Consider the following 144179-nt stretch of genomic DNA (forward strand, 5'->3'; position numbering starts at 1 on the left):
AGATAGCAAGCGAGGCTTCTGACTATTAATCCTAAATTAATTTATTTCTATTAAAAATTAAATCATCAAACATAAATCGACCAAAGTCTCCGGACACTTATGAGCGGCAGTGCATGCATGTTAAGGTTATGAAGACATCGGTGTTTGATAGTCTGATTGTTAGTAGAAAGCGAACACTAATCGTAAATGAAATTCGTCGCATCCAGCGAAACCAGGAAAAAGAAAAGAAACAAGGAATCACACAATACATAATTAATCATTCAACACGGTATTTCGAGGTTTGAATGCAAAATGGCTACGATCGATCCATCGCACTGCCGACGAAATGATTTTGTAACAAGGCTCTCCCGACAGTTTCGTTCCGTCCCGTTCTCTCGATCTCTGCTGTTCTCTCTTCCTCCCCCTCGCCATTTCTCTTTCCGTCTGACGTTTGTTCGTTGGACGTCTGGTTCACGACCTCGTTCTATTCTTGCTGAAATTACGACGCTCTGTCGAGGCTTCTAAAGAGAAACTAGCCGCACTTATACTTGCGAGCGGAAACTGGTTGAACATCGTGCAACACCGAAAGAAATCTGTTAATTACTATGACGATGATCGAACTAACGAGTTACTCGCTTCTCTTTGTCACCTTTTCTTCTGCCTAAACAAAATCAACCGAATAGATCAGAAAATTGCAATTTTTAATTTTTATTCATCTTTATTCATGAATTTCTTTCATTTAACGTCATAGTCTTCGTTCGTACATTTTGATCAAATTTTACATATCGTTACTACGAATCGGCCAAACTGTCCACACATTTACGGCTAATGGTGCACTTGAACCAATCGCTATTTTTAAGATTTTACCGCGGACATTCGCGGCATGGATCCATAGAATTAAAAAAGACAGAAAATAAGGAAAATGAAGGAAAAACTGAAAATAGTGAAAATAGGGCTTAGAACAGAGGATCAAGGTGAATATCGCCGATAATTTCCTATTTTTTGAATTTTTGGTACAGACACACCGCATAGATTAATAAAATGAAACAAAATGGAAGGAAAGGTAGGATAAAAAGATCGAGCATAAGAAGAAGAAAGAGAAAAAATTGAAGGTGAAAGAAGAAAGTAAGAAAGTCGAAGTAGAGTGGGTAGACGGTTTCGAGGAGTAGGCTCTATATTTATCGCGGCAATAAGGCGGCTCGAGGCCGAGTGTCGTCGTCGTCGTCGCCGTCGTCGTCGTCAAGCCAGAGGGCGAAGGGAAAACGGTAATAGTGTGGGAAACGTCAGAGTGTAGACCGGCGTCGTCGGGACAATCGGTGGCCGTCGTTATCGTTAACGACGCACCATCCAATACCGTCGTCACTCTCTCCTATTTCTTTTCTCTTTTCCATTTCCTTTTTCTTCCTGTTTCACCCTCTCTACCTTTTCCTCTCACTTTCCTAGCGCGCGCTTCTGTTTTACTCGAATCGCACGGCCATTCGGCTGCTTAACCACCGAACCATCCAGCCCTCGCAATCTTTCCGACCACCCAACTATCCAACCAGCTGACCGGCTACTAAACCGTTCGTCGGAAATTCGTATTAGTCGAAATTCGTGCTTGAATTTTCGTTAGGATATGAAACACAAGATTGGAGAATATCGAAATAAACCCTATTCGAACGGTTATCGAAACAAGTATGAGAAGAGCTTCGAAATGTTGAAGCTTAATTATCTGTAGAAAAGGAAATTTTATTAGCTTGTTGGAAAAGTTTCTTTCGTTTTATAAGAAAATAATACACGCACAATGTTTTTTGTTAGTTTATTGAATTATGCACGAACATAATAATAGAAATAGATCATACCTAATTCAATAAAATAATATAAAACAGAAATTGTTGTTCATTATCACCTTATGAAACGAAAGAAACTTTTCGGACAACCTAATAGTGTACATTTGTGTACATTTTCGTATCGGCTCCACATTGCACCAACACAATTATTAGGATATCCACTTGAGAGTTTTCTATAGGTAAGCGAAATATTTTGAAATATTTTCGCGACTCGCGAGCCAGTGTACTTGTTAACGGTAACAACCGGCGATTCGTAGTTTGAGTTGAAACCGTCAAGGCTGCCGATTTTGTCGTTCGTCTCGTTCTTTTCCAAGGGTTTATATCGTTCTGACACTATTACGGAGCTATCTCTGTTAAGTTAGCGCCGCGTCGCCGCGTCATCGTGCCGCCAACAGCACGTTGCTATACCACGCTACGATGGCTCTCTAGTTCTCTCTGGTTCTCTCTGTTCTGACCATTCCCTTGCCGATTCACGACACGAGGCCACGCCAGACCACATCTAGCGTGACCTAGGCTGGCGTGGCACGGTATCGTTTATCGCACAGAGCCAAACTCTTGGAAGGGATCTACGCGACGTCTCACGTATCTAGCATCGAATGCGGCAGGAACGAGGCTATTACGCGAGTGCGCATACATATCCACGCCAAACGATCGACGGTGTGCTTGCACGCGAGTCTCACTTACCGTGTATGAGTTTATGCTTGACTTCGTGAGAAGAATAGACAAAGGCCGAGCGAGAAGATTACGAACGAATAGAAATGCTAGAAGAAAACAATGTTCTCTTCATAATGTATATAGATTGCTTAAAATGTTCAACATCGAGTTAATTTTTCAGTGTCCAAGTATCATTCTCGTTAGTTCGCTGAAAACTAGCTTCGTCAAAAGTTGGATATATAAAAAGATATCGTCAAAGGCATTTTCGGATGTAAAAAAGTGTGTTAAAGATAGCCGTTTTAGGGAAGACTGTTGAGATATGCATAATTTTCTGTGCTGGACTGGGTTAAATGCGTAGTAGAGATACTTGTATGTGAATATCAGTGTGTGGAAGTATGTGTGTCCACAGCGTCTCGAAAACAAAGGAATGTAAACTGTTCAGTCGGTTAACAGTCGGGTATGGAAGAAAGTGCTGAGACGCGTGCAAGTGTGTATCGATGAATATATAAGGAATCGTTCATGAAATAAATATATCATTATTTTAATATTAATCCTCGGTATAAATTTAGTGTTCCTATAACATTATTTCGGCTTCAAAAATCCACAATTTTCAACAAAGACAACCGGTCGTCTTTTTATATGTAGCTCCCTTAACGTTAAAGATTATATTAATGTTTCAATGTTGACTTATTCTTTCGAGAATAACATAAAAACTAGCTCCGTTAGAGATTATGTAAAAACGTTTTTGTAAAAGGCATTTTCGAATATCGATAGGAATAAGTGTCGGAAATAATGGTTTTGAAAAATTGTTTCAAATCCAGACTCCTGCTTTGTCGCAATTTTACCTAAATTGTTTAATATCGATGATTACTTACGAAAGAAACTAAGACAGGCTTTGACTATATGCGATAGAATGATTTATTTCAACTTTAAACACACGTATATTTTAGACATGGAAATATTTAACAAACATAATACGTGGGATAAATTTTAAACATTAACTTAACGATGTTCTTACGAAAGCCTGTTACGTTCTTCCGATCATTTTCGAACCTATTTCTTCAACGTTAACAAATATTTTTAAGTAATCAGTGGTAAATAGTAATAATTAAGCAAATGTTAGTTATTTAAAGACGATATTTGCCATAATTTATGTCAATAGACGAATGAAGCTAGGTGATAAACATATAAAAAATTCTACAAACAGATATTCCATTTTTTTATATGGCTTCTATTTCTATACGTAAACGTTTTACTTTCTACAATAGACAGGGTTACAGGTCTAACTATATCAAATAGAAAAGACATTAAAATAGTTTCACATATCTGAAAGATAAAGATCAACTTGTCATTCATTATTGCACGATAACAATTGATATTAAAAGCGACTGTACTGCATTTTTTATCGTATTTCGAAGTAGTTATTCCATTTATTATTATGAAATTTTCTCAATTCGATATAATCATTCATACTCGTTACAACTCAATATCAACAAGTTGGACGATAAAAGGAAAAAAATTTTAAAAGAAATTCTTGGAAATTATACAAGGTATTTGTCGTAAAATTGTAAGAGAAGAAGTAAGTCCGTAACCCACAACTCGCAACTTCTCAGCTTACTCGTATTATGAGTTGATAAATAATATTGTGTTGGTAAATTACTGGCAAATCATTAGCGATTTGAGATCAGTAACAAAATTAAAATAATGGACAATGAGAGAAACTAGCAACACGTAGCTATGGCCTCTACTGGCATGTCTCGCGATATTACGTATCGTAGGCACCTTCACTTTTATCTTTAGCGCGAAGCAATAAGCAATACTGGTATCAAGTACCGCAGAATGAGTACTGGAGTTTCAGAAACTCGTGCGGCGCGTTCACCAAAACGGTTTATTTTCATCTATCTTTCGTTATTTCATTCTGTTTCGCTTTTATTCTCACGATAGCCCCGTCGATTAATCAACTGATCGATTATATGTGAAGATCGGTGCAAGAGGAGAAACATGATACCTAGCTTTTTGTAGATTTTTCGATTTTAATGTCACTTTGTGAATGAGCAGGAGAATTTTAACATAACATTACCGAAAGACAATGCTGTCCTTTAAAAATGGCTGATAAGACTTTCGTGGAGGTCCAGGGTACAATTATTAAGAGAAAAAATATTTTAATATCTTCGATATCTTAACATGCGCTACGACGACCAATATTTTGAATACTTTGGGAAATTATTTTGAAAGAGTTGGAAAAGAACACACGTTCAACTCTGAAATCAAACAAGAAGATAATTTCTTTTTTCCTCGTAAAGATATAGAAAATGCGTGGAAGGAGAAACAAAATGTTTCAAACTGAACTTACGTATAATCCAAATTTCCACGCGTTTCACGAAAATGCCAAGAGAGTAAGAGAGAAGGCGAAATAAAGATAATCGAAGGCAAAAGGAGGAAACAGACAGCAAGAGTGGAAGCAAAGCTTAAAAGAAGAAAAAGGTTTCTTCGCCTGCCAGGTCCATAGACATCGGTTTCAACGTTTCAAGTCGAGAGAATAGGGACTACAGTTATTAATACTGCAGTAAACCCTTAACGGGGGTTAAACTCTGCGTAAACGTCAGTCTCTTTAAAAACCTCGAAAAATACTTTTTTTTCTAATTATATATCCTTGAAAAAGCAAAAACCGAAGAAAATAAAAAGGTGATGAGAAATTATTAAAAACATTCTACGTATGCTGGTAGCTTTTTTAATCATAATCCAATAAGAAGAAAAGAAAGAACTCCTCCGATCGACAGGAACGAAAGAAGAATAGAAAAAATTAGCGTGGCAACGAGACAGTACACATTAGAAACGTCTAACGAGAATCGAGCGATTCGCGTTACTACAGTCGGCGAACCAGAGAGCTGACCAACTAGATAGGCTTCTACCACATCTAAACGAAGCCGCACATGCACGTTCCGAGTACGCCGGAGCTGGGCGAGAGGCAAGGTATGCGAGAGATACGGACGTGCCTAGAGGCCACTCCGCTGTGAAACTCGCCTCCTCTTACCTCTCCGGTGGCATCGTTACGAGGGCGTCGCGTTTACGGCGTCGACGTTCCTCTCTAGTCGAGCTTACCACGACACGGGAACGCGGCTGTCGCGATCAACACATATGACAGTGGCGCACGAGGCCACGATCGGTGTACCACGGACTTGGCTGAGAAGAACAGGATGCGAAAGAGGCGAAGAGAGACGGAGGAAGAGGGAGAGGAATTCGTAGGGCGTAATGTCGGGTCGATGGCGTAGCATCCGAGAGCTACCGACGCGCGGTGGTAGTGGCACTGTACGGTCAACGCGATAGCATGGCGTGGTAGGATGCGGAGGATAGGGTGGCAGCGGCGTGGTCTGATGTCGTGGCTCGCGGCGAGGCGGCGCGGCGTGTGGCGTGATGCGACACAGCGCGGCGTGGCGCGGTGGGGCTCGGTTCGACTCGGCTCGGCACGGCCTGGCATGGCGTGCCGTGCCGTGCCGTGGCGTGGCGTGGTGCGACAAGCGCACCGCTCGACGCACGAGGGTAAACGGGGTACGGAGGTGGTAGGTAATCACCCGGCGGCTCGCGTTATAGCGTCGTTACGCCGCAGCGCCGCTATCGTACTCGTCTCCTTCCCCAACCCCTCCCACCCTCTCACCCTCCCTCCCTCCCACCGCACTGCCAACACCCGCTGCGTTCTCTCCCGATCCCTCGTAACGTTTTCCACCCGTCTATCCCTGCCCCCACCTCGACCGTCCTTTGCCGCTCTGCGATCTTCGCTCTATCTTTCTCCGATTTAATGCTCGCCTAGCTAACGCTCCCTCTAGTTTCTCTTTCTTTCGCGCACTACCTCTTTCTCCGTCTTCCGATCGTTTCGGATTCTTCTCATCTACCAAGCTACCACCATCTAAGCAGACGAGGTGGCTGTTTCCTTTCACACTACCATTTCCAAGAGGAATATGGTTATGTCTCCGCGCGCAGTCCTCGCTTTTTTAAGAAGTCTCGATTTTGGTGTTGTTAATTTATAGTTTAATTAAATGGTAATACGTTGTGTACAACGATATGAGTTCGGTTCAGTTTAATCTATCGGCGACGTATTCATTCAATCACATTGGACGTTTCTTTGTTAGATGTATGTTGCTTTTTCTCAAGAAAAATTATCATTCTATAACGTATTCTTCTAATGCAATTCTCTTCTGGTGTTACATTATATATATTACAAATATTTGAAAAGAATGACAATTAAAAAGATTAAATTAATAATTACATTTGATAAGAAATGACCACAACGTCTCAGAAACAGACTACGTAATATACACGTCAATAGGCGTTGCATTGCTTAGGTTAGCGTTGACTGATTTGTCATTAATCTACGAATCTATTCCTTACGATTAGTTGATTTTTTTAAAACATATACTGAACATTTTTTCAAATAGGTATACAATGAATTTTATACGCCTACACAAACATTTGGACGATTATTATTTAAATTTCGTATATGTATAGTTCAAAGAAGCAAATAGCAAGTCTTTTTCCAAAAATTTAATGAATTTTGTAAGTCTTAAGTATATTAGAAATGTTTGATCTGTACAAATGTTTGTATGACTACGAGATTTTTTAGAAATAAATAGCGAACACGTTTTTTCAGAAATAGTAGAAATACAGTAAATTTGATATTTATTGTAATACATATACAGACTTATAACTATCATGTAATATCTTTAATCTATGAAGGTTTGATCAATAGATACTTGAAATTTATTATCACATTTTAAAAAGAAGAGGAAATTAATGTTTTTCTAGAGATACAATGAATTCAACGAGCCTATGTACATATTTGAAATTTTCAATATTTAAATTATCTTTTTTAAAAACAGAATTGAACGTTTTTCTAGAGATAGAACGTATTTACGTAAGAGATGTATAAAATTTCTCTGAATATTACAAAGAAAATTATCTTCTTCTTATATAAATAATAATCTTGATTGCCAATAATTTAGTTATTTTTCGATTCTACATTTAACGTCAGAAACTCATGAGTTGGTGAACGTGTCGCAGCTGACAATGATATATAGTACGATAATATAGAATCAATAAAGAGAAAAAGAACAAGATCAACAACAAAACCATCGATGACGATGATATGACCAAGGAAACTTGACGTATCTCTCGCGAGAGGTCGAGATGGAAGTAGCTAAATCTTGGAAGAGAAGGACACGCGCGGACCCGAACAAGGCTGTTGATCCGAGTAGGAAAAATGCAGACTAGACGTGAGAAGTGAGAAGTGAGAAGATCGTCGGAGGCGAGAGACGAAGATAGAGAGATTTTACACGTCGCGGTGAAGCGACGGGATACTCTCTTCCAGGTGTTCGTCTATAGATGATACCCTTCGACTCTACGTGCCCTCGTAGATAGTACCACTGGCGGTTTCAGTCACGCGCGCTCGCGAGTGCGCTCACAGTTATAAAAGTCTGTTCGTAGAGAGGCATACATACGAAGCCATAGTCACCCTCCTACATCCCCGTTCTCCGGCTCACAGCGCGGCAACCCTCGCTCGACCGACGTGTTCCCGCCCTCTCCGTGTTTCCGCGGCCCGTTCCAACCACCCCGTTCCGTGTCCCGCAGGGCATGTCCCTATACACCACCGACTTTCTATTGTCCAATCCGCCATTTATGCATGCGATTCCTTCACTCGCTCTTACATGTAAAAAAAAAATTTTCTCTCTGATTTATCATCGATCATAGAAAACAATTCTTACGTAACAAATATCGTTCGTTTGGTATAATGGTTGATTTTTTCAAGATATTTTAAGTTAGATCAATGGGGACAATAATTCTGCAGCTTGTGGAAAATTCTCATCCCCTTTGGTGGCACGCTCCGCGGCACGCCCGACCGTCTCTGTTATACTGCCGGCAGCGACCCAACTCCCCTGCCCCTCGACTCTTCGCTCGCCCATCCCGATGCTGCCTCATCCTACTTTGGTCTCCTGCTACCGCTTCTACCCCTGCCACTGTTCTCGTCCGTGCTCTTCTTCCTCTTTTTCTCTTTTGTCTGTCGTTTTCTCGTTCTTTTCTTTTCCCTCGCTCTCACCACCTATCTATCCATCCATCCATCCATCCATCCATCCATCCATCCATCCATCTATCTGTCTCACCCTCGACCTCCATCAACCTACCTACAGACTTTGGGAGACCTAGCTACTTCTCTCTTCCCCTTGCCTTCTCTTTCTCGCTCTTAACTTTCCTATCTATCTCTTTACCCCGCCGCGCCGTCGCGCACTCTACGAGTCGCTCGTTAACCTGCTAGCGCCCCTATAACCATCGTTGCACTGCCGCTACCGGAGCCGCTATATTTACATATCAATATTCCATGACCATATATGTATATGTGTGTATCAGCGAGGCATGTCGCTAAGCAGGATGCACGCTTTTCTGCGTCGCGTCGATGTGCCGTACGTGTTTCTCTCTCTCTCTCTGTCTCTCCCTTTGTTTTGTGTATATTCTTACTTCCTTTTTTTCATGATCGGTTTTGACCTAAGTACATATGTACTTGGTATACTTCTTTCGAGCTTTCATATGAGTTTTATATGTGTTTGAGAATTAATAGATGAATGACGAAGCAATCGAAAGAGAGAAGGAGAGAAAGAGAGAGAGAGAGAGAGAAATGGAAATGAGCAACTCGATTTTTAAGGAAGTCGTGAGCTGGTACCTCGAATTTTAAAAAATACGTGATTTATTTTTATACATTTGTTTGTTATAATTTAAGCATTGTTGATAGCATAATTTAATTATTCTAGATTTTCATTAAATTCCATTATTCTGATAAACAATTAGTATTCAAGATTCCAAAAAATAAATAATTTATTTCTACGAATGTACCTATTTGTTACAAAATGACGGTATAAATAATCGCATGTTCTAAGATAATTTAAATACTCTAGATTTTCCTTTAATTTCATTGTTCTGGCGAATTATTAGTATTCACCGTTTCAAAAAATAAATGGCTTATTATTTATAAATTTATGTTTCATCTGATGATAATGTAGATAATTGTGAATGGTAAGGTACATTGTATAAAAAAATGTTGTAATTGTCATTTTTCTGCTTAAAGGTAGGTTAAGATAGATAGAAATATATATTTCTATAATAATTTCTACAGATCGTTTAAAAGTATCTATTTTTGTATCTAACTAATACCAGAAATACAAAAAAAGATATGAAACGATGATACGATTTTTTATAATACATCTAATTCCACTTATCTATAAAATATTTGAATTATTATACTAATCTATATATCTATTTAATTATCTAATATACAGTTATTTATTACTTATTTATTTTGCATTTGTTTAATAATTATTTGTTAAATGTTAATATTTTCTTAACTACCTATATCGAATTAGCGAATCGTGCATCTATTTAAATTTCTAAGAATACGATGTAAACGAAAATTTCTAAACCTTCAACTGCTTTTCTTCCTTTTTCTGCTGCGAAACTTCTCAACACGAAACGCGTAATTTCTTCACCGATCAAAAAATTAGATTTGGTAAATTTAATCAGTTTGATACCTCCGAGTGCGCATGCGCGTTTACAATATACCTGTGTATGCTAATTTTAAACGTTTCCTTAATCTGCCTATTTATAGACGTCCGACTCTCGAGACCCTTTAAAACGTCTCACTGGTCCATTTGTCGCTCGAAAGCGCCACGAATAATTTAACGGTTCACTTTGAAATCGGGCCGCGCGCGCTGCACGCTCGCACGACCGCACGCTTGCACATCCGACTTACACACCGGACTGCGCTGAGAGATCTACGTTGACGGGGATGCCGCTGCAAATTCGTACAAATGTACAAAACCTACAGATTTTTTCTTCGAAAATGGGTGATTTTCGATAAACCGCTACAAACCATAATATATGCAGCGAGGACATCTGTAACATTACCTGTATGTTTAAGATTACTATTAATGCTCTATGTTAATTTCTCGCTAAGCGTATGTTTGCAATACACGTTTTTTTTTCATTTTTATATACATTTTCCAATTGGTTTCAAATTGTACTGCTGTATTATAACGAAATTTTGAGAGATTTTATACACTGCGTATAATATGTACATGTACCTATAAAAAAAATTCGCCGATAAATGTGTAAATAATTTCGTGAGCCACTATATACAGTATTCAATAACTGGCTATTGTTTCTATACCATTGACACAAACGTCGAGATTGAACGTTTCCTTTTTTTCAAACGAAGAAATCTTAAAGAATGGATAAGGCAAATGACTATAAGTAGGATTGTACCATACTAGGAGAACAGAAAATATAGTTTGAGTTAAACGAGAAAAGTAGCTGGCGTATGTTGCGTATTCGTGTATCTGCAGCCACCACGATACCAGTGGGAAGCCATTAGCTAAATTGCGAGGTGTCTGCTCGTTGCACCGCTCTATTACCTTCGAGCCGCTTTTCACCGCACTTCCTAACCCAGACCTATCCATAGTCTTCCTATCATACGAACCTCTTTATTTCGCGTATCTCTCTTGCTCATTCTTCGATCATGTTTCGAGAAATTTTGTCTTTACTGATTCACACTGTTGGATTTTATAATAGTCACAGTTGGCATGCTCATAAGTAGGCTACGATTATTTGAACAAATTCATTATTTTATCGATATAAATTACAAAAATGGAACCTACATGGAGAATCGTTTTATCCGCTAACGAATATTATTATATTTTCGATGTTTTACATATTTTTCTAGGTTATGTGTATCCTATGTACTTTTGCACGATCAAATTTCACATAAATGCATAAAATTCCACGGTCTATTTAGAAGTATATATTTATGAAGAAAAGTGATTTTTTATGACTCTTAGGTCAGAATTTAAGTAACTTGAAGGTAAAGAGCTTCTTAACCCATTATGTGCGTGTACAACTGTCGTGGTAAGTCGCAAGGACGTATCTGCAACTTTTGCTTAGATCAAGTCATTGCTATCAGATAGCACAAAAATGTTTTACGTGTATGTACATTAAATATCAGGCTGTATCTCCATTGAAACTGAAAATATAACAATCTCTATATTGGACGTATGTGAAATCGATTTCTAGTTGTTAAATATTAAAATTCATTTTTCTCCTTTTGACCACCTTTTTGCCAAATATGACAATTTGAATTAACACGATTTATTACATCATTTATTACGTTTGTCTCAGAGATAAACATCTTTGAACAATATTGTATATTTTTCAATATTTTTCATAGGAAGAAAGCAGATTTCTTCCATTTTCTCTGTAATACGTATTTCAACTAAGTTGAAAATATTTATATCAAATAATTTGGGAAAATTTTAAGAAAATCTCAATTTTTTTGAGTACGCCATACATCCTAAACTTTCGACGTTTCGATTTTACTTTCATTTCAACAAACAACGAGATTTCTAACATAAAAAGATCTGTGTATATGCAGAAAGTTGAAACTTTCGATACGATAATGAACGATAATGAAACGATAAATCAGGCATACGTATCTACAGCAATCGTTTCGTATTTTTCTTAAATTTAAGAAATTAAAAAATCTTACAAATACATTTTAAGACTATATCGTATCTTAAAATGAAACATAAAAATCGCTGCACCAAAAGAAACATCTCTTATGGAAGAATATAACTGTGTCAAAAATGATTCGGTGAACGCGACAGAGTTGAACCGCCAGTAATCGTTTATAACATCAAATTGGTTTACCTTATTTCAAAAATCATGCAAAAGAAACCAACGAGTACAAAACGACAGAATGTGCAAAGTAAAAAGCTATTTGAAAAATCTGACCTAAATACGGGAAGAAAAACTTGCTTTTAGTTAGAGAGCCGCGAATCAAGCAACGAGAATATCGTCCACGTTTGATTCTCTGGAGAATTCTTTCGCTAGTGGTTCGTGCAAGGGACCAAGTTAAAATCCGAAGGATCTCTAGAAGCAAGGGTCGATGTGGCTTGAGAGAAGAACCGGAGGATGAAGCAAGGGGGTGGATGACGAGATCGCGGACGCCGGATTGCGGATTCCCGAGGGGACTCGACGGAAGAGAAGAACGGTTACTCGTTCGTTCATCTGTGTCCCCTTTCTTACTTGCTTTGTGTCTTTGTCTACGCATACATGCTTACTGCCGCGAACAACGTAAAGAGCGAGTGATAAAGAAACTGAAACGAAAAGAAGGGAAGAGAGAAAGAGAGAGAAAGAAAGAGAAAGGAGTAAGTGGCTAAGGAGGGGAAGAGAAGGCAGTCAGTTGGGGGATGTGGCGAATGGCGATTACGACTTGCGACTAGCCTAGGCTAGGTATAGCTATCTTCTACCTTGAGTCTACTCTCTAGAGCGTGGACCTGGCACGTAGCAGCGTTCAAACCCTTATAGACTTCCAGGACAACCGTACCTAACGTTAAGCACTATCGTATGTTTGAAAGACGCGACGACCAAGGATTTTGTGAAACATTCAAAATTTCAGAAGAAAGAAATATTGTTATTTGCTTTGAGTATTCGTCCGATTTATTATCGAAAAAGCTAATAGTAAGAGAAATATTTTGGAAAGTACTGGACTTTAATATAATATACACTCGCGGCTAAGTGTTATTTGCCGGTACGTATTTGGTATAAACTGAACATTTTTCACTGCTTTTATTTTCTAGTTATTTTACTATAAATCTGTTATTTCACGCGCAACATTTGTGCTCTATAGCGTAGGATACTAAAGAATGTAAATTCTGTTAGAGTTTTCTAATAAATGTAACGAGTAGTTGCTCTTATAACCGATAATTCACATTCACGCAGATACATATACAGCACATATACATCATATACAGGATGTCTTGCTTATAATCTTCGTTAATATTTTAATTACTTTTGCTGATAAAAAGAAGCGTGTCAGAAGAAAATTAATTAGTTCAGAATAATAAATACCGTAATTCATCGTATCTTTGCCTTAAGGCCAGATTTCTTCAATTTTCAAAGTCATCGTCAGTCTTTAAAAAGGGACCGCATATTATTTCGTATTTTGTTAATTGACATGTGTCTTTATTCTTTATAAAAGAACTTACGTATAAGTTTAAATTAAGCTTTGGATAATCAAGGTTACAGAAGAAGCGTACTTAGAACGTTGAACGGTCACGTTGAAAAGTATTTCAACATTTATAGAAATCTCCTATAAATATCTCATCTATATTGTACGAAGCATTTTGGAAATCTACTTTCATTATGATTACATTCGTGAACTTTGAAACCTATCTGAAAATGTGCATAAAAGCTACAATATACTTAATGCAAGTATTACTTGACAAAGATCACAAAAATCTTTAGACAGTGATTTATCCTCATCGTTATATTAACACTTTGACTGCCATGATGAAATCACATGTTTCGCACAGGACGCCACGGGAGTATTTTTATTATTCAAAGCATATAATGGCAAAATAATAATAAATTGATGATGTAAGACAACATTCCCAATGATCCCAATGGACCGTTTATCTTACTGGTGGTTGATAACGACATATTATAACAAGTAACTTCGTTTGTTTCAACAAACCATTCGCATTCGTTATTTCGTCGTGAGCAAAACGTGCAGAATATATTGTTGAAACGTGTAGAAGACATTAGTAAACAGTGTTTGCTCATTCTACATACAGGGTGGTTGGTAACTGGTGGTACAAGCGGAAAGGGGGTGATTCTACGCGAAAAAGAAGTCGAAAATATGGAATAAAAATTTTTTTTTTTAATTTTTCCATCGAGACAACGATCTACAGTGAGATCCGTTATAACGTACCGCACGCGTACCGAGCGAAAATTCAAAGTCGATTTTCTCGAAAAAAAAGCCTCAAACGAAAAATTGTTATTCTATATTTTTGACTTCTTTTTTCGCGTAGAATCACCCCCTTTCCGCTTGTACCACCAGTTACCAACCACCCTCTATAATGGTAAGGTATGTTCACACTTCTAACTTCAATTATGATTATAAAGCAACATCTATGATTATTTTCTAAGGTGTGTTTATAATAATATTCGTAGATTACCCCTCAAAGATATGGATGCAAACACAGTGCACCGTTAGATGCAAGATTTGTTCTCATTTTTTTTTTTATTGATGTTCTAATAAAAATGTTTAATTGTTCAATGGGGCACCTTTTATTTCAAAGTATCTTTTATTTATCGGTTATATTCAAAATGCCCTAACTGTCAATTTTCATTCAATTTTTACAATTGCAAGAAGTTGAAGCGCTCCGAATGACCACCGTTGCAGTCAAAGTGTTAATAAGCCTCGATATTCAATGGGATCATCTTCAACACTTATTATACATTTAAGATAGTTACTCATGCTGTATACTAAGTTTTAACTAATTGTAAATATACATTTGCAATAGATGTCTCATAACTCGTATATACATTTTCCGAATAGTTTGAAATTTTACTATTAATATATAGTCACGATAGTCGTGTCTCATCGGACACTTCGTAGTTAACAGTTTACAGCACTACACGTTTTCCGACTTGAGATACAGCGTCTGCTGCAATTTCATTCCCATTGCAGGTACAGTGACTACAAAAAGTATTGGCATACAAAAAGCACATACTCTTATTTTCCAATAAAGTATTTCTTTATCAGGTTCTATATATTTTACTTTCGCCTCACATAAAAGTATAATACTATTAAATGATACGAAATTTAACATACTTGCACCTAATTAAATAGTAATTAATTAGCTATGCAAATATAATAATTTATACAATGGTGTGACCAATGTTTTTATAGCCATTGTATTTATATATGCTTCTTCTCAACATTTTCGTAATCGTTCAGCCATGTACGTCCTACTGGAACGTCTCCTGACGGAAGGCTGATCCCTCGAGCTGCGATGCCCAACTACTAAACTGCGACCTCCGTTCGAGTTCGCCGTTAATCTGTTTATCGCGTTACCGCCACTACCAGTCTAGCAACCCCCGACCGATTCACCTATCACCCTCCACTCCACCGTGCAACGCACACGATATCAACCGATGTCGGAGACGCATATCGACTTTAGATGTTAAAGTAATATCACAAAACTCAACATCACGTGCAGTTACTCAGATCATTTCGATAATTATTAGAAACTATTCGTTTTATTAACATTCTTGGAAACAGCTGCAGCTACAAAATAAATGTATTTTCTATAATTAATATTTTTATACCAATATTTTATTGGTACACCTATAGGATATGGACATGTTACAAAAAGGAAGGAAAGAATACCAGTTTTGATAAAAGGCAATCAGTAACTTATTATAGGCAAAAAGGGTGAAGGTTACCGTAGAATTGCACAATTATTAGTTCTTAATTGTAGCAGATATCCCTGGAAGATACATATTATATAAGAAAAAACACCGCATTGAATTTAAGAAATAAAGAGGACTATCTCTTTCTCTTCTACGGTTAAACGTTATCGTTAGAAATTTACATATTTTCAAGTTACAATAAATGATTGATATAGCCTTAAAATCATGAGCTCCTGTGCAAACCAGCAAATAAAAAGACAGTGCTGTGTCCGAACGTGAACGCGAGTAATCGTATTGTACATCGATGAAACATCGAATATTGCATTTCTTGGTTCGCAGCGTTTCCTCATATTTCGGACATATCATCGAAGATGAGGAGAGTAGCCGGTAAATACGAGGCGGAGGGATAGCTATGCTGAGAGCTGAACCAAGACGGGTTGACGCGGTATCACGTCGAGCCACGCCACGATCGCTCCTGTTGAGCTGAAACGACGTCGGGTCCCGCTAATGAGGACGTCCTTTCTTGCATACCGGATAACGTTTCGCCGCCGGGCGACGCCGGGCGTCTCGAATTTCTCGTGTACGCCTCTTCTTCGTTTCGCTCGGCTCCTTCTCTTCTTCTGGGAACGATCAATGCTGAAGCCACCGGGCAAACTCGCTCTTTCCCTCTCCTATCTTCGCCTCTCCCTTCTCTTCTCTACCCTGCGACCACCTTATCGCGAAAAGTACGTGGCACGTTGAGTTTGCTGTCGATCGATCGAGTTGTACTCGATGGAGACGACAGTTCCAAAGAGTGATGACGGAAGCTTCGAAAGAATCTTTCAGAAAACTATCGCGCCTCCATGCGACTCTAGCTTCTGATTAGAACGTTGTGTGGTAGGTTATTTGATATCGTTACATGCTTATACGTAGAATCATATATAGAGGCGAAGATATAAATAGGAATAGTAATTTATAGCAAGTTTAATCTAATTCAGTTTGTAATTGCTACTCGAAATAAACATTGTCAATGTACTTTTAAATTCTATATTATAAGTATACAAAAAAGGGGAAGAAGTAAAATGCTTATAATAAAATTAATTGAATTTACTGATAATCATTTCTCAATTTATGTGTTCGTACGCGAGGAATCAAAAATTCGAAATAAGAATTTTTGTTTGAAAGCATTAAATTACTAAGAAAACAGTTAAATAACGTTAAAATCAAAATGTTATATTCATACAAAGTTGCAATCTAATCCTACGAATGTTCGAATTCGGTTTCGTTGTATCAATTTTCTAAACCTCCCCTTTTTTGACAAATATTTTTTATATTACCTTAAAAATAAGAATTTTCTGGCTCACATACAGTTTTAATTTCTTTATTTTTAAGCACACCTCCGTCTATAAGCGTACATATCACGTGATAATTAGTTCAAATTCAAAGAAATGATTAATCATTCAAAATCTTTTATTCGTATCAGATAATGATCCGAGAATTTTCAACAAACTTAGCAAGCATTAGCACTAGGGAAAGTAAAGGTAAAAACTAGTAATAAGAGAAAAGGTAAATCGATATTTAGCGAGATATTTAGTTGATAATCCTTCATTGCGATCATTATGATTTCGCGATTATTCGTTGGCTAGGCGCTCTCTTTTTTCCTTATCTACCCTTTCTCTAGCCATTACATCCCTCCTTGTAAAACAAGAAGACGAGGTAAAACACGTTGACGAGGTGCGTATAAAACGCGTCTTTGTAAGTTTCACCTCGCCTCACCTGGTCGCATTTAAGAACTAAAACGAAAGCAAGCGCTTCAACGGAGAGAAAAAGAAAAGGAGAGCCCTCGATGTAAAGTGTACTGCAACGTTGGCGAGGTATGCCGCGATGCATCGCGTTATGTGTGGCTTGAAGTGGTAAAGAGTAAAGAACGATGGGATAACGGCGTGGTAACGGCTTGGCAATGGCGTGGTCATGGTATGGCCGCATCGCAATGCCTCACGCCGCGAAAAAGTTTCGTAAATTTTTTTCCTTATTCGTATGCGCTTCTAGGTTTCGCGACTGCTTTCTCACCACTTCCTTTTACTTCCCTCTTCCACTTCAAACTACATCCACAATGGGATTCTCTCATGTGTGTCCGTCGCAACAGAAAAAACCTAGGTAATCTGTCACTTCTCTCACTTTCTCTCGCTCCAATCTTTACTTTACGTTCCTTTCCTTCCCTTTCTTCTCCAGGGTTTCTATGTTTTCCATCTACTCATTTCAATTTCTATAATCTAATATATATTATTTTTATTCTTTAGCCCAGTTTCTAGTTACTAACCTAGTTGTAGTTTTTTCATTTCTTGTTTATTTACTTTACGTTCTTGACCTAACAAGTATTTAAGATATCCATTGGATTTAGAACAAACGTAACAATTGAGCTTCCTAGAAGCTAAACCGATAATCTCCACCCTTTTTCTTTATTTATTTGCATTTTCAGGAATAACTAAGTATTCGTATAACATTAGCCGTAATCTTCGATTTGCGACCGCTGATCAACGTGCCTTCCAATCGGTTCGATTATTCACAGCTAAAACGTGTCTTATCCAGCCAAAAATTGCGCGAAAAAACTGAGCATAGACTGCATCCCCCGTCCGGCATAATTGTTTCGATCGCGGAGATTAATTTTAAAATACGAAATAGTAGAACCATTTAATTAGCTCTGTCACTGGACGAGCGCGTGCAATCCAACATCAGTTTGTTGCATTCGCTCCAACAGAGAGAGGAGGCATGTATGTATTATACGTAGGCAGAGGAAACGGTACGCTGACACGGCTCGGCGTGGTGGTCGAGCGACGCGACAGGGCGGCACGCTGGCACGCAGGCAGCTTGACACGCACGCTCTCACGTACGAGCTCGTTCGCACGTACGTTGCTACGTTTGCGTGGGTAGAGAGAGGTTTGCGCCGCGCGTGCCGACGACTATCTCCTCCGACCCCACTGTGCCGACGCCTTACCACGGCGCGGCGTGTGCACACTTCCTCGCTCTCCACACCCACCGCCGTATCTCTCTTCTTCGCCACTGCTGCTTGCTAGTTCACTCGTTTCTCCCCTCAAGCGCCACCGCTTCATCGCGCTCACCAACACACTCGAAATGCTTGTGTGTGTGTATATGTGTGTTGGCTGGCTGTGCAGAGCACGCTTCACGGTCTCCACGGTCCATCCGTTCGACCGGTCGCTCGTCGGGATCGTTCTTTCTCCCTCCCTATAATCCATGAAGCGGCCGCCGCCCGTCTCTACAGCACGCTAGTTGCCGCACGCCGCACACGGCTCACGCTTCACCCCGCGTACCGCACACCACGCCACCATGCCGCACGCCACACGCCGCCAGCATACACCTCTCGCCGCATGCCGTCCATCGTCCGCCGCGCGCCGCCTGCCGCTCGTCACCCTTTGCCCACCACCCGCCTCGAGGGCTCATCACCTCGACGAGCCGAACAGCACGGATCGAGCTTGTCCTGTGACGGCACTTGCTCCACTCCCTCGACCATTGCCGCGCTACCGCTGCTGCACGCCTCGATTCGGGCCACGCCGCGCGCCCTGTATCGCGCCACGCCGTACTGCGCCGCGCCACGCCACTGCTTCCGAAGACCACGCCGCGTACCGTGCTGGCTCGTGCCATGCCAGCACCGACAACGAGCCATCACCCACCCTCATCCCACTCCACTACCACCACCTTTCTTCGGCAACTCGTCGTAATTTCCTACGCCACGGCGTTATCCTCGTCTATATCCAGTCACACGCACACGACCTGCTGCCGCTGCCGTTACCATCGCCGCCTTTTCGTTCGCAGCGTGCGACAGCGAGTTACCAAGCACGAGCGAAATGGACGAACGAAATATAAAAAAAGGGAAAGTGAAGGGAAACCAAGTAGACGGACGGATAGACGGATAGCAGCAGATTAAAGGTCACAGTGGACAGTAACGATGCTCGCTCGTTGCGTTTAATATCGAGTCTTCTTTCATTTCGTACGATGTATATAGGAACGACGATATATACGTAGCTTCCAAAATTATATGCTTTTTAAAAAAATTCGGAGTTTTCTTGCTACTGGAAGATATATTTCTAGAAATTTGCATAAAATCGTTTAAAAAATCGTAATTTGCAATTTTGTAAATCGGTATACCAAGGATTTGTCCATTTCCTAAAATATTATACATAGCGCGGTAAATGGAGTACTCTACACTATTGTGTTTGAATGTTTGAAAATGTATGGTTTTAAAGAAAAAAATATCATGACAATCAAAATTGGTTGCTGTTTTAACGACGCATAACGGTTGTTAGATAGTAAGCGACATGGCGAAAAAGAGAAGAAGGAGATCAAGGTAGGTCGCGTGCAACTAGCAACTCGCTAGAAATGGCAAAAAGAGAGAAAGATTGGGGTGAAAGAGAGAGAGAGGGGTAAAGGTAGCCGCAGGCAAGGGCGCGCGTGAGCGGGCAAGCGAACCTCGTCCTCTCTCTCTGCCCCTTGACAGCAGCGGTTCTGGCAAGCAGCCACCATCCTACCCCCGCCACACGCACGACCAACCGCGGCGCGATCCTCTGTGCGGCTCCCGGCTTCTCGCCCACGACTCACACACGCGCGAATCTTGCTGAAGAGCCGCCCGCCAGCTACCGCTCTTCGATTCGCAGTCTGTCACCGTTAGCCGTCCAGCGAGGATGAATCTGTGTTTCGCAACGTAGACGAGTGCAGAACGCACCAACAGGAAACAACGAAAATGAAATCTTCAATCTCGCTCGTTTTTATTATTCGATAAATCGGATAGCAAATTCTTTCGCGAGTTTAGTTTCTAGACAGTAAATATGACACGCAGGAAATTCGATCTCTTCATGACTGAAAATCGTACGTCTCGTGAGAAAATATCGAATAATATATTATAAGATCATAATTTTTGTTTCTAAAATCGGTTTGTGAGAATTTTCGAAAATTCTTTATGGGAAAAGTTCGAGTCCAATATGAAATGAACAGATTACGATACGATTGAAAATCTGTCGTTTCATGTGCACCGTGTAAGGAGCCACGTGGTGACCTAAAATGTGCTCGCGTCTTCAGTGAAAACTTCAGTGAAAACACTAAACGGCCTAACGACAGTTTAGTGATCGAACTGAGCCGCACCGCATGGAAAACGCGTGGTATCGTGCAGGAGGAATTACACGTTACGGTGGAACTCTTGAAATAGAGTAAGATGCGACGAGGGTGTTGCAGCTGATACGACATTGCAGCTGATGCGTGTTTATATTGTGACTGGCGGAACCTTTTAAAATGATATGTTAAAAGAACGATATACAGGAGGATGATAATCGAGAATTATATATTAGTGTCAAAAGTGTTGGAATTAAATGAAAGTACACCTGTGTCAGAGTGGTGCCGCGTAACTTTTTAGAACGCGAGATGCTGAGTGTCTCAGCCGCGTCCAGTCGATTACTTTGGACGCTGAAATCCATTCTGTCACTGACACCGTCACCGACACCGACACCGACTCCGACACCGACACCGTCACTGTCGCCGTCGTCGACGTCGACGTCGTCGTCGTCGTCGTCGTCGGTGTCGTCGTCGTCGTCGTCGCCGTCATCGTCGTCGCCGTCGCCGTCGCCGCCGTCGCCGTCGCCGTCGTCGCCGTCGCCCTCGTCGTAGCCGCCGTCGCCGTCGTCGTCGTCGTCGTCTTCGTCGTCGTCGTCGGCTTCGTCGTCGTCGTCGTCGTCGTCGTCGTCGTCGCGGCGGCTACCGTCGTTGTCACCTCTGTCATTACCGTTACCATCGACGCCCTCGTGGTTCTCGTTATCGCCACCATCATTATCATCATTGTTGCTGTTATTCCCATTGTTATTAGTATCGATACCAATTTTCTCGTTATCACCGTTCCCATTATTGTCGTCACAGCGGAAGGCCCGCGTGGCCTACTAAGATGACCGCTCGTCTTCATTCGTTGAGGCATCAAGAAAAGAAATCGGCCGGCAACACTCATAGACATTACCATCATCATCAATCGCAACATCAACAGAGCGTGCACCAAGGACCGAGTCCGTCGGCCAGTCCTAGCCCTAGTCTCAGCCCGAGCCCTAAACACTCGGATGGTCGTCGAGTGAGTAAATTTTCATTTTCACTTGATGCTTTCTCTTCTTTTTTTTCTATAATTGCTTTAGTATATTTTATTCATGTTTGTATGTATTATGTAAATACTCATTCTTATATTTTAAATATATATATATTGAGTTTTAATTTTTTTGTTACAAGAATTATAGTTATGAATTTTTTATGTAGCCCGATGTAGTTATTTTTATAATTATTAGATACGACGAAGGTTGGTAGGTTGTTTGAATGGAATCATTTGGGTGTTTAAAAAAGCGCGGGAATATCGACGATTTTGAACATATGTTTATCGTGGATGTTAGTATATCTTCCAGTAGGAAGTAGATAATGAATGAAGCTCGGATAAATACATATGATCATTATGTCATCAGTAATTTTGTGAATGTATAATATACAATATACATATAATATAATTATATAATATAAAGATAATTTTTTAATGTTCAATATAATTGTGAAATGATGTTTGTAATATCTAACAACGATAATACCTAAATCGCTAATTATTAGATTGTAGACATTTATGAAAATTCATAGTTTCGTAAACATGGTTAAAAAGATATACATATAACCTCAGCGCAAATTGATGTCGTACTATTAAATGTCATAGAGACTATTCTATTTTGGATATTTTATACGTTTTTGCGTATTATGCAATTCTAACGTGACACATAAAGCAGAAAATAAAAATTATATAATACGCATACAAATTTTGAATATTTTATACGTTTTTGCGTATTATGCAATTCTAATATGTCACATAAAGTAGAAAATAAAAATTATGTAATACGCATACAAATTTTCGATTTGTTGATTACACTATAGTATGTATTCTTATCGTTTAAAATACACTCTTAACAATGTGATTATTCAGTCGATTTATTTAATCATCATTCTGTATCACCTCCATCGATTTTCCTTCGATTTTCATTTTGTCACTTCTTCCAACTCTGACATGTAAAACAAACTCATTTTTCTTTCAGTTCTGTAATGATTAGATCCTTTTATTTGTATCATGATACGTAGATTATGCCTATGTATTGTACGGAGTAAGAAAAGAGGGTAGACAAGAAAGGAGGAAAGGAGGAAGAAGGGAAAGAATAGATATTGGTAGGCGAACATTTTTAGAGACGACGGTCACGCGTATAATTTGATATTGTATTATTCTAGCGACAGGTTTGTTATTTTTCAGGCTAACAAACCACTAATGGAAAAGCGACGGCGAGCTAGAATTAATCAGTCGTTGGCGGCGCTGAAGGCGCTCATTCTTGACAGCGCCCGGCTGGAGAACACGAAGCATAGTAAACTTGAAAAAGCTGACATTTTAGAGTTAACGGTTCGACATTTACAAAGGCAAAGATCCCTTGCTCAACCTGGTTTGTCGAGATATAAGGCTGGTTATCAAGATTGCTCCAGAGAGGTATGTTTCACTCAACTGTGTTGCATTTAGTGCAGAAATAATTGTATTTATCTTTAACTTGATAGTGTGCTACAAATTCGAAGAAAACTATAGATTAAGTTAGAAGTAGTTAGGAGATTCTCTATTTACTTGAATTAACTTTTCTCAGCTATCATTCTTAAACAGCCATAAGTACAAACGTAAAAATAAAATTTGTAAAAATACTGTGTATCGTCTATAATTTTAGAAGTTTCCTGAATTTGTTTTAACAATTCAATGAAATGATAATGCATTTCTGATTCTCGTAATTTGATTGCTATTTGTGAGGAGTTCGATTCGTTTAAGTATTGAAATAGTTTGTAAGTAGATTTTCAAAAATCACAGGCACTGCTCATTCCGAGATTCAAAACTATCTTGTGATTATCGAATCCTAGAATTCAAATAATATGTAGCGAGCCTTGGACATTGATTCGAATTTATACGGTTACTCGTATTAATATTAAGACACAACACTAGCCTTATATTATTTGTTGCTTTGTATAAGAGGAAATGATTTAAATATCGTATTGGTTATTCTACGAAAATACAGTATTTTCTCTATAATTTATCACCACTACGTTCCTCGTAATTGATCTGTCGTCATCCCCACTACTGAGGTGAGATCATTCCCCCAAGGGGCCCTAGTGTTGCTTTTGACACACCGCGAAGTTCAACGGCTGAGTAGTGTAACCTGATTCGAATTCGATCGACTATGAAAAGATATTAATTATCTATGAGACAATGATAAAACCTTTTCATTTCTGATTTTTACAAAATTAAACGTTTACTAACGTATTAGTAAGATTTTTCTGATTAAAACGAGACCGAATGCGATATAGTTTAAATCGCATTTACATGTATATACAGGGTGGTTGATAACTGGTGGTACAAGCGGAAAGGGGGTGATTTTACGCGAAAAAAGAAGTCGAAAATATAGAATAAAAATTTTTCGTTTGAGGCTTTGTTTTCGAGAAAATCTACTTTGAATTTTCGCTCGGTACGCGTGCACTTTATCACGTCTCGTTATAACGGATCTCACTGTGGATCGTTGTCTCGATGGAAAAATTAAAAAAAAAATTAAAAAAAACAATTTTTATTTTATATTTTCCAGTTACCAACCAGTTACCAACCACCCTATATAATAGGCGAAAGAAAATAAGTTAATGTCATTAAATAAACGAATATTCTCCAAATTATATCGTACTTGGTCTTACTTTAATGAGAAAAACCTCACAATTACACTGGTAAAAGTTTTATTCGATAAAGATTAAAAATAAAAAGGTTCCGTTATCGCATTAACATTATCTAGCCGATATGTTTCTTTTCATCAAGCCGACTCTCGCGCCTCTTTTTCTTTCACTCGCGCTATTTTTTTCTAAGTTCAGCAAAATGGCGAATCGTATCTATTATAATCAATCGAGTTCTGTACACAATGATAATTTATCACAGAGAAGTCCCGATTTCGATCAGTTATGGAGAAAATACCGTATGTATCTCTTATTGTAGCTTGAGAACACGTAAATAATTTTTTCTTAACAATAAAGTTTAATGGTACAATAGATTTTTAACAAAAATTTGTCTTATTTTTACGTCACGCTAATATTCAGACACTTGTTTATACTCTGCAATTTAGCAATTTTTAGAAATAGATCGAACTGCGAAATACATCAATATTTTCTTTTTATTTTAAGTACAAGTTTAATGTTGCGTCAACTGCTCATTGTTATTAATAACAATTTACATTTATTTTGTATAACCGTTTCGTATAATTAATATCGGTATAGAAGAAACAGAGCGACACAGAAGAAATTAACAGCGATACTTTTCTAATACACCAAGAAATTTAACGTGTCAGAAGAAGGAAAGGGTACTAGATATGATGAAATACAATTTGTAATTTATCATTAAAAAAAGGATAAAAGTTATCGTGAGATTGCGCAATTGTTAGTACTAATTGTAAAAAAAAATAGCGCATCGAATTTAAGAAACACAGAAGACAATTTTTCTCTTCTTAGAAATCTCTTGTAGAGTTAAACTTATTATTGTCGTTAAATGTTGATTAACTGTAATGTTTGCGTATTTTCAAGATGCAATAAATGGTTCATATTATTGTAAAATAAGCAATACGATATTTAAATCATGATCTCCTATACCAAGCAACAAATATGGAACTATAGTCCCGTGTCCAAATATTAATGTGAGTAAGTGCAAGTACATATTGAATCTGATTCCATTACTATTACTATACTACTGAAACAAACGGTATCATCGCTCATATTTTACTTTCATTTTGACTTTGCGTTGCAGGTAAGTCGGTATCTCGATGCTCCGGATATAATCACCGGGAACACGACACCGATGGACCCTGCAGTGAAACAAAGGCTACTACGGCATTTGGATAGTTGCGTGTCGGAATTAGACTTGGATCTGGGTTCGAGGCCGGATAGCGGATTAGGCAGCAGTCCCGGAAGCGTGACGGATCGAGTGACAGGCTCGGGAAGTCCCGGTCCGTTGGAGCATCATGTGCCATCGACTGCACACTGTAGTACAACTTTGAATCCGGTCGGCTTGATAAAAGCCGAAATACCGGATATCGAACCAGCCCGACCGGATAGTAGTACTACCGCTGGCGATGAAAACAACAATAATAGCAACAGCAGTAGCAACGGCAACAGCCGGCCAACTTCTGCCTTCGGTCAGGTTAATACGACCAACCTTGATTCTCATCATCATCCACCTCCGCCTCCTCCACCTGGCATGCCAGTTATCGACCAGGCGTCTAGTTCACAGCAAAATCCAAACATGCTTTCGGTCGTGCAAGTGATACCATCCAGATTGCCCGATGGTCAAGTAGTTTTCCTTCTTCCTAGTCATTACGTTCAGCTCGCAGCTGCTGCCGCAGCGAACGGTATCAGTATCGGGCCGAATCCACCGACGGCCATATGGGCCGCCACTAACATGTCTTTTCTCAAGGCGACGGACAAACTCGCCGCGAAACGACCTCATGAGGATATACAGGAATGGCAGGACGCGGCCACCGTTGCCGTGAATGCTGCTGCTGCTGCTGTTGCCGCTACCGTCGCCGCTGCCGCTACGTCCGGCAACGCTTCTGTTTCCGCTTCCATTTCCGCTTCCGCCCCCGTTTCTACCTTTGCTACCAATGCCATCTCAGCCATTGGTTCCAAACCAAGTAAGAGTCCGCGACTCGAACAGCCGGAACAACCGCTTGACTTTACAACTACCTCCAAGAAACCAAAATCTAACACGAGAGCTTCGTTACCAGCCGTCGCTAACGTCGAGCACCACCTCCAGCAGCAGCAGCAACAACAGCAACAACAGCTTATAGGTCGTTTAACCACGGAAGGAGCGATCCCACCGCACTCGGAAGACAGGCCGTCCAGCCACGCGAGTGGCGAGTTCGTCACGGGGATTCGTTCGCCTTCTCCTCTTCAACAACCGCAACAACCTGCAAAAGACGAAGAAGGAATGTGGAGGCCTTGGTAGATTCTTATTCACGCCTCTGTGGTTGCGGATCTACGAAAATGTGCTATCGTGTACATTGTATAGTATCGTTGTTGGACGATGGAACAATGAAAAAAGAGTCACTTTTGAAAAATCATTTTCTACGTGTACGACAAGACACGATGCACGTATTGTATTTTCGGAATTCTGTAAAAGTGGAGCGAATCTGTGTTTGAACCTCGTCGTCGTTTAAGATACTGCGATAAGGTGTGGAATAAAGTTTGAGAAGGATAATAAAAGCGTTAATGACTAGCCCGATTCTTGCGATTAGTGCGCACTATAATCGATAGAGGGACGATTGGCAAGTTAATTGGCGCATAGTAATTATTTACAGTGTCAGTGTTCTAACAAAACTGATGTACACTTGCTATTTAGATGTACGAATTATTACGTAGTGGTTTGTTACGACACGATCGTTATTCGTTTGTTTAGTGCAAGGAGTGCCTAATTGAAGAGAAGCGCTAATCAGGGAAGAAGGAAAAGACATTGTGCAAAATCTGCGTATTACGAGGATTCGACAAGCATTATCTGTTCGAAACATTCAAAACTAACAGTATATATGTATACATGTATATGAGAAAGATCTAATACGTTATAGAATCCGAGTAACGAAAAAGGGTTTCGCGCATAGTACTTTTATTCCGCTGTCGTGTACATAAACCCCGATTGGAATTATAACTAATGCCAGATATAGATTTATTTTGATGTTAACTAGGTGTATATGCGTACGAGACAACGTAGAGAGAATGAAACGAATGGGAATGAATCTGTGTATCGTGAGTAAATAGTGAAGAGACGTCAGTTCACGTTCTAGATGAATCACAGTTTTCATCTAAATATACTTCTGTAATTGCTATGTTGAGATTCAAAAATCCTTATTCAATGTACTTAGACATCGGTCAATATAAATATGCATACTGACAAGTCATTAACCTTTTCGTGATTATCCTCTGAAATTTAAGTGTGACCTTTAGAAAAGGTTTATGTGAATTCTGCGTTCCAGAATCCCGCAGACGAAAGAAATTGATAATGACTTCAATATAAATCTATAAAGTTACGTGAAAAATTCTGCTAGTCAAACGAGAATATATTTTTAAAAATCACATTTTACCCTCTTATATTTTACAAAATATCATTCGAATCGTCGGAAATAAATCTTTTTTGTATATTTATTCAATTTTCATAAAAAACAATACGAATTTCGGACACTTACTAATCTGGTAATTCTGGAAATTGTAGTTTTAGAAATATAGTAGAATCTCGATTATTATTGGAATATCGATTAATAAAAAATTCAGAATAATCCCTTATAAGATGAACTGAGGCATACAACTCAGAATTGAAGAAAAATGTTACACTTTTATTCAAAAGCTTTTATTTCTGATTAATATTAATATTTACAAAAAAATTCAAAATAAATAATTCTCTCTCATGTGAAAACGAAGTTGTTCGATTAAAACGTGAAACAGTATCCGAACAGCGTGTGTTATTAAGTTCCATCGTAATTTTTAAAAAAGTGTAGTGGAAACATTGATATGATGATGATATGCAGTAGCTTATGAAAGTATTCGAATGCATATAGAAACTTTTTATGAATATAGTATGTATTATGTGTATTATAGGAAACTGTTTTGAAATTTCATTAACATTCTATGATGGGCCTGATTCCTATGATTATGTTGGTAAAACATGAAACAAATCCGAAAATGTCAGAAATGTAATAGAAGCTACAAAATATTTAGTACTAGTATGTATATATTTCGCAGAGATTATAAAAGTACTTAAACAGTTATTTATCCATTATATTAATAAAAGACTCAATATTCAATGAGAACATCTTTAACACTTATTATGTTTAAGAGATTTATGCTATATACTAATTTTTTACTAAATATACGTTTGCAGTAAATGTAACTTCTATATACATCTTGAAATCAGCTTCAGTTTTTATCAGTATAATCGCCACAGGTTCCACTACAGTATTAATGAATAAATATGGATCCAAATATCAGGTGAGTGCAAAAGTTCTGCCGGTGTCTACGTTATCTATCGATTTCTTCACTGTTAAATAAATTATGATGCATTTAAATGAGAAGTAGTTCCATATAATAACTACAAATTTCCTATTTCAATGTAATATACTGGGTGCAGTCGAATAACATGTAAAAATGGACATGGGGTGGTTTCTTATAAAAAGACAGAAAGAAGATTAATAGAATAGCATTTTTTCATATGTCACTTTGTATTCGAGAATATCAAGTTTGAACCAATGTCGTATACATAGTCTGGAAACCTCCATGGCGATGTGCTTGACAAGTCAACCGCTGGCCATAGCGCTGGGATCGATTTGTTAAACTTTTGCATTTAATCACCAGCGACGACTCGTCAACGAGGTACATAATAGATTTGACGTATAATGCTTTTTTGTGTCCCATATTTCGAGGATCACCTGACAGCTGACCCTTATACCATTTTCATATTGTATACAACGTTACCGATTCAGTATAGTAGTGGTTTGAATTGAAATTAAATTTTCCTATGAAATTACAAGTAAGGTAAGAACAAGACATTTTGCAAATAAAGTGTAGGAATCCTATACTTCTCCAATCTGTAGTTCTTCAATCATATCGTGATACAATTGATTATAATGGTACAGAGTCTCTTACCTACAATATATTTCTAATGCTTCTCAATTTCAATGCATCCCGACTGCTGACACTTCTCGATATTTTTGGAATTATTAATTTAATATCTAAGATTTTCATTCGCTCCCATTGACAAACAATGGTGACTTCTTAAACAATAATTTTTTAAATACAAAAGACTACTTTTATCACCCGAATATCGTAAATCAATTTTTAATTGGCGAAACTGTGCTGAACTGTATTGAAAGCTACTCCTCCTCCGATTTCGATGATTTTTGGATATGTTGTAGAAATCGACATTTTGAACAACTTTTTCCTCTAACTGTCGGCCGGCCACAGTTTCCGAGAATATTCACAATAAACTATCGATATTACTACAGTGTATTGTGCCTATAATTGTAATGTTAATTGCCGACATAGAAATATAAAGACAGAGTATATAGCGAGTTATATTTTTTTTTTTTATTTAAAATTTCACATTCACAATTTGTTCAATTTGGACATTTGGTAGAATTTTTTATCTGTTTGATTATCATGTGGGTGGCCACCCCCAATGGGGCACCATCTTCGTGTTTGCTAAGATATATCCTTTGTGAGATCTGCTGGGTGTTTCCTTTTTAATTTTCTTTCTATGGTTGTGTTGATCGTTTCGTTGGTATTCTTTCTCTGTACCTTCTTGCGAATCTGCTAATCTCTTCCTTGATGGTATTCCAAGGTCTTTCCGTATATCCTCATTTCTAACGTACCATGGGGCGTTTACAATTGATCTAAGAATTAGATCAAGAATTAGAATTAGATTAAGAATTAGCTTGGATTGTCTCTATTTTGCTTATATGGCTCATTGCTGCTGTTCCCCAAAGTGGTATTCCGTACGTCCAAATTGGTTTTATGATCGTTTTGTATATTTTTAGTTTGTTTTCTATGCTTAGTTTGGATTTTCGACTTGTTAACCAATACATTTGTTTCCTTGCTAATTGTATTTTGTCTATTATAGATTTAATATGCTGTTTCCATGTGAATCGTGTATCTAAGTGGAGTCCTAGGTATTTGACTTGCCTTGTTTGTATTATGTGCGTGCCGTTCAGTATAATGTTTGGAGGTATCTGTTTTCGCAGTGTGAATGTAATGTGGTTGCATTTATCGGGGTTTGCTTTAATTTGTTTAACTCGAAGCCACTTTTCTATTTTTGTGATATGTTCTTGTAGTGATGTGACTGCTGTTGCAGGGTCAGTGTGCCTGACTAGTACCGCTGTGTCGTCCGCGAATGTCAGTATCTTGCTATTAGTAGTTGTTGATATGTTGGCCATGTATAGTGTGTGTAGAATTGATCCTAAGACGCTTCCTTGCGGAACCCCTGCCTTGGTGTCTTTAACTTCAGAGTATGTGTCTTTAATTTTTACTACGAAGGTTCTGCTGCTTAAGTAGGATTTAATTAAATGGTATATCTGCTTCGAGAATTGTTTTCTGATTGATTGAAGTAGACTTTCGTGGTTTATTTTGTCAAATGCTTTCTCGATGTCCATAAAGAGTAGAGTGCAGTATTGTTTGTTTTCTAATGCTAGAATTATTTCATTTTAAGTCTGTGCATTTGCTTTATCGTGGAGTGTTTGTTTCAGAATCCAAATTGGTGATCTGGTATTGATTTTTCCTTCTCTATTATTGGTTTTAAATGGGCGTAAATTATCTTTTCTAGTATTTTGGGAAACACGGGAAGTAGTGATATTGGTCTGTATGATGTTGTTTGGTGTGGGTCTTTGCCTGGTTTGGGTAACATTATGATCTGAGCTAGTTTCCATAGTAGGATAGTTTAGGATAGTATTGGATTCTTAATATTGCATTGTAAGTTATTGTGATTAGTCGTATCGCTTTTGGAGGAAGGTTTTTCAAGATTTTACCATTGATTAGGTCGATCCCTGGTGCTTTATTGTTTTTTGTTTTCTCGACTATGATATTAATTTCTTGTGCTGTTGTTTTAGGTATGATATAGTGTTTGTCAGTTGAGGTACTAGTGGTTGACGCATCCTCATCGGTATGACAATTGTGGTTGCTATTATTGATGTTATGTGGTGTAAATATGTTGCTTAGGTGGTTGGAAAATTCTTCAGCTTGTTCTTCGTTGATTCTTGCCCATGTATCATCTGCTTTTCTGATTGCTGGGACTAGTTTTATTGGCTTCTTCATTTTTTTTTGTGGCTTTCCACATAGTTGGAGTTCTCGTGCACAGATAGTGACTCTATGAATTTTGTGAACTCATTGTTATTGTGTTCTTTTATTTTGTTTTTAATTTCCTTTGCAAGTTTATTTAGGTGTTTTTTATTTTCTTTTGATCTATGTTTTTGCCATTGTGCTTTCGCTTTTCTTTTTTCTCTAATTTTTTTTTCAAGGATGTCTGGCGGGATTATTTTTGTTCGTCTATAGTTGATTCAGGTATGGTGGTTGCCCATGCTGCTTCCTGAATAGTTTCTGTAAGTGTTGTTACTGCTTGTTCGATGTGTTCAGGTGTTTTCAATGGGATGTTACAATTGATTTTGTTCTCAATTATTTCTTTAAATGTTTGCCAATTGGTGGTATTATTGCATAGTGTCTCTGAATTGTTATAAAGTAATAGCGAGTTATATGTTACCGTGTAAGTGGATGCGATATAGGAATAGAAACAGAATGTCGCATGGGTGGCCCCTTCTGTCCTTGTCTAATCAGACATGTACACTGATGCCGCTTGTTGATCGGCGTTACATACTTACATATTTACTGTACGAATGTGCATGCATTATTAAACAAGGACACAAGCTTCTATGCAGCGTTCTCTCTTTATTCCTATATCGTTCTTTTAGCTCGTTCATGCGTCATTATGATAGTCGAGTGCCTTGTGGCATAACCTAACTTCTATCTTTGGTTTATATATAGTACATATGTATAAACGAAGGTTGGACGAGCTTGAATATTCCACGGATCCTTCGAATTACGACACCGTGCACGACTGCATATTAAAAATGATTATCATTAATGGTCTAGGTTAGATTTTTAGATTAGTCTTTTAAATCCGTTGTGAGGCCATAGATTTAGTTAATGAATAACAACATAATTGAAATTTATATTAAGCTTTATTTTTTATTGCTCTGAAATTTGAAATATTTTAACTATGATCAAAGAATTTAATTATTCGGTTGTCAAAATCGTGTTATCGTCGGAACAGTTTTTCGAAGACTTTTCTTGTAGCCTCGCATGTGCAATTGTGGACGATTATTTAGATTTGTAAAGCATGGCACAAAGATATAGAGATCAATGGCTGTTGGATGTAAACAGATCGTCTAACATTTTTCATCAAACTCATTATTTGCGTCTCAGTTATTTGTATTATTGAGATTTTACACAAGTTACGAATGTTGCTCATTCCTACTTTCGATCATTATTTAGATTAAGGTCCTTCTCTCTCCGATTTTAATGATTTTCGAATCTGTTGTCGGCACTATGATTCTCAACAACTTTTTCCTATACGTATAATCGCCGCCCTGTAGACCATCGACGTCTTTATGAAGATTTCATGAAAAGTATGGGTATGTATACATACATATTATTGACATTTTATACGAGTTACGAATGTTTTACATTCTTACTCCTACTTTCACTCATTAGCTTTTTTTCGATCGTCTGTGTAATCGTGTGAAGTGACAAATGAACGGCGAATTAAAGGAACAACAATGTTGTGGATCTTAAGTTTCCTAATGAAAGCATAGTTGACAAATCTCATCCTAGAACGTGGTTGCCACATTTCGATTATTGTTCTACGCTCGTCAGAATAAAGTCCGATAGAATAGCTATGGCAGTGTTACATTGGGTGCTTAACATAAATTTATGTTAATACATAAATGTATGGTATAAAACAATAAATATATATCTATTAATAATAGAAAAAAGTAGTACGAAAATTATTTATTTGCCTACAATGATATTAATAGTAATAACAGTTAACGGGCATATTTAAATGACAGTATATGCGCGATTTAAATGGCTGAAGTTGTGCAGGATCTGCTGGATTTCTGCGGCCTTCCTGCCGTCTAATTACGCTGCGCAGAATTTGTTACATTCTGCTGCCAATCTGCACGCAAATGGTCATCAGTGTAGTTATTAGGCTAGTTAGTGTTTTATTGGAGAATGTAATAACGAATACAAAATACACGATACAGTTTATATTTTACAATTTTATAATTTTATATTCGCTGCTTTGTACCAAAGAAAACGAATAATGAAGAAACAAGATATAAATAGAAAGAAAAAAATAGAAGATGACAGGAGCTAGACTAAGTAAGACGATACTAGAACTATATGGAAGATAAGGGAATAAGACTATTTCGACACGATAGCTTAAGAAGGAAAATACATTGAATCTTTTATACGGGTTAAATTTATTCGAAAATAGAAATAGAATAGTTTATTGGACGGAATGGTCGAACTGAACGCTACGTAGTTCATGACAGATATCTTGTCCGCGTTGACTCGGCCATCTGACAAGTGCGTGTTCCATAGTTGCAGAGTTTTACGTGGTCGAAGTTGTGTAAGATAGCTGTATCCGGAAGTTTAACGTAAAAGTATGTTGATCGTAGATTAAGGTAAATATATTCTAGTTGTCATATTGGTTATACATTATACTGGTTTGTTTCCTTTGCTAAAAATTGCCAACGAACATAAGTGTTGCAGCTGGAGAAGTGGACTGTGGCGAATAACGACGAATAGCAGGAGGACTAAAGAAGAAGGAAAAAAGCGTTTAATCGCTGATAATGAGGAAATGGCGAGAAGGCGAATTGCGTAGTAGAAATGCGTAAATAAAATAAGGGCATACGAAATCTAGATGTGTGAAAGATTAAGAATGGAACATAGTAGCGATGTTGATTTAGTGTAGGAGTTTGCGGAAACATGGGTTAGTTTTGTGGAAATTGTAAAGTATGTAAAAAGATTGTAGGTTAGATGTGTGAAAGTTGAAAGAAGTAAGAAGGGAATAAAAAGAGAGTATAAAATAATAATAGTTACTACGTAAGATAATATAATTTTGTGGATGGTAGAAGAATGGATTTATTTGGGTTTTAGGAGATTAAAGAATAAAGAAAGATACATTTAGAAAATATATGTGAGTTTTTCATTTGACTATTGATCATAAATTGTAAAATTAGGATTGAAATATAGTTGGTATATAGAATATAAATATAAATATGAATATAAGAAATATGTAGTTGTAAAATATGTGGATAATGGAATAGAATGCTATTAGGTAGTAATTATAATCTGAAAATATATTAGTAAAAACTAATACGGTTGGAATTTTGTAATTACAGGGATACTATATGGAAAGTGATTAATGTTAAATAAATTCTATTTAAAGGAACGAAAGGTATTAGTAATAAAATATAAGGATATTATTAAAGATAGTAATTATATAATTATAGGAAATGTGATGGTAAGTATGGTGGGTTGTAAGTGTGGATGAGATTTATGGCTTGGTACCCAGATAGAAAGGAAAGGAAAATGGATTCACTTGGCATCCGCGTGTCTATGACAGTCTCCAGGTCCGGTAATCCACGAATGAACGTATCTATTGCGCTATCTGCTAGCGGTTTAATGCTCTCATTCGTGATCTTCCCGTATTTGTCCTTCAGTACAATTTGAGTTCCGTTGATAAGAATGCGAATACGGTCGTAGAAATTACCGACGGTTTCATTATGGCACATACACCCCCTAGCTATTTCACGTTGATAATACAGATACGTTTTATCGACTGCAAATTGATCTTTGAAATGTTTAATCAGTTCGTTATCGGTGTAAAGTATATCTGTAAATGCTATAGTGGGCATGATTCTACAGTTTAGATAATACTGCATTTACGAACAAACCTTGCAGTTCTTTAGGAATATGTTGCCATTCTTAATGTTTTGCAGAAAATCTTCCAAAGCATACTCGATCCATCGAAATATGGAATGTTAACGATCGTGTGCTGATGTCTGAAGCACTCAGTTATCGATGACCGTGTCGTTATTATTATTAGTAGTATTATCAATCCCTTGCCATACTTTGATGAATCTGAGTCGTATGAGAATTTTGAGCCAAACCTAAATATCACGAGTCAGGTTCGTGGTCTTAATCTCGGGCCAAGTATGAACGTCTCGAATGGGGTCTTTTGTTCCAATGTGCTACTTAGGAGATATTTTCGTGGCGCAGATAACAGCTAAAAGCTAAACAAACATAGGCACTCGGAGAGACCAAGAAAGCTTTAATCGTTCTTCAATTCTTGCCATTCCATTGAATGAGTTGCACACGTTTTTTACGTCTGCTCTACGAAATGTAATATTCTTACGATCTTCTTTTTTTGTCAAACCCTCCATCATGTTTAAGAAAAGGAGCGAAATTACCAAAAAAGCAAGTAATTCATGTGGAAGTAAGAGTAATGGAAGGGCTTTCCATGTTTCAAGATTTCAAATGATGGATATTGAAAGAATTACAAGCAGTGACGAAGATTCTAATGACAGCAACATGATTATGCCAGTGAGGAATCTCGCGAGAAGATTCATTATAGATGACAGTAATAAAGAAGAAAATACAAAACCTGAATTGAGTGTTGAATGGGACTGGAAGGAAACTGATAATACACCAATAATTTGGAAATATTTGTGGGACATATTAATTACGCAACAAATCTTTACGCCCATCAAATAATAAACAATGAGAGAAAAAGGAAAGTGGATGATGCTTGGTTTCCAGTTACCCACGACGAAATGATGGCCTATTATGCGCTCTGTATTTTGATGACACAAGTCAAAAAACCAAATATACAAATATATTGGCCTAAACGAGAAGTCATACAGACACCTATATTTGAAAAAGTAATGCCTTTCAAAAGATTTTGCATTTCTCGAATAATGAAGCGAATTGCAGCAACGATCGCCTTCAAAAGATAAAACCAATCATTACTTACTGGAACGAAAAATTTAATAACATTTACACGCCGGGTAAAAATATAAGTATCGATGAGTCATTAATGCGATAGTCGAACTCGAAGATGGTATCCCGCTGGGGGTAGCCATCCACATGTTATTTAGCAATTAAGTTAGAAAAATTTACCAAATGTCCAGCTGGGCAAATTGTAAAGTACAAATTAAATAATAATAAAAAAATTTTTTACTTTTGTATAACCGTAAGCTGAAAAACGCTGTTACGCAAAGAGTAGAATTTAGTGAAACAAAAAATTATTCTAAATAAGGAGAGGTCCATGTTATTGTGCCCTTGAATATAAATAATGTTTTGGGTTACAAGGTCCAGAAACAAAGAAGCTATCAATAGATTTCTATTGCTATTTCTTGTAGCCTTTAGCTAGAGCTTTACTTCAATATATATTTCTATTACAAATTTATCCACGCGTTTCTCTATCAGATAACCTCAATAGTCCAGAAGCACTTTTTCGGATGACAATATTACGATAACTACGTTAAACAGAAGATTTCATTACATTATCAGCCAGCCCTAATAATTTCATAACTAATAATTCTCTAAATTTTCTGATATTTGTATTCTTCTTTGTTGTAATCTTGTAGACTATTAAAGCGTTTACAACTGTAATTTCCAGAAGAAGTTGAATGCCAAGTTTGAGGTACCGTTTGAGTCCTTTTATTTTTTTAAATATATTTTTCTATTACAAATGCATCCCCCCGTTCTTCTATCAGTCAACTTCAACAGTATTATTACTTATACAAGATTTGCTGTAATATATATGCTGTAATAATAATATGTCCTAATTAAAATATTTTTTAAAAGTTTCTGGTTCAAATTCATTTGAATTCCACAAGAGCACCATCGTGTGAAGTCAACATTGGCGCGGCTTCTCGCACTCAGTCGAAGATATCATGTTTCCAGTTCCGACACTCTGTCTCCGCCGCTTCAGCTCCTTTCCCAACCATTCGAGCGCATTGCTTGAGACCAGATTCTTCCGAGTTAAATGTGTTAAAAGTATGGCAAGGAGATATTAAAGCACCGGTCGCGTTTGCACTTGCGACATTTTGGTAAACCATTTTACCTTATCATGTCGGGAGATTCAAGTATGTCATAAGACAGTTCATGTACAAATTAATGCTAATTGAGAGAAAGAAAGAGCAAATTTGAAGAGTTGAAAAATTTAGAACGATTCAGATATAGAGTGAATATATATTGTTGAAGTGGGTCTCACTTCAAGGAAAACTCCACATCTTTTCTAATGTTTAGTTTTTCTAGTCCTCAAAGCCAGTGAGTATTATTTAGCAGTAAATCAATTTGATGAGGCCTAACGAACATCCTGCAACCCATCGAAACAACAACGTAGACAGTGTCCCAGAGTCAGCAGCCAGTAAGAGTATGACTATCTCTGACTCTGGGACTCGGCGACATCCCCTCCAAAAGAGCCAAACACATAGTATATAAGCCTAACCCCAAAATCAGCTCTCGACACTCTGTTCTAACATTCTTAACCGTGATTCTGCTGAATTCACATAACAAATTTTGCCAGCATATCTAAAGTCTGAATTTTTCTTACCTTGTTCGTGAAACGTTTAATCCTACGCGAAATCATTCGAACGACGCGAGGAAGTGACTTCTTAATTAAAGTAATTTCTTAATTTCATCACTCTCCGTGTCTTCGATGTGACACCAGCGTGCGGATCTGGACTAGCATACACATTGTACTAATACTTAAACTTACTGAAATATATTTCTGTTATACATTCATCCACGCATTGCTTCTCTCTCTCTCTCTCTCTCTCTCTCTCTCTATTACGAGGTAAAACTTTAACATATAAAGATCGGGTTATCCCATCGTTGCCACCAATTCGGTGTGACTGGCGGGCGTATATTGTACATGCATGTCACTTATGTAACTACCCATTTGAGCAGATAGAGAGCGTTCTGTACCGAAGCTTCGAGCAGAAGTGAAACTTCTTAGAAACGATTAGGGATGGGTCGCAGAATTTCTTTTTGAGCTGGAGGAAGGGAATCACCTTCGACGAGGTACTGCACGTAGGGAAACATTACGCCAAACTTATCTTCTTCGGAAATATCAAATTTACGATACCTTCTGTCTTTGTCACACGAAGTGCATAGAGAATCTAAAAGTATTGTTCGAAAATACTGAAGAGCTGCGATCAAGCTAATTGGTACGACTCAAAAGTAACCTCTTGTATTCGAACATGAATTAGAAAAATACCTATGAATATTTTCACATTTTTGTTTCATCGCATCGGTCGGAACAAAGCTTTCAGAGTAAATTAGAATATTTAGAGTAAGAGGAAAGGCATTGTTTTATTTTAGAATTGAACAGTATGTTTAATTTTGAAATTATTCTTTTGTCCTCCTAGGTTAATTATAAAAGCATTTAATAAATGTAGTCTTGATTCTATTACTGGTTCTTTGAGCTTACAAATTACGAACATGAGATATTAATTGCATTTTCACCGATTTTATGTATGTACAGAGAGTCAAATAAATATTATATAAGATATGTCATGTCTTTGACAAATGATACTATACCTTCAGATCATTAGAGATTTGTTAGAAAAGCCTATCGCAAAATTGACTTTGATCTTAAATTTCAAGATCAAAACTACAAAATAACACAAATAATAAGTGTTTCCTGAGTTGGTTTTTGGCATAAGTAATTTAATTCTTTCCTAGATGGAATACTGAGATGCATCGACCAACGTATAAAGAAACGTTATTCTATTTATGAATAAGTACTTCACCTTCATATATCCTTCACGTGTTTATCTGGGAAAGAATTAATAACATCAAATCGTGCTTTCTTCGATGCCATTAAACTCTTGCGTGAAAAGTTTCTTCATATAGTAAGCAATCTTGCAACAATGTAAGATCATGAATTTAAGTGCTTTATTCTATTTAAGATGGACTATCTCACGCGCTAAGAAATAATTTGGTGTTTCCTAATTAACATCAAGTTACTTACTTTCTATCTAACTGTGAAACGTAAACATATTGTAAATAATGTCCATGCAATGCATTCATCAGTAAATGAAGCTTTAAAATTATTTTACAATACAGCGATTGATTTGGGATTCATGATTTTTTTAAAACTTCTTTTCCTCATGACGAGGTGCTACACGCTATAATAAAAAAATTTGACTTTAAAATTCACCTTATTTGGATAAACTTCCGAATGTTACCAAACGCCAATCTAAACAAACAGACTTGTTAGCTGCTATTAGGTAGCGTCGGCCACAGTATTTCCGACCGTGATTTATCTAATGCAATCCAATTCTGATATCTCTCTTTAAAAAGAGTGGGTCGTTTTTTTCTGCCCATTAAACGTTTCTGAGCTTAAATATTTACGCACATATTTGTCCCTCAGCCATATGTATCATTCGCGAAGAGAAAGAAGGCCAACGAATCACCCGAACTCCCCGCGGACCCGGCTGAAGAAATGAAAACAGCCACAACGGCGGACATAGGAGCCGAACTGATTCGCCGGGCCGCCGAAGTGGCCAAGGCTGCCGAGGCACCCCGCGGCCACAAGGGCACGCAGGGGAAAACCCTGAAGGAGGCGGCGAGAACCATCACCGCGGGCGTGACAGAGTTAGTGAGGAGAACGGACCCTGTCACCGACGCACTCGCTATAGCGCAAGGACGCATAGCAACACTGGAGGCGGTGGTAGAGGCACTCCGAAAAGAGCCGACCTCGCGCCCCACCGCGGATGAGAGCAGCTACAGGGCGCGTCTCGCTGCGGTCGAGCACCAAGTAGAGGAGATGGGATCCTTGCTGCACCGACTGGAGGAACAACTGCAGGGAACAGAAAAAGGAGAAGGAAAGGAGGTCGCCCCTGCCGCGAACACGAGAGGGATGGAGCCTGGAGCCCCAAGCGCCCCAGCGCCCAAGGGAGGCCGAACGGCTGTCACCGAATGGCAGACCGTGGGAAGGAAAAGAAGAGGAAAGAAGAAGGAGGCAGGGAAGAAGCAGCCGGCGAAGCTGATCCCCGAGACAGGGGGCGGAGAGCCAGAGAAAAACTCCGGAGAGTGGATTGGAGAACGCACGAAGAGGGGGAGGCAGGGGGCCCCTCCCGCGCGCACCGCGAACGTCAGCGGTAACAATCACCCTGACGGACAAATCGAGCCAATCCTACGCGGAGGTGCTGGCTGCGGCCAAGGACAGTGTCTCCCTGACCGAGCTCGGCATCAACACGATGAGGATGCGGAAGACCATCACCGGAGGTGTCATCTTAGAGGTCCCCGAGGACCAGGGAAGGGAGAAGGCCGCAGCGCTCGCAGCACAGCTGACGCAGGCTCTGGACCCGAACGAGGTCCGCGTGGCGACCCCCTTCCGAGCCGCGGAGGCAAGGGTGTCCCTGATAGACATAGCGGCCACCAAGGCGGAAATCCAGAACACCCTGGCGAGGAAGAGCGGCTGCAAGCCGGAGGACACCCGGCTGGGAGAAATCCGCCCCGCTCGGAACGGACTGGGCGCCGTATGGATACGAGGCCCTGCCAGTGCAGTGAGGAAACTGGCCCAGGCTGGAAAGGTCGCCATAGGCTGCCTTGGGATAGGACACACGGGGAAGACCTGCACCGCCAAGGAGGACAAGGGGCACCTGTGCTTCAGATGCGGCGAACCAGGGCACCAGGCGAGAGCATGCACTACTGCGAGCCCGAAATGCCTGCTCTGCGAGGCGCTTGGAGCACCGTCGGTGCACAGGATGGGGGGACCGGCCTGCGCCCCCTCGAAGAAAGGAACGAAAGGAGCCGCCCGCGGATCCACGGCTGCAAGAGGCAGCGAGAAAGGCTCCCCGTCGCAAAGCGACCCTAAGCCCGCGAACAAGGAGGTAGGCACGGAGGAAGCCACAAACAAGGAAAGGACACCAAGGAACTGAGAATGCGTATCCTCCAGACTAACCTGGGAAGGTCAAGGCGAGCACAAGACCTGCTCCACCAAACCATCCGGGAGAGCACGGTCGCCCTAGCGGTGGTGGCGGAACCATACAGAGTTCTGGATGCCCCGGAGTGGGTCGGAGACACGGACGGAATGGTTGCCGTCACCTGGACATCAACGCCCGGGGCGTTTGCCCACGGAGTCCCGCTGGAACGCGGCAACGGGTACGCCGCGGTCGAGTGGGCAGGGATGATGGTGGTGGGGGTGTACGTGTCACCTAACAGCGGACGGGCAGCGTTCGAAGAATTCCTAGACGGAGTTGGCGACTGCGTCAGGCGACGACTCCCCCGACAAGTGCTCAGCGATTGTGGAAGCGATGTTGAGAGGGTCACAGGAATACGAGGCCGTCCGCCTCTTCTGCGAGCGAGTTATGCTCGCGAAGGAGCAAGCGGAAAGAGAGAGAAAAAAAAACTCTCACCCCTGCAGGATAAGACGATGGAGAAGGATGGCAGTCAGACGACCCAGAGCCGCCCCGCCATCACCCCAACGGACTACGACCAGAAGAAGTGACAGCGCTAGGGGCAACGACCTCCCCCTAACGCCTACTCAATAGCCGGCTCGAACAAGAGAACGCGAGAAGGGGATGCAACTGAAGTTAATTCATAAGAGGTTCCTGGAGCACCCCTGTCACGCGCATAAGATGGTCATCGTGGAGTTTTAGTCGGTAGGAGTCCGACACTACTCTGCTGTTACGCGATCATTGCAGCAGCGGAGTGTCCATGAGGATTTCTCCACGTACAAAAAAAAACAAAAAAAAAGAAAAAAAAGCCATATGTATCATTCATACTTACATAGTTATATTAATTACCGAAAATTCCATTTAACAGCTGTAAATATCTATTATATATTGGATCTTATATCTTCTGCACGTATGATTTCCCCATAAGATAAGATTTTATATTTCAGATCTACTATCTCATCCTATGATATCCACCATATTTCGTCTTGATCGACTATCGGTATTCGGAACTACAGCTCTTTTCCCAATAGTTTTTCGTCGATGCGAAAGTGTAGAATCATGTGCAAAAGCCATAACATATGTTTGTTAAACACCCTGTACCAAGTTTTCCCCGATATTATACAGTGCATCACAGGTTTGTACAGTCGAACTTTTTCTAGATATTTTATGGCTATTATATAGAAGCTAAACAACGAGATGCGATAAGGTTTAGATCATTCTCTTGTTAATCGGTCGATTGAAATTTTTTTGTTTGGTATAACATGGTTCAAAGAGAGCTTTAAGATAGTCATTGTAAATTTTTTATTAATTCGTCTTTTTTCGAGTTTTCAAGGCTACCTCTAGTTTCTTATAGATAAACCTATTATCTTTTTACACTTATCATAACAAATATTATGCAATATATTCTTGCATATGCTGTCAAATATAAATATATATAACATATGCATTGTGTAAAAAATGAAAATAAAAAATATATTTTTAGAATTCTGAAACCATGAAACACATTTCTATCGAGGTCGCATTGTTTTACCTGCTTTCTATAAAAATATGTATATGTATATACATCCGCTATTTTAATAATAATAATTACTAAAGGAAATAATGCCGTGTTTTCAACACACAAAGATATTCAGAGACGTAGCACATAGTGACATGTTTAGAAAAATTAGAAGTGGTTGTTTACAAACGTAACGTTAAAAGCTCATGTTTTCTCACTACTTCTCATTAAAATTTTCGTCAAAATAGAACGCAAGGACAAGAATACGTTATTTGTATACGTCAGGTCATACTTTTCGACCAGTTAAAGATAAGATATTATTCGCAAAATAGTTCCATGTTTGGCATGAGGCAAATTACTATTGCAGATTGCACAGGAAAGAGCTGCTGACTGTGGTACACGCATAGGAGAATTGCCTGGAATACTCAGCGTTAAGCAAGGGCTCGATGACGGAAACTCGATGGAGGATGGATGTTGATGCGAATAAACAAACTGCACGTTTCAAATATATTGACCACACAACATAACTTAGGCAGCAGCATGAGGACAAAACGAATGTTCCATAAAATCTCTTCCACAATCTAACAGACTAAATCTCCTAAGTACGAAAGTTGTATTTCAGGGAAAGTGAAAGAAAATCCACAATTAAATGTACCAAGACTAGCGGAAATGAAGAACCGTAGAAAACTTAAATCTAAAGGTCTTAGAACTGTTACGAGAAAGATGTAAAAAGTGTCAGTACAAAGAATTCAGAGAATGTTTAAGACTAGCTGGGTACAGTGACTGGTAGAGTAGCCAAGAATGAACTCTTTATTTATAAGGTAAATGGGAGAAAACGAATAAACTTCACAAAGGAGTTAATTTTTATGACTAAATCGAGGTGGAAAGATGTGACATCTGTGAACGAAGGCAACTTTAATATCCATAATTTTGATACAAGAACTAGAGTTGTGGACTTTTTATTTGAAAAGAAAATAATGAATTAATAGATCAAAAAATTATTCCAGACGAGATAAATAAATATATTCGAATATTGTCGAAAAGCGATAGTTTCCATATAGGCTATACACAGTTAAACTTATTTTACGTATTTTTAGAGTCACGAGTTTGTTTCGTCAGACGTTCATTCCCTTGGTTAGCTAGCGTTTACCGAGAAGTTACTTTTATTTATTATTTACATGTAATAAAATATTTTCAAGTTTAGTTCACATGTGTTGGTTGGTGATCATCAATCAACTCTAGTCAACAGGATGTGAGTCGAGATGATCATGAGAAATAGGAAACTAGATGTAAGACAAGTGCTCGTGATGGAGAATTTTGAGGTTAGGTTGAGTGCAGAAATTCTGTGAATCAAAATAACCATGCAAGTTTATCAGGGATCTAGACATTGAAAAAAAACAACTTTGACACATAGAAGATACAAATAGAAGCGGTGCTCATAGAAAATGACGTGTGGGATTTGGTGAACGGAAGAAAAGTGAAACCGAGCCACGATGATGCCAGAGAAACTGGCGATAGTGAAGTGAAATTCAATATAATTTTCTTGGTAAATCCGTTGGAAATAAAACAAGTCAAAGGATGTAGTAGCTCCTGCGAAGCATAGCTAATGTTGGATAGCATATATCAATCTCAGGCAACAGCTCAGAAAGGCATTCTGTTAAAACACGTCTTGTAATAGATGCAAAATTATGACAATGTACGCGAACATGTACGTAAATTCTTTGATACAGTTGATAAGCTAAACGAAATAGAAGTTCTCCGAAAAAGGCGAAACCGGAGAAGAGTAGGTTGCGCAATCGGGAGGATTTCAAATTTAGATGTCATCGATGCAGAGAAAAAGGTCACCTACAAAGCCAATGAATGCAAGAAAAGACGGAAAGAGCCAATCGCTTGCGAACAGCCATAAACTGTATTGAACTGCGCGCGAATGAAGATTTTTCGGATACGAAAACAGCGAATCGAGCGGAAAGTATACGCTGCAATAATGTTTAGTGTTTGGCATAACGAATGTTTAATGTTTAGTGTACAGCATAACGAACATCGAATTTAGCTACCAGTGCGTCGTTTGAAATTGTCGAGAGATGAAAGGTATCATTCGCTGTCGATGTTCAAGGAGAGAAGAAAAATATGACCTTGAAAAATACGTTGGAAGACGATAAAGTTGCCGTTTACGAATAGTTCGGTAAGAAAAGACGAGATATTCGACTTGATACACTCGAATCCTTGCGGTTCGATGAAGATTCCATCTGTTGGAAAGGCCAAGTACTTTATCACATTTATCGACGATAAGTCATGATGTGAGGTAAGCTTTTTCAAACATAAAAGTGCGGCTTCTGACACTTTTAGGATTTTAAGGTTATGGTAGAGAACTAGAAGGAGAGAAGAATAAAATATCACCGATCGGACAATGGTACCGTTTTAATTGAAACCTCCTGCCTAGAATATCCTGGAGATTTCGTTAGTACTATCGGCAATTGTCTATAACATGAGCGTGCCAAGTGCACGATTTCTTTTTGTACTGTGTGCAGTAAAAGCGATATATTTTTCTTGTTGTAATCTCTATTATATTAAAGCGATTTACAATAGTTTTAATCATCAGGTGTAGTATACTTGAACAAGGAATTCGAGCAATCTCCAAAACAATAGGGGATTCCTGCGAAGACTTGCCGTTTTGAGCGAAAGCGATTTCAGCTGCGAATTACATATGCAATTGCTGCCCAAGCAGGTAGTACAAATAACATTCTATTCCTGAATTGGAATTACACCAGACGTGAGACATATAAATATAAACCTATAAGTATAAACATAAATATTGATTATTTGGGAGTTTGGATTTGTTCTCGGTCAAAAAACTAGAAAAAGAAAATTTGAGGAACATACCAAACAAGGAATACTTTCGTGCTATTCATGCCCGTGGGATACAGGGTCTGGAACCAGGAAGAGAGAAAGATAATAGCGTCAAGAGACATCTCGTTTTTGGAAACTTTTAAAGATTATGCCCTGAAAGAAGACAAACGTTGAAGCTGCGCTTGAAAATGACGAGGCTGAAAGTGAAAAGATGTAGTTGTTGAGAAATGTTAGGTTGGTATGATCGCTAGTTACTACAAGCTAAGTTGGTACGACTTCTAACGACGCCCTTTTGTCTTAGAAGTCGACCACGTGTTAATTGGCCAAGTGTATTCTGTGTGTTAAGACGTGTTGTACGAGGCGGAGAAATATATGGAGAAAATCAAATCTGTGTGAATCGATTAATTATCAACCCCAAACCCAGATCAATTAACAGTAGTATGAGTCGAGACTCCGGTCTCTTTAACCAGTTGGAGGAAAAGGCCAAAAAATATAATACCAGGAGCCATGTGCTACCACCATATGCGCGGAATTTGAAGTCGCCAACTTTAAGTAGACTATTAGGTTAGCTAGTGTTACCTATTAAGTAGGCTATTGCAGGGGAATTAGGTCGTGCAAAACATGTTCAATCCGGATGGTACTTTGGAGCTCGACTGGTGGCTCGAAGATTTGCCGAATGTCTCGGGGTCCACTTTAACGAGACTTTTCCACCAGTAACTCTTATGACCTCTATGCGCCATGTTTTGGCCATAACGGCTAGAAACGGAATGCACACCGTTTATGGATTACACACTGTTTCTGGATTACACACCGTTGTATGTCGTATCTCACTTTCTCGCACTCGTCTGCATCAAAGTTCACACTCATTCTTCACACCAATAACGCACTAACTGATTCGGCGGGTCGTTCGGAATTTTTCTCTCAGTAATATAGAAAAATCTTTTCACTTTCAATAGCCATGTGTCGTCTGGTAATACTCAAACCTTTCACCAACCCTGCTCAACTGAAATAATTGTTTGCAAATAAATACCAAAATATAGTTTGAGAATATAATTCTGCCATAACTTATTTGTTTGCCAAATATTTGATTATTTCAAATAATAATAAAAGATAAAGGGTAATAAATGATTGCTTTTTCTGTATAAGAAATATACGGTACCTATTCTCATACGTGCGACATGCATCGATCGATTGTTTCAGACGCAATCTAATCGGAAATGCAAAGCGATTCGATTGTGACGGACTAATTAACTTTCATTAAATATTTCTATTTAAAAAATATTCTTTTATTTAATAAAAATTAACAAAAACAGCTCTTTTTTCTAAATAAAAGTTAATAGTTTTTGAGGATCAATATTTAAATAATATGTTTCATTTAAGGAGGGATTTTAGGAGTTCCGGCTAGGGATTACACATCCATTTTTTAAAAATTCTTTAAGGAAATGCAAAGTTTTTTCAAAGCTTGACTCCAGAATAGCCGTTAATAGAAAGTAATTACAATTCCGTTTTTATGATAGAATTCGATTGCAAAAAATTGCAGAATCTCTATTTTGATGTATATATTGAGTATTGATAATATAATGAGCAATTAAAACAATTACTTTTACATAAAATTTCACATTTCAAAAAATATTTTTATATTAAAGTTGTGAATTTTGATTTCGGCCACGAATATCCACTTTTTAGTCCATTCCAAATGGATTCCAATTCCAAATTGCGCAGCGGTCAGTACGAACAATGTTTTCCTATATATATAAGGAATGAACTGGCTGAGTTGAAGATATTCATGAAAAACTGTTGGCCCAACACAGTGCATCTCTGCCTATAGATGTGCGCTGTGGCAGCGACTGCGTCTGTATTCGTTACCGGTCGCCGGCTACTTATCTTACGGTTGGGGGTTGTACACAATTCCAATTTGTGAATGTGCAAGAAATGTCCATCATAACTCAATTAAAAGCGAATATTATCAATGTATCGGTTTTAAATTTAGGTTAGACTTTTCAATTCGGCTGTCGCGAGGTGATCGTCAACGCTTGCGTAAAATAATAATGATTATTTTATTGCATAAAATAATATCAATTATTCATTTGTCTATTGTTTTTATAATTAATTTGTTACATTTTCACGCAAGTGTTGTCGCAAGCTGCCTTGCGGCGACCGAATTGAGAAATTTGACTCAAACCTAAACCCCACATATATAAATACGTTGCTTTACGAGGCCTTTAAGCTCGCTCGATACTCATTTACAAATAGAAGATAAGTGATCGGCATTCAGTAACCAATACTGATGCGTATGCTGTGACAGACGCTTAAGTATAGACAGAATTGACTGTAATGGTATCGGCTCTTTTTCGCGAACATCTCGCAAACCAAGGCCAACCGTCGGTTATATGTATAAAAAAATTCTTCAAAATGTTTATATCTATAATATGTTTAAAAATCATCGAAATCAGGGGGTAGTTAACCTTTCTACAGTTTCCAATTCAGATTTTACCAGGTTAATTTAAAAACATATTTTTTTACAAATTTATAACATTTAGGCACTTCGAAATCCATACATACTCCTCCTGTTTGATTCTGTGATTAGATATAGGGTTATGAAGATAAAATTATGAAATTTTAAGTGAAACTAATTTTGTTTTAATTTCTCATTGCTTTTAAAATAAATAAATTTGCAAACATGTTTTCCTCGCTAGCCGTGAGGTGGCTGGTAACCAATTCTAACACACACGTTGAAACGAAAGCACAATTATAGGCAGAATTTACGAATCGTGGATACTTGGAAAGTAAAACCTACGGTCAGTTATATGTATAGGAGCAAATTGTCCAAAAGGTAGAGCTTTACAACATATTTAAAAATTGTGGAAATTGGAGAGAAGGTAGCTCTTCAGAAATTTCATCTAGTTCTGTATTTTATTTTTATTTTAATTTTTAAATATTTATTCTTTTTTTATTGCACCAATTAAAAATGACATTTTGTCTACTTTATGATGGTTACAAAATCATCGCTTGAAATATTTACACAGGCGTTTGCCAAATTCTTTATCATGGTAGCCTGATTTTCCTCCAAACCATTGTTTTACTGGTTATCATTCCGTTTCAATATGTTAGGTGTGAGCCTCATCTGGTGCTGTAATAAAAGAATTGCGTATAACACTTTTTCCCTTCACATTAACTTTACCGGCTATCGGCAGGGAATTTAATCTATCCTAACTTAAACCTAATTTGTTTTCTAGTTTTACAATTCACTATGTATGTTCACAGATTCAATCTATGTACAAATTCAATAGTGTGATTAAGAGTTTTATGTATATAGCACTCTGTTGCTAACCTACTGCAACTTTTAAAACTATTGGTATGTATCTCTGAATCAATGGTAACATATTCTTTAATAACAGAGATGAGACTTAATAACATTGATGATTAATCCAGCAATCAACTGTATGTGTATCGATGATTCCAAGCAGCCAGTGCCCGCAAATCATGCTTCCTCGATTATACTTTCTTTCGCCAGGTTTGATTTCGTCAATCTAATTAATAAATGAGGACATAAAATTTTTGAAATGTGTAAAAGATAAGTAATAAAGGTGAAAGGAAGTTGAAGTATTAGCGTACATTAATAACGCTAGGAGAACCAGATTCTACTTAGTTGTAGACAACTCACAATTAATAGTTTACAACTCATAACAACTTGACAACTCAACTCTCGATTCCTCACAACTCGACTCTTAGTTAACGACTCCTCACATCTCGACTCTCAACTTACGACTGTCTGTTAATTCGTCCTTCTTAAGCATCCCTTTGTCTTCTCTCATAGCCCCACCACGCACGTGTTCCGTAACCGTCCGCGGTCATAGTCACGTAGGGCTTCTCCCGCGTAACTATTCGACTGAAGGACCGACGACACATTGATGAGCTGCTCGGTTCATTGAAGTTTCCAGACCCTTTTGTCCTGTCGATATTTAGGTTTTCTCGCAATATTGTTTATGATTCACCCGATATTTCTTAGGCAATTTGTCCACGTTACTACAATATTAAAGCTGATTATTTATCAAATATCAGGATAACTAGAAGAATAAACTATCTGTTAGTGCAAAACATGCAATAACATCAGTTAATCGTAGATTAGAGACTTTGAACCTTTTAACGAGTAAACGCCTTTCGCACGTGACTAGAGGTTTGTACTTTAACTGGCATTATTAATGCAGAGCACATCGAATCACGCGTTACGGACATGAATATTCAATTTTGAAAGTGAATGCAGTATTTGAAACTGAGTTTGTGTTACGAAATGAAATCTCGGTGAAGAGTTTCAGCACACGGAAACATGAACTATACAGATCATTCGACTTATGTAAGTGTTATTTGAGAGACATTACAAGAGGAGTTTCAAGAACGAGACAGCACTTGGGCTCTTTCAAAGATATTGCACCTGTTGATAAATTGCAACAAGCATCAACCTCTTCGTGCAGGTTGCAACCTTTCCTTACCTTGGACAGTACAATTTCAAAGATCAGTTATCAATATCAAATGTGACGATGACGCATGTTTCTTTTGGTCTGTCGTTGCGGGCCTTTGTCCAATTAGCGAACATTCATACCGACAGGTATCGTACCCACCTGCTCTAACATACTCTGTACCGACAGTATTCAACTGCCCATGTCGCTGAATCAAATTAGCAAATTTAAGAAACGCAACGATATATCTATAAACGTTTACAGATAGGAAAATGAAGCGTATGTATCATTTCATCTAACTGCGCAAAAACGGAAGCATGTCAATTTGCTATTTATTGAAGATTATCTTGCTTGCATATAATTTGCTATGTATCAATGCAAATTAGCGCTCACTGATGTAAATAATATGTCATATCATCGCGAGGTACCATAACATTTATTCTCTCTTTTTTCAGTTACCTTCACTGTTTTATCTCGCAAAAAAAATTAGACATCTATATTACCAATTGCGAGCGAATAACCTTTCTATCCCAGCCACGAGGAGAAATGGCGGAATAAAAAACTGGTTATGCTATGACTGCTATATTATCGACAAACTCGATATGTCATCAACTATCGTTATTTGTCGCAGTGTTTAAAACACGAGATTGAAATTGGAAAATGTACATCGTATTCTTGAGTTTCAACAATCGCGATAATTGCGGGATTACATCGATTTAAGTACCAGGATTCATAGGAACGCTGCAAGGGATTTTTCGAAAGATTTGTTTAAATTAATGAATAACGTGATTCTTGATAAAACGATGGGCAATTTGCGTAACCATACGGACGTGAAGTTAGTCACGCGTTGAGACCATGCTGAATGACTGATTGCCAGACCGAATTTCCATAGTCCTTAAGTGTTTGCGGAGTTAAATAAAGCGTTAAATTCAACAAACCTTTGTACGTGAAAATGTGTATCTTGAATATATTCAAAACGTGTCGAATTTGACTTAATGTATCGTGGAAAAATGAATTAATAAAATTAAGGATGTATATAGGTAGATGTGCATCTAACATACATTCAAACGTTTACATTTGCATTAAAACATCTACATTTAAACACGTATATGTACATTTATATAGACATCATCTATATACATCTTTAATTTTAGTAACCTGTGTGTACATTCTTTGCTGTACCACATCGATGTACCACAGATGTACATATACAACATCAATTTTGTGGATATTGCTAAAAAGATAAAGACACGGAGTAGTAATAAGTCTCTTAACTTAAATTAAAGTATATACTTTTTGTTTATCCATGAGTTATGAGAAGTATCAGATCCTAATCATTACATACATTTTGTTTCCTTTCTTGCATAACCTTGTCCAGTAGATGTATGTTAGCGACAATGCACCTCCGTGTCGATATGACTATTGCTATTTAAGGTCATTTTATTTCTGTGTTATTAGCTTCTCTGCAGATTCTTTCTTTTTTATTTAATTTGCACTTTACAATTTGTCCAGCTGGACATTCGGTAAATTTTTCTAGCTATTCTCTGCAGATGGGCACATATAGAAAGTACGAAGGCTAACTGTCATTATCATATTGGGTTGGCAACTAAGTGACTGCTGATTTTGTCACTAGGTGGTAATAACAAAATCCGCAATCACTTAGTTGCCAACCCAATAGAATCACATTCTTTTTTGTCTGCTGTATTAGGACATAACTAAATGTTTCTTTAATGTAGATATTTTAATATGTGTACATACGTGCATCTGTTAATACAATTTTTATTGGTACTATCCCACCGATAATTCCTTTGACATTTGAATATAATTTGTATTATTTAGACTTCAATTTCTTCATACATTTTTGCTCTGCATAAATAAAATCTTTATTATCTTTCAAATTCTGGAACAATATTTATTAGTTATTAGACGTAGAAACAAATACCGTGCAATTGCTAGCTAACAGTAAAAAATGTAAATGATGTATATTATTACGCAAAAAACGCCAGTTGATGTAAGATATCTTTTTTTTTTAGAATTCTCTGGCGACAATCTGTTCCTAGAAGCAAGAAAAGTAAAAAGTAAATGGAATAACGTTGAATCCAAATGTATTAATTTGCATGATTCTATTGCTTTTTGCAAATTGCGCAAGCTTTTTTATCGTTAACCATCCAAGAGAAGTATGTTTTATTTCGAGTAGGAAGTGAGGCACTGCACACTCTACGACACGTTGCGTGTGATGATAGTTACCCACTAACCATCAGTGATAATCTTCCTTGGTTGATTATTTGTACATGCTATTTGTATAAGAATTCAGGACAGATTAAATCGACTTTTGCTGGTTTCGTCTAAGAAATATCTACACTCGAACTCAATAACGGCATCGATCATTGCCTCAAGGGAAAGAAATTGGTATGGACCGAAATTATTATCATCGAATTTTACTTTTTGATTCAGAAATGAACGCTTCATTTTCAAAAGTTTAGTGTATCCTCTAAAATCGAAAACTAAGGTTTTCCATAGCTAAATATGACAATGATGAATAACTTGCTTTAATAATTAATTTGCCAATTAATTAATAAATTATTGACTTAATTTCTAAATTTGAATTAAATACTAAAATTATATTAATAGATCTATTATTTTGAATACCAATTTGAAAACAAATTTCATGTAAAAAAAACAATTCGTTACATTTAAGTTAGAAATACAGATATTATATAAATATGCACATTTCAACCATTTTCTTAGTTTTTTAAAAAATTTTTTAAGTGAATAGTTCCTTTTGTGGTTTGTGCTATATAACACACGTTATGTAAATAGACAAATCAATGATATACTACATATGAAGTGCACAATTTCAGGTCATATTTCGTATCATATCATTGTTTATGCAGCTGCGAATCGATATTTTGCATTTTATCGAAACCAAAAATATTTCAAACTTCTTATTTTCATCGGCATCATAACTTTTCTAAAGATTTTATATTGTTCAACGGCGAGTGTAGTAATCATATGGTTGTGGTTGGAACATAACTTTCTAATTACGTATTTTATGTTAGCACGTCATCATACATTGTTTGCCTAAATTAGGGATATCTCTGTCAATCGCATTGTTTGAAGACCTTTGTCAGATCAAACTATTATTCAACCGTTATTTCATCCATTCATGAAAACGTGAAAATTATAAGTTTTTGTTAAAAAGTTTCCGGCATATTATAGTTTTTGAGAAAGTGAGACCTAACATGGAACACACCTAAGAATCAAATGTGAAAGACAAATGTAACAGAAGCATTGAATTTATGCAACTTTTCTACAATAATGAAACTTATTTATTTTTGGGGAAAATTGAAAATATCATTTCATATGTAGCAACCTCATATGTAAATTTAATGCTTTAGTGTACCGTTGGCAATTAAACATTGTAGTGTTAATAATTTGATAACAATAATTAAAAAATATTTAAAAAATAACGTTTATTCCTTTCTTAACATATATAACTCATGACGTGCCTTCATTTTTTTTAGTCCTTAGATTAATACTTACTGCAATAGCTAATACTTACTAATTGCAGCTTAACATTCCTTCAAGGAACTTAAGTAATTTAATCACATTTCCAAAATGTTTAATCACAGTTTGCTTTTTGCTTTGGTTCACTTCAATTGTTATGTTTTTCCAAAAGGAGGAGTTAAATCTATCTCTAAAAAGAAAATAGTGTGAGTTGAAGTTTAATTAAAAGATGTTGAAGATGAGTGGAATGTAATAATAATGTACATGTAAACCTGTATATTTTGAGCATACGCGGTAATCGTATAATAGGGTATTACTTCAATTATTGAACTCATGTTACTAAAAGTAAAAATCTAGGGGGCCTGTGTTAGTTTAGTTCTAAAATTTTCTAAATTTTAACATTTTCAAAGGCTCTATGTGATCACATAAATCTCAGATTCTTGATTTCAGGCAAATATTTTTTCGTTTTCATCTCGCAATCGTTAGAGAATTGCCTTCCTTGCCTTCATTAGAAATTTCTTTATCTAAAAAGTTCGTCAAAGAGAAGTGTTCGCCTAATGGAGGGTGCATCTCAAGATTGCAGTGAATATGTTAGTTTTTTATTTTTAATAATATGAGTTGAATAATTATTATTACATTCAAGTACTTCATCTCGAAGATGGTATCCCGCTGGGAGTAGCCATCCACATGTTATTTAGCAATAAAGTTAGAAAAAATTACCAAATGTTCAGCTGGACAAATTGTACAAATTAAAGTACAAATTAAATAAATAAATATAAAAAAGTATTTGTAAAAAGTAATGATAATACTGTTTAAGAAAATTTTTTTCTTTCTAGTATATTTTTAAACAAAAGCCTTTTCTTTTTAATTGTGTTAATTTTTTGTTGGGATCTCACTTAGAGCAAAGGGAAAACGAGGTGTAATTATATCACCATTTTCATTTAGATTATCATTACTTTCGTTGTTTTCATTTTCATTTTTATCGCCATCCATTGCAGATATTAATAATAATCGAAATACATTTTTCATTTCTTTAGCAGAAGTAAAAACGTACATAAGTTAATTTATATTTGTTTATTTAATATTTGTTTTTCTTTTCTGTCCGATATTGTCCGAAGAATTAAACGTACTACTGGAAAATGTTCAGAAAATTCAAATCCTGCTGTAATTAAACATTAACAACGTAACGAATTCTGATAGATGACGAAGCTCATAAAAACAGAACAACATCAACAATACTTTATATTAAATTTTAATTAAATACGATAGACAAAAATAACTAACAACATCAACAATACTTTATATTAAATTTTAATTAAATACGATAGACAAAAATAACTAATTTCTTATTTTTTATTGTCTTATTACTTTGTTTTGAATATTTTACATTAGTTTTAATACATCATTTATTAAGTATTTCAATTTTCATAGTTTTAAAAGAAAATGTTAACAGTTCTTCTTCTTACATTTTAGTCAATTGACAACGTGGGCGAAAGACTGCGTATTTTCTTTAATTGCTTTGCGACCAGTGGATGTAAAAAAATATTTTAGGATGAATAAAGAGGGTTCTCCGCAGATCATTGAACCTACCTACTCGCATGTCTTCAACTTCGAAAAAAACTACTTTTATCCAGACACTCAAAAATGGATCCAGAATAATTTTCAGTATTGCTACTACTGCTGTATTATTTACGTGATACTAATTTTTGGCGGCAAGTACTACATGTCGAGCAGACCAAAGTTTGACTTGAAGCGTCCGCTTGCATTATGGAGTGGATTCTTTGCAGTGTTCTCCATTATCGGATTTTGTAGAACAGCACCGGAAATGTTCTCTACATTGAGACACCATGGGTTTTACCACAGTATTTGCATACCTAGGTAATGCTACTTTCATATTTTTACCTTGTAATATATTTTCAGGTGAGTGGCGATTTTAAAAAATAATTATTAATGAAACATTATTAATGAAATGAATTGTTATATGAAATAATTCCTTATGCTTGGTATTTAGTGAATATTGATATGTGGAAAGCGTTAGTAAAATAGGAAATACATTTTTAATAGTTGTTTACGATATTATTCTTATAATAATTCTCTAAAAAGATTTCACGTATAAATTTGTATCTGAAATGAGTTTTATCGATTGATATAATCAGTTATGTCTACCAATTCGCAACATATCGACCTATACTATACACATTGTATGATTATATTTCCAAATCAAAATAACAAAGTTCTTATCGTTTCATTGTATGGAACATAATACATGGCTTTGATTTAAATGTCATATTCACAAAATGAATCGATATTTTAAATATGTTAATCTATAATATACAATAAGAATGGAATTATTTTCTTTTCAGCAACCTTTTGCAAGATCATGTTTCTGGCTTTTGGACATGGGTATTTGTCCTATCAAAGATCCCAGAATTTGGTGATACGATCTTCATTGTGTTACGAAAGCAACCATTGATATTTCTACATTTTTACCATCATTTAACTGTTGTTCTTTTCTCTTGGTTCACATATGCGGAGACTACAGCACTCTCAAGGTGGTATACCGTAATGAACTACTTTGTTCATTCCTGGATGTATTCTTATTATACCTTAAAAGCAATGCAATATAAATTACCAAAAGGCTTTGCCATGATGATTACTACCATGCAGCTGGTACAAATGGTGATTGGTTGCGTTGCAACTATTGTGGCTTACTATTATCCAGAAATTCGTGGACTTGAATGCTACATTACGCGTAAAAATGTTATATTTGGTTTCGCCATCTACTTCAGTTATTTAATCCTATTTGGAAAATTCTTCTTCAAGGCTTATCTTTCCGACAAACGAAAAAACAAAGTCGGAGAGAACGTTCACGTCGATGGAAGAAAGGAGTATTATAAACCAAAGACTAGCTAAAGTATATCAAAGTTTTTGAAATCTTTCTCTATAAACGCTTTCTGATAACGTTTCGTGAAAACACTTATAACGTATTTTGGGAGTCTGCATTAGTTTACAACAATAGAAATTGGTTATGACATAATGCAAGTGATAAGATATTTATTTATTGTAAACCATTTAGTGTATTTGATGTTAAGGTATGTATGTTGTGTATGTATGTTAAGGTATGGGATACGATGGTTTTCAAAAAAGTTGCTCGTGAAGAAGTTAGAATACATGGAAAATCAGGAGCGAAATTTCGTTAAGCATATCTTCGAAATATTTTTAGGTAACATTAGTAAGAAAAATGGATTCACAAAAAATAAGATACGTTCAGATATATGATTTTAACTGTATTTTTGTTTGCCGAATAAATTTATTCTTAAATACGGTAAGGAGATGTTTTAATGACAAACAGTTTAGTATTTCATGTACTCGATAATTGATGACTTCTTGGAATTTTTGACTTAACTGACACTCTGATTAAATGTCCAATAATATTAAAGGCTATTACGACGTTTGCTCTAATATCGTCATTATACTCATGGAAAATCTCTGATCGTAAAATAAATACAGAATGAACAACAGTGCATATCAATGCATAAACATTGTGAAAAAAGCTTTGTTAATTAAAGAACAAAATTCAGTGTGTCTATGTATGTAGTGTAATCGTAATCCATGGCTATACAAGGAAAAAGGAAATTAATAAAAGCAAAAAGAAAGTTTATATTTTCGACTCCCTTTTACAAATAGCTACTTTCACCATCCGTACAAACTTTTAGAACGCAAACAGTCTCACAAAACTGATTATCTATTTCGTTTATTTCTAAACTATTGTATTATATCGCATAATTTGTTTCTGAACAATATTTTGTGCAAATTGTTATATACTAATTGGCCCAGTGACCTAGCTGGGTGGCTTACCTAAATGGGATTATCTAAATACCTTCCTTATTTATGGAACAACTTCACAGGGCAAAGTTACACAACTGAAGAGGCACTACAATGGCGAAAAGAATATTTCCTTAAATTAATTTCTTTTTCCTAGAATTTCAAGGACGTCGGTATATTTTTAAACAGAAGCCTATGTTTCTTTACCCATTCATTAATGCATTTCTTTTATTTTCTATATAATAGATGATAAGATACTTTTGTCTAAAAATGCATGGTTTAAAAGACATTTTATTCTGAATTTAGTAAAGCTTGGCGTATGAAGAACGAGGGAAGACACCAAGTATTGTGTTGGCAACTAAGTGATTGCGGATTTTCTCAATACCACCTAATGGCAAAATCCGCAATCATTCAGTTACTAACCCAATAGTACACTTATATTTATATTTTCTTTGCTTTTCATACAGTAAATTTTTTGAGATTGAGATTATAATGTTTTTTTAAATAAGCTTTTTTCGACTTACGTATCCTAATTCGGCTTTCGTACAGAGAATAAAAAATCACATCATTAGTATATAAAAACATATAGAGTTCTGCAAAAAACACAATTTTGGAATATCGATTACAGCGTACTGTCGTTTAAATATTTAATATTCTTGAAGAAAGCCCGATTAAAAATATACAATGATAATTCTTGATTGTTGTCAATTATAGACGACGAATAATTTTATTCGAGTGGTACAAGATGGAAATTATTGAAGAAGAGAATGTTATAATGTCCAAGACTCTCACCTTGCTTATGTGTATTGTCGATCGCACTAAACTGTCTAAATATAATTGTTTGAAGACTGACTTCTTCAAACTACTGTCTCCTCTAAGTACGCTCATTTATACTAAAAACTATTATGGAATAATTATCACGCGACGGTTTATTCCACGAATACGCGGACTTTCTGCGCGTAATTATTTCTGTGGGTCCTGCAATCTTCGTTTTTACTGGTGTTCTTCCAACAGTGTTAAGATTTTTTTCCTTCGTTGATGTGGTTCTCGTGAAAATGTTTTTAAAGTATAGGATCTTTACTACAATTAGTTTATTTACAATAAATGGATTAAACAGATGTTGATTAAACAGGAAACGATGGTTGTTTAACGTGAACAATAACGTATTATAATTAAGACAACTAGATAATTAATTTGCAACTCTCGTCACCACGGATTCAACAGTCTCTCGACAACGTAATTCGCACTTTCTGACTAACACTGATTGTTAATTCGTTTACGTCCCTTAGCAACCCCTTGTCTTTTGTCTTAGCTCCACCACGCACATGTTCCGCAACCGCTTGTTTATAATTCGCCCGACACCCCCCAGGCCCCTCGTCCACGATACTACACTCAGCCATACTGATAATCACGTCTGCCCTCAGATGTACTCATCATCGCTAGTTTCACTCGCACCACTAACTCCAACAATGTCCCACCATTTCATATGATCAGCCGCTGTGGAGGTCGTTTGCGGCCCCTCGTGTTCGCCTTCTCGTTGCACCAGGTAACGGTCATTTCGCAAAACTTTCACCACGCGGCACGGCCCAAGAAACTTTAGCCCAGGACCGCCCTGCGTCCCCTCGATCGCCCCCAGATCTCTCGTCTTGTATGTTGTTGCCTTCTTATGTCTCTTGTTGAACGCCCTTCGCGGAAAAGAAGTCGGATTACTAGCTCACCTTCGCACTACCTCAAATTTTCTCGTAGCCACCTCATTCTCGCTCTTTATTCGCTCCTTAGAACCCGCGCTAGGTTTTGTTTGTTCGACTGTACAATTCGCACGATACTCTGTAAATTCTACGAAAATCTCATCGCAATCGTTCGTGTCGTCTCCACCAGACGCTACTGTCACGTAAAAAAATCGAAGACGAAAATAAAAAAAAGAGAATTTATTTACTAACACCTTGATTACAACAATGATAGTTTGGTTTCGAACTCCAGCCGTGACTTTGCAAGACTGAAGCTCTTACAACTCGACTTTCGATCGGATTCCATTCTTTTCCCTTTGTCGCCTCTCAATATCCCCACTATCCACGCGTTTGCTAGGCGTCCGCCAGCGTTGCCACACACGCCTTCTTCTCGAACATTCGGCGGAACGACCGTTGGGATGTCGATGGCTCATTAGGCACTTCGCTTTGGCGATATACACCTCCGTCATCAGCTGATCGGTTTTGAATTGTGCCGGTCGTGACACTACCGCGGTTATGTCCGTTGTAACCGATTCATCTAATAAATTTTTGTTCATGACGACAGTATTGTCACGACCGGCATACTTCAAATCCGATGGACTGACGATGGAGATAAAGATGTGGCGGCACTCGGCACAATGTATATCGCTGAAGTGCCTAATGAACCATCAGCATCCCAACGGTCCTTCCACCGAAGGTTCTAGAAGAAAGAGCACGTGGCAACGGTCGCGGACGCCTAGCAAATGCATGGACGGTGGGGATGTTGAGGGATGACAAAGAAAGTAATCGGATCCGATCGAAAGTCAAATCATAAGAGTCTCAGTCATAGAAAGTCACGCCTAGAAGTGGATTGTAAAGTGGATTGTTGTTAGAAAAAAAATAAAGTTTTCTTTTTTTTATTTTTCACCTCAAATTTCTTTTTTTTATTTTGTTATTTTACGTGACAGTATCTTCGAGACAAGGACTCGTGGGAATTACAACTGCTGTACATTCTCTACTATTTTCCTCGATAGGAACATAAAGAGATCCGTTCCTTTTTCAAGTACGATCGGGTTTGCAAAGTCAGATTAAGACTGATATATTATTCCGTGTTGCTATATTTCTACATCTACTTTAAACACTTCCGGGAGTCTATTACATTCTTTATTCTCTACTTTATGAATAGAAACATTTCCTTTCTTAATGTTTATTTCGACGGTATTCAGGAAGTCCGTGCCAATAATAAACGAATGTTGCATCAAGGTATCTGAAACTACATGTACCGTTATAACGTACGACTCATCGTCTATCAGAACATTCGTCGAAAATTCTCCGAGTGTATAATTTCTTTTGGTACCGATACCGCGAAGTTCAACAATTTTCTGACCTAATCTGGGCGCTCCAATTTTTACATACTGGTCCGCTCGCATTAAACTTAAATCGCTACCGGTGTTTATCAGCGCGCTTAATTCAAAATTCTCGATTTTAACGTCTTTACCACGCTTCGTCTGTAACAATCGACACGCATTTCGAACCTCTTTAGGGGATTCGCTCAGGTTGTCGCACTTCGATGCGATGTGTCCGCACGCTCGACACTTAAAGCACTTAGGACCTTTCGACTTGTTCGGACACTCTGCACACACCTCTGTTCTTTGTCACCGCAATTATAACATCTTATCTTCTTCACTACATCTCCAAATTGACTGGGCTTTTCGTTTTTCTCGGTTCTGACCGGCTTCGCAATCGACTTTGTTCTACGACTGTTCCTACTTCTGTTCCTCGTACATGATTAACCTTTACCTTAACGCTTTGATGGACGCCATACAGTGTAGACTTGTTGCTTTCTTCGTCTACTATTCCGTCTATAATGTATTTCACTTTTGCTTCCTCTTCCATATCCACATGGCTGGCTATTTTAAGCATGCGGTACATATAAGCCAAGCATGCTTCATCACTTCTCTTTTTCGTTTTTCTGAGTCTCTGGCGCACTTGTCGCCTATTAATTTTTTTAGAGAATTCTTTAATCAGCCCTCTCTTCAGCTCGTGCCAAGACCTAGCATGGCATTCGAACCTCGCGAATATTCTCGCTGATCCTTTCAGCAGTTTCCTCGTATAAATCGCCTTCTGCCCTTCTGACCACATGCACACGTCTGCGATTTCCTCGAACGACTCGAACCATCGCTCGACATTTTCGTTTTTATCGCCACTAAACGACTCTAATGCGTCTTCAACGTCTTCAAAGTTCAATGTCGAACCAACACATGCCTTTCGATAGCATTTGTCACAGTCCTGGTGCACCACTCGCATGCCTCTCTTGCATTCTTTTACGTTTCTTTTATCGTCTTCATCCTCACCTTCGGCGTCACTTTCTTCTTCCGACGATGTATCGTTGTCATGACCGCCTGCAGCTGTGCGCGTAGTTCAATTTTTCTTCCCGTAGTTTCTAACCCCAAACCAGCTAGGCGCGCTCTCAACTCTTTCATCTTCAATTTCTCGAGATTTTCGTTTTCATCTCGATCGCACTCAGCCCTTTGCACGCTTCCTGAGCCTCGCTGGTCCGTTGACCCTTCACCGTTTGTCGATCCCTTAGGATTCAATTGTTCAGCCCTATAGGCTCGATTCAGCCTGGCAATAAACACTAACATTGCACCAGATATAGGTAAATTCATCTGTGCGAGCTTAGTCCTCAATTCTTCCAGCGTCAGACTTTCTTCACTTGATAATTGTTCACATTCAACGTTTGCCATTTTTATTTTTTCAACATTGCACTAATTTCAACGGTCAACGATATCGTCTTTTATCGCACCGCGCACCGGTAAATCCAAAACTAGCACGAATAGTTCTGTTAAACGTTTCGTTTTCTGTCTTGTCCAATCCCGGACGAGACCCCAAAATTGTAAGATCTTTATTAAAATTAGTTTATTTATAATAAATGGATTAAACAGATGTTGATTAAACAGGAAACGATGGTTGTTTAACGCGAACTAATCACAATAACGTATTATAATTAAGACAATTAGATAATTAATTTGCAACTCTCGTCACCACGGATTTGTCACGTAAACTTGAGGATTGGATGATAAAATAAAATAGCTGAGTCGTAACACAACTATTAATTTTGTTTTAATTAAACTTTATTATGAATTCAGCAATCACAATGTAATACACACTGAATTAACATAAATCACAATTCACTCCAACCACGTTATGTAAAACTTAGTTACACTGATACGTTAAGTACGAGACTGTTATAGGGGTAGAGACCGGTAAAGATATGTTGACTATTCTAAGGATACAGAATAAGTGAAGTGTTGCTAACGATACTGTGTCTGAGGAAGTTAGGGGTGGGTGTGTCTAAGGACACGGGACTATCGGATTTGTTGATGACAGTTTTGGTTAAGGAAGTGAGAGTAGTAGACACCGTCTCCGATTGGATAATAAGACGGTTAGTGGACCAGGAAAGATTTTAGCCGCCCTCGCGAGAAAGTTGCTAACCATACCAGACGCGGTTGGAACATACCAGACGAGAGGAAAACCAACTTTCCGTGTAAACCCGTAGTAAACAATAAACGTAAAAGGAAATCTAAGACAAGAGATACTCGCTTGGTCTGAAGGACCTTAACTATGAATATTCCAGGACCCCTGGTGGGTACTTAAGACTATTGAGGGTACGCGCCAAGGAGGTGCAGACATCTGGGTGCCATCCTACTCGCGGTGTGTGGCCTGGTCTCTGATGTGAATTGACGTTACAGATTCAACGCTATGCCCCTTAGAAAGCCCTTATCTTTTGTCTGAGCCCCACCACGCATATGCTCAGCAACCGCTTGCTTATAATTCGCCCGACAGCCCCCAGGACCCTTGTCCACGATATTACAGAAGTTTTCTTTTTTTTTAACACTAGATTTACGGGACCCGTCAATTTGACGGATTTCAAACTTCGAAATGAAATACCCTAAAAACCATAGAATTAATTTTAACGCAAAGAATTTAAACACACAATTATTTTTTCCTAAGCTTTCTAATTTTTGAAATTTGTATGTTGTATACCTATCTCTACGAAACCCGTCAAATTGACGGGCTAGCTGATTTCATAAACAATTCTTATATGTTTGCTTCGTTCGTAAAATCATTCCTCCAATAATAAATATAAGAATGGTGTTCAACGAAATTGCTTATGCCTATTCCCGAAGAAACCCCTAAAGCAAGAGACGATCTTCAGTATAATTGCTGTAGTGACAGTGTAAGAACGTTTTTCAAAGACAGTTTGCAAAAGTTTGAGTTATTGTGGACAGTCTCCGCTTATTGTAAGTATTTACAATAGGGTAATTGAATTTAAGCACAGTATTTTTTCTATTTTGACCAATCCCCCTTTTCTAGCAATCATGAGTAAATCATGAGTATCCAGGAAATATAATAAGGTATTGAACAAAATTGTCAACATCAGTGAAGATTGTTCTGAGGATACCTCCGAGGAAGATCAGTATGAATTAGCCCAAAGCGAAGCTGACAGTGAAAGTTCTGAATACATTGAAAGTGGAGAGATAGAAGGATCCTCAGATAGTGAAGACCACTTAGATACACGATTCACATGGAAACAGCATATTAAAGCAATAATAGATAAAATACAGACAGCAAGGAAAGAAATGTACTGGCTAACAAGTCGAAAATCCAAACTAAGTATAGAAAACAAACTAAAAATATATAAAATGATCATAAAACCAATCTGGACATACAGAATACCACTATGGGGAACAGCAGCAATGAGCCATATAACCAAAATAGAGGCAATGCAATCTAAAATACTCAGAACAATAGTAAACGCGCCATAGTACGTTACAAACGAGGACATTCGGAAAGACCTGGGAATACCAACGGTCAAGGAGGAGATTAACAGATGTGCAAGAAGGTACAGAGAAAGAATAGCAACCCAACCGGCTGGCAGCGGAAGCGGTCAGCACATCAAGCATAAAAGGAAGATTAAAAAGGAAACACCCAACAGATCTCACAAAGGACATAACCTAACAAACAAACACTCACCTCACTAAAGAAATAAAACAATCAAATTCGAAGATGGTATCTCACTGGGGGTAGCCATCTACATGTTACTTACCCATTAAGTTAGAAAAATTTACCAAATGTCCAGCTGGACAAATTGTAAAGTATAAATTAAATAATAAAAAAAAATAAATTTGGTAAATTTGGTAAATAAAGTCATAAATTTGGCATTAAGTTTTGGTTAGCAGTTGATGTCTAAACAAAATATATTTTGAATGGTTTCCCTTATATGGGGAAAGATGAAACTCGATGCTCAAAATCGTTGGGCGAGTTTGTAACATTAAAATTAGCCAAACCATATTTACAACAAGGCAGAAATATAACGACAGACAATTTCTAGATTTGGCAACGCGTGGGTATTATGTAAAGAGTGCACCAGATCGAAAATATCCAGAAAAGAGTTCATATTTTCTTTAGCCGAGGATTTAGCTGGAGAAAACAAGGAGAATATTTACCAAAGATTAGGCGCTTCATTTCTGTCACCTTCAACGTCAGAAGTGCGAAAAAGTTGCCAAGTGGGTTATTGCAAAAAATAGAAACAATAATTGTTGTATATATTGCAAAATCGTATCGTGTGCGGAAAATGCACGAGCAAAATTCAGTATATTTGTAAAAAATGTGCTCAATAAATATGATTACACTATAACATTAATATTATTGTTATCATTTCCGCGATAATTAAAAAAAGACTTTTTATCTATTAATCATTTATTTAAACGTGGAGCCTAATGTTGTTCAATTCAGACTTAATTTGAATAAATCGATTTTTTTAAAGAAAATGCGTTTTTTCGTTTACCCGTCAATTTGACAGGTGCTCGTAGAGATAGGTATATAAGAAACGCCCGTAAACCTAGTGTTAAATCCGTGCTTTTGTATTCTTCTTGCATGTTTCGTTGGTACAAAGTATATCACCGAAGCGTATGTCACGTAAACTTAGGGGTTGGTTGATGAAATAAAATAGCTGAGTCGTAACACCACTATTGTCTTTATTTCGCAGCACAGGTTTACACTGATCGGAGAGATGTTCACTGTTCGATGGTTTTGTCTATTTCTCCCTAGGTGTTCTCATCTCATTACGGAGGAAAGCTCGGTGTGAGTATGCCCTTTTTAATTAACAACGCGGATTCGTTGTTCGCACCTTCCGTTAGGAAAAGTGAGGGTAACGATCCACGATGCCAATTGCTTATAGGTCATGTTAATAAATGAAGATAGGAGGAGAAAGCCTCCTACCAACGCGGCTAATAGGTAATATTGTTTATGGGAAAAACCAGCTTTTTCTTTAATCAAGTATTGGGTTTTTCCCATTAGGTAACTACCTGCTTTCCCGTAACTGGTAAGGACGTATAACAACCTAAGGGCTGTTTCAAGGACCATCCATAAACAGATAACAGAAATAATAAACTTAAAAAGTTTAGGTTTATGGTGGATCCCTGGGGTAATTGAGGGTGCGCGGTGGCCTCTGATAAAATTGACGTTACGTACCCCCTTCTAAGATTGATTTTGGTCCTCCAAAATCTTAGTTTTTCATCAAGATTGTTCTATGGACGCTAATTGGTTAAAAGTGTACTTTTCTTCTCTGTTTTGTTGCTTTATGAGAAAAAATTTGTATCCGGTTCTTGAAAATATTCATCGCGCACATACACGCATACATACACATACAAATTCCGTTCTTTCTGGTATGTACAACTAGAAAATACATAACACAGCTACTTATACGCGTACAAGTAACCGATTTTACAGGAAATATACAGGAGTTGGACGGTGGTATTTCACGCTTACGTTCCTTTTAGGGCTTAAGTGTACATAATGCCTGGTTTTGCACTCGTTGGAAGGTGTCTTTTCAATCCATTACTGAATCGATATACTTTAGATAGAATAATAAACTTAATCTACAAAATACTAGAGAAGCTGTGATCATTACAAAATTATAAACAAATTTATAAGAGTTGAAACATACAACAGAGGAAAATATGCTGTAGATTTGTCGGATCAAATGATAGCATATTCTACACCATGTTACGTCGCGCAACTCTCTACCTAGCCCAGGCCACACACCGCGGGCAATATGGCAACCAGATGTCTTCGGATACTCACTGCGTACCCTCACTAGTCTCAAGTATCTTCCATAAATCTCAGGAATTTCCTAGTAGAGGTCCTTCAAACCAAACAAACGTCTGTTTCCGAAGAATTTCTAAAGACTATTGTCTACCACGGCTTGACAAGGGAAAGTTAGTTTTTTTCACGTATGCTGCAACTTTCCTCCCACTAACCACTTTCTCTCGAGGGCGGTTAAGACCCTTCGTTTAACCAATTAACAACGAAGCCTATTCCCTCACTCTCCTAACTAAAATCGTCACCAACAAATCCGATGTTCCCGTGCGCTAGACACACCCATCCTTAGCTTTCCTCCGACACAGCATCGTCTCCCAAGACAGTACTGATTTCACATCCTTCGAACGGTCAACATCCTTCGAGCGGGTATACACACCTGTAGATCAGTCACTCACTCATCTCGTACATACGCACCAGCGTAACTGTCTTCGTTATAAGTTGTTGGAATAAACGGTGAAATATAACTTACTATACTGTGTCATATTCATTCAACCACCTCTGTTATCTTAACCGAAACAGGGGAACGACTACTTCGCGCCGTCGATTCACCGAATCGTAGCGAGAATTTACCCCTCTTACTGAGGCGTTTTCCTCGCGACCGCGTCTCTCCGCGAACGGTCGTAACAGTGCGTCTATTAAGGATCTTAGCGTTTTCGATTGGATGCATTGTAGTATTTCGATGTTGGAGTTACTTGCTGTTCCCCATAGTTGGATTCCATAGGTCCAGACAGGTTTTATTACGGTCTTCTAGAGGGTAATTTTATTCTGTATGTTTAGTTTGGAGTATCGGCCCGTGAGCCAATAGAGTTTTTTTAGTTTGTCCTTTAGTTGCTTCGTTTTATCTGAGATGTGTTTCTTCCACGTTGGTCTCCTGTGCAGGGTCATGCCCAGGTATCGGACTGAGTCCCTGCTAGGAACTGTTGCATTGTTGATGGTGACCTGGGGGCAGGTTTGTTTTCGGAGCGTGAAGGTTACATGTGAGAATTTCTTTTCGTTAATTTTGAAGCCCCATTTATGAAACCACTTTTCCATGGAGTCGAGACTTTGCTGGAGAGTGGATGAGGCTATTACCGGGTCTGCGTGGGTAGCGCTGTGTCGTCTGCAAATGTCGCTATTGTTATCTCGTTTGATATAGGTAGGTCGGCAGTGTAGATGGAGTATAGTAGGGGTCCGAGGACACTACCTTGGGGTATGCCGGATTCTATTGGGAATGTTGCGGAAGTGGCGTCTAGGCATTTAACCATGAATTGTCTATTGGTTAGGTAGGATTTTAGGATGGAGTAGTAGGGGTGAGGTAGGATCTTTTTAAGCTTGTATAGTAGGCCTTCATGCCATACTTTGTCGAATGCCTGTTGGATGTCTAGGAAAACCGCTGAGCAATAGTTTTTCTTTTCGAGGGTTTGGCTGATCGTATGGGTTATGCGATGGATTTGCTCTACTGTTGAATGTTGTTTTCGGAAGCCGAATTGGTGATCTGGGAGTGTTTTCAAGTCCTCTAGGAGTGGAAGGAGTCGATTCGTGAGCATCTTCTCGAATAGTTTAGACAGGGTAGGTAAAAGACTGATTGGGCGATAGGAGCTAGTTTCATATATCGGTTTACCGGGTTTAGGAATGAGGGTAATCAGTGAGATTTTCCAGGCCTTAGGATAGTGTTCAAGGCGAAGGATAGCATTAAAAATCGATGTGATGAGTGCAATCCCTTTTATGGGAAGTTCCTTGATTGCTTTATTGCCTATTAGGTCGTGCCCTGCTGCTTTCTTGGGATTTAGGCGACTGATCGATTCTATAGTCTCTGCAGAAGTGAAGGGTTCAATAGGAGGGGACGCTTGGAAGGGGATGTGCAGGTATTCAGTAACGTCCGCGGCAGCTTTGGAGGAATGGGGTTTGAATACTTTAGACAAGTATTTAGCAAACAGGTCGGCTTTTTCTATAGGGCTACGCGCCCATCCACCTTGCGGACGGCGGATTGGAGGGATTATTTGTGGGGGGCGCGTGAGTTTCCTGGAGGCCTTCCATAGTGAGTAGATGGAATCAGCTGTGGGGGATAAACTTCCGAGGTATTTTTGGAAACAGTCGTTTTTATAATTTATTAAGGTTTTGGATAGCTTTCTAGTTGCGTTGTTTAGTTTGCGTTTGTCATCCGGTGTTCTATGGGTCTGCCATACTCTTCTTAGTCTACGTTGTTATGCTATTTTTTTTAATATGTATTGGGGATATTCATGTTTGCTGATAGACGTTTTTGTCGGTGTGGAGAGGCGGATGGCGCTTATTATGCTCGTGTTTAAGTATTCCGTGGCTGCTTCGATTTCTTCCTTTGTTTTTAGTGGAGTTAAGGCTGAAGTTGAGTGTGTAAAGACTTCTCTAAAGAGCTGCCAGTTGATGTGTTGATTGTGAATGGAGTCATTAGGTGTATTCTCGATGATTGTTGAACTGACTGTTGCTATCACGGGTGAATGATCAGAGGAGAGATCAGCCGAGGAGTTGATCTGGACGTGTCTTGATGAGATATTTTTAGTTACGAAGAAGTCGAGAAGGTCGGGTATTGTGTTGGTGTCAGTGGGCCAGTATGTGGGTTCGTATGTGGTGAGGTAGTTGAGGTTGTTGTTTATTATGCTGTTTAAGAGGTTTTTGCCTCCTGCTGTAACCAGTCTGCTGCCCCATTGGAAGTGCTTGGCGTTATAGTCTCCTCCAGCTATGAATCTATTGCCCAGGGTGTCCAGGAAGTTATCAAAGTCTTCTTTGGCGATGGAGTGTCTGGGAGGGCAGTATACTGCTGAAGTGGTGATTGTACCATGACAGTCTTCTATTGCTACGTTTGTTGCTTGGAGGTAGTCTTTCTGGAATGATGGAAGTTCATAGTGCTTAATGCTTGATTTGATTATGATTCCGGTGCCGCCGTGGGCCTTTCCGCTGGGGTGTTGGGTATGATAGAATTTATAACCGTTTATATTCAGGTAGTTCTTGTCGGTGAAGTGGGTTTCCGATACGAGCATAACGTCGATTTGCTGGTGTTTTAGGAAGAGTTCTAGTTCAAATTTGTGTTGCGCTAGACCGTTGGCATTCCAAAGAGCTATGCGTCTTGGTTTTATTTTGCGTCGGGCGTATTAATTTATCCATGATGAGTGTTAGTAGCGATAGCAAATTATTTATTTGCTCCGATTGTTTCTCTATTAGCCTTTCAAGCCCAGAGACGTTGTCTGTGTTAGGTGAATTGGGGACACTATTTTGAGAAAGATCCCTTTGGCTATTCGGGTTATTTTGGATGCCTTGTACTGCTTGGGCATAGGAGGTTGAGGTAGCGGTGAATTTAGTAGGATTGGGTATTTGGTTGGTTGAGGGGATTGGGGTAGTCGTGAATTTCGGCGGGCTGGGTATTTGGTTGGTTTCCTCTTTTGCTCTGAGTTTAGGGTACTTGTTTGTGTACAGGGTTTTGTAGGCTGAGCAGCCTTTATAGTTGGCAGGATGGTCACCTTGACAGTGGATGCACTTCGCTGGGGTTTCCGGTGATTTAGTGCACTGGTCAGTGGAGTGTGTACCTGCACATTTAACGCAGCGGAAGGTATGGTTGCAGTATTTCTGCGTGTGACCGTACCTTTGGCACCTTTTGCATTGAACTATCTCTTTTTTAACAAGCGGTGGTTCGAATTTTACTATTGCGTTCATTAGGCGACTGATGTTGTAAATTTCCTTATTGTTAGGGTTTTGCTTTATGTCGATAAAAAATAAGGATAACGGGTCTTTCGAGACTCTATTGGCGATGTTTATGGACTTGCTTTTTACATACAATATGGACAGACGGTCTAAGGTTAACAAACGTACGGCGTAGGGGGTTTCGGAGCCCCCAGGCCCCGTCGGGAACACGAGGTTCCAGGCTCGACCTGACGGTTATCATGTTACTGGAAGAACGGCGGGGGGAGGTGGAACCCCTGGCACCCCCTTGTGTGGTAATAGCTACTGGGGAAAAGGAAAAGGAAAAGGAGAAGGGCAAGCTAAAGAAGACGACAGCGAGAGGAGAGAAGCCGAGGATGGCGTCTGACGTGAAGCCGAATGAGAATGTGATAATCTCGGTTATTCCGAGGAAGGATTTGGGGGGGGGGGGGAAGTGAGGATTTCCTTTAAACCGATGAAGCCGCAGAAGGTATCGTTCTGGTTCACCGTATTTGAGAAACAGCTTGAGGCGGCGGGAATCGAGCGAGATTCCGACAAAGTCGCCACCCTGTTTGGGTGCCTCGAATCAGAGTATCTGCGGCGACTCGAGGATGTTGACTTGGACTCAAAGGTCGACTAAGATGGCGGCATGCAGGACGGACGCTTGCACGTCGCTCCGTACTCTGTGACCGAAAAATAAAAATATATAAAAGCATAAAAAGTTCAGCGGAGTTTGTTGAAATACAAGCGCGAGGAGCGTTAAAATAACTGGTGTTGCGACAAAGGAGAAAGGCAGCCATCTTAGTGACGCGCGACGGTCGCGCCGCCGTGGCGTCCCTCGGGCGACTTGCGAACTAGTGTGTAGTGCTGGTGGTAGTAGTGGGAACTGCATTATCGACGGCGGGAGAAATTATCCACGGTGGGCACTTATCGGCGGAGGAACTCACCGACGGCTATAGAAAAGGGAAGTAACTTTGTCGACGGGAGTGCAGGGTAAATTCATCCTTATCCGAAAAAAAAGAAGGGTCATCAGCATGGCCTTGAGGGGGAAAAGCCCTCCCGCTGTAGCGAGAGTCATTCTCCAGCCGCTCGGAGCCGACTTGAAAAAGAGAAAGAGGGGCGAAAGTGAGGAAAAGGAGGAGGAAGTGAAGCAGCCCAGCCCTATCCCCGACTTAAGAGTACAGGCAGCAGAGATCGCAAAAATATGCTGGCCTTCTGCCTGGACCCAAACAAGAAAGTGAATAAGGAGCAAACTTCAGTTATGCGCTACTTCACAGACATGAGGGGTATTGTAGACGAGCTTCTCCTCCACAACAGCTACCTCAATGGTAAATTGGAACAAAACTCCGACTCGAGGAAGAAGGACACCGAGATACTGACTGCCGTCAACAAGACGCTGCAAACTAGCAAGCGTCTGGAGACCGCAGTAAGGAGAACAACTACGACGGAGACGAGGCAACCTTCCTACGCGGAGAAGGTGAAAATGAAGAGTAACAAGGTAGGACAAGTCGCGGCCAGACCACCGAAGAATGCGGTGATAATTCGCCCAGACTCCGCGGAAAGCGAGATTAAGTCGAGCGAAGAAGCGCGAGAGGTCGTCTTCACGCTAGTGAACCCACGCAAGAAGGGGATACAAATTACTGCAGTGAAGAAAATAAGTGGGAACGGCTTGGTCGTGGAAACAACGAAGCCGGAAGGCCTAAGAGCGTTCACGGAAAACGCGAAGTTAAAGGAGGCTGGACTAAAAACCAGCACGCCTCAAAGAAGGTTACCCCGGGTAATACTATTCGACGTACCACGAGAAATACCAGAAAAGAAACTACTGGTTTGCATCAGGAAGCAAAACCAGGACAGATTGACAGAAGAGGATGTTGCAGCCATCCGATTCTGCTACAGAACTGGCCGTAAGGACTCTGCGCAAACCAACTGAGTACTGGAAGTGCCCCCCCAGGTAAGGGATAAATTATTACCTAATAAAATATTTATCTCCTGGAACGCCTGCAAGGTTCGCGACTATATAGCCGTTGGCCGTTGCTACAAATGCCAAGGATACGGCCACGTAGCAAAGCACTGCAGGCTAAATTACGAAATCTGCGCGCACTGCGCAGAAAGCGGACACAGCACTAAGCAGTGCACAAATAAGGAAAAAAACGCCAGCTGTGTCAACTGTAAAAAGGCTGGGAAGAAGGAGATCACGCGGCATCCAATGCGGATTGCCCCATGTATAAGAAGGCTCTGGAAATAACCGTCGCGCGAACCAAATATGAGTGACGCGCCAAACAAAAGCGGAATAGGATATGGGAGAAACAGGAGAATACGGATCCTGCAACATAATATGCAGCGATCCAAAACAGTCCCCTACGAAATCAGAAGGCAAATGAGAGCTGATGGCGATGAAATCTTGCTGATGCAAGAGCCATACTGCATCAACGGGAAAATACCTGGGCTCGGTACGGGAGTTGCGATCGCCTCTCGAGGGTCAAAAGATGACCCGCCAATGGCAGCCGTCGGCGTGAAATCCGAACGCCTAACGGTACTCGAAGTTGCTGGGCTCAGCACAACACACTGCGTATGCGTACAGGTAAGTGATGGAGAAACGGAGCTGTACGCAGTAAGCCAATACTTTCCGCCGACCGAGGACATTGGAATCGCCATAGACCATCTGGAGAAGGTGTTGAGGAGTCTCAGAGGCGGAGAAGAGGAAGAAGAGGAAGACTACTCCAACGCAAACAATTACAACAATAGCAATCATGAAGCAGACCAAACAATAAGACAACAGACGGAACAATAGCGGTATCGGATACAAGATAGAAGAAATAGAACAAAAGAACAGGAAAATAATCAACACAGAAACACAAGGAAAGGAAAACGACAAGAAAGAACTGGAGAGGAAACCCTGCGATCGTCGGTGCAGGCGGTATTCATGCAAACGAATACTGTGACGATGCAGGGAATAATCGGCTGGAAAGCCAACCTGTTGGGACCGATCTATACGCTGGCAGCTCCGCGTCCCCGTGGCCCCCGCTGGTAACGGCGCGGCGAGATGCTCGCATTGAGCCTCGCCGGTTAAGTGAGCTGCCGCCCGAAAGGGCAGGTTCAACTTGTCCAATGACCCAAAAGGAGAGGGCAGGGTTTTTCCAAGTCGCGCGCTGACCACCTATGCGCGCCGTTCCCCGGGCATTGGGCGCCTGAAGGTAGATGGTAATACACGGCGGTAAAGCGATTCAGATACGCTGTCGAAAGGAGAGATTTCGCGATTTATACGGATCATAGACCCCTCATATACGCGTTTGAACAAAACCCGGACAAATGTTCGCCACGACAATTCCGACAGCTCGACTTTGTGGGACAGTTCACGACTAAAATCCGACATATTAAGGTAGCCGATACCTTATCTCGAATTGAAGCGATCGGGAAATCCGTCGACCACCAAACGTTAGCAGCAGCGCAAGCGGATGACGCAGAGCTACGTCAAATAATTAAGTCAGGCTCTAGAACGCTGAAATTAAAAAAGATACGATTTGCATGGTCTTTCTCATCCCGGAATACGTGCTACGCAGAAACTGGTGACAACACGTTTCGTCTGGTCGTCCATTAATAAAGATTGTCGAAATTGGACGCGCCAGTGCATACCATGTCAACGCTGCGAGGTCACCAGGCACGTATCCTCGCCGGGCGGAACGTTCAAAACGGTAGCGGGCCGGTTCGAGCAGAGACTTAGACATTATCGTTATGCCATATTCACAGGGGTATCGATATTGTCTAACGTGTATCGATCGTTTCACGCGTTGACCCGAAGCTATTCCTATTGTTGACATGGAAGCGGCAACCGTTGCTTCGGCCCTCCTTAATACTTGGAATCACAACAGGCCAGGGACACCAATTTGAATCGCGAGTGTTCAAAGAGTTGTGCCAGTTGCTCGGCGCCAAACATATACGCACGACCGCCTATCATCCCGCGGCTAACGGGATGGTAGAGCGGCTACACAGACAGTTAAAAGCGGCGATAAAGTGCCACGGCACGAACAACTGGGTCGAGGTTTTGCCGATAGTATTGTTAGGCATCCGAATCACGATAAAGGAGGACTTAAACGCAACGGCCGCCGAAATGATCTACGACACCGATATACGATTGCCGGCGGAATTTTTCATCGCAACTAAACAGCAAGCCAACACAGTGGATGCGAACCGACTCAAGGAACGGATGGGGAAGGTCAGGCCGCATCCGGCTACGTGTCATGGCGAATGAAAAATCTTTGTTTTTAAGGAATTGGAAACGTCGCCTTATGTTTTCTTGCGTCATAACGCCATAGGAGGCCCTTTACAGCCTCAGTTCGACGGACCGTACAAGGTCATCAAACGCCTAGAAAAAAATTATATTATTAGAATAAACGATCGCGACGTAACGGTTTCCATAGATCGTTTAAAACCGGCGTTCGGCGTCCCAGATGATGTTGAAGAAAAGACCGCCGAATCTCGGGACATACTTATTCCGGTGAAACAAGAGAATTCGCACGAGGAAAACAGCGCAGACAACAGCAGAACATCGGAAGAAAACACAAGGAATAGGTATGTTATGAGGTATGGACGTAGAGTTCGTTTTCCCGACCGGTTCCAAGCAGGTCTCGATTAGACGTCTTAATATGTCGGATAGGCGTAAAAATTGTAAAATAGCGACAACAAACTCGACGAAGAGAAACTCCGTATATACTCTAAAAATTTTTTTTAACGTAAACGTTAAAGGGAGGAAGGGGGGTAATGTAGCGGCACGCGAGCAGGACAAATTCAAATCCTATTGTTGTTTTGTTTCGGAGTATCATGACCGTTAGGTCACGGGTATTGTAAGGAGTAATGAACTCCGAGCAAAACAATGTCGCCGCTACTTTCAACCGTCAAACGCAGTCGAGTTCAAACTTTCCGACTGTCCCCCGACCAGTATAAATAAACAAACGAAATGACGAGCGTGAGAGTTCAGCGATCGCAACAAAAGCATACAGACGCATCATACATGTATACGGAGTCTCTTGACACGCGCGTATTTATTTCGTAAAACTTATTATACCTGGACTTGTGCTTTGTGTCGAATTAATAACTGTAATAAATTGCTCACAAACATATAGACTGTTATTCGTGATATTCGGTAAGATCAATCCTCTACATCCTGGTATTGAATGGGACATATTCCAGCTATATACCGAACATCAGAAATCAAGTTTTCTTGGCTCCCTTATTAGAGCCTCAAATCTATCTACTTTTGTGACTTAGTTTTATTAATGTCGATACCGAATACTTAGAGAAAACTTGGAATAACAATATGCAAACATACACAACCCATTCATAACAGAAATGACTGACCCCATGACTACAACTGACTGTCATTCAGAAGTCAAATTTTCACCCTCAAGTAAAACATTGTCAAATTCTTATCTATAAAGTCAAAGGCATTAGCTTTATCTCGTTAAAACTTAGTAATCGCTACATAGCCATACCCGAAAAGCCAAATTAATATTATATGTGGAAAGGAACATCAAGCCATAACTATAGAAAACAACTCACTATTATACGCCTCTGAAACTTGCGATTTATTATATGATCACGAACACATACGAATAGGAGAAGCAAAAACAAATATAACTTACAAAACAAATCTCAAAGCTATAGCTTTACCCTTAAATGACAGTCTAGAAGAAATCCTCACAAAAATTGAAAACACTCCAAAAATCATTAATAATCAATCAAATTTCCGACGAATTAAACTCTCTTAATTATGAGCATAGAATTAGAAGTCTTAAGAAATGCGAACTAAGTGTATTACAAATTATTAGTTATATTGCTCTAGCATTACTAGGAATATATATATATATTTGTCGGAGATGAAAGAACATCGGGATTTCCCGCCTGGAATGTTGGGAAAACCCCAATACCCTAGTCCAGACTTCTACTATAGCTACACTTAAGCAATAAAAATAAGAAATAGTTTTAATGTTCCAATCTGGCTTTATGATGATGGGTTCGGGCTCGAAGTGACATAGCGGGTCACTGGACGTAGCCACGGTTACGGGAGGGACGTGTACCTGACAGAGGTATGGAATAATTATATGGCTCTCCTTAAAAACAAAGATTGACCCGAGAGGTGGGGAGAGGAATATATAAGGGCAGTTTCATTTGGATTACGGGTTAGTTAGACTGTCGTTGAGAAAATTGCCACTTGAGTTATCGAGAGAGTTATCCGAATCGTGTATTACGTTGGCACTCGTCATCCCGTGGACCATGGATTCGTTATCGAATCTGAATTCGTTGTCATCATTATCTCGACCATCCTATCGCCGCTATTACTTATAGCCTCTTGTAATGTCCATATTTGTATCAATAAACATTAGCTACATCCGCGATGGTAAAGTGAGTAAAGGTTCATTGCACGCCGCCAAAATTCCGACTTCTTTAACAAAATAGGATTATTCGATATTATAAGCAAATGCCTACCTTCCAAATTATGTATTCTCTTATTATGTTGTGAAATAAAGAAAAAGACAGGTATAACCAATATCTCTAGACCAATAGAGACAACTAGCGCACCTTTAAACATATATTCCACACATGAAATACGACCATTACGAGAATTACCTAAAGACATTGACTCAATCATCTTCGAACCAAGGCATGTAAGATTCCAAAAGGGCATACAAAAGGGAATACTACACCAAAAATAAGAGTCTGGAGGACCAGCCTCACTTCCCCCAACACCGGGGGAATGTAACGTCAACAAATATCTACGACCGAGTCAGGAAACCTGAACCGCTTTGCACACGACACCAACTCCCAAAACAAAGGAATGTGAATTCGGCACGTAGGCATAAGATAAGCGACATCTAGTATCCAATATGGCGGCAAGTGGGACGCACGCCTGCACGTCGCTCCGTACTCTGTGACCGAAATATCGTGGAAAATCGAAGAGTGCAGTTAAAAGAATAGGGAGAAAGTGAAGCGCTAGTGGTGAGGAGTAGGTGTGAGTAAAACGTTCGGTGGAATTTGATGAATTACAACTGTTATTAGCGTTAAAAGAGTTGGTGTTGCGACAAAGGGAAAGGCAGCTATCTTGGCAGCCATCTGAGTGACGCGCGACGGTAGCGCCGCCGAAGCGCCCCTTGCGAGACTAGTGAACTATAGTGTAGTGCTAGGGTGGTAGGTGCGGGAACTACGTTACCGACGGTGAGACAATTTACCGACGGTGGGATTTACTGACGACGGCAAGTTATCGACGGCTCTATAAAGAGAAATTAACTTGTCGACGGTGAGTGCAAAGTACAATTCACCTCTATCAACGGTAGCGAAAGCGCCGACTTTCCGTGAGGGGAAAAGGGATAAAAGAGGGAAAAAAGAAAAGGATATCAGAATGGCTTCGCGGGGTCAATGTCCACCTGCTACAAAAGCAAGAGTGGTTCTCCAACCGCTAAAAACACAAAAGGTGGAGGGGAAAAGCCTGGAGCAGGAGAAGAAAAAGAAAACAGAGGAGGAGGAAAAAGGGAAAGAAGCGAAGCAGCAGCAATCGCCAGCAGCAGCAATCGCCAGCAGCAGCAGACGAACCCCGCTCTGTGCCTGATTTAAGAGCACAGGCAGGGGAAATAGAAAAGAGCATGTTAACCTTCTGTTTGGATTTCAACAAGAAGATGAACAAGGAGCAAACTGCAATTATCATGCGGTATTTTCAAGATATGAGGGGAATAGTGAAGGAGCTCCTACTCCACAACAGTTACCTCACTCGGAAGTTAGAACAGAGCACCGACTCGGGAAAGAAAGAAACGGCGATACTAAGTGCCGTCAACAAGACGTTACAAACTAGCAAGCGGTTTGAAACGGCAGTCAAAACAAGAACGGAGCCAAAGCAGCCCTCCTATGTGGAGAAAGTAAAAATGAAAAGCAATAAGGTAGGACAAATCGCCGTTAAACCACCAAAGAATGTGATGATAATCCGACCAGAGTCGTCGGAATCCGAAATAAAAACGAGCGAGGAAGCACGGGAAGTAGTCTTTACGCTGGTGAACCCGCGTAAGAAGGGTATCCAGGTTACCGCAGTGAAGAAGATCAGCGGGAACGGCTTAGTCGTGGAAACGACGAAGCCCGAAGGCCTAAAAGCGTTCACGGAGAAGGCCAAGTTAAAGGAGGCTGGCCTAAAAACCAGCACGCCGCAGAGGAGATTGCCCCGTGTAATACTATATGACGTACCACGGGAAATTCCGGAGAAGGAATTACTGGGCTGCATCAGGAAGCAGAACCAGGAGAGACTGACTGAAGAAGACGTCGCAGCCATTAGATTCTGCTTCAGAACTGGTCGCAAGGACTCCCAGGAAACCAACTGGGTATTTTAAGTACCCCCCCCCCCCCCCAGGTAAGAGACAAGTTATTGATTGGCAAGATATTCATCTCGTGGAATGCTTGCCAGGTTCGTGACTACATAGCCGTCAGTCGCTGCTACAAATGCCAAGGTTACGGGCACGTGGCAAAACACTGCCGCTTAGGCTACGAAATCTGCGCACACTGCGCAGAATATGCAGCGTTCCAAAATCGTCCCCCACGAAATCAGGACGCAGATGGAAGCTGATGGCGATGAAATCTTGCTAATGCAAGAGCCATACAGCATCGACGGGAAAATACCCGGACTCGGAACAGGAACCTCGATCGCCTGTCGAGGATCGAAATGCGATCCGCCAATGGCGGCAGTAGGAGTCAAGTCGAACGATTTAACGCCGCTCGAAGTCGCCGGACTATGCACAACGCACTGCGTATGTGTACAGGTAAGCGATGGAGAGACGGAGATATACTTCGTTAGCCAGTACTTTCCGCCGACCGAGAATATCGAGGTCGGTCTCGAGCAACTAGACAAGGTACTGAAGAGGCTTAGAGGGAAGAAGGCCATCATTAGCCTAGACTCCAACGCAAAGTCTCCGCTGTGGTGCAGTAAGGCCATCGATGACAGAGGTGAGGCCCTGGAGGCCATTATTGCACAATATAACCTCCATATCCTCAACCAACCGGGGCAGGCTCACACATTTGAAACGACTCGAGGGCAATCGAACATAGATGTAACTATGGCGAGTCCGGAAGCAATACCGCTCGTGAAGGAATGGAGAGTACACGAGGACGGAACCTCCAGTGACCACAGAATACTGGAGACGCGTCTTGATTTCAACGAAAGGAGTACTCCGCCGCAGCTTCAGGAGAGAATATATAACACTCGGATCGCCAACTGGGAGGTTTTTCAAAGAATGGTCATAGAGGAGAAGGAGACACTTCGAGAGACAACCCTCCGGCAGGCGAACGAGGTTGAACGAATGGCCGAGTAGATGCAGGAAGTCCTCATAAGAGCCTGCGATGCTGCCATTCCGAGGAGGAAATGGTACCACAGGTCGGTGCCGTGGTGGACGCCTGAGCTCACACGAGCAAAGAGGGAAGTCTACCGGGCAAGGGGGAAATACCAGGGTCTAGGGACCCCGCAACGAGGGAACAGGAGAAGCTGCGGTACAGAGAAATCAGAAAGGAGTATGTGAAAGCAATTACTAAGGCCAAGATACATAGCTGGAAGGACTTTGTATCGAAGGAGGGCAATAAAGAAACTTGGGGCATTACCTACCGTACGGTTACGGGTAAGCTAAGAAGGGAAGAAACAGTGTCGACTCTGCGGACGCCACAAGGGGAAAACTCGAACTGGCGAACGACTGAGGCGGCGATGCTGTCCGCCCTACTACCCGACGACGAGGAAGAAACTGACAAGAAACGGATCGCAGACAGCGATCAGACGCGAAAGTACAACCCCTCCGAATGTCGAGGACGCCCCAGAGTTTCGCTTCGAGGAACTCAGCGGCGCCGTAAAGCGACTAACGAAGGGGAAATGTCCTGGACCCGACCTAGTCGAGGCCGAAGTAATTCAACGCGCCTGGGGAGGAATTCACCAGGAACCCCTTAGGCTCATGAACGGCTGCCTCACCTGGGGAGTCTTCCCGAAAATTTGGAAACTGGGGAACGTCATCGCTATCCCGAAGGGACCAGAACGGGATAAAAGTAGCCCGAAGTCCTACAGACCGATTTGCCTACTATCTATGGTGGGTACTGGAAAGACTGATGGCTACTAGGATGGCAACTATACTCCACGAGCACGCCTTAACTTCGGACAGGCAGTACGGCTTTCATCCCGGAAGATCTACGGTGGACGCGATCACAAAATTCCGTGAGATAGTCGAGCGAATGAGCGAGAAAAAGTATGTTCTCGCAATCGCACTCGACATATCTGGAGCCTTTGATAACGTGTGGTGGCCCAACGTATTGCACGAGCTGAAGAGAAGAGGCTGCCCCGGCAATCTATATCGATTGACGAGGAGCTACTTTTTGGACAGAACCGTGCGAATCACTGGGAAAAATGACATTGTTAGCAAGCCCGTTACGAAGGGATGCCCGCAGGGGTCGGTACTGGGTCCAAGCTTTTGGAACCTAATATTCGACGACCTGCTGGCTGAACTCATGACAAACGCGACAGAGTGTGAACCGGTCGCGTACGCGGACGATATAGTGATCCTGGTCGCAGGAAACGCGAGGACTGAACTACAAGAGAAAGGACAAAATGTAGTCACACGCGTTTCTACTTGATGTGCCAGGAAGAAACCCTCGTTGTCGGCGGAGACCTGGAGCAAGTCGAGGACATAGTGATAAATTCCCCGGCCACGGAACGATATGAGAAATTAAAGAGCGAGCTTATCCGCAGAAGTGGCTGATTCAGACAGTACAAGAGTGCGACAGTTGCTGGAATGTGAAGAAATGGGTGATAGGAAGCCGTCCCAATTTTATCGAGACTTAAAAAAACTCGCCAACCCTTCCACGTCAGACGATTTTATCCTCACGCTTTCGAGGAATCGACTACCAGCTCACGTTCAGCACGTTCTGGTGGTTTCGAAGGACACCAAAGCGGAAAATTTAACGCGGATGGCCAATAGGATACAGGAATCATGTTCAGAGAAAGAGCGAGTTGCCGTCGTCGAAGCAGAAAGGGCGGATGGCGAACACCAAAGCCGCGACTCGGATAAGATGACTCATGTTGTTGTTTTGCTTCGGGACATTGACGCAGCCTTGATATATGAAACGTAATAAAAAATAAATTCCGGACAAAACAATGTCGCCGCTACATGTAACCGTCGAATGAAGACGAATTTGAATTTTCCGACTCTCCTCCGACCAGTATAAATAAACCGGCGCAACCGAAAATAGTACAGTATCTTCGAGTATCACGAATTATCTACTGAGTAATGAGAAGAACATTTTACGAATATTTATCAGCGATTTTATTTTGCTATTTATACTTTATACTGACGACTCAGCGAATATAGGCTGTACATTAATTTATTATTTTAAATGAATTCGACGGTACGACAACAAACGACAGCCTCTAATAAATCTTACGATCAAACATCCATATATACCTGTCTTCTACAAAAGTGGTGAACCCGACGTAATTGAAGCGAAAGAGGTAATCGTGAGAGTGCTATCAAGACTTCAAACACGGACCAGACGATGTCGGACAATTTACGACCGATATCCGGCACATAAAAGGGATAGATAATAATGTAGCCGATACTCTATCCCGGATCGAAGCGATCGGGAAATCAGTAGATCATCAAATGCTAGCCTTAGCACAAGAGAACTATAACGAGTTGCGCGAAGTCATTAAATTCGGCTTTAGCGCGCTGCAATTGAAAAAAGTACGATTTCCCGATCAAGATGTCGGAATATACTGCGATCTCTCGACCGAAATCCTGCGACCATACGTACCGGAATCGTTACGACGCATCGAATTTCGGTCGCTGCATGGACTTTCCTATCCGGAGATACGCGCCAAGCAAAAACTGGTGACGACGCGCTTTGTCTGGCCGTCCGTAAACAAAGATTGTCGAACGTGGACGCGGCAATACATACCGTGCCAACGCAATAAGTCACCAGGCACGTATCTTCAACAGTTGGAACATTCAAAACGTTAGCAGGTCGCTTCGCACACATACACTCCAACATTATCGTAATGCAATTCTCCTGGGGTTATCGATTTTGTCTAACGTGTATCGATCGTTTTTCGCGTTGGCCCAAAGCCGAAAAGAGGACCTTAACGCAACGGCGGCCGAAATGGTCTAATGCCAGCGGAATTTTTCTTAGCAACCAAGCAGCGGGCCAACTCGGAATACGCGAACCGACTAAAAAAACGGATGGAGCAGGTCAGGTTATACCCGGTTATGCGTCATGGTGAAAAGAAAATTTTCTCCTTTAAAGAACTAGAAACATCGTTGTATGTTTTCTTGCTTCATGGCGTGATAGGGGGCCCTTTACAGCCGCAGTAAGACGGGCCGTTTAAAGTCGTAACAAGAAACGAGAAAAATTACACACATTAGTGACACTAATTAGCGATCGATATCTACGAGTCGTATTTTCCGCGAGCGAACATACACTATCGTTGCGAATACCGTGAATTTTTGTACTTTTATACATCTTTTGTACTTTTATTTATTTATCTGTTTAACTTATTCTAAATATATTTGGCGGGTTGCGGCAGCAATCTCTTGCTCTAGTTATTTTAATATTATCGATCCTCAACCAATCCTCTACATCCCGAATGGCGTAGCTATCGCTGTTTTTTCGACGTCCTCGGGCGCGATCGGTATTTAGTAGTACGCTCGGACGAGGTCGATCTTCAAGAAGATTCGCTTACCGTGGAGTTGATGCGCGAAATCTTCAAGGGCGGCGGCTAATACCTATCGGGTACGGTGCGGGCGTTCAGCGGCCGGTAGTTGCCGTAGGGTCGTAGGCCTCCGTCTTTCTTCAGAACGACGTGCAGAGTGATGCCCATGGACTCTTCGATGGCCGTATCACTCTTTGCTCCATCACCAGCTCGAATTTTGTCTTCACCTGTTGAGACGATCGGGGGCAAGGCGTCGAAGTCTGCTGCAGGCGGGAGATCCGGGCGTGGTCTTGATGTGGTGTTCCACCCCATGTCAAATTTCTTTTCGTCTGAAAACAGGCGGACGCATTAAGACCGAAAATTTGGCCAGGAGTTGGTGGTACGTCGTTTCGCGGATTTATTGACGCTGTACCGGTCGTTGCCGAGTATTCCTTTGCAGACAGGTTGGTGGTTGTGTCGATTAAGCGCCTGTTTTGTGTATCTATCAGCAGACCGTAGTAGCTCAAGAAGTCCAGGCCGACGATATACGCATTAATGTCTGCTACTACGAAGAGTCATTTGAAGTCTCGTCGAAAAGAGGTTCAGTGGCACCAGAATCGTACTGTAAGTCATGATGCGCGTCTCGTTGGCGACAGTTCATAGTCATCTTTCGTATAAGCATCGTCCTACAAGCATAGGTCGGCAGAAGAAATCCTCGAACTCCTGTCTTTCAGGTAAATGCGGCGGGATGAGATGCCGCTGCCGTACGCCGCGGTCACGGACGTCAGCCCACGTTTCCCTGGTTTCAGTTACAGGGGCAACGGCACATTCTTGTGCGGTCTCCGAAGATCTCGTAGTTGTAGCAGGAACCATTGTGCTGCGTCGTGTCTCGGGAATTCATCAACACTGTCGAGGAGCAACGAGCCAATTTGAGCAACTAATCGAATTACCCGATCGTACCCGTGGATGTGCGGGGTGGTTCGTTTGCGAGCTGGCCGCTGCTATTTGTTCAGTTTCTGGTCTTATTTCGTGGATCCTGTCTCCCACCAAGACCAGAGCATCCGCACTCATTTCCCTTATGGCGGCCAGAACTCGATGGGGCGGCCAGCTTCTTCAGGTCTCTGTAGAACTGTGATAGTGCCCTGTAAACGGAAAGAGATGAACGTGTTCGTACCACATAAAGATATCGTGTCCGTAAATTACCAGTGTTCACAATGGCGAGCCACGATGAGGAAGGGCGTGCAACGAACCCCACAGACCGCGGAGACACAATAAGTCACCTATTCCGCGTAATTCTACTACGGTCTCAAAGAATAGTGGTGTGATTTGCCATGTTGGAAGCACAGTTTGAGACGGCACACATTACGAGTGATAAAACTAAATTCACCGCTGTTGTTGCGAACCTCGGGGATGGATATCTAGATCAAGTCGAGGTCAGAGTGCTAGATCCATCGGCGACGGGGCGATACGAGAAGCTAAAAATGAACTCATCAAAAGAATGGCCGATTTGGACGGCACAAGAGTGCGGAGGTTGCTTGAAGATCAAGAAATGGGAGACAGGACACCGTCCCAGTTCTACAAAGATTTGAAGAAGCTGGCTGCTACATCAATCTCGCACGACCTCGTTCTGACGTTTTAGAAGAATCCCCTACCAGTGAATATGCAACGGATCCCGGCCACAATAAGGGAAACAAGTCCGAATGCCCTTTCCACGGTGGTAGAAAGGATCCACGAAATAAGCCCAGAACAGCCCGGGCGGGCAACAACGGTCAGCGAGCAATCGGATCGCCTCTCAGCCACGGAGCCCGACTGGGTAAGCTGATGAGTAGCTCAAATTCGCGCGCTGCTCTTGGACAGTCGTCAACAACCACGATCACGATCTCCGAATTTCCGAGACACGACACAGCAAAATGGTCTCTGCTACTACTACGAGACTTTTGGAAACCACGCAAGAAAGTGCCATTCCCCCTATAACCAAAAGCAGGAAAACGTAGGCAGCCTCACATCCCGCCTTATTTTCGTGAAAGGCAGGAGTTCGAGGATTTCTCTCCACGTGGACACGAGCGCATACCCGCGCAATAAAGTATGCGCGTCCGCGAAAAAAGACGACTATTAACTTTTCACGGCTAACGGGACGACCATCGCGACGTACGGTACAATCGTCCCTGAATCTGCCTTTTCGACGAGAATCGAAATTGCAGTCTGTAGTAGCAGACGTTAACACGCCTACCGTCGGCCTGGACTTCTTCAGCTACTACAGACTCCCGATAGATGCACGAAACAAACACCTAATCGACACGACTACCAACTTGTCCGCAACGGGATACTCGGCCACGACCGATACAGCGTCGATAAAGACAATAATCGCCGAATCGATGTAGAACCACCTCCTCGCCAGATTTCCAGACTTAACGCGTCCGTCTGTTTTCCACATTAATACCACGCCCAGACGTCCCGTCTGCAGCAAACCTTGACGCCTCGCTCCGGATCGTCTCAAACAGGAGAAAGCAGAATCCGAGCTGATGATGGAGCAAGGTGTGATACGGCCATCGAAGAGCCCATGGGCATCATCCCTGCATGCCCTATCCGTCCATTCCGTGTGCTTTTTCTGAGCGTTACTTGGAAATGGTGTACTATGGTATTTTCATGTAGCTTTTTGGTGCGAAATGTGTTTATGAAACAAGTAATATGTCAACATTATTGTTATATAAAAATGTTTTAATTTCGAGGACCTGTTGTTGTAGACCATTGGAGTTCCCATCTTGTTCCTACGGGCTCGCGCTACGACGACTATCCCACCACATCACTATACGACGTATTGGCCAGACCCTACGCCCGTTCCAACAGGACAGGCTGGTTGGCGGCTGCAGCGGCCGCACACAATAAGGAGCAACACTCTGCCAAGAGTAACATCGATAGCGTCATAGGAATGGAATCTAAGGAAGTTGATCAGATGGCCGCCTATAGAATTGCTTTCTGGGACGGGAAGGGTATCCAGATTATTAAGAACCAAACTTCTGAAGACCTGGTCAGACGCGCCATCGAATCGTCGGCCCGTAACTACTTTTCTACCGGTGCCGACAACTATCACAACGTACTTACTAACATCGGTACGCTTTATCAATTCGTTGGTAAGGGAGACAAGGTGAACAACATGATAGACGCTCTTGATATGGAGGGTGCCGAGATCCAGTAGCGGTGCAGACATAGACGGTGGCAGCATAGGCTCTCCACGAGTAACTAGGTTCTCCGCCGTCCACGGCCGCCACGAGGGAGCCGGGCCTAACAACGTCACACTGCGGCCCGGTCAGTCCGACGACCAGGTTACGTGGGAGATTAAGCGTGCTTTGGGCGGTGCAGAAGCCGAAATCGGGTGTGATAAGAGCAGGAGGAAGGCTGAGAGGGCGGCCACAACCCGGAGTGCCATGAGGACCGCATTCAGTAAGATCAAGACGGTTCTTCAGAGTAAGCCCACCCAGGCTCGTAACATAGATGATTCAGACTTAGATGATTCAGTCCCGTTGGTCGTGTCGTCCGCTGGGGTGGAGAAGGGGTCCGCGATGGGGGTTTGTTCCCGCATAGCTCGGAGGCTTAAGTAGGTAGCGGTGTCCCGGGATGCTCGTTACACCAGCGGAGGCCCCGAATTCACTGCTGCCGGGAATGCGCTGGTAGAGGCAGCTACCAAGCCCGCACCTTCGGTCCCTGGGGTCATCAGCCCGGGAAAGGCACCACTACTGTACGGTCAGACTGGGTGATGGGCTGGAAGTTCTCCAACCCGTGGACCGTAGTATTCCTCTCCTTGTTCTTGTTCTTAATAAACGACACCCATTTTGTGCATAATAGGAAAAATTTTCATTATTAACGTGTCCCTTTTGTTTGTTGTCCTTGATACGCCTGTTTGTCGGTGCGTCACTGTTTACTGCGACTGTCCGCTAATATTAATTTATTTATATGTACTTTCGTGATATTTCTTTTACTTCGATTTTAACATTACAGTTGTTGAGAATATCCCCAGAATTTCCCTTTTTTGAGTTCTCTCGATAAATATCTCAAATCTGCCACTCTGAAATCTTGTCCATTGATTCGGCTGTCGTAATATTCTTTAAACCTTAATGTTGATTACATTAGATTATCTTTTGCTGTGAGTTGTATCGTGTTTATCTTGTCAAGCAGATCCCTTAAAAGTCTACATAGGTTGTTTCCATATTTGGTCAGATGTCCACAAAATAACTCATGAGCAGAGAACTTCGTTGCTTCATGCACAGAAGTGTTGTAGGAAAACATGGCTCCCAATTCCTTGCACCCTCTGTATATAATTTGAGGTACTCGATCACAACGTAGTGCGATAGTGTTCGACAAACGTATCCCACTGCTGATTTTCCCGATGTTCCTTTTCCTTAAGTTTTCTGCTTTTAGTTCCACTCGCCTAGAGTTGTGGCTCGCGCTATTCGCGAGTCATGACAATTTCTGTTGACTTGCGACACGACTGTCTCTGCTGTCCCTGCACATTACGTTATGTTACATTACGTTGACATGGCACAATTTCTTTAGTTGGAGATTGTTTACTTGGCTTAGACTCTGGAAAATTCAGAATTAACGCGAAACAAAAATCCTTTCCATGAAAAGTCGTAAGACAACAATAGCCTATTTTCGATTTTTGACACAAACAATTATGTATGTGCTTACCTTAATATATCAAGGATTTTTTTGTTACAAGAATGGATGAGGCACATGCACATTTATCTTACATATATCTATCTTGTATACTTTATATACATGCCTATATACATACATATAGATATACATGCCTTATTACGTTACGATAAGCCTAATTGTGTAGCCCAAAGTGTGTAGAGTTCTTTTTTCTTATCCAGACCGCCGGCGCCGGTCGCCTGGTTGCCGCCTGTACTCTTGGGCGATTCGGCGTATCGTTCCTTCGTGGCTCGCCCCATTCTCCCGAAGGACGTGTTTGGTTTCCCGATGGTCTCGAAGCATAGGGTACGATTAATCCGGCATCTACTCGGGCTTTAAATTTGTAACAGTCTTTTACTTGATGCCCTGGTTTTTTGCAATAGTTACATGTGGTGTTTTGTCCCGTGGAATTCAAAAAATTCTGCGATGGAGGTACCGATCTTCGATCTTGGCGGTTGTTCCCGATATTGTTGTTATTGTTTGCAGGACGCGCGTTGTCGCGTTTGTAATAGTTCGAGGGTGTCGGTCGTTGGGGTCGCGTTCTATCGGTTATTTGTTTCAACTCGTGTGTTGCTTTAACGGCTTGACGATACGCATCTTCTAAAGTATGGTATCCTGCTAATTTTACTCGCACATATACCTTGTTCGGAAGTCCTTTAACGAAAGCTTCACTCGTTTCCCAATCTATAGTATCTTGGATATCGGGGGATATAATGCCGTAGTCGCCTCTTTCTCCGTCCATTATTGCCAATCTGAGATTTTTAACGCGATCCATATAATCCAATATGTTTTCCCCGGGTCGTTGAAATATCGTTCCTAATTCCCCTTTATATTCGTTAAGAGATTTCCTTGGGCCGAATAGATCCTTTAATTTGTTTCCGAAATCACTTAGACTCATCAATTCCGTATCCTCGATGGTGAGGAGCGCGTGTCCACGGAGCTTATTTACTAACAATTTTACCAGTTGAGGTTCTTGATACCTGGGGATCATATTTCGCGCGCGCTCACAAGCTCTTAAAAAGTGGAATACTGATGGTCGATATCCGTCAAACACTGGTACTGATTCGATCGCATCTTTTAGCTTAATTGGCTGGGTATGGGATTGGCTTGGGATTGTATGTAATATTAATTGTTGTCGAATATCGAGACTCTGTGATAAGTAACACACATTTTGAGTGGATCCGTTAACTTTCCCACGATCAATGTGTTAAGTTACGAGACGAGAAATTTTTAATTTATAATAAAATTATATCGTTTATCTTCCAAGCGTGTACGCTTTCTCAAAGATCTGTAGCGGCACTAGGCCGCAAAAGACAATTATCTCTCCAACGGTTTTTTCGGTACATACAAAGGCCGAAAGTGTCGGGAAGTTTCAATAGGCCTAATGGCTCATCGATATTCCTTTGGTCCTTCCGTCAAATAATCTGAAGAAGGCGTATATAATCACAATAGCAGACGGTTGTGAACACGTGCGTAGTGGGGATATTGAAAGATGACAAAGGGAAGAAAGTTATCACTGGATGTCTAGCTTACATTATCGAGAACACAAAAAGGAAACAAATATATCCTGACCACACAGGATCTATTGACCAAGTGCTTCCTTGGAATTCCTACTGTAGCAGCTCATGGTCATCAAGAAAGTTGCAGGGTTTAAGCGTATGTGTTGGTCACATGGCCTGCGAAATCCGACGTTCGAGACCAGGACGTCGTCAAAGAATAAACCCTGTAACTTACAGTAAAGCGCAAGTGCCTTTGATAAAGAAAACCGTTTCGCTACCCCAGAAGAAAACTTTTTGTTTCGGGGACCTCGGCATCCTATATAAATGGAAACGAGGAAAAGCTAGAGAGACACAGAGAGTTGTAACTGATCAGTGAAGTCGAGCGAACGGTAAGCACGCGAAGAACAATACGAGTATGGCCCAAGTAACGCGCGCTAGTAAAACTGTCAGGTCATTCTCGTATAATTAATAAGCTCATTATTAAATCAATCCACGGAGTATTTCTTTAGCACCCTACACCTCTTACCACCTCACTACAGATGGAATCTCTGCAGCCGAATTGGCAGACAGACAGCCGAGAGCGATTTTAGCAAATCAAGGAACGAATTTTACATCGTTGTTAATGAAGAAGGTAGCAGACAGATTTCGAATAAAATAGTACACTATAACGGTACATCGCCCTCAGAACAATGGATCAATTGAAAGACCGCACCACGTATTGGTCGGATACCTCAAATTATATGCAGAGAATGCAAGGAATTAGAATGGCTGGTAGAAGTTAGCCATGATCTCTTAGAACACTTCTGTACACGAAGGAACGAAGTCTTCTCCTAATGAACTAATTTCCGAATGTCTGGCCAGGCCAGAGAACCATCCGGTAAAGTAATAACCGAAGAAAATATGCAGACGTCCTATGTAGACTTTTAAGGGATCTACTTGACAAGATCAACACGACACAAGTCGCAGCAAAGAAAAATCTAATTTAGCGGCCTATGGTCATAAAGAACGTACCGAGAATAGTTATTAAATATCAAGTAGTTATATTTGGACAGTTTAATCAGTACATCACATAGTACAAGTAGCGGCACATAAGTCAAAGTATAGTTCAAATCATAGTATAATTGTTGTTTTGCCTCGCAATTTCAAGATCCTTAGAATCACGTAATGTAGTAATAAACAAACCCCGGGAAAACAATGTCGCCGCTACGTTCAACCGTCGAACAAAGACGAATTTGAATTTTCGCCAGCAGCGACATCTACACCCGCACCCAGTATCTCAACCTCTACACACACCTTCCTACACACAGGCTTCCGCACCTATCACGACCTATACACCTCACGATAATAAAATGAGCCGTGACACTTTTACAATTTATGATTTTACAATCCGCAGGAAAATAACATACTCAATATTCAAATTTGTGACTCAATATAAATAAAAAAACAAATTTATACGTCCTCTGTACTGCATATCTCGTTGAACATGTGGAAAATCGTTAGTAGAATATAGATTATAAAGATACATTTTATTTGTTTACATTAATTTTAGTTTTTCAGCACTGTATCATACTTGGATTTAGGCTTGAAAAACACTTCTTCTTTACTAGTGTTGCTGTTTTTAAGATGTGTTTCTTGCAATAAGCCTATAGCATTGTACTATATATTCAACATTACTTCGTGAATATATTATAAAAATTATGTAAGAAAATTTAATTAAAAGACAAATTTGAGGTAATAAACTGATAGAGCATGTTAAGTAAAATATGTTGTAAAACGAATAAACGATTCACTTTTTACAACATTTTATGTTTTATTTCTGTTGTAAAATGTTTCGACGTACTCATTTTTTTATTATGTTCATGCAAAATTATGTCACTCTCCCAGAACTTTATAATTTAATTCTCTCAAGTTAATTTACTGTTTGAAATTGACTTCCTTCTGCGGAAATATTTTTGATTAAATTTACCCGGATATCTTCTGTATCCAATACTCAGATTCGATGAATATGCGGAGCAGTTCAAGGCTTGAATTTCGAAAGAGGTTCCGGTGTACCCCTGTCAGACATCAAGTAGGCCATCGTGGGGTTTTAGTCGGTAAGCCCGACACTACCCCGACACTGTCCATGAGGATTTCCTCACGAAAAAAAGTTCAACGCTTGAATATTTTTAGAAAAATAATAATTTCACTGATCTTAGTATCAATTTTAGTAAAAATAAGAGTAATTTTCAGTAATGCTAACAATTCTATTCGCTGATAAAATTAACATGTTCTTCTGAAAATTGCACTTTGTTTTATCCTCTTCTTATCACATTTTGAAGTACAATTTTTAGATCCAAATTTCAATCTAACAATGAAGGTCATCATCCAGGTTGATACATGTTCCCGGTTCGCATATACATCAAAAGAAGTGTCTCTTTTCTTAATTTGAGATCACAATAAGCATCTTCAGTCTATTCAGTCTATTTTGTCTTAATGGTGGAAACAAGCAATTAAAGAGGTAGTATGCATTAAAATATAATACAATATGCTCAAATATACTACAATATACTGCAAGAGCGATACTGGCAATTGTGACCGAACGTAGAAGACCAGGAACGATAGCGTCATAAGCAGTTTGTTCCTTTTTGTTCCTTATTTGGAGTTTTAGCTTTCCTCCCTTACATTAATCAGCTCTTTGTATTCTATCTGTTTCCTCTTTCCTATCTTTCTATCTATTTTTTCTATCTTTTTCCACCTACTTAGGGACTCATTTCTTGAAATCCGCGGACACAGTACGTAATTGATCTTCATCGAGGACCTTGTCAATACGCATCGCCATTTGCCACTCGCTCATTTGAAGAGATTTGAGAGGCAACGATTCTGATTTATTTTCCTTTAAACATCATCATCTTGATAGTATTCTTATTACAGCATGTATATATTTCATGATATAGAGTAATATCATATGATGATAATAAAAACATACATTGAGTTCAGCAGACGTTCATATAGGTCAAATTTTTGATATCCGAATTTACTACAGTGGTACAATGCGACATATGATTAAGTAATTTCACAAAACGACCTGAGTTAAAAATTTGGCAGGAGTCCCATTTCAGGAATAGGTTATCCAGGATAATAAACTCTATACATTCTAGGGTAGATCATATGAGATGGTTGTCACAATAGACTCAAATATCAACAAGAATATCTTACAGGATTTTCAAATCCAAGTCGAAAATGCATTCGTAAGCAGTTGCAATTTTCATACAGCGATGATTGATTTTAGTCTCGTGTTAAATATGTTTTCACTTGAAACCTTTTTGACTTCAGCTGTATTTAGGTTTTTCTTTGCATATTATCTATTGACAGTCTTGAATGCAGTAACGTAGATTTGTAAATTTTGGGTGGGCTCGACACCTGTGCTTTGATGAGAAACGTAATTGTTGACAATACATCTGTTCGGTTGGAATGTACTACTGCACTGATACATTGTATTGATTGTATTGTCACCTACACCATGATTATGGCCACTTTTCAATGGTACGAGGAGTATTTTAACTCCTACAAGGATGACTGTAACGGCATAAAAGAGGAAATTACGGAGTGCGTTGCCTGCAGTCAAAGCAGTGAAACTTTGTGCTCCTGTTTTGCCAATGGAGGTCGAATTACACAAATTGCATTTTTCTGTACAAGAAAATGCAAACAAATCTGTAGTAAATGCCGAATATTCATCGAAAAGTAGGTTGTTCATAAGATTTTAGATTTTCAAATATCTTTGAAGTGTTCACTAATTTTCTTCAAGAAGCTTTTGCATCTTACAACCTTTTCCATCGATTGCGATCTCACTGCGTGTAGTTTTGCTTGTAAGTATTACATAAGCAAATGTTTCATTTGTTCGTTTATCAAAATTGAAACTTGATATTATTTTATATTATTATTGCTACATTACATTGCACAATCCTTGTATTAAGAAAGACATGTTAAAATTCTGGATATAGTTTTCTAACAGATAAAGCATGATACTACATTTGAAGTATACAAATGTATTCGTTTGTGAAATAATGAAAATCTTGCCTTCGTAATTAGAAAATTGATGCGCTGCATTGCATATCTGACAAAAATAATTGTTGTTAATAATTATTTACTCATCTGCAAATTATTTAAATTCCTCATCACATAAATAGATATCACAAGTTCAAAACGTTGTTGTGTCATCGTCCAATCTGCATAGAGTTTTCGACGATATGATGACCGATATCTATATCTTTAGACTTGTTATAGATATCTCCAACATATGTCTCCGACAAATTACAATATAGTAGTATAGCTCATCTGAACGGATTGCATTGGAGTCAGATTCATTTTCATCGCTAAATACAATTTTTCTTTAATGTTTTCTACATTGTATACTGTACACGCATATTTGTGAATTCTATATATTTGAGGTGGTATTGTGTTGTCCGTAATACTTGTAGATGATGCTGGCTGAAGATGTCGCTGAGAGGGTACAGCTATTTTTCTTTTAATTTAGATGCATGGAAGAAAAATCGGATTACGGGCGCCAGGATTCGAACCCGGGTCTTGGACGTTCGTAACCTAAGGCGCTAACCACTGCATTACCGTCGTCTGGTAGAAGTTAGTGTCGAGTGGCGGTATTTGTTGTCGAGTGCCGCCACATATTTTTCTTTACTTTGAGATGTTAATGATACCTAACGTTGCAGTGTTGCATGTTGCAAATGCTTATATCGCTGTAAAATACATTGTACGGTTTATCGCAAGACCTACTATTTTAGCAAATCATTTTTTGCCAATACGACTGCTCCCTGCTCTTTTTTGTTTTATATTTTGTAGCACTTCAAAGCAATTATGTTGCTATCTTTCCATTTCTACTAACAAATTTTGTAACTTCTATGACGGTGTAATTAATTGTTTACTGTAATAGCAGAATTCTGTCAATTTCATTATTATTTAAAATTTTCCCCTGAAGGGGGACTTACTTACTTCAAAAATTTAGTGAAAAATAAAAGAATGAAATTTTGGGTAGACTTGTTCTATTAATTTGCTTTCAAAATACCTCAACAGTAATTCATAAAAAGTGTAATAAGATTCCTTCTATAACTTTAGATTTTCTTCTATATCTTTCATAATTTATTACAGCGATTTTTCATATGTTTTGCATGACATGCATAACTTATAGAATATAAAATTTAGAAAATATAAACTTGTAAAACTTATGCAAATATTAAGTATGTTCTGTATCAAATGTAGTGTCAGTTTATAACATAACCAATAAAAGAGTGTCCAAAAAAAGTAGGGTAGTAGAGTATTATAGTAAAAGGACGAAGCCTGCGGAATCCAGGTATTATTCGTATGGACCAGTACAAATAAACAAACGGATTGACGATCGAGAGAGTGCAGCGATCGCAGTGTAAGCATATCGACGCATCATAGTGTACACGGAGTTTCTTGACACGCGCGTATTTATTTCGACAAATTATTATACCAGGACTTGCGCTTTGTATCAAAGCTTATCTGTAATAAAGTGCTCACGACTTATAGACTGTAATAGTGATATTTGAAAAGATCCATCCTCTACAGGTTTAATCTCGACGATTTTGTATTACGCAAAAATGAGGAAAGAAACCGAACCAAATTAGATCCGAAATTTAGAGGTCCCTTCGTAATAACAAAAATTTTGGAAGGAGACAGGTATATCTTAAAGACACTAGACGGCAAACGGTCGTATAAATACAGTCATGATAGATTGAGGAAAATACCAGATAGTTGTATTCCTGCTGAATCGGACGTCTGTAGTGACGACAATAACAGTGACCACGACGACATGAGTACCCCGATCTCGGAAGATCAGTAGCACTATAGCTATAACAGCTAACGGAGCAAGTTCGCTCGCGTCTCGTAGCGATAATGTAAGGAAGCTCAATGTGACCGTGTGATGGATTTCACATGTATTCGGAGCGACAATGTAAGAAAGCTCAGTGAGACGTGTGATGTAGTTCACAATGCTCTCGGGGCGACAATGGACAATGTAATAAAGCTCAATGAGACCGTGGAACGAAGCTCTATGTGCTAGTACGATCTAGAAAAACGAGATTCATTTGGGTACGAAATCGAGAATGGTCCATCATGTCGTTACGATCCGACTGATAATTCACAGAATGCAACTAGCGCTTTGAATACTAATTATAACGTTACAAATTTTTGTTCTCTTTTATTTCTTCTGTTGTCAAACCTCCGAATGAAATTTTGTTGTTGCCCTTGGCTTATTTGGACATTTAGTTAAATTATAAATAATGTCAGTTGCATCGAATCTAATGTAAGAAAACACGATATATTAGATACACCCGAGGACGGATGATTGTCAGGATGGCCGTGTCGGAGATGGAAGGACATCGGGACTTCCCTTTTGGAATGTTGGGAAAACCCCAATATCCTAGTCCAGACTTTTGTTATAGCTGCACTTAAGTAATAAAAATAATAAATAGATTTTAATGTTCTAATCCGATTTTATGACGCTGGGCTTGGGCTCGAAGTGACATAGCGGGTTACTGAACGTAGCTACGGTCACGGGAGGGACGTGTACCTGACAGAGGTATGAAATAATTATATGGCTCTCCTTAAAAACAAAGATTGACCCGAGAGGTGGGGAGAGGAATATATAAGGGCAGTTCCACTTGGACTGCGAGAGAGGTCATAAGTTTACTTGTACGTGGAGTAATACGTATATCACATCGCATTAATCATTCCGTTGCCCGTGGACTCGTTATCGAATCTAAGGCCACTGTCACCTGTAAACCGTACATTTGTTATATCATAACGATGGCTAATTTCAACGAAGATTGATCAAACACCCACAACTCTATCCACAACGCCACCCCGACAGATAAATAAAAAATTATATCTGTAGGGGCACATGAGTTATAGGACGATTCGAATCGGGGGTGACTCATGTTGTTGTTTTGCCTCGGAGTATTAACACGAAATGTAATAATAATTACGAAATGTAATAATAAACGAACTCCGGGCAAAACAATGTCGCCGCTACGTGCAACCGTCGAACAAAGACGAATTTAAATTTTTCGATTCTCCCCCGACCAGTGTAAATAAACGGACGCAACCGAAAAGAGTTTAATTATCTAGAGTTATCAATCAGTTATTTATCGAGTATTTATCAGCGATTTTACTTTGCGACTTATACACTGAACGAGCGTCTCAGCGAATATTGTCTGTATGCTAACGAGCAATCTCGTCTAATACATTTCATGATCAAACATCCCCTACTGAAATATTTCTGAAAAAAAAACATCCTCTACAACAATATTTCTGAAGTGCGATCGACAATACGTATAAAAGAAATGCCAAAAGCAAGAAGGAATCGTAGAGGTAGAGGCTATAACAGCAAGAAACCTGCAGAACGTTGATTTAAACGTTTGCCGAAATTAGAAGAGAAGAAGAAAAAATTGGAAAAGAATTAGGAATAACCACAGAACAAACAGAAATTAGTTTTCTCCATCAAACTCACCTATACCCAAACGCGATCTAGGGCTGCATTGCCAATAGTTTACGATAACGATAGTTATCCTCGTTTTACAAACTATATAGAGAGTTAAGATCAGAATTTTGATAATAAATATATAACTAAATGAAATCAAATTAATTACCAGTTACGAGACATTGAAATTATTTATTTATTTCTAGAAAACCTTATTCCTCCTCGCGCTAGTATTCTCTTGCCCATAGCAGCTAAGCTGAAACGTAGAGTTTATTTACCAGTCGCATTAATACGCTAGTTAACGCTACTCCTACGGTCATATTAACGAATTAGAATAACAAGAATATGACAGTTTGAAAATTCAAAATAGTGTTGCACTTTAGAAAGGCGCGACAAGTTTTGAATTTATTTTATTCAGTCGTTCGCCTTGTTTCGAAAATAACGAACGAGAGTCGAACTAATTGAAATAGTTTAACGACTATTTCTGGTGGCAGCAACTACTGTTTTGATTCAAGCGTCAATTTGAGAAAGATAAAACCCGAAATCGAGAATAATAAGTAACGGTTACGAATACCGAAGATCAAGACCGAATCGTAACAGTAAATAATGACTAGGAAAGATAACGAATAACTGGAATTTGTTAATAATAATAATGATAATAATATAACGGACTTACTATAGCACCATAGTAAAGAATTTACGAAGTTCTGTCTTATTCAAGAATAAGTTTCCTTGAATATCATAAAATGCATTTACCTTAAATTTCTAACAACGAAAATTCTTGAATTTGATACAAAATTATAGCTAATAAAATGAATGAAATAAAAGCTTCGAAAAACAACCAATATTAAGAGAAATGGGAATAAAGGAAGGATTGCATATACAAGAATGCGTAATAGTGCACTTAGAAAAATCAAAATAATTGGAAATAGAATTAGAACATGAGAAGAAAATATCGCCCGAAAATTGTATATTATTTATACAAGAGTGTCGAAGTGGTTATCACTTCTAAAACAAAAAAAAAGCTCCACATGATCTGTTTAGTCTTCTTGTAGTTCTGTTTAGTAATACATTAATTTGAATGGAAAAGAGAAAGGCGGCTGGCAAATGTATTTGTGAAGGCATTGACAAAATTAAAGTTCAGATATTTACGACAAGAGTTAGAAAAATATTAAGAGATAATTGTTTGTAGGGATGTACAGTTTTAGGGAGGGTGTTGAAGTGCTCACCACTTCTAAGAAAACTCTACATCTGGTCTTTTTAGTTTTCTCAAGCACTGAAGCCATCGACAGCGCATAGACAAAAGCTTGGAACAAAGGCAGGCCATAAACAGTAGACAGGCGACGTTGGCTTCGGTGTTTTCAGTTATAGGTTAATACTGCTAGCGTACGGATCTGAATTAGCTCAAATTGTATTCCTACTTGTAATTACAATTCTGTATTAAAATATATTTTCTACCTTAGAATTTATCCACGCGTTTCTCTGTTTATACATCCAATAACCTCAAAAGTTTTCATGACTTACCTTTATATGTAGAATAACTTCCTGCCCGGTTACTGCATTACCCTATCTATTATTGAACAAATTTTTAGGTTACAATTATTTACACAAAGCTAACACGTGTACGAATATCTTTTCATTTTATAAACGTTTATGTATAAAATATCTATCCACGTTAAATCAATCTCTTTTTATAGAAACTTAATAAATTAATTTTCTAGATAGAAAAATTAAAACTTCCAGTAAATTCTTGTACAACGCGTACTCTACTGCGTCCCGCATACGAATGATGAGTGAACCTTATAGAAATCTACGGCGACCGCTTATATAGTGACGACGACGGATTAGTATTGCTGAGTGATTGGCTACGCTTCGAGCCCATAGGCAGTACCTGTACGCGATCACTGCGTAAAAATCACTTCAAGGCATGCTCCCTTCCCCCATCCTCCTTCACCAACCGATCACTCAGCCCCACAGGAACTAAAAATAGACCGATCTGTCCTATTTTGTGATTAAGTTTTCAGGACAGGAAAAAAGAGAAAAGACAATATCGTATAAAAGTACTGCTTTTGAGCAGCTTAAATTAAATTACAAACTGTAATGTTAAAAATGTAACACCAACACAAAATATGGTATGTCTACGTCGTACCGTTACGCAACGGTACTATCAAACAGAAGTTCATTGTTTATTGCGAATACACATATGCAATTTATATTTTTCTTGGGCAATAAATATTATATATATGTCGGAGATGAAAGGAAAACCGGAGCCTTCCCTTTGCAATTTTGGGAAAGTCCTCTAATGCTTTAGCCTAGATTTTATCATAGCTGTAATTAAGCAATTACATTCAATCAGCAGCCTGTCATTCAATCTGATTGTAATTGTTCGAGATTTGTGATAGCGAAATTGGGCTCGAGGTGATAATTGGTCGCCGAACGTAGCCACGGTCACGGGATGGACGTTTTGCCTGACGGAGGTGTGGAGTGGTTGTATGGTTCTCCCTAGAAATGTGGTTGTGGCGGCATACGGCCTCAAGAACGGGCCTGGCCACATGGGATTGTATCTCGGAGGTGTCAATATAATGGGACACACGTTGTATTAATAATCAAACTCCAGACAGAAACTGCTTAGCAACGGCAATTAGAACTTTCTCGATGCTTCCAACGAGTATATAATAAACAAATGCAATCGTACAGCGAGGAAAATTTCCATCAATTTATTATTCGTGCGATCGCCTTGGAGAGTGACACATCGAGCAGTTTATACCAAGCGTCTTAGCAATCGTATTTTGTGCCTAAAATTATTCTACGCATAGTAAAGAGTTATCCCGTTGACCGTGGATTCGTTTGAACCCAAGAACATTGTTAATAGCGTTCATTAAACTCATTATTCGTTAAACTTATTATTCGTTAAACTTATTATTCGTTAAACTTATTATTCGTCAAACTTATTATTCGTTAAACTCAATATTCATTATACTTTGTAAAAGTCTTGTATATACGTGTAAATATAATCTCTGCTTCGTAAAACGATGGTTAATTCAAACGAAAAATCGTTACGCGCCCTAAATTCTAATGTTAACCCGACATATATGTAAATTCTATAGAAGTTAGAACACCAACCGACGGTTTGACTTTCCCTGTGTTTACTGGGAGTCGGTCGAACGATATGAATAGAGAAGGACGGAGAGTTAGGATAGAGAATAAAACAAGACTTCGAGAAGCGAAGATTGAACAAAGAAAAAAAGCAAGTTAAGAGCTAGAAGGAGAAAGAAAAGAGGGATTAGAAGCGGAGAGTTTTGAGGAGATACGGAAGAAGACTTAGAAAATCGATTCTTCAGGAATCGAATTTTCAGGAATCGATCGCCTGAAAAATATTGATCGCCAAAAATATTACAATATACATATGTATATATATATTTCGTGGCATGCTTGTAAAATCTAGACATAATTCTTTTGTTAGCTTTTCATAATTGTATCACAATTTTAAAATTAATTAAACGAATATTTAATAATGATTTTAATATTGAAAATAACGATTATTATACTACGAATTTTTATACGAATACAGTATGTTAGAATATGTGAAACATAACGTCCGGTCAAACAATATCAACAAACGAAAGACAATTTTATACGAAGAAAAACAAGAAAGATATAAAGAATAACAGGCTTTGTTTTCGAGAAAATTGATCTTGGAAATCTGTTTGAAACATGTAAATTTGGTTAGTTACAGACTAAGCAGACGGAAATTATTCTACGTGCAAAAGAAAAACGAATTTCTTTGTGCTCAGTTGATAACACTGTTCCACACGTATCTAATTTTGCAACCTTCAATGAGTGATTCCTGTAGATTTTTGCGAGCTACATTCGAATATGCAAGCTGTTTTTCCCATAATTCATAGTTTTCGAAAAAATCAATTTTGAAGAGAATTGCAAATTTTCAACTTTGGAAATATTTTGTGTTCTTATAATAGCAACTATTGATTTGCGGCGGAGACGAAAAATTCTGTGGTCTCTCCTGAATAAAATGATATGTATTGTTATTGCATTATGAACATTTAAACATGTCTAAATAATGATTAGAGCGAAAAGGCATTTCAAACGCAACATTTCTTCTTACATTTCTCAGTTTATTGAAAAAACTAAAGGTCTAGGAGAAAATTTAACTACAATACGCGATGCAACAAACATTTCTGCCAAGGCAAGCATCATCTATCGTATTTCATTTGCAATATAGAAGCACAACTCACTTTCGTCCGCCATTCGGCAGAACGGAACCGCTGAACACACGCAGTTTTACTTCCATCGAAAGTATTAACATTATCAAGATTTTTAGATTTCTTATATCGTTGCTCGGCACTGATAGTGGCACAACTAAAAAGAATTTCGAATTTACTTTTATTGAATAGCAAATCTACATTATACTTTTCTTTCTATCATATAAAACGGTAAATTTAAAATTCCGTCAGTTTTGCGTCACAAGACAAAATTATTACGTATCGCCCTGACCTTAGTTTTGTAACAATATTTTCATATCTTCAGTTGTTTGCGACACTATTAGTGGAAGGTCATACTGCTTTCGCGAATAATGGTATATCTTGTGTTTACTCAGCCTGTTATCGAAATGACTCATTGAAAATCTCTTCGTAAATTTTAAAAAGCCTCTCCTGTAGAATTTACCTTTTTACGAATTGCACCACTATCAATGCTAAGCAGCGATATACGGTTTGAATATCTTTCTGTTGCTACTTTATCTATTAACAAATGTTTACTGAAAAATATTGCGTCAATTTTGGAAGTTTATTTTCAAACTCTTCTTTCTCATTTATTGAAAAATTCCCTTTTTCGAGCTCTGCATTCAAATCTCTCCGACGCTTTGAAATTTCACAAATAATAATTTGTGAATCATACACTTATAAATAATAATTTGTCACGACACTCGTAGTTTTCTGACATTTCTGAGGTAAGTACTGAGGATCACAGTCCCTTTACCAGAAGGTTCATCGTCTTTTCTGCTCCGTGGCTGGTTCTTTTTAGAGCATCTTTAAGCCAGTTTGAGAGATTTTTTTAACATTTGCTCTCGAAAGTGCTCTGAAATTGTGTATCCATTTGAGAGTTTAAGTTGGAAAAATTTACCAACTTAATTTGTCCAGGTGGACAAATTGTAAGGTACAAATTAAATACTAAAAAAAAATTTGAGAACAGCTTGAAAGCTTGCTATCACACAGTACTCTCAGAACTCTCCGTTTGAGATTCGCTCGTACGTTTGTTCGTTCGTTCTGCAGTTTGTTTCGAAATACAAGTGAGGTGAGATAGCGACTCAACGAAAGGCTTAGTGCTCTTATTATTGCGTACAATTGCATACAATTGGGTGTAGAGATAAAGTAAGGATAAAGTAGGATAAACAGGGATTGTCGCCACTGGAGTTGCAGCATGGGACGCCTGAGTGTCTCCTCTCGAGCTCAAAGGTTAAGGGAACAGAGCTATCGCCGATGTCAATAGTTTTTTGTTTATTTTTAGAGTCAGCATGCGATGGCGGGCTTGTGGCGACGCGCAGTTTTTACGAGATATGTAGATTTATGTGGAAAAGGAATGTGTGCATGTGCGTGTGTGCGTGCGTGCATGTGTGTGTGTGTGTGTGTGTGTGTGTGTGTGTGTGTGTGTGTGTGTGTGTGTGTATGTGTATGTGTATGTGTATGTTTACAGCCAATGCTGCGTGAAGACAAGGGAGTTTAGTCAGCGAGTTTAAGCGGACGTGTCTTTTTACCTAGCACTTAAATAATATTTCAATCTGCCGTAATACTCATCCGCTCTATAATACCTAGATATATTACGAACAAAATATAAGAATTAGGTTCACGTTAGGGCATTGTATCCGAGGGTAAGGAATGGCTGCAAGTTTACAAAGAGTTAATGGTGGCGAAGGACGTCCTAAAGGAAAGCTCTGTGTTTTTTCGATCAATCGCTGGGAGACGTAATCGCAAAGAGAGACGTCAACGGGAGTTGTAAATGCCCGTTACGATTATAATGATCGACACCACGAGCTGATCGATCCCCTGATTTCCGTTAAAATAATAGGGGTGATTAAGTTGATATAACACTGTGATTCACAGGATGATAATGTTTTATTTCCAACACTTATGATATACACTGTTGAGTAGGTATAAATCGTAGATGACAATTTGTCGCACGAAGATAAGATAGATATGCACAATAGAGCAAGGCTCTTATAGTTGAACTTAGTATGTTTTACTTTACCCACTTTCTCCGTGCCTTAAGTGCGCCTAATAAATCCAAGGACCTCTCTAAAAACAAGATGTATGTCGAAAATACTTCTAGGCTTAAGGAATCCTTCAGGACAAACAGATTGACTGAAGACACATATCGATACAATACAATGAAAAGTGAAAAGTTATGGTGAGTCCTTAGATTTATTGAAGTTCGGAATGACGTTACGCAGACCGTTGACTGTTCGGTCGCGAGGGCTGGAGTGCAAATGTTTTAGGCGACATAACATCCTCCCCCCCGTGGAAAGGGCACCGATCAAATTCTGGCTGTGGAGTCAGGTGCGTCGTTTGTCTATTTCCTTCGCTCCGTGTGGGTGTTCGCACTCGTCTGGATCTGGTTGAATGGGTAAGGGGACCAGTCTTTTGACACCACGGTCCAGGATACTCGTTGCCGTCTGCACGGTAGCGGTCCGTATGATTCCATCGACTCCTGGATGGACCTTGATTAGGCGACCCAAAGGCCATTGCATAGATGGGACGTTATCCTCCCTGAGGATTACTACGGTGCCTTCACGAATGTCATGTTTGCCCTTATCCCATTTGTTGCGGTGGGTCAGCTCGTTGAGGTACTCTCGATACCATCTGCTCCAGAAGTGCTGTTTGATCTGGTGGATACGCTGCCAACTTGATAACCGGCCTGATGGAACTGTCCTCCCGTAAACTCGTTAGCGTGTCACCGATTAGAAAATAACCGGGAGCGAGGACAGGGGGATCTTTCGGCTGAATTAAAAATGGCTTCAATTTCAATCACAAGGGTGTTAAGGTGCTCAAAGGTCAAGAGCTCCTTGTCGACGACGCGGATGAGATGGCGTTTGAAAGATTTCACCGCGGCTTCCCATAAACCGCCAAAGTGTGATGAGTTCGGAGGATTGAAACGCCATTGTATCTGTCGATCGGCGAGAAAACTCTGTACCCTTTCCTTGTGGTCGTTGGACTGCAATAGGATCCGGAGTTCTTGCAACTCCCGGTTAGCCCCGATGAAATTGGTGCCATTGTCTGTAAGAATTGTTGCGCAGTACCTTCGCCGCGAGATGAATCGGCGTAGAGCGGCTAGGAATGCGTCGGTGGTTAGATCGCTGACTAATTCTATGTGGACCGCCTTTGTTGCCAGACAGACGAATATGGCAGCGTATATCTTGACTTTACGGCGGTTGCGATCCCTCCTCTACTTGATATAGAATTTGCCGCAGTAGCCGATTCCGATGTTCATGAACGGACGCGATTCGGTAATACGCGTCTCTGGCCAATCACCCACCAAGTATTCTACTGGTGGAGGGTTAGCTCTGCAGCAGCGGACGCACCTTTTGATAGTGCGCCACACTTGGCTACGGCCGTCGATCAGCCAAGACCGCAGTCTCACCGCGTATAGTGTAGCTTGTGTCCCTGTGTGATGGTTGTTCCGGTGTTCTTGATTTATAATGAGCTCGGTTATAGTTGATTTCGGCAAAATAAGTGGATGCTTTTTACTGAAGAGTATAGCTGAAGGGTTAGCCGTCCTCCGACTCGTAGTATCCCATCTTCGTTGAGGAAGGGATTTAGTAGCTATAGTTTTCCTCCAACGTCCCTGCTTCGATCTTTCTGGAGTGTCCGAATTTCAGTCGCGAAATGACTGGATTGTATTACCCTTATTAATTTGTTGTGTGCCGTAGTTAATTCGTCTGTGGTGAGATGGGCAGACACCAAGCGACGACTCTTATTAGTCTTGTCCAGGACTAATATCTGTGGAGGAGTGTATCATCGATGGTACTCGTTTTTAGACAGATCATCTTTCTTTGTTCCGGGATTTCTCCCAGCGGTGTTGGGTCCACATCGGCCAGTTTTCCTCTTGTCGCTTGGGCCATTCGGGTCCGTTTTTCCAGATGGTCGGACGCAGAAATTCCTTGGGAGTCTGCCCTCGGGAGATTAGATCCGCTGGGTTGTCGTCGGTGGACACATGACGCCAGTCGGCGATGTTGGTTTTCGTTTGGATCTCGGCCACGTGGTTCGCCACAAAGGTTTTTAACGTGTGTAGCGAGGACTTGATCCACTGGAGCACTATAGTGGAATCCGTCCAATATACGATCCGAGATCCATTTATAGTGAGTGATTTCCTTACCACGGACATTGGCGAGGTGAAGAGCAATGCTCCCATTAATTCGAGTCTTGGGATAGTCAGACACTTTAGCGGCGCGACTTTTGATCGCGCAGTAAGTAATTGGGTTTGGATATGTTCATCAGAGTTGATACTACGCAGATATATACATGCTCCGTATGCCTTCTCACTGGTGTCGCAAAAGCCGTGTAAATCTATATGATTAGCTGCCTTGATTATTGTTTTACGAGAGAACCGAATATCATTAAGTAAGGGTAGTAGGATATAATATCGGTTCCATTCCGTATGGACCTCCGCTGGAAGGGATTCATCCCAATCGATTTTTAATGCCCAGACCCGTTGAAGTAATATTTTTGCTCTGACAATCAGTGGCGCGAGCAATCCTAGTGGATCATAAATTTGAGCTATCACCGAACTCATTGCAACGGACCTTGACGTCCCAAGCGTAGGAAGCTTCTCGTTGAATGGCAGAGCGACGATGTATCGCCCTTCCTTGTTGCGTTGGATATGGTTTCGGAAATGTTCCTCACATTGTAATTCCGATTCTGAAAAATGTATGGTGGGTGGTCCCTCGTCGATTTTCCAAAAACGTGCGAGATCCGCTTGTATGTCGGTTGTGGTAGCGTGAAACGAGTGTATACCCGATTGAGCGGGTGGACTCCCCCCGATAACCCAACCGAATTGAGTCTTTTGCAAACACAACTCAGTATCGGTGGATTGGGGTATTTTGATCTGCCCGAGCTTAATAATATTTCGATCGGGCTCGGTCTGTGGAATGCTGGATCGGCTAATCTTAGATTTTTGGGTATCTGGATGCTGGACCGATCGATTGGTTGGTCTGGGACTAATGATGATATTGTTGGAATTATCAAGAATGTTACTGTACGTTCATATTTGCCATCTATAGAAACAATGGTTGCCGTTATCTGGCTCTTAGCGATTGTAGTCAAGTCGTCGAGGGCGCCGATTGGGGCCGTACATCTCCTTCGTTTCATACCGAGGGAGTTTGCGAATTTTTCAGTCATGAAATTCATATTAGATCCAGTGTCTAGCAAAGCTCTGGCTCGGATTGGTAATGCCCTTTTGACTAGAACATCGATCTGTACTGTGACCAGCAGATCATGATGCAGTGTGACGTTTGGAGATGTATTTATCAACTCGGTCCCCTCTTTTGTAGTCTGTTTGTTTAGTCCCTTTTGCTGCGGTTGGAGTTTGGACGAGGAGTTTTGGGCGGTGCCCTTGGTCCGTGATGAGCGTGACTCATACGGAGCACGAACTTTCATATCTTTTGGAGCCGAATGTGTAGATTTCTGTGAAGATTCGGTTGTCCGTCTCGAATTGTGGAACGAACATGGCTTCGATGATCCAGGTGGCGATTGTCCATTAGAGGATTGTTTGTGTGATGAACGACTGCCCGACGACCGACTGCTCGATGAACGACTGCTCCGCGACCGACCGCTCGACGACCGTGAAATGGCCTGCATTTGTTCTCTGTGTAGGTAAGTATGATGTCGTTGCCCGCATATATGACACAAACCCGCTGTACACTGTGTCATCTAATGTCCTCTGCCTAGGCAGTTTGTACATAGCGATGCCCTTTTTACGACTTGAAAGCGTTTTGTAGCCGATTTGGCTTTGAAGACCTTACAATATCTGAGTTCGTGGGGTCCTTTGCAGGTCGGACAACCCACGTCCTACTGGTTGTGGTAAAGGTTCGCCCATGCGGTATGTTTTGTCGGATCAGTGGGTATAGGTGTAGGTGATATCCTCTGTTTTAGCGGTTATTGCTCTCTTAACATTAACAAGCAAGAGTACATGATGTTTATTAATATGCTTGAATCGGAAATTAATTACGGTGTATGTAGAAATAAGAACGTGTTAGTGGCTGGCGACTTCAACGCTAAGTCTACTTGCTGCGGAGGAGTAATTACCGATGAGAGAGGAAGAATATTGATGAAAACCCTGTGCGACTATGGAGTGTTCCTACTACGATTATATAATAATATGTGGTGGCACTTGACAGTAAACTTCCCAACAGTTTACGTCGCGTGACGCACGACACAAAGACGATTGACACGACACAAGACGACACAAAGAAAGATGATTGCCAGATGTCGATACATTCGTACCGAATATTTTCAGCTAGCCTAACGACCGCTATAAATCTTAGGATTTGTTTTAGCTAAGGTCCTCCAAAGAGAAAAACAGTCTTTGTTTATCAGTCTCGAAGTCGACCACCTACCACAGGAACACACGAGAAATCTGCTATCTCTCAGGTACGACGCTTTCCGCTAGCAACACCCTCTCAAGGGCAGCTAGCATCCTTTTCCAACCACCAACACGAATTAGCCAATAAACATTAACGTACATTTCCCTCACTTTCCGAACCAAAGCTTTTCTCAACGAATCCAATGCCCTCGCATCCTTAGGCACATCCCAACACAGTCTTCCTTCGCAGCAGCATCGCGACGGAAAGTCAGTCTATCACAGCGAGTCAACACATAACGGTCGTTACACTTACACGGTTCGAGCCGAATAATTACCTCAGCCCTCGACGTCTTGTGCAATCATCGTCCGCACTCGTAGCGCATCTCGAATCATAGCTATCCGAGCTCTAACTTGTAACCGCGCATTCGCGAACCGAATATAATCGCGAGTCCTGCGTCAAGTGTACTCATCAACATTACAGTGAATAAACATTTATCGTTGAATAAATCTGAGTTTTCCTTCCGACCCTATCACGACATATCACCTCAAATAAATATACTTTTTATAGAAATGGAAGGACGAGTTGCCCTGATATAATCAGCGTAACTAACAAAGTGAACGAACTTCACGTTAGGAGTAAGGCATTCTCAGCATCGGACCACTTGTATATATTACACTCTTTTAAAACGAGGACCGTAAGAGATCGGACGAAATTTTTTAAATACGTGACGAAGGGTCTAGCACCTGATATATTTTTATCGAAATTTGACGAGATCACTAACGCAGAGAATTTTAGTACGATTGACGATGTAGAGGTACTCGACAGTAAACATTCCAACGGTTCCTTTGGGCAAAATGATTACTAGATGTCGATGCACCTACACAGCACAAGTTCAGCTAGCCTGAGGACCCGCTATAAATCTTAGGATTTTGTTAATTAAGGTTCTTCAAACGGACAAGCAGTCTTTGTCCCAAATTGACCAATTAACAGCAGCGTCAATTTCCCTCACTTCCCAAATGAAGACATCTCTCCACGAATCTGAGGATTTCGCGCCCTTAGACACACTCCATCATAGCTTTCCTCGACAGCGTTACCGTGACGTCTCTCTTGCTGGTGTACGAGCTCTTGGACTAGTTAACTAACGTCTTGATATCAATTCCAACTTAGACTTCGACGAAGAAATAAGCCTACTAACCCGTTGACCGCAGATTCGTTGTTGGACCTAGGATCATTGTCATTAGCTTTTCGAGTGTCTGATTACCGCGGTTACTTGTCAAATTCTGTGGTAGTCGTATTTGCACTAGTCAATGTCTTCTCCATTGCATAGCGACAATGTGTAGTTCCAATGAGGATTCGTTTCACGCCCCTAACCCTAATCATAATGAGAACTCGACATATATGACCAATTATGGAAAGGCTGGATAATAGGGTGCTTTTTAAGGCAATCGCGTTTGCAGATGACCTGGCAATCACATGTGCCGTGAAGAAGAATGAAAATGTGAGTGGGAAAGTAGACGAAATTATGAAAACCGTGTGTGGCTGGTGTGCGAGTGTGGGTTTGACGCTGGCCAAGGACAAGACTGAGGTAATTCTTATTACTGGTATGCGGGTGCCCAGAGTTATTGGCCTAAATTTGGGCGGCTTGACTACTAATACGGTGGAGGTTATTAAGTATCTTGGTGTCACGATTGACTCGTACAGGAAATTTGACAAACACATTGTCACGTGTGCAATAAAACAGACATCAGGGGAATCAGGAAGGGGTATTGTGCCGAACCTAAGGCAAAAGGGTTTTACATCCGAGAATGGGTGTAAAATCAATGTAGAACCATTAAACGCAGCCTTAAATCGTTGTAAAAGTAATAACAGAGGTGTATTCACAATAGTGGATATTTCTAAGGCTTTCGATACTATACCCCATTCGGCTTTAAAACCTTGCCTGGCGAGGAAGGGTGTGCCGACCTCTATAATCGATTTAATCAATAACTTATATCATAAATGCAGAACAATTAGAACCAAATACAATGTAGGGGTCAAAATTAAGATCCTTAGAGGAGTGAAGCAGGGCGACCCATTATCGCCGCTGCTATTTAATTTATGTATCGAACCAGTGCTGGAGATTATTGAAAAAGAAACCAACGGCATAAAAGTCAGTAATAATAGAAAAGTGTCCATTCTGGCTTTTGCTGATGATATAGTTTCCCTTGGTGAAGACGAGAGGGAAGCACAACGTCAAGTGGATATTCTCCACAAATGCTTGAAGGGCCTAGGTATAATCATATCTGGAGATAAGAGCCGAACATTTCAGATTATCACTAAAAAGGACACCTGGTTCGTTAAGGAACCGCAGATAAGGCTCGAAAATTCTACTATTCCCACCATCGACCCAGATGAGGCCTTCAGGTATTTAGATGCCAAAATGGGACCTTGGAAGGGTATCCACTATGGCGTAATTGTGCTTGAAATATTGAGCGTGATCAGAAGAGTTAGAGAGCTCTCTCTGAAACCATGCCAGAAGATTGAGTTACTGATTAAATACATTTTCCCTCAATACATTTACCACCTATTGATCAGTCCACCAAGCGATATTGTCTTAAAATTGTTGGACAGCGAGGTCAGACAAGAAATTAAGGTCATACTCCATCTTGTGCCTTAGATGGCCATTGGTTTTTTTATGCTCCCAATACTTGTGGAGGTTTGGGTTTACCGAAGTTTGAACATATTGTTAAACTCGGAACCCTTAAGAGTACGATTAATATTAAGAACTCTATCGATCCGGCAATGGCAAGTTTAATCGATGAAGAAGGAGAAAGGAAATTAAAGAAAATGGCTAACTCCCTAAGGATCAATTGGCCGGCTACTCCTGAGGACTTAGAAAAAGCCAAAAAGAGGCTCAAAAAAGAACATATAAGACAATGGTCCGAACTGAGAAGTCAGGGACAAGGAGTTAACGACTTCTCTAGAAACAAAACTTCTTTTTTTTTGTACGTGGAGAAATCCTCATGGACACTCCGCTGTTGCAATGATCGCGTAACAGCAGAGTAGTGTCGGTCTCCTACCGACTAAAACTCCACAATGAGCATCCTACGCGTATGCCAGGGGTGCTTCAGGAACCTCTTATGAATTAACTTCTGTCGCATCCCCTTCCCGCGTCCTCTTGTTCGAGCCAGTCCTAATACTTTCTTGGCTATTGAATTGCCTCTAGCGCTGTCGCTCCTTAGTGATATTCAAGGGAGGCTTGCCTTGTGTGCTTCGACCATCCAGCGCCCCAGGGGGCCCACTCCAAGGGCGAAAAATGGCTTCGGCGCGTCTTCGTCAACACCTTACGGAGCGGTCACCCATCCTAGACCGCCCCGTGACCGCTGCTGCTTAACTTTCGTGATCGGCCGGGAACGAGTGCTTCCAGCGCTTTTTAATGATGTTTATTTAACCTAAGATACAGTTTTAAACGCTCCTCATTCCCTTTTCACCTAGCTCCAACTACACCTCCTACAAATCATTTCAATCATTTTTTCCAGAGTAAAATACGCTTACCGCACATACGCGCGCGGGCTCACGTATACAATGTCCGCTTTCAGAGACAAAAACATATTTTTTGACCCGGCAGTTCGAAAGACTTGTGCCAGTAGTTATAATAATGCTTTGTATTTTCTGTCTCCATCGTGTTTTCAATACTCGTTGTAAATGCAGTTAATTTGGAAAATTCATTAGCCAAATGCAATGATCCGATCGATCGAGGATTACCCGGAGGAATTTTCGCAATACTTACCTAATAGCTTCGAAGCCTCGCTTCGTCAAGGTACCTCATAATCTATCTTCTTTCCACTAGAAGAGCGCGAGCATACTCATTGTCTTTCTTATATTCTGTGAAAACAGATCAACATGCATATTCTCTGGACTTCACCTTGAGCCATGCCGCATTGTCAATGGAGTCGAGTGTAACGTCAATTTACATCAGAGACCAGGCCACACACCGCGGACAGGACGGCACCCAGATGTCTGCACATCCTTGGCGCCGTACCCTCGATAGTCTTAAGTACCCACCAGAGGTCTTGGAATTTTCATAGTTAAGGTCCTTCGGACCAAGCGAGTATTTCTTGTCTTAGATTTCTTTTACGTTTATTGCCTACCACGTGTTAGCATAGAAAGTTGGTTTTTTCACATCTGGTATGTTCCGTTAGCAACTTTCTCGCGAGGGCGGCTAAAACCCTTCCTGGACCACCAACCGTCTTATTATCCAATCGGAGACGGTGTCTACTGCCCTCACTTCCTTAACCAAAATTGTCATCAACAAATCCGATAGTCCCGTGTCCTTAGACACACCCACCCCTAGCCTTCCTCAGACGTAGTATCGCCAGAAAAATTCACTTATTCTGTATCCTTAGAATAGTCAACATATCTTTATCGGTCTCTACCCTTATAACATTCGCGTACTTAACGTATCGTTGTAACTAAGTTTTACATAACGTGGTTGGAGTGAATTGTGATTTATGTTAATTCAGTTTGTGTTACATTGTGATTGCTGAATTCATAATAAGGTTTAATTAAAACAAAATTAATAGTTGTGTTACGACTCAGCTATTTTATTTCATCAACCAACCCTTAAGTTTACGTGACACTGGCAACGTTTGGCTTCAAGATCACAAACTGCTCAAGCCATCAAGGTTTATTGATGCTATTCGTTTAAGAACTAATACATTTGGGACACGAGCAGTATTGGCAAGAATATGGACGTAAATTGCAGGAGGTGTCACGCAAAACCAGAAACACTGGGTCACATCCTGGGTCTGTGCCAATACACGAAAGGACTAAGGATCAAAAGACATGATGAGGCAAAAGTGCTCCTCGCTGAAAATCTAATGAAGAGGAATGAGGTATTTGTCGAACCTATGTTGAAAGTAGGAGGCAACCTGTTCAGGTCGGACCTCGTAGTTAAAAGCGAGGAAAGGCTTCTCGTAGTCGACGTAACCGTCCGCTACCAGAATAAGGATTACCTCCTAAAGGCAGAAAAGGAAAACTACCTCCCAGTCATCAACCATATGAAAGACAAATATAATATCAGCGAAGCAAAAGTCCTACCGGTGGTCTTGGGCAGTAGAGGAACCATAACGCCTAGCACTGAAGCCAATTTGAAATCTATTAGCATAACCGACAGTATCATCAAAACGATGGTCTTAAATGTATTAAGAAGCTCCATTAATATGAGCAATATATTCATTAATGGATAAAAGTTTTAATACTTATTTATTATTTTATTAAAATGACTGGATTATAATAGATATCGCTATTGCGATATCAATAGTATTTTATTATTATTATAAATAATAATAATAATTATTATTATTCTTTTTTATGCAAATTTGCCTCAGTAATTGAATTATCAATTTGAGGCGAATATTTAGTTATAAGTCGTTACGAGGGGGTACCTCGGAAGTATGGGCCCCAACTCGGGGTTCCACAGTTAAGGTCGCACATGCTAACGTCAGTAATGATACCAGTGACACTCAAAATCAACCTAGTTGATTACAATACCAATGAATTGTGGTTGCTCGTGGAGCAAGATCACCTTTTGGAGCGCCTACCCAAGTCTCACCCCTACCTCCTCGTGGTACCGCCGGTTAACATGTGCATCACCTTCCCGGGGGATTCGTCCTGCCGATTGTGGTGTACGCGGCTACACGGGGTGTGACGGCGCAGGCATTTGGCGTAATAAATTGTATATAGTCGGTTCTCCGAAGGTTTTATCTCTTAACGACAATGGCTTTTCCTTGGACATGATTTGATTTTACGATACTGACATGTTGGCGGGACGCCCTACAAGGGGGTCAATCTTCGGAAGTATAGAGGCTCTTTTGGATAGCCTCCACAGGTCTATTCAAATGCCTCGTTATCTAAATAGTGAAGCTATTGAAAAGCAATACGCCACTGGACATAGTCGCGGGCGCTGGAAAGCAATACGCCGCTGGACTTAGCCGCGTATGCTGGGAAGTTGTTCGCTGCTGGGCCTTTTTTTTTGTACGTGGAGAAATCCTCATGGACACTCCGCTGCTGCAATAATCGCGTAACAGCAGAGTAGTGTCGGACTCCTACCGACTAAAACTCCACGATGACCATCTTATGCGCGTGACAGAGGTGCTCCAGGAACCTCTTATGAATTAACTTCAGTTGCACCCCCTTCTCGCGTTCTCTTGTTCGAGCCGGCTATTGAGTAGGCGTTAGGGGGAGGTCGTTGCCCCTAGCGCTGTCACTTCTTCTTGTCGTAGCCCGTTGGGGTGGTGGCGGGGCGGCTCTGGGTCGTCTGATTGCCATCCTTCTCCATCGTCTTATCCTGCAGAGGTGAGAGTTTTTCTTTCTCTCCCTTTCCGCTCGCTCCTTCGCGAGCATAACTCGCTCGCAGAAGAGGGGGACGGCCTCGTATTCCTGTGACCCTCTCAACATCGCTTCTACAATCGTTGAGGGTGTCAACGTTTCTCCTATGGCGTGCCGCAGGGTGTAGCGGGGCAGCTCCCACGCCGGACAGAGCTCCAGGGTGTGCTGCGCTGTGTTCCTGCCCTCTCCGCAGTGGTGGCAGATGTCTGTCGTCTCTCGCCTTATTCTCTTCAGGAACTCGCCGAACACGCCGTGTCCGGTGAGCACTTGTGTCATCCTGAATGTGAGTGGGAGGCCGTGACGGCTCCTCTGTCACAGACGAAATTCGAGCAGCTCTATATAACAAACCGAAATTCCGAACGCCTTATCGCGTGTGACCGCCCGGTCAGCATCCGTTCTCAGCCGCCTGAGTGGCATTCGATCACTCCAGCCGTTCTCCGAAGTTTACACTAAGTATAAACAAAACCTTCTCCCACTCCAACGAATGGAAGAATATAAATGCTCCCTTCAAAATCATCCAGTCAGTCTAAAAAAAATTCTTAACTAATCCAAGTATCGAAAGTGTATCATCGCGAACCGAAAAAATTGTATAAATTGAGTAAAAAATAAAAAGAACTTTATCTCCTTTTCGGAAATTAACAAGTTCCTTATTTTTTACCTTAATTTTACACGACATTTTTGGCGATCCGTGCCAGGATCTATTCACTTCAGTGCAAACGAAATTACGATTTCGGCGTACGCGCATGATTGAAGATCGAAGGATCAACGGACCCAGTGCGAATCTTTGCTACTACGAAGCCCTGCAGCAACTTTCAACGTTCTACTACGGTGAAACTAGACGAGAGGACTACGGTCAGCGCAGAGCAAGCCTACGAATAAGATTCGGAATCTAGAACCAACCAGAGAGGAAACATCCCTGAGACTCCTCAACGGTCATAGCTACTACGGTAAGCTGAAAAATCTGGATTCATTTTCACGATACCGTGTGAGAAAACCCAGTTTCTCAAGCGCTTCGAGTCCCAATAGCAACAGTAGTTCAGAATCAATAAGCTCAATTAGAATCATGCCCATATCACGAAAAGACAAAGTCGAAACTATTGAAACCGTTTCTACAAACGGAGGTACGGACAATTCGATTCGTGCCATACTCGACGTAATACAAAAACAAATTGAAATTCTTACGCAACGGAATACGGACACCTGTACGATGTCCTAAGACGAAACGTAGCCACCCAAGACTCTGTCAGAGAACATCAAGACCAGCTACGCGAAACGAGACAGCGTCACGACGAAAGTGTGCAAAGTTATATCATCAGGTTCCGCAGAGCACTCAATAAGTTACAATACAGTATAACGAACGAATACCGTGACGAAATTACTAGACGAGCTATGAACGACAGGATTTTAAAAGACTCCGTGATCGATTTTATCCGAGGCCTGAAAGGCGAAATAGGACAATTACTACTCGCCAATCCACCATACAATATCCTTGAAGCCGAAAAGAAAGCCACCGACATCGAGCGATTCTTCAGGGAAGATCGAAATCGACGACCAAAACCAATAGAACGACTACGACTCCCTGAGCAGCAACGACTAACAACCAATAATCCTAATCCGATCATTAAAAAACCAACTCCAACACCCAATCCAATGCCAAGAAGCTTCCGACAAACCGAACAAATACCACTTGCCCAAAGGACACAATTAAAATGCTTCAAATGCAACCAGATCGGACATGTCTCCAGTCAATGTAAAAATTTTCGAACACCCAGCCAATTTCCGAGACCACCAGCAGTCCACGATCTCGAGACACACAAGGAAGAAATAGAGAAACCAATAGACCAGTCCTACGAATTAACGCCACAACAGGAAGACTACCCACAGTACTTTTACGATCCGACGGACAGCGACATAAATTCCTCATTGACAGCGGAGCAGGAATTAATATACTCAAGCGAAGATGCGTATTACGACCAAGAATAACAAAAGAACGGAAATTCTCGATGGGACACTCTAAATTTAAAACCAACGAACACGCTTTGATAAAACTATTTGGCAAAACTCTAGAATTTTTTGTGGTAGAAGACAACTTTCCAATTATAGAAGACGGCATACTCGGTTTGCCAGCCCTATCTAAATTCAAATTTGAACTCTCGAATCAACAATTAAAACTTGACAATAATATACGAACGAATAATAATAATATAATATATATAATATAAAAACGACGTACCTCCAAAACAAGCAGTGTCAAAAACAGTCTACCTGGAAGGAAAACCGACAACGATATGCTTTATCAATGGTGGTCGACGCTCTTCTTTGCTGGAATAGTATCCGCGCAAATAAATATTACACCATTAGAAGGAAACTCTGTATTCGTAGAAAACATAGGAAAAGGATATTTATACAGCGACATTGCCAATGTAATAGTAGGATTAGACACTAGCGACATATACGAACAGATAAGCGCAATAGAATCATATAAATTAACAATAGACTCACGTGCAATCAGCAAACAATACGTCGAAGAGTTAGGCGGATTACAAAATCGCATCAATAACCTAAAACAACTCGCAAAACACTTGAAAGCGTTAACACATACCCGGAGCACACGAGGTGTTACGCCATGCGGCTTGCCATAGATCATATTCTTAACTGTCGGTCGCGGCACTATAATGTCGCAGACGGATCGTCGCGGCTGCCCGGCAAACAAACATTGTAGTGGCAAGCGCATGGTTCATTAAGCAGGGCGACCTCCAGAAACGTCGATTCGTGGCCGTTATTTTATCTGGCGTAAAAGAATGTGGCGTGATCCGAACGTAGTGGGGGTCGCCTTCCAGAAACAACGGAAAAAATCGAAAGGCGTGCAGAACGTTTCGAGAAGCCGAACAGTCAACACATATCTTATATCGCGCATTACGTAGTTACATTTCTTTTTGTTGTTCTCTTTATGTCTTCCTAGTTGATAATTTGTTAAAATAAACGTTAATTTATTTGTGTTAATTCTGTGAAATTCATTGAACTACCCTTATTATCCTAATCGAAATAAGGGAATCGATCAGTTCGTGGCGTCGATTATTCAATCGTAACGGGAACTTACAACTCTCGTTGACGTGCTATCTCGCGATCGCGTCTCTCCGCGAACGATCGAAACATTTTGGTCCTTCGAGCCGGATCACGTGCCAGTGAAGAGTGCACTTACCAGTGACCACACAGTGCCACGTGACTTTATCACAACCAGCAGCGGGAGCAGGAGCATCCACTACAGTGAAACCAGTGACGTCAGGCGCGTCATCTTCGAAGAAACACATCCCATTGGCAAAGGAACGCAACCACGCAGCCTTCCGTCGCAGCTGGACAATCATCAACGCAACTAATTTCACAACTTAACAATACAACCGAACCAGTGGCCGTCGGGAAGGAACAAGGCGTTCCTCATCAAACATACACGCGACCTCACGCCGCACGACAGTAAGGTAAGCTCGTTCCTTATTTCGACCATCTCCTATCCTCGGCAACGATGACGAGCGAAGACCAACTCATCTCCCTGCGTCGGAGACGAGGCTAGTGTAGCGGCCGATTCACATACTTATCGAACCGACTGGACGAGTACGAGCAATCCGAGAGTCAGCAAAACTCCTTATTAACGAATTACGAGAAACAACTGACCGAAGTTGCGAGTCAATTCGAAGCGATCCAACTCGAATTAGAAGTATTGGACGAGGAGGAACAAGCGCGCGGCTTCGAAATAAGGGATCAGTACGTCGCGGTAGACACAAGGCTACAAAATCTTCTGAGGAACGCGCAAACAGCTTCGCCGTCGACATCCATAAACCCTCCAACCTGTGCATCATCCGCAAGTTTAAATCCGGTATCCATTAAATTACCAGATCTTCGGCTCCCTACTTTTGACGGAAGCTTAGAAAAATGGAACACGTTTTATGATACCTTTTCCTAATCCGATAAAATCGATACAATCGATAAAAATCCTAGTCTCACTGACATACAGAAATTCCATTACCTGCAGTCCGCCCTGCAAGGAGAAGCAGCCGATTGTTTAAACGCGTTACCCCTTAGCAATGTAAACTACAATCAGGCTATAGCCGTTCTCAAGGAGAGTTTCGAATGTCCACGATACACAGCTTTCAGTCACTGCATGGCAATAATTGATTATCCAAGGATAACCAAGGAATCTCCAACGGAATTAAGGCGCTTAGTCCACACATTTAAACAACACATATATGCATTGAACAAATTAGGAGAATCCTACCCCGATACCAGTGCTATGCTCAACAGCCTCATCCTCTCGAAAATACCACTAAGTATCCAAAAGTAATGGGAAATGACGCTGCCCAATAACGAGGTGCCTCCGTACATTCATTTACTAAACTTCCTAGAGAGATTAGCACGAAGCTCCAGACCGATCACCACGGTCAGACAAACAAGAGAATCACCGGAACAAACTACTCCGGTCCGTCAACGCGCACCATGAGGGCATGCACTTACGACGACACAGGTTACTCCAACATGCCCCACCTGTCAAGGACCACACCCCATTTGGAGATGTGACACCTTCAAAACCAAATCCCTTCGCGAACGCATTCGGGAGGTCAAAAGAGCATCACTATGCCCCAACTGCCTCGAGAAAGGGCACACAACGAAGCATTGTTTCGCAAGATCATGTCGCGTATGCGGAGAACGACATCATACAATGCTGCATAGGACAAAACGCCATTCAGGGTCTCGTTCCAGCACGTCCAGCCCGAAATCTTCCCCATCAAATAGCCGATCCACAACACCTTCTTTGCCGCCCTACGTATCACCCACTCGTCGCAAAAAGCACACAACAGACCACAGATCGGAAACACCACGAACAGCCGCGTCTCCAAGTCCACCGCCCAGTGACAAACGAACACACAACCAATGACGCCGACGATCGACGACTCCGTTGATGACCGAACATATCAGACCAATAGCATCCGAATTACTGTCCAATGATCTAGTCATCACAGCGCAGATTAACATTTTGAATGATAAACAGCAACCAATCCGTTGTCGAGCGTTGCTCGACACTGGATCCAGTATGAATTTCATTACCGAGGAATTAGCAAAATCGCTAAAGATAAGGCAAAACAAATGTTCGGTCCCGATCGGAGCTCTAGATACCTTGACAACGACTTCTAAGCGACACATCACGGCCACGATCACTTCCACTGACGGTACATACACGCGGACATTAACGTTCCTTGTCATTCCAACCATATCAACCTTAATTCCCAGCGAACCCATCGATCGTTCGACACTTGAGATACCAAAAAATCTCAAATTGGCCGATCCACGATTTCATTTACCAGCTCCGATAGATGTACTACTAAGCTCAGGTTCAACACTCGCGTCGATGTGTGTGGGACAAGTTAACCTCACGCAGCCAGACGAGCCTGAACTGCGTCTGCAAAAGACGCGATTCGGATGGGTAATCGGGGGGAGTCCAACTTCCCAAACCGCGACAAACATATTTCACATATCCACGACGACTTTACAAGCAGATCTCGCGCGGTTTTTGGGAAATCGATGAAGGGCCCTCAATTAAACATATCTCAGAGGCAGATCGACGATGCGAAGAACACTTCCAAGCCCACACCCGACGCACCAGCGAAGGACGATACATCATCGCTCTACCTTTCAACGATCAGCTTCAGTCACTCGGATCCTCTAAAACGCTGGCGAGTAAACGACTTGCCTCACTCAATCGCCGATTCCAGCACGACAAACGGTTCGAATCAGAATATCGAACGGTAATACAGGAATACCTGGCGTTGGGACACATGACGAAGGTCAATGACAACCACTCCGACGACAACGGATACTATTTACCCCATCATGGCGTGACCAAAGCATCGAGTCAAACCACCAAACTCCGTGTAGTTTTCGACAGATCGGCACCAAGCACTACCGGAACCTCCTTAAACGATACACTTCACACAGGACCCAAGTTACAGGAAGATTTATTTTGTATATTAATTAGATTCCGCGCTCATCAATACGTACTCACTGGCGACATCGAGAAAATGTATCGGCAATTCCTCGTACGACCAGAGGATCGGAAATATCAAAGGATATTATAGCGCAGCGCGAGTGGAGAAACAGAAACATATGAGCTTAACACTGTAACGTTCGGTTTATCCGCAGCCCCGTATCTAGCTATTCGGTGCCTCAAGCAACTGGCAGAGGACGAAGGACATCGATTTCCACGTGCAGCACAGGTACTGCAGCGGGATTTCTACGTCGACGACGCTCTCACCGGAGCTGAAACGAAGGACGAAGCCCTCACGCTCAGAACAGAACTCACCAATTTACTTCAACTGGCCGGCTTAAACATACGAAAATGGGCGTCAAACGATAATGACTTATTACACGGACTTTCCTTAGAAGAAACAAATCACCAACATTTTTTGGGCGACTCGCAAACCTTGAAGACGCTGGGGGTGTTTTGGAATTCATCCGACGACTCTATTCTTTACTCGGTCGAAGTCAAACCCACGCCCTCCCGAGTCACGAAACGAATCATCAGCTCGGAGATTGCAAAAATTTACGATCCGCTCGGTCTGCTCGCACCGGTGATTGTTCGGGCCAAGATGCTACTTCAACGAATATGGTCGTCGAAAATCGATTGGGATGAATCACTTCCGATCGAGTTACATACAGAGTGGGAAAGGTACTATGCCCAATTACCCTTATTAAACAACGTCAGGTTCCCACGCAAGGCAATAATCGAGTCCGCAATGGAAATTGAACTGCATGGTTTCTGCGATGCCAGCGAAAAGGCTTACGGAGCCTGTGTTTATCTCCGAACCCTTAACACCAACGGCCGTGTTTGGACCCAACTTTTAACCGCAAAATCGAAAGTCGCCCCCCTCAAGTGCCAGACCATTCCTCGGCTCGAGCTGAGCGGAGCACTCCTTCTTACGTCCCTGATGTCGACAGTACAACAAGCCCTATCACATAAAATTACTCGAACTATCTATTGGACCGATTCCACTATCGTCCTCCATTGGCTCAATACATCACCTCACACCCTTAAAACATTCGTCGCTAACAGAGTCTCCGAAATTCAAACAAAAACCAGCATCCGCGATTGGCGCCACGTTCCTACCGACGACAATCCCGCGGACTTAATATCACGCGGCCAAACACCCGAAGAGTTTCTGCGCCCAACCATCTGGCAGCACGGTCCTGCATGGCTCTACCAGTCGGAAGGCTATTGGCCGACATGGGATCTAACACCGCAAATTGAACTACCGGAGCAGAAAGGGGCGATTTGTCTGTCCGCAAACCCCTCCGATTACAGTTTGTTGCAAAGGTATTCATCCTGGCCCAAGTTGATACGAATCATAGCTCGTTGCCTCCGTTGGAAACAGAAAAAGAACCGAGCGGCACCCCTAACCGTTACCGAATTACGCATAACGCACAATAAGCTGATAAAATTGTTGCAAAACATCCATCTCTCCGAGGAAATTCGTACACTCCAAAAAGATCGGAACGCGGCGATAAAGGGTAAGCTCACGCGACTCAATCCATTCATAGACAAGGAAGGAATATTGCGAGTCGGGGGTCGACTCAGTCATTCGTCGATGACCTTCGCCCAGAAACATCCCATAGTATTACCTAAGTCATCCGTTACAACACGCATCATAGAACACGAGCACAAGATCCACATGCACTCCGGAACGCAGGCTACATTATACGCAGTAAGACAAAGATACTGGCCCGTCGACGGTCGAAGTCAAGTATGGCGGGCGATCAAAGGCTGCGTCCGCTGCTGCCGCGCTCAACCACCGCCGGTAGAATACGTGATGGGTAATCTGCCGGAGGCGCGAGTAACGGAATCTCGCCCATTCACAAACGTCGGCGTCGATTACTGCGGGCCGTTCCACATCAAAGAAAAACGAGATCGTAACCGTCGTCAGATAAAGGTATACGTAGCCATTTTCGTATGCCTAGCAATTAAAGCGGTACACATCGAGCTTGTTGACGATCTCACTAGCGAAGCCTTCATCGCCGCTCTTCGCAGATTTATCGCTCGACGAGGGTATTGCTCCACCATCCATTCTGATAACGGCACCAACTTCAGAGGAGCAAGCAACGAATTACGAGAGCTTCATGATTTATTACAATCGGACGATCACAAAGAAAAAGTAACCGCATTTTTAGCCGACAAACAAATCGAATGGCGCTTCATTCCCCCTCATTCACCGCATTTCGGTGGGCTATGGGAAGCAGCGGTGAAGTCATTTAAACGCCACCTCAGGCGTGTAGCCGGCAACGAGTTACTCACCTCTGAACAATTGAATACTCTTATCATAGAAATAGAAGCAGTCCTCAATTCCCGCCCGCTAACTCTTATCTCCACCGATCCAAATGATCTCCTAGTCCTCACTCCCGGACATTTCCTCATTGGCGATTCACTAATGTGCTTACGTGATCGAGATTTCAGAGACATTCCATCGAACCGACTCTCCAGATGGCAGCATATCCAACAGCTTAAACAGCATTTTTGGAACCGCTGGCATAAGGAGTATTTGAACGAGCTAACCAACCGCAATAAGTGGAGCAAGGGTGGACACGGCATCCAAAAGGGCACAATCGTCATCCTCAGAGAGGACAACGTTCCCTCCATGCATTGGCCTCTGGGCCGAGTTATCAAGGTTCATCCAGGCGCCGATGGTGTCATCCGGACAGCTACAGTTCAGACGGCAAAGAGCGTTTTGGATCGGGCCGTCAAAAGGCTTGTCCCACTGCCAATTCAACCCGATCTCGAGAAACCCGAACAACTAGCCACCGAGACGAACTAAGATAGGAACTTCAACCACATCTCGCTAATTTGATCGGTACCCTCTCAACGGGGGGAGAATGTTACGCCATGCGGCTTGCCATAGATCATATTCTTAACTGTCGGTCGCGGCACTATAATGTCGCGGACGGATCGTCGCGGCTGCCCGGCAAATAAACATTGTAGTGGCAAGCGCATGGTTCATTAAGCAGAGCGACCTCCAGAAACGTCGATTCGTGGCCGTTATTTTATCTGGCGTAAACGAATGTGGCGTGATCCGAACGAGTGGGGGTCGCCTTCCAGAAAAAACCAACAAATCGAAGGGCGGGCAGAACGTTTCGAGAAGCCAAACAGTCAATACATATCTTATATCGCGCATTACGTAGTTACATTTCTTTTGTTGTTCCATTTATATCTTTCTAATTAATAAGTTGTTGAAATAAACTTAATTTATTAGTGTTAATACAGTGCTATATTCATTAAACCACCTCTGTTATCCTAAACGAAACAGGGGAACGACTATTTCGCGGCGTCGATTAACATGATCGTAGCGAGAATTTACAACTCTCGTTGACGTGCTATCTCGCGATCACGTCTCTCCGCGAACGGTCGTAACACACGGCGTAATTTCAATTATATTTACTTACCAATGAGCATTAAATATCTTTTAGCATAAGCAAATGTGCTAGGAATTGTATCGTGCTTTTTATCATTTTGATTGAAAACATCTAACAAACAATTTTTGAAAGTTCTATTCATTACAAATTAAAAGTAAGAAAATTTGCCCATATTTTATACGTTGCCAAACACTTCAACTCCCAGTCCCTCTTTCTCATCCTCTTTCACTCGCATTATTCTTTTCTACGTTTGCCACGTTTAACTCTTTATTGTCACTGGCTTCAGGAATAGAGTCGTTTCTACTTCTATTTTACTCTCTAGTTGCGAAATTTAGGTCACAAATTTGTTGCAATTATTGCAGATTTTCGGCATATGATTTATTTACTTATAACACATATGTGGCACCCGACGACGGAACTTTCCGACGGCTTCGCAATACAAATCGCTATACCATCAAAGCGTAAGGCTGACATGCCTAATCTACCATCGATATCCCTACGGTTCTTCCGCTGAATATTCGGAAGAATGCATAAGCTGCAACGATCGCGGCATCTAACAAACGCGTGCGTAGTGGTGATATCGAGGGGCAACAAAGAAAAGAATCCGTTTGGTTTTAAACAAAAGATTCATTTCATTTCAAACAGCGAAGCAAACATATTCGAGAAGCGTGATTGTTGATTGTTGACTGTTAACCCTTTCGCTTCGGCAGTCCAGTCCGCCGAAGCACTGTTACTGAACGGAAGCGCTCGCCAGAAATGCGCACAGTGTGCGTTGTTGCTGTATATACGTTTTCCTAAGTCTTAAATAACAATAATTCTTGCAAGAACCGTATATGAAATATCGTTTCACTGTCAATGTATTTAATAGATTTTTTACGGAACAGTATACGTTCGTTGGGATGTCTGAAATATATTGCGTAAAACGTTTTGATGTTGTTTCAAAACTGAGTAACTTTTAAGAAGTGATTAATCCAATATATTAATAAAATCAACAGAGAATGTTCTGCCGATAACGACACTACAGATGGCATTGGTGTATGCCCGATATATGGGGCGTCGAACCTAGCATTCGTCGCGTGGTCGCTATCTATATGCGGTGCTCGTACCCACAGGTCATTTCTTGGATGTTTTTTTTTTTTTATTTATTTGTTGAAATTACAATCAATTCTTGCGTTGAGAATTTTCAGTAATTTTTCTGGCGTGGCGCAGTGACATGGCTGTTTATTTATAATAAGTTAATGCTTATTATAGATAAGTATAATTTATAAGTATTATAAGTAAGTGCATTTGCTTAATTTGGATAACTAAATGAATCTAGCGTTTAGGTCTAGCGGGTAGTGCCTCTTCAGCCTGCGAATCTGGTCCGTCGTGTCAAGTAGTCCAGTGATTAGGGGGTTTCGGTGTTTGTTGACTCTTTTGCTATATCTGTCGCTATATTTTGCTATTTCCTCTTTGACTGTGGGTATCTTGAGGTCGCGATGGATGGTTTCGTTGGTAACACACCAAGGTGCGTCTATTAAGGATCTTAGCGTTTTCGATTGGAAGCGTTGGAGTATTTCAATGTTGGAGTTACTTGCTGTTCCCCATAGTTGGATTCCATAGGTCCAGTCAGGTTTTATTACGGTCTTGTAGAGAGTAATTTTATTCTGTATGTTTAGTTTGGAGCGTCAGCCCGTGAGCCAATAGAATTTTTTTAGTTTGTCCTTTAGTTGCTTCGTTTTATCAGAGATGTGTTTCTTCCACGTTAGTCTCTTGTCCAGGGTCATGCCCAGGTATCGGACTGAGTCCCTGCTAATTTCGTGGATGTTGCCAATGAACGACGCTCGTACCCACAGGCCATCTCGCGGACGCCGCCTATAAGCGTGTGGCGGCATTCCACAACAAATACCACCACTCGACACTAATTAAAGTAGGACGACAGCAGCGCAGTGCTTAGCGCTTTAGGTCCCGAACGTTCGGGACCCAAGTTCGAATCCCGGCGACCGGAGGTCCGATTTTTCTTTTACGCATTAAAAGTGGAAGAAAAACAGCAGTACCCCATCAAGGGACATCTATAGCCAGCCCCAGCAGTTACAATTGTCACGGACAACACTTACACCTCAAGCGGCACCCGAAGCGAAAGTGTTAATTGTTAAATAAACTTTGTTATTGAACATTGCGGAGATTATTAGTCGCTTGAGGAAGCAGTCTGTGAGTTTCGGAAATCCGAGAAGAATTATCTCCGATGATATACAGCACGTTAGGAATAAAACCGGAATTCCGCGGGCAAACGGTCAAGTGGAAAGAGTAAACCGGACGATTATTCTCCAACTGACGAAGTTGTCTGCGCCAACACCAAACGAGTGATACAATATCTACAGACAGCGCCAGAAGTACTTGAATGCAACCCCCAGCAGAAGTACTAAAGTTACCCCGTTCCAGATGTTGTTTGGAACGCGGATGAGAATGCGGGACGATCCGTAGATCAGGCCAGCCGGTCGAGGACGAATGGGCTGCTATGTTTCAGGAGAAGCGAGATCAGTAGCTAAAGCTGGGCTAAAGCTGCATTCGAGGTTCCTTGGGCCGTGCCGCGTGGTTGTCACGTAAAACAAAAAGAAATTTAAGAAAAAAAGAAACTTTATTTTTTTCTGGTTTACAATACACTTCCGAGCTCTAGGCGTGACTGTTCAGGACTGACTTGGATGATTTTAGGGGGAGTATTTAAATTCTTTTATTCGTGGGAGTGGGAAAAGGCTTCGATCATATATTTCTGAAAACGGATAGAGTGACCGCATGTTATCCCGATGGTCACTCATGCTAAGGCGCGTGGAATTTCGCTCTCTTATCGCTTTGTTTAGTCGGATTTCATCTGTAACATGGTGAAAGTTTTGCGAAATAACCGTTACATGGTGCAGCGAGAAGGCGAACACGAGGGGCCGCAAACGACCTCCACGGCGGCTGATCATATGAAATAGTGGGACATTGTTGGAGTTAGTGATGCGAGTGAAATTAGTGATGATGAGCACAACTGAGGGCAGATGTTATTGTCAGAATGGACGAGTGCAGTATTGTGAATGAAAGGCCTAAGAGATATCGGGCGAACTATAAACAATGTCGCGAGAACGCCGAAGTGTCGACAGGCCCAACAAAGTATCGCCGGTCCTTCAATCGAATGGTTTCGCGGAAAAGGCCTGCGTGACCCTGGCCATGAGCTGTTGCGGAATACGTGCGTGGCGGGCTAAGACGAAAGACAAAGGGACAAAGGCGGATTAACAGGTAGTGTTAGTTGAGAAGTCAGAGAGTGTAAATCGACAAATCAGGGAGTGCGAATTGCGTTATCGAGAGTGTGTTGCTAGCGTTGTCGAGAGAGCGTTGGATCCGTGGTGAGTTGCAAATTAACTATCTAGTTTCCTTAATTATAATTGTTAGAATTTAATCTCGGAATTAAGGTTAATAAACTGTGAAAGACACAATGTTTGTGTTGAAACAATACTATGTGATATTTATTAAACAAAAATTACAGTAAATATAAGTAAACGTTGTGAATGTCGACAGTTGGCTAGTTATTCTCAGACAGACTTAGTGACCCATGGCCCTTGAACAGATGTTGAACCCCCACTCTCTATACAGTAATGAGTGTGACCTGTGTAGATGGCTTTGTGGCGGCACGTGCCACGGAACCTTCCAGCAGCTTCGCGATACAAAGCGCTATGCCGTCAAAGCGCGACACCCACGTGCCGAATGATCCATCCATATCCTTATACTTCTTCCGCCGAATTCTCGGAAGAGCATGCACGCGCTAGCAGTCGCGGTACATCTAACGAACGCACTCTAGTGGGGATATCGCTGCGCAACGAAGGGAAGAATCCGTTCGATCAATCACCTCATCTGTATGCGATTAATATCGTTGTATTCCAACAATAATACGTTATTGTGATTAGTTCACTTTAAACAACCATCGTTTCCTATTTAACCAACATCTGTTTAATCCATTTATTGTAAATAAACTAATTGTAGTAAGGATCCTACAAAACGGAGTATACTATGTTTGAAATAACTTATGACATCGCTGGCTCAAGTAAATTTAAGAACGTCTACTTCCTGTTTTATGTTTACAGGTAATTCTTCATTTTATATATTCCATTTTTTCCTACAGTTTAACCAAAAGATTGATAAAATGTTTTTAGTCATCAACAATTTTCGTTAAAACTTCTTAAATTTTATTTCTTTTCATTATTTTAGGCAATTTAACGATTATTGTCGAAGGCCCAAAACTATGTGAAGAAATGCAACAATACAAAGTCACAAACAAGAACTAAACGCTATATATTGAAAGTTAGCGCCTTAATGAAACATTCTATTGATGCCGATTACGTGTAATTAGGGTTACGGTCATGTAAACATTTCTTGACACGCATATACTGAAAGCATAGAAGAAATGGTCCGAAAGTTGTGTTGTGTGAAAGGAAGACAAGAAAGGCATTCTACGTATGGGTGGCATGCTATGAATGTCACAGACAGAGACATTGGTACTTTATTCGTCTCCGCCTGCCTCGTAAGAACGAAGGCGAAACTGTAAAACCGTTCCATGTTCTCTGATTTCGATGATTTGTAAAGCTTAACATTTTAAACAATCTTTTCCTCCATATGTAAACTGTGGATGGGCTACGGTTTCGGAGAAATTTGCAAAAGCTATCGGTACAACTACAGTGTACTTTCGCTGATAATTGTGTTTCTATGGCAGCGCACGTATCATTGGCTGCCAGCGGCTGAATCTATCACTCACGCTCTCTTTGTCTTGACGAACGAGGCTGGGACGAGCTTGAGTAAAGCTCCGTACACAATTGCATATGAGATATTCTAAGATATTGTAGTATCATTGACAAGGGAGCGTAGGGGGGAGGTGTCGTGCGAATTGTAAACGAGCGGTGTGCATGATGGGGCTTAAACAAAAGATATCAGACAAAAGACAAAGGGTTGCTAAGAAACATAAACGAATTAACAGGAGTATGAGTTGAGATGCCAGAGAGTGCGGATTGCGTTGTCGAGATAGTGTTGTTAGCGTTGTTGAGAGAGAGTTGAATCTGTGTTGACGAGAGTTGTTAATTAATTATAATACGTTGTCACGATTAGTTCATGTTAAATAACCATTGTTTTCTGTCTAATCCATTTCTTATTAATAAACTAATGTGGCGGCACACGACAACAAATACCGCCACTCGACACTAAATTCTACCGGATGACGGTAGTGCAGTGGTCAGCGCCTTAGGTTACGAACGTTCTTCGGGACCCGGGTTCTAATCCCGGCACCCGTAGTTTTTCTATTCTTCTTCCACGCATCTAAATTAGAAGAAAAATATTAGTACCCCAGCAGCGACATTTACAGCCAGCAGCTTATAATTATCACGGACATCACATACACCTCACTAAACTAAATATTATTATATTTAGGATACTACAATGTGTTTGTTATGATTCAATCAAAAGCGAATGTCGTCAATATATTGGGTATTGGGTTTCGGTTTAGACTACTTATTTCAATCTAGTCAGAGCGAGACGACCTGCAACGCTAGCGTGAAGTAATAACAAACTAATTATAAAAATGGTAGGTGAATGAATAATTGTAATGTAATTGTAATTAAATATAATTGTAATAATGATATGTAGATATTTGTTAAATAATAAATGTAATAAAATAAATATTAACTTCTGACAGTATTAGAATTCATCGGTATGAATAAAAGCCATATACCATATTTGTGTAGGTAATCGGACCTACGTTTTTTTTTTTTTTTATTTATTTGTTGAAATTACAATCAATTCTCGCGTTGAGAATTTTCAGTAATTTTTCTGGCGTGGCGCAGTGACATGGCTGTTTATTTATAATAAGTTAATACTTATTATAGATAAGTATAATTTATAAGTAAGTATTATAAGTAAGTGAATGTGCTTAATTTGGATAACTAAATGAATCTAGCGTTTAGGTCTAGCGGGTAGTGCCTCTTCAGCCTGCGAATCTGGTCCGTCGTATCAAGTAGTCCGGTGATTAGGGGGTTTCGGTGTTTGTTGACTCTTTTGCTATATCTGTCGCTATATTTTGCTGTTTCCTCTTTGACTGTGGGTATCTTGAGGTCGCGATGGATGGTTTCGTTGGTAACATACCAAGGCGCGTCTATTAAGGATCTCAGCGTTTTCGATTGGAAGCGTTGAAGTATTTCAATGTTGGAGTTACTTGCTGTTCCCCATAGTTTGATTCCGTAGGTCCAGACAGGTTTTATTACGGTCTTGTAGAGGGTAATTTTATTCTGTATGTTTAGTTTGGAGCGTCAGCCCGTGAGCCAATAGAATTTTTTTAGTTTGTCCTTTAGTTGCTTCGTTTTATCTGAGATGTGTTTCTTCCACGTTAGTCTCCTGTCCAGGGTCATGCCCAGGTATCGGGCTGAGTCCCTGCTAGGAACTGTTGCATTGTTGATGGTGACCTTGGGGCAGGTTTGTTTTCGGAGCGTGAAGGTTACATGTGAGGATTTCTCATAAGGATGTGAGGAATTTTGAAGCCCCATTTATGAAACCACTTTTCCATGGAGTCGAGACTTCGCTGGAGAGTGGATGAGGCTATTACCGGGTCTGCGTGGGTGACTAATAGCGCTGTGTCGTCTGCAAATGTCGCTATTGTTATCTCGTTTGATATAGGTAAGTCGGCAGTGTAGATGGAGTACAGTAGGGGTCCGAGGACACTACCTTGGGGTATGCCGGATTCTATTGGGAATGTTGCGGAAGTGGCGTCTAGGCATTTAATTATGAATTGTCTAGTGGTTAGGTAGGATTTTAGGATGGAGTAGTAGGGGTGAGGTAGGATCATTTTAATTTATAGTAGCCCTTTTTTTCTTATAGTATAGCATATAGTATAGTATAGTATAGCATCTTTTTTTTTTATAGTAGCCCTTCATGCCATACTTTGTCGAATGCCTGTTGGATGTCTAGGAAAACCGCTGAGCAATATTTTTTCTTTTCGAGTGTCTGGCTGATCGTATGGGTTATGCGGTGGATTTGCTCTACTGTTGAATGTTGTTTTCGGAAGCCGAATTGGTGATCTGGGAGTGTTTTCAAGTTCTCTAGGAGTGGAAGGAATCGATTCGTGAGCATCTTCTCGAATAGTTTGGACAGGGTAGGTAAAAGACTGATTGGGCGATAAGAGCTGGTTTCGTATATCGGTTTACCGGGTTTAGGGATGAGGGTAATCAATGAGATTTTCCAGGCCTTAGGATAGTGTTCCAGGCGAAGGATAGCATTAAAAATCGATGTGATGAGTGCTATCCCTTTTGTGGGAAGTTCCTTGATTGCTTTATTGCTTATTAGGTCGTGTCCTGCTGCTTTCTTGGGGTTTAGGCGACTGATTGTTTCTATAGTCTCTGCAGAGGAGAAGGGTTCGATAGGTGGGGACATTTGGAAGGGGGTGTGCAGGTATTCAGTAACGTCCGCGGCGGCTTTGGGGGAATGGGGTTTGAATACTTTTGACAAGTGTTTAGCAAACAGGTCGGCTTTTTCTGTAGGGCTTCGCGCCCATCCACCTTGCGGACGGCGGATAGGTGGGATTATTTGTGGGGGGCGTGTGAGTTTCCTGGAGGCCTTCCATAGTGAGTAGTTGGAGTCGGCTGTGGGGGATAAGCTGGCGAGGTATTTTTGGAAACAGTCGTTTTTATAATTTTTTAAGGTTTTGGATAGCTTTCTAGTTGTGTTGTTTAGTTTGCGTTTGTCATCCGGTGTTGTATGGGTCTGCCATACTCATTTAGTCTACGTTTTTCTGCTATTTTTTTTAGTATGTATTGGGGATATTCTTGTTTGCTGATAGACGGTGTGGAGAGGCGGATTGCGTTTATTATGCTCGCGTTTAAGTATTCCGTGGCTGCTTCGATTTCTTCCTTTGTTTTTAGTGGAGTTAAGGCTGAAGTTGAGTGTGTAAAGACTTCTCTAAAGAGCTGCCAGTTGGTGTGTTGGTTGTGAATGGAGCCATTAGGTGTATTCTCGATGATTGTTGAACTGACTGTTGCTATTACGGGGGAATGATCAGAGGAGAGATCAGCCGAGGAGTTGATTTGGACGTGTCTTGATGAGATATTTTTAGTTACGAAGAAGTTGAGAAGGTCGGGTATTTTGTTGGTGTCAGTGGGCCAGTATGTGGGTTCGTATGTGGTGAGGTAGTTGAGGTTGTTGTTTATTATGCTGTTTAAGAGGTTTTTGCCTCTTGCTGTAACCAGTCTGCTGCCCCATTGGGTGTGCTTGGCGTTATAGTCTCCTCCAGCTATGAATCTATTGCCCAGGGTGTCCAGGAAGTTATCAAAGTCTTCTTTGGCGATGGAGTGTCTGGGAGGGCAGTATACTGCTGAAGTGGTGATTGTGCCATGACAGTCTTCTATTGCTACGTTTGTTGCTTGGAGGTAGTCTTTCTGGAATGCTTGGAATGGATGGAAGTGCTTAATACTTGTTTTGATTATGATTCCGGTGCCACCGTGGGCCTTTCCGTTGGGGTGTTGGGTATGGTAGAATTTATAACCATTTATTTTCAGGCAGTTTTTGTCGGTATAGTGGGTTTCCGATACGAGCATTACGTCGATTTTCTGGTGTTTTAGGAAGAGTTCTAGTTCAAGTTTGTGTTGCGCTAGACCGTTGGCGTTCCAAAGAGCTATGCGCCTTGGTTTTATTTTGCGTCGTGGCGTATTAATTTATCCAGGATGAGTGTTAGTAGCGATAGCAAATTATTTATTTGCTCTGATTGTTTCTCTATTAGCTTTTCAAGCCTAGAGAAGTTGTCTGTGTTAGGTGGGTTGGGGTCACTATTTTGGGGAAGATTCCTTTGGCTATTCGGGTTATTTTGGATGCCTTGTACTGCTTGGGCATAAGAGGTTGAGGTGGTGATGAATTTGGTAGGACTGGGTGTTTGATTGGTTGAGGGGGTTGGGGTAGTCGTGAATTTCGGCGGGCTGGGTGTTTGGTTGGATACCTCTTTTGCTCTGAGTTTAGGGTACTTGTTTGTGTATAGAGTTTTATAGGCTGAGCAGCCTTTGTAGTTGGCAGGATGGTCCCCTTGACAGTGGATGCATTTCGCTGGGGTTTCCGGTGATTTGGCGCACTGGTCAGTGGAGTGAGTGCCTGCGCATTTAACGCAGCGGAAAGTATGGTTGCAGTATTTCTGCGTATGACCGTACCTTTGGTACCTTTTGCATTGCACTATTTCTTTTTTCATAAGCGGTGGTTCGAATTTTACTATTGCGTTCATTAGGCGACTGATATTGTAGATTTCCTTATTGTTAGGCTTTTGTTTTATATCTATGAAAAATAAGGATAACGGGTCTTTCGAGACTCTATGCCTTATATTACTTACGTTGATGACTTCGTGGCCGAGTTTTGAGAGTTCGTATTTGAGTTCGTCTATGTCTGCTGAGTGGTAGATGTTGCGTAGGACCACTCGGAAAGGTCTTTCTTGTTTGAGTTGGTACGTGTGAAAGTTGGCGTTCAATGTCTTAAGCAGTTTGGTGATTTTTCTGTATGCGTCGGGGGTTGTCGGCAGAATTTTTACTTTGTTGTTGTTGATCTTCAGGTTGTAGTTGTCCTTGGAGATATCTCTCTCTAAGGACTTGATCATTGTTTGTATGTCGATGACGTTATCCACAAATATTGGTGGGGGAGGGGGGATTCTCTGTGATTGTTGGTTTGGCGGCGGGTCTGCGATTTCCATGGCGTCGTTAGTGGATTGCAGTACGGCGAACCTGTTGTGGGTGTTTATTTGTATCGTTGATTGTTCGTTCCGGGTGTCGATCGTGTATGGTTTTGATGTTTCTATTTTCCGTTTCTTTGTAATATTAGCGTCATTGGTGCGGAGAGTTCTGCTACACTTCTGCCACGGGGGAAGTAGCGCGGGGTAGTTGCGAGTCTGCTCCGGAGAGCCTGGTCGCGATTGCTGGGCCATCATCGAGCTAGTTAATTCAAAATGAATAACTAGTCGTGAGGCTATGAGGCTAGTATTCGGGTTGGGGTTAGGTGCGTGGAATTTTCTTCTCCTTAAAGGGTAGGAAACACTTGGCTGTGTTCACTTTCGACGGTTGGGCGATACGTGTTGTTTTCGGACTACACTGGGCACTAGAGACACGTCTGCACGCTTCGGCACTCCACAGCGAACTGAATTGGGTAGAATGATGGCAAATCGTTTAATTACAACTGTAGATTTTAATTACAATGTTTTTATGGATTTTCCCGAGGTTTCAGAGGGAAGGCACCGGTGTCCTCTTATCTCCGACATATATGATGTTACATCTTGTACCACGGTACTAAATCTGCGAAAAAGTGCAGAATTTCAAGTGTTTTATTTTCGTGGCTCGACATCGGACATCTAGAGTACTTAAGTGATTATGTATGTTATATTAATGACGAAAACACGTATAAATAATCGTTCATCATGGCGGAACTTTAAATGTTTCATCGAATTGTCTTATACTTTATCGACAAGGGTATGAGATATATTGGCAGATCTTGTCTAAATCCTGCTTCACTTTCGATAACGATCTTATAATTGTGTACAATTTCTCTGAAATATACCACAGTCGAGACAACCTTCATAGCGATTATTGCACCTCATCGTCAAGACCGGCTAGCACATTAAAGAAATGAAAGTATACCACCTTGAATCCATTTGGTATTGTTACAAGGTTATAGCAGAATAAAAAGTACGAGTTTTCGTGAGTATCTCATTTCGTTAATTGGTCGAACAAGACGTGCAATGGACAAGTTTCGTTTGTATCTTTTGTTACAACTATGCGTGCTGACGGCGCCTCAAAAGACGATTTTAGACTCGCCAATAAATTTGCACTATTATCGGCAATTTCGTAACTGGCTTCTCCAAAGTATCGGTATGTGTTTACTTAATGTGATTATTGTGTATAGTGACCATTTCCTACGATATATAAAAAGGAATGATGTGTAATTCTCAACCAATGTATTTTTAAAACGGCGCAAAAGAAAAAATGCGTTATTTTAGAAAAAGTGTACACAATACTTGTTATACAGATATACAATGTGCAGAAAGTTTATATCCCGTTTAGGGCCGAGTTGCACCACGCAAAACGATCGATGATACTTGATGTTACCAGAAATTTCTTAGCGCGAGAAAATTAAATGTTTCAATATTGTTTAAGGATGCAGTGGTTAAAGTGTAAATTACTTATTTATTAATACTCCGTTATCGATTATGAAGATTTGATCGTCATGTGTAATAAATTTATTTTTAATGCTTTACAATACCTTTAAACACCATACTCTAAAATACTATAGGTTCATTCATTATTCATTTCCATTTATTTGGCACTTGTGATGTTCTTTGAAATTTTTCTCGGTGTATATTGTACATGAATCATCCGATATCAATGGCATCCAATATCGTATGCGTCGATTACTTTGTGCATAATGCCATCTAAGGGAAAACGTACGATACTAATTGTCGAAATGAAACGAGAGATGCTCTGAAACTATGAAATAGGAAAGTGATGTAGAAGGTGGAAAAATATTTTTCTAACATTGAAGATACTTTCGCTCTGAAGCATTGACGGTACTAAAAAAGAGACATTTATAGGTGGTTTAAGTCACAAATAAAATGTAATTCAACGCAGTTTAATATATTAAACAACATCGCGCCATTTAGTGGGAAAAGTGTTATAGGACTCATAAGTAATTAACACACTGTTACGTTTATGGCAATATCTTACCCTTCGCTGTTTTAATCTTGGAATTAATATTATTCTTTTTACAATATCTACTAGGAAAGATGGATATTAATCCAGATATTGAAAATCACGTTATATTTATCATATAATATGGATATTAAATAAAAGAAATTTTCCAAAGAATATGATGTCCAAAGTTTCAAAATCATTGATTCCAAATGAAACGATGTACTTTTATCACTATTGTAAAAAAAGTCATGTGTAATATGTTTCCTTTTGGGTGACTCTTTGAAAAAGCAATTTATATGGAAAGTAATCCATGTACCGATCAAATTGTTCGCGACATGACTCAATTTATAAGAAACTGAATTTACAGATAGTTTCCTAGTTCTAGACGAAATTATATTAGTAGCCAAATAGGAGTTCTCGTGATTTTTGCATTACTGAAAATAGATTTGATTCCATGTTCGTATAAGTGAAATCAAAAAATGAACTTCATCCAGATCGTAATGACTGAATCGTATAACCTAATGAATCGTATTTTCTAGGAGCAAATAATCACGATGTGAGACCAGTTCCATCGGACGTTCCATTTCCTTGCAACGTTACAGGTAGTTAACATTTTATTTATTATTGTTGAAAAATTTTTATCCATTATTATGAAAAATCGAAATCATCCTTAGATATTACTTTTTCGTATTTACTTTTCTAAAATCATTGTTTAATTTAAATTACAGTTAGACGTATTTTGCCTTGGAAATTTAAATTAATTAAACCATTATCGCCATATTTTTAAGTTGTCATTACATTTAAATAAATAGATTCATTATCGTAGCTTGGTATAATTGGTAGGATTTGTTGCTATCGGTCGGTACAATTTCAGGAACTGAGTATCCTAAATCCTTATAATAACCCTTTTAGGTGGCAGGTCTTCCAATGTTCCCGAGTCGGTTCATCGTTTGAGACCAGGTGACATAGATGTTATTGCCGCGATGGGCGATTCTTTGACAGCCGGTAGTGGAATTTTTGCAACTAATTTATTGGAGATGCTCGTCGAAAATAGAGGTGCGTCAGCTAGCATTGGTGGCGAAGGAACTTGGCGAACATACTTGACGCTTCCCAATATTTTTAAAGTACGTTACTCAAATTCTTTATTCAAAAATTGATCACGTACATAAATTATATAATCATTAATATATTTATTACTTTGTATGATTTATTAATCATAAAAGAGAATAGCGCTTTCATAGTCGGCTCTTTTTATAATTAGGAATTTAACCCCAAATTATTGGGCTATGCACTTGGAGATTCTCTGACTACTCAATCAGCTTCGCAGTTAAATGTCGCTGAGATCGCTGCAATATCCAGAGATATGCCATTTATGGCCAAACATCTAGTCAATAAAATGAGAAATGATCCGAGGATAGATATAAAGAGATATTGGAAGGTTCGTATTTTAGGTAAAATAATGAGATAATAACATGAAATTAATATTAGCATTCTGTAATATATATTAACACTGAATTTCACAATTACTTCGCCTGCTTGTGATTTCTTTCAAATCCATAATATTAGCAACATTATTGCTAGTAGTGTTGTGGTAGAAACTACTATGTTTATTATGGCTGAAAATGTGTCGAAATATTTTTATAGATATATGAAAATTATACATAGTTTTCATATATTCGTTGTGGAATAAAGAAACAGATAAGTATTTCATTTAAGTTTTATTGAAATAATTTTAAAAGTTAAGGATATTTGTTTTATGTTAGGGGATTTCCGAGTTACCAGTGAAAATCAAAAGTGTTTAGAGCAAATATCAAATTGGGCAGAAAGTTTTTTTCAGTTAGTTTAATTTTTTATTTCATTGTTCAAATAATAAAGTCCCTGTTTCTATGTTTTATAGTTGATCTCCTTATTCTTCGGGCACAATGATTTTTGTAGCAATATATGTGAACTTCCTTCTCCGTGGTCTGTTTTGGATAATCACAAAACTGATTTAATTAATACTCTTACGATATTAAGAGATAATTTACCCAGGACTTTTGTCACTATTCATATAATGCCTCACTTAAAGGAACTCGTTGCTACATGTCAAGGAAGAAAGTCTTTGAAATGCTATATAACCACTACCATTGAATGTTCATGTTTGTTCGCTTTGCAATTCAGAAATCAAAGACAGGAGTATTTTAAAATAATGGAGAGGTTCGTATAATTCAGAGAATTGTCAAAGGTTTTTGGATATCTCACGCTTAAACGAGTCGCCTGCCAACATTTTATGTTACACAATATTTATTTCATATTGCAACATTTACAATATTATTATTAGATAATTGTAATCAATTTTATTGCAAAAAGTTATTACAAAATGACACAAGTTGACTGCCATTAAACTTATTCGATGGCAAAATCTCATGTTAAAATTATCTTCAACAACTGGTTGCTTTCAGTTTTCTACTTTAATTTAAATTGGTTAATTTTGATGAACATTAAATCAATGTGCATACATATTTTTATTATTTTAGCTTTGTACTTACGATATTAGTTAAATTTTATGAAGATAAAAGTTAAATTTATCTTAAATTTCGCAAAATTCGAACACGAAGAATTTTTCAGCGATCTACATTTTGAAATAAACTATTTGACTCGTTATTAGTGGCATGATATACAGTGAAACATATCGTGTATTTAGGAGAACCTCATCTAGTCATTAGAGGAAGGTTTTCTTAATGATAATATTCTCATTTGTAATTTGACAGTCTGTGTGCATTACTTATTTCTGAAAGTTATTTTGTTGTATTTCTTCAGTTTTTATACTTGTTGGTTGACTCAAATAACACTGCCCTATCACCTTATGGTTATTCGAATCAGTTCCTCGTTTTTGATATTTTCTCTTGCTAGACCTAAATTATACGTGAAAAACTAATTTTATCTGAACAATACACATGTGTGTGTATAACAAGTTTGATTATTCTGTACAAAGTTCAAGACTGAGATGTTGTGAATGTCAACAGCTTAGATGACTCGAATAAATGAACGTCGATATATTTCTCTGATAGGTTTTAGATATCGACATCGATCCTATGATGCATATGAGGAATATGCAGATACAATCTTGCTCAAATTTTTTAGGTGGCAAGAATTGGAAGAAGAAATCGCCAATTATCCAGAATTTCATAGAAATGACTTCACTGTTGTAATTTTACCAACACTTAAACACGCGAAGATACCACTTGCCAAGGATGGATTCGCCGATTTATCGTATCTTTCTGTTGATTGCTTTCACCTAAGCCAAAAATCTAACGCGATATGTAAGTATAATGGAGAAGCTTGTGTAATACCATGACTTTTACATTAATAATCAAGTGAAAATTGTTTCATGTATATCAAGTGGCAAATAATCTGTGGAACAATTTGTTAGAACCAGTTGGCAACAAATCTTCTGTTTGGACCCCATTATATGAAAGATTTTTGTGTCCTACATCGGAAAGACCATTCTTGATGACACGTGAAAACTCGCACAAGTTTTTCTAAATTGAAGACGCGTCTGTGATTTGATTTCGAGATTAAAATTGTGGGCATTAAAATTTAGTATAGTAGAATCAAAGTGCCCTTTTTATCCACAATCCAATTTTGTTAATATATCATATACTTAATTATAACTAATAATTATTTCTTAATTTGATAAAGTATATCTGTTCAGATATCTCTGTTATTGCATATGATCTCATCCCGAACTTTATGTATTTCACATTTGTAATCACAGGTGCCTTTTTTACTTTATATCTCACACTAATCTTTATCAGCGCTTTTATGAGACGTCTATGCTAAGTACATTCATATATGATTTCATGGTTTTAGAAAGAAATGTTACGAAATATAGGTTTGGTTGATATTTAATTGATTCAATTATGGCTTTTTATATTTCACCACCATATACAACCGTCTGAACACAACGGATACACTTAGATAATTAACACGTGGTCGACTCCTAAGACAAAAGAGCGTTGTTAGAAGTCGTACCAACTTAGCTCGTAGGAACTAGCGATCATACCAACTTAACGTTTCTCAACAAGAAAGGAGTGTAGAGTCGACGAATTTTTAATTTTCGAACGATAAATGACTGGGAATGCTTGAGAGATATTCAATGGTATTTTCAGTTATTTATTTGTCTTCCGTTTTCTATTCTGTCATCGTTGCTTGTTTGTTTCGTTCCTCTTCATTACTATCACGATAAAGTAAAAAATTAGTTACGAAATTATTATTCAGCGAAGTAAAAATTGTTCAGATTTACAGAAAAATAAATTTCCTCAGGAGTTAGCCATATTATTAATAATACATATTATTAATAATTATAAATAATACAAACCATACTATTCCATTTTGTATTGTTGAAAATAATATCGCAAATGAAAAAGTTCGTACAACTATTCTAATAGTATTTCCAAATACAACAACTATGTGTAAAATAGTTTATGCTATATAAATTTATGTTTCCAATTATTATTATTACTTCTGCTAATATTATTATTTATTATCACGCAAAGGGACGAACAAAAGTTAAAAGAAAATTCGAGTTTCTCTAATTTAATTACTGTTCTACCATGGATTAGGCTACTTTACTTTAAAACGTCATCGTCACTTTTTCAGTTGTGGTTGGATGTATTAAGAAAAATTGTTACTAATCCTTTATAAAAACACGAAGTGAAACAACAACAGTAATTGTTCTTCCACAAATACTTCATTTAGTTTATTGCTTACTTTATTGCTTATTTCGAATAAAATTTCAAAACATTTTACTTTCTACTACTATTTTTCAGTTTTCTACCGCCAGACGAGAGTACTTCGTGTACTAGTAGAAAATAATAGGTTATCTAGAAGACAAATTATATTAATAAAATGAAAGAAGTAGTAGAGTCAAATGGCTATGCTTTAACATCTAGAAAGGACACGCGTGTAACTAGCTTACACAATCCAATCAATCTGGATTTTTCATAAAAATATTAAGAAGCCAAAATTGGCGTTTTGTTTATATATTGAGGAACACAGTAGGAGCTTCACTTTGTTCGACCATTATATTGAAATGACACAAATGCCATTATTACATACCGGTATAGTGTGTCAAACATATGACTTTAACAAGATGGAACGTTTCTACTGTAATAAAAATCGTTAAAAACGATTCCTTCGTCCTTAAGTTCTTCGTCTAATTGACGAAAGCACAAACGTATCAGAAACTAAAAATTTATATATTTTATTAAGGTATGTATTTACACGAAAGCAAATACAAAAATAATTATCAGATCTGATTCAGATTAAGAATAGTACATCAGAAAATTTATACAGGTACGTAGCTGGCATTTACGTGGATAACACAAACTAGAGAGACAGGATTTTAATTAATTAATTTTCACTTATTGCGATATAATACGAAAGGCGCTGTCTTCCCATGTATTTGCCACTGCATGCGTTTAATTGTATATCATGTGTGCGAATCTTTTCCGATAAGTGTTGAGCAGTTTCTACATATAATTTGTAACTATTTTACAAGAAAGCACGCAGAATTTTGTGAAAGCAGCGCGCTAGAGGGTGCTTCAACCGTATGCAACCAGCTGGTTAGCTTAGTCAGAGTTCGTCAAAAGATTTTTGGAACAGTGAAAAAGTACTATTCAGTGTGTTTGCAGATACAGCTATGAAAAAAATGTGTGCTATTGCCAATATCATATTTAATTCTTCTAGTTGTAAAATTATACGACAATTATAAAAATTATAAAATAAAATATAAAAAATTATAGAAATATAAGAAAAAGATTGTAAAATTCGAGGCAATAATTGTTTTTGCTCAAATAATCGTAAGCTGTCGCATCGCGTTCGTTTTCGTATCATCAGTAGTCAATCAATGTTCCCAAAGTATCGATGATTCTAGTTGTGTCTCCCCGCTGGTTTTCTCAGTGTTCGATCGTCCAAAGGCTTAGCAGTAATCCGAACCCGAATTGTCAAGGCAATCAACGACGATCGGTAATTATTTTCCATATCGAAGCCGCCATTGGCATTTTCAAATTCGAACACTGAGATGATTTCAACCGCTGTATCTTCAAAAATCTAGATTTTTCAATGAGATGAAGAGCGGGCAGCAGTATTGTTGAGAATTGTGGATCGTAATCGCCGAAATAAATATGCAGTAACATTTTAATTACATGTAGGGATGATAATAAAATAGTTTTGTATTTATTTACTGTGTGATTTACAAGATGTTCATAGGTACCCATTACACGTGTTTCAGCACTCTTCTAGTCTCACTTTTATAGCATGTATACGAAACAGTGACATTCTTTTGCTCTACGAGACGCTGCGCACGCACATACAAACACATAAGTGCATCACTACTGCGTAGTCGATGCAGAGTAACGCACAAAATTACATATATTGTAATAGACATAAATTTGGTGAGACAGTGTCGGCTCGCGCACTTACAATCGCAAAGTCGCTGCATACTTGCGAATCTACAGTTATATACTGTTACGTCCCGTGACCCTCCACATAAACACCACGCCATCCATCGGTCAAGATGATCACCAGATGTCTAACATCCTTATTCGGACCTGCAATAATCCTGAGAACCGTTATAAATTTTAGCATTTTTTACAATCAAGTCCCTTAAATCCCTCAAGAATCTTTCAAATCGAAACGTTCCTTAGAGTTGTTTATTCTGGGAAAACGCGGAACAGCGAATTCTTCTCGTGTATAATGCAACTCGTGAGTACCTTTGGTAGGGAGCGGCCAGCGCCCATCCTTACCCACCAGTTGTTTCCTCATCCAATTAGCAGCCATGTCCGTTGCCCTCACTTTCTTAACGAAAATTGCTGTCAACGAATCCGCTTGTTTCGTGTTCTAGACACACCCATCAATAGTTTTCCTCCCCGACATCGCCGTTTCCGAATGGCACTTGCTAGTAACTCTGAGATCTGAACAGATCTCACTTGCTATTAACACTGCGCTGAGAAAACTCTACACGCGCCATGCGCAAAAACTGAAGTCTTTAAAGTTGTTGGAAATAAATAACTCAGTGTTATAATCATCCAACCAGCCTTATTATCATAACCGAAATAGGGAATCGACTAACTTGTGGCGTCGATTATCGTATTGTAACGAGAATTTACGTCTCTCGTTCGCGCGTTTTACCGCGAACGCGTCATATCACGAAACGGCTTTTTTTTTTAATTTATTTATTTACATTTTACAATTTGTCCAGTAGGACATTTGGTAAAATATTATAGCTTAGTGGTATAATAATATAACATGTGGATGGCTACCCTCAGTGGGATACCATCTTCGAATTTGATTGATTTATTTCTTTAGTGTGGTGAGTGTTTGTATGCTAGGTTACGTCCTTTGTGAGATCTGTTGGGTGTTTCCTTTTTAGTCTTCTTTTTATGTTTGTTGCGCCGATCGTTTCCGCTGCCAGCCGATTGGGGTGCGTTGCCATTCTTTCTCTGTACCTTCTTGCATTTCTGTTAATCTCCTCTTTGACCGTTGGTATTCCCAGGTCTTTCCGAATGTCCTCGTTTCTAACGTACCATGGCGCGTTTGCTATTGTTCTGAGTATTTTAGAATTCGCGAAACGGTGAAACAAGTACTATCTTTAGTGCGCGTGACGTAAACCCAGCTTAATATATTTTTAATCGCATACATTCGGCATTTTAATTAGCATAAGTTATTTTTAAATAGGCTCTGCACCCGGACACTGAACCGCGCGCATGTCTTTATAGCCGGTATCCACCCAGTGTATTGTAGAACAATTAGCTGCCTTGTGTTTCTCTTCATCGGTTGTTATCTGTTTTCTTTTGTGTCTACTTTCCTGTAATATCTGTTTGTTTATTTTTCATCCCTGTAAATTCTGTGGAAGGTATTAATCTGAAGGAAGGGCGGTGGCCAATACTCTTGATGTCGACAAGTGATGATTGCGACGAAAATATAACAAACAATTGTCATACACCTGCGACGGTATCGCCTATCGTAATAGCAGAAGAAGGATTATCATCTATTAAAATCAGCCTACTACCACAAATGAAATTTGTTGCGTGATTAAAAATGTAACAAGTTGTGGTGCAGATATAATCAACGGGAAATTTAATTTAACGGGAAAGAAAATAAATGTTCGAGAATTCAGTAACTTCATTTAAATTATTGTAGTAATTAATGATCCGATGATATTTTTGATATATATCGTATTGATAATGATAATTGATAATTAATAGAAGATACAATTAAATATACAATGTCAAGGAATCTGCGATCGCATGTTGCTTGTTGCTATTTCCACTCTGTGTTCTTTACCGAAGATCGAACAACAATGCGGCTTCACGATAGTAGATATCGACACGTGTGTCACAGGGCTTTAATGAATTTCGGCGTGAAACACGTCAAGATACACATACTTTTAATAACATCACCCTCTTACTGAAACGGAATAACGTCTTGCATTAATGATACGATTAACATTTTTACTTCCAAAACCAAAGTAGAAATACCTTTGAATCATCTAAAAGCATGAAAAATTGACAGCAGTTGACTTGTTAACATAGATTGCTTCTACGCTTACATTTTAATGATATTTTCATTACGTATAAGTTTTTACTGATTAAGATGAAGGTGAAAATGTTTGAATTGCTAATAGCATCTCATACGAACGATCTATTGTGGTGGTATTGAAAAGAAATAACACACAGTCAGTGTAAAAGATATTCATACAGTAACTAACTGTAAGAAAAATTAAAATTATGGTAGAATATCGTTTAGTAAGAAATTTTTTGCAAATGAATAATGTTTATATATTCTTACAAGTCTCCAAAGTAATTTAAGAAAAAATTCCTGTTACATATTCCTGTTCTGAAAATATTAATAAGAATCTAGCTAATGATAAAAATATATGTGTAATATACATATATTCGTACAGTTAGCGCTTCGTAGGATACAATGTATATATCATAATATAATATAGTATAATTATTTACAGGTTTCCTTTAAAAAATGGAAAAATATTTCTAGTGGTGTACTCATCAATTTAATAAATTCAATGTCACGATATTTGCAAAATATAATGGAATCAAAAGGAAACTTTACTAGTAGAAAAAGATCGGGAGTGGGAAGACTGATTTTAATAAAACTCGAGACTTGAAGAACAGCGCGAAATAATTAAACACGCATTTTTTTTAGTTGCGGTAAATCAAGTTTATGAAGTTTATAAAGTTCTAGCCCAAAAAGGCTACCACGAAACAATTAAAAATAGACAAAAATTTGTTAATAAAAATGTTAACATATAGGAAAAGTACTACAGTTAATAAGAAATTTCAAAATTGTTTGAAGAAATTACATGTCACGACTGTTTGAAAAATTATGCCATCAATGCATATGACAAACAAAACTTGCACTTTTTGTCACGAATGCTACCATGTATTGTACATATATATATGGTTTCCTCATTAGTTAATCTATTTATATTCTGCAATTTTATTTTCTTTTATTACGACGGCCGACATTAACACATAAATCTACGATAGTAGTAACCATTATTGCTATTGTTCGAGAATTTATTGAAACTAACAAGCATTATGATTTTTTTATATTTCATAAATTACATGCAGTTTTTATTTTATTGTGAGCAAAGTCCAGTGGTGTCGAATATGGA

General features: G+C 39.9%; 7 protein-coding genes and 3 long non-coding RNA genes across 12 annotated transcripts in view; 7 read left to right on the top strand and 3 right to left on the bottom strand.

The window, feature by feature from the left end:
• Positions 1-21528: 21528 nt before the first annotated feature.
• LOC117216994 (protein hairy) lies at positions 21529-28654 on the top strand. 3 transcript variants are annotated; one of them, XM_033464226.1, is made up of 4 exons: positions 21716-21852; positions 22844-22970; positions 23053-23280; positions 25606-28654. In XM_033464226.1, the coding sequence occupies exons 3-4, from the start codon at positions 23068-23070 to the stop codon at positions 26800-26802; spliced, it is 1410 nt and encodes a 469-aa protein (XP_033320117.1). In that variant the 5' UTR covers positions 21716-21852; positions 22844-22970; positions 23053-23067; the 3' UTR covers positions 26803-28654. The 3 variants fall into 3 exon arrangements, with proteins under 3 accessions (XP_033320116.1, XP_033320117.1, XP_033320118.1); XM_033464227.1 differs by having other exon boundaries at positions 22887-22970; XM_033464225.1 differs by lacking the exon at positions 22844-22970 and having other exon boundaries at positions 21529-21852.
• A 4826-nt stretch (positions 28655-33480) lies between these two features.
• On the top strand, positions 33481-34584 carry LOC117217022. Its single transcript, XR_004489459.1, has 2 exons — positions 33481-34072; positions 34153-34584. It is a non-coding gene; the product is annotated as an uncharacterized LOC117217022 (long non-coding RNA).
• Positions 34585-36229: 1645 nt separating this feature from the next.
• On the top strand, positions 36230-41350 carry LOC117216952. Its single transcript, XM_033464135.1, has 3 exons — positions 36230-36334; positions 39838-40499; positions 40597-41350. The coding sequence occupies exons 1-3, from the start codon at positions 36230-36232 to the stop codon at positions 41348-41350; spliced, it is 1521 nt and encodes a 506-aa protein (XP_033320026.1).
• A 6789-nt stretch (positions 41351-48139) lies between these two features.
• On the bottom strand, positions 48140-49911 carry LOC117217025. Its single transcript, XR_004489461.1, has 3 exons — positions 49329-49911; positions 49045-49243; positions 48140-48843 (listed from the first exon to the last, which is right to left on the bottom strand). It is a non-coding gene; the product is annotated as an uncharacterized LOC117217025 (long non-coding RNA).
• A 2596-nt stretch (positions 49912-52507) lies between these two features.
• Positions 52508-56718, top strand: LOC117217082 (elongation of very long chain fatty acids protein 6-like). Its single transcript, XM_033464386.1, has 3 exons — positions 52508-52579; positions 55151-55555; positions 56041-56718. Exons 2-3 carry the CDS (start codon positions 55230-55232, stop codon positions 56588-56590), a joined length of 876 nt encoding a protein of 291 aa, XP_033320277.1. The 5' UTR covers positions 52508-52579; positions 55151-55229; the 3' UTR covers positions 56591-56718.
• Positions 56719-73993: 17275 nt separating this feature from the next.
• On the top strand, positions 73994-75288 carry LOC117216953. The gene is made up of 3 exons (XM_033464136.1): positions 73994-74236; positions 74291-74592; positions 75144-75288. Exons 1-3 carry the CDS (start codon positions 73994-73996, stop codon positions 75286-75288), a joined length of 690 nt encoding a protein of 229 aa, XP_033320027.1.
• Positions 75289-102942: 27654 nt separating this feature from the next.
• On the bottom strand, positions 102943-103677 carry LOC117216956. Its single transcript, XM_033464143.1, has 2 exons — positions 103598-103677; positions 102943-103335 (listed from the first exon to the last, which is right to left on the bottom strand). The coding sequence occupies exons 1-2, from the start codon at positions 103675-103677 to the stop codon at positions 102960-102962; spliced, it is 456 nt and encodes a 151-aa protein (XP_033320034.1). The 3' UTR covers positions 102943-102959.
• Positions 103678-118305: 14628 nt separating this feature from the next.
• Positions 118306-127099, top strand: LOC117216957. The gene is made up of 5 exons (XM_033464144.1): positions 118306-118827; positions 118956-119081; positions 119159-119366; positions 119544-121616; positions 127023-127099. Exons 1-5 carry the CDS (start codon positions 118306-118308, stop codon positions 127097-127099), a joined length of 3006 nt encoding a protein of 1001 aa, XP_033320035.1.
• Positions 127100-133551: 6452 nt separating this feature from the next.
• On the top strand, positions 133552-138031 carry LOC117217078 (phospholipase B1, membrane-associated-like). The gene is made up of 8 exons (XM_033464384.1): positions 133552-133685; positions 134886-134899; positions 135040-135102; positions 135413-135624; positions 135762-135938; positions 136398-136696; positions 137624-137802; positions 137883-138031. The coding sequence occupies exons 1-8, from the start codon at positions 133552-133554 to the stop codon at positions 138023-138025; spliced, it is 1221 nt and encodes a 406-aa protein (XP_033320275.1). The 3' UTR covers positions 138026-138031.
• A 5796-nt stretch (positions 138032-143827) lies between these two features.
• Positions 143828-144179, bottom strand: part of LOC117217080 — a 1954-nt gene continuing 1602 nt past the window's right edge. Inside the window, exon 4 of the long non-coding RNA XR_004489472.1 lies at positions 143828-144179. This exon is cut by the window's right edge and continues 611 nt beyond it. This is a non-coding gene — a long non-coding RNA (uncharacterized LOC117217080).

The sequence above is a fragment of the Bombus bifarius genome, unplaced genomic scaffold (genome assembly GCF_011952205.1).
Source record: "Bombus bifarius isolate JDL3187 unplaced genomic scaffold, Bbif_JDL3187 scf7180000007974, whole genome shotgun sequence".
Lineage (NCBI taxonomy): Eukaryota > Metazoa > Arthropoda > Insecta > Hymenoptera > Apidae > Bombus > Bombus bifarius.

Bases quoted from the DNA above. Each gene is read 5' to 3' on its own strand.
- LOC117216994 (XM_033464225.1), top strand. From the start codon at position 21,676: ATGACCGCTCGTCTTCATTCGTTGAGGCATCAAGAAAAGAAATCGGCC. The intron at 21,853-23,052 runs GTGAGTAAATTT...GTTATTTTTCAG, and splicing joins AACACTCGGATGGTCGTCGA to GCTAACAAACCACTAATGGA. The intron at 23,281-25,605 runs GTATGTTTCACT...TTTGCGTTGCAG, and splicing joins ATCAAGATTGCTCCAGAGAG to GTAAGTCGGTATCTCGATGC.
- LOC117216952 (XM_033464135.1), top strand. From the start codon at position 36,230: ATGGCCTATTATGCGCTCTGTATTTTGATGACACAAGTCAAAAAACCA. The intron at 36,335-39,837 runs GTAATGCCTTTC...TTTGTCCCTCAG, and splicing joins AGACACCTATATTTGAAAAA to CCATATGTATCATTCGCGAA. The intron at 40,500-40,596 runs GTGGATTGGAGA...GGACAAATCGAG, and splicing joins CCAGAGAAAAACTCCGGAGA to CCAATCCTACGCGGAGGTGC.
- LOC117217082 (XM_033464386.1), top strand. From the start codon at position 55,230: ATGAATAAAGAGGGTTCTCCGCAGATCATTGAACCTACCTACTCGCAT. The intron at 55,556-56,040 runs GTAATGCTACTT...TTTTCTTTTCAG, and splicing joins CACAGTATTTGCATACCTAG to CAACCTTTTGCAAGATCATG.
- LOC117216953 (XM_033464136.1), top strand. From the start codon at position 73,994: ATGGTAGAGCGGCTACACAGACAGTTAAAAGCGGCGATAAAGTGCCAC. The intron at 74,237-74,290 runs GTCAGGCCGCAT...TTTGTTTTTAAG, and splicing joins TCAAGGAACGGATGGGGAAG to GAATTGGAAACGTCGCCTTA. The intron at 74,593-75,143 runs GTATGTTATGAG...ACAAACATATAG, and splicing joins GAAGAAAACACAAGGAATAG to ACTGTTATTCGTGATATTCG.
- LOC117216956 (XM_033464143.1), bottom strand. From the start codon at position 103,677: ATGGCACCAATTTCATCGGGGCTAACCGGGAGTTGCAAGAACTCCGGA. The intron at 103,336-103,597 runs GTACAGAGTTTT...AGTTTACGGGAG, and splicing joins CCAACGACCACAAGGAAAGG to GACAGTTCCATCAGGCCGGT.
- LOC117216957 (XM_033464144.1), top strand. From the start codon at position 118,306: ATGACCGAACATATCAGACCAATAGCATCCGAATTACTGTCCAATGAT. The intron at 118,828-118,955 runs GTAATCGGGGGG...AACATATCTCAG, and splicing joins AAAAGACGCGATTCGGATGG to AGGCAGATCGACGATGCGAA. The intron at 119,082-119,158 runs GTAAACGACTTG...ACGGTAATACAG, and splicing joins ATCCTCTAAAACGCTGGCGA to GAATACCTGGCGTTGGGACA.
- LOC117217078 (XM_033464384.1), top strand. From the start codon at position 133,552: ATGGACAAGTTTCGTTTGTATCTTTTGTTACAACTATGCGTGCTGACG. The intron at 135,939-136,397 runs GTTCGTATTTTA...TATGTTTTATAG, and splicing joins ATATAAAGAGATATTGGAAG to TTGATCTCCTTATTCTTCGG. The intron at 137,803-137,882 runs GTAAGTATAATG...ATGTATATCAAG, and splicing joins CCAAAAATCTAACGCGATAT to TGGCAAATAATCTGTGGAAC.